This window comes from Xiphias gladius, chromosome 18, assembly GCF_016859285.1.
Source record: "Xiphias gladius isolate SHS-SW01 ecotype Sanya breed wild chromosome 18, ASM1685928v1, whole genome shotgun sequence".
In the NCBI taxonomy this organism is placed as follows: domain Eukaryota; kingdom Metazoa; phylum Chordata; class Actinopteri; order Istiophoriformes; family Xiphiidae; genus Xiphias; species Xiphias gladius.
The window spans coordinates 28,086,604-28,226,880 of NC_053417.1; the positions used below are offsets into that span (position 1 = coordinate 28,086,604).

At 43.2% G+C, this 140,277-nt stretch overlaps 8 protein-coding genes and 1 long non-coding RNA gene across 20 annotated transcripts; 5 read left to right on the forward strand and 4 right to left on the reverse strand.

Moving 5' to 3' along the window:
• Positions 1–1,044: 1,044 nt before the first annotated feature.
• Positions 1,045–15,022, forward strand: mapre1b (microtubule-associated protein, RP/EB family, member 1b). Of its 2 annotated transcripts, none has more exons than XM_040152807.1 (7): positions 1,045–1,248; positions 4,853–4,983; positions 6,621–6,766; positions 10,394–10,595; positions 10,705–10,814; positions 11,019–11,171; positions 12,606–15,022. In XM_040152807.1, the coding sequence occupies exons 2-7, from the start codon at positions 4,863–4,865 to the stop codon at positions 12,648–12,650; spliced, it is 777 nt and encodes a 258-aa protein (XP_040008741.1). In that variant the 5' UTR covers positions 1,045–1,248; positions 4,853–4,862; the 3' UTR covers positions 12,651–15,022. The 2 variants fall into 2 exon arrangements, with proteins under 2 accessions (XP_040008741.1, XP_040008742.1); XM_040152808.1 differs by lacking the exon at positions 1,045–1,248 and adding an exon at positions 1,571–2,097.
• A 2,179-nt stretch (positions 15,023–17,201) lies between these two features.
• LOC120803657 lies at positions 17,202–19,872 on the forward strand. Its single transcript, XR_005709359.1, has 3 exons — positions 17,202–18,107; positions 18,789–19,147; positions 19,183–19,872. It is a non-coding gene; the product is annotated as an uncharacterized LOC120803657 (long non-coding RNA).
• Positions 19,873–21,376: 1,504 nt separating this feature from the next.
• acss2 (acyl-CoA synthetase short chain family member 2) lies at positions 21,377–56,295 on the forward strand. The gene is made up of 19 exons (XM_040151786.1): positions 21,377–22,110; positions 24,156–24,351; positions 35,623–35,714; positions 36,291–36,394; positions 36,495–36,567; positions 39,754–39,829; positions 41,131–41,242; positions 42,259–42,306; positions 45,603–45,740; positions 45,920–46,090; positions 48,478–48,611; positions 50,117–50,153; positions 50,199–50,255; positions 51,215–51,295; positions 51,449–51,557; positions 52,208–52,276; positions 53,155–53,331; positions 53,623–53,697; positions 55,331–56,295. The coding sequence occupies exons 1-19, from the start codon at positions 21,984–21,986 to the stop codon at positions 55,456–55,458; spliced, it is 2,004 nt and encodes a 667-aa protein (XP_040007720.1). The 5' UTR covers positions 21,377–21,983; the 3' UTR covers positions 55,459–56,295.
• A 9,218-nt stretch (positions 56,296–65,513) lies between these two features.
• On the forward strand, positions 65,514–71,019 carry LOC120803282 (galactose-specific lectin nattectin-like). 2 transcript variants are annotated; one of them, XM_040151607.1, is made up of 9 exons: positions 65,517–65,646; positions 65,989–66,031; positions 67,443–67,550; positions 68,248–68,313; positions 68,861–68,882; positions 69,488–69,582; positions 69,920–70,054; positions 70,438–70,546; positions 70,819–71,019. In XM_040151607.1, the coding sequence occupies exons 4-9, from the start codon at positions 68,248–68,250 to the stop codon at positions 70,884–70,886; spliced, it is 495 nt and encodes a 164-aa protein (XP_040007541.1). In that variant the 5' UTR covers positions 65,517–65,646; positions 65,989–66,031; positions 67,443–67,550; the 3' UTR covers positions 70,887–71,019. The 2 variants fall into 2 exon arrangements, with proteins under 2 accessions (XP_040007540.1, XP_040007541.1); XM_040151606.1 differs by lacking the exon at positions 65,989–66,031 and having other exon boundaries at positions 65,514–65,646.
• An 8,645-nt stretch (positions 71,020–79,664) lies between these two features.
• Positions 79,665–91,374, reverse strand: atp6ap1a (ATPase H+ transporting accessory protein 1a). The gene is made up of 11 exons (XM_040153767.1): positions 91,167–91,374; positions 88,230–88,356; positions 87,028–87,102; positions 86,641–86,834; positions 86,081–86,121; positions 85,459–85,544; positions 85,211–85,342; positions 84,379–84,536; positions 83,253–83,303; positions 82,788–83,025; positions 79,665–80,908 (listed from the first exon to the last, which is right to left on the reverse strand). Exons 1-11 carry the CDS (start codon positions 91,295–91,297, stop codon positions 80,699–80,701), a joined length of 1,443 nt encoding a protein of 480 aa, XP_040009701.1. The 5' UTR covers positions 91,298–91,374; the 3' UTR covers positions 79,665–80,698.
• Positions 91,375–92,614: 1,240 nt separating this feature from the next.
• Positions 92,615–100,095, reverse strand: taz (tafazzin). 3 transcript variants are annotated; one of them, XM_040152973.1, is made up of 11 exons: positions 99,838–100,095; positions 98,106–98,252; positions 97,812–97,940; positions 97,686–97,731; positions 97,492–97,577; positions 97,332–97,412; positions 97,154–97,195; positions 96,828–96,890; positions 95,762–95,814; positions 95,579–95,656; positions 92,615–94,832 (listed from the first exon to the last, which is right to left on the reverse strand). In XM_040152973.1, the coding sequence occupies exons 2-11, from the start codon at positions 98,212–98,214 to the stop codon at positions 94,731–94,733; spliced, it is 789 nt and encodes a 262-aa protein (XP_040008907.1). In that variant the 5' UTR covers positions 98,215–98,252; positions 99,838–100,095; the 3' UTR covers positions 92,615–94,730. The 3 variants fall into 3 exon arrangements, with proteins under 3 accessions (XP_040008907.1, XP_040008908.1, XP_040008909.1); XM_040152974.1 differs by lacking the exon at positions 97,154–97,195; XM_040152975.1 differs by lacking the exons at positions 97,154–97,195; positions 97,332–97,412.
• A 2,240-nt stretch (positions 100,096–102,335) lies between these two features.
• si:dkey-150i13.2 (mitochondrial carnitine/acylcarnitine carrier protein) lies at positions 102,336–109,571 on the reverse strand. Its single transcript, XM_040153739.1, has 9 exons — positions 109,337–109,571; positions 107,328–107,420; positions 106,667–106,794; positions 105,176–105,266; positions 104,070–104,187; positions 103,803–103,875; positions 103,585–103,694; positions 103,116–103,237; positions 102,336–102,975 (listed from the first exon to the last, which is right to left on the reverse strand). Exons 1-9 carry the CDS (start codon positions 109,436–109,438, stop codon positions 102,913–102,915), a joined length of 900 nt encoding a protein of 299 aa, XP_040009673.1. The 5' UTR covers positions 109,439–109,571; the 3' UTR covers positions 102,336–102,912.
• Positions 109,572–111,939: 2,368 nt separating this feature from the next.
• ndnl2 (necdin-like 2) lies at positions 111,940–119,707 on the forward strand. 2 transcript variants are annotated; one of them, XM_040153545.1, is made up of 11 exons: positions 111,940–112,069; positions 112,333–112,396; positions 113,839–113,958; positions 114,067–114,130; positions 115,060–115,139; positions 115,264–115,358; positions 115,487–115,563; positions 115,696–115,738; positions 115,892–115,954; positions 119,009–119,123; positions 119,238–119,706. In XM_040153545.1, exons 2-11 carry the CDS (start codon positions 112,346–112,348, stop codon positions 119,331–119,333), a joined length of 804 nt encoding a protein of 267 aa, XP_040009479.1. In that variant the 5' UTR covers positions 111,940–112,069; positions 112,333–112,345; the 3' UTR covers positions 119,334–119,706. The 2 variants fall into 2 exon arrangements, with proteins under 2 accessions (XP_040009479.1, XP_040009480.1); XM_040153546.1 differs by having other exon boundaries at positions 112,053–112,141; positions 119,238–119,707.
• On the reverse strand, positions 119,627–137,901 carry si:dkey-96f10.1 (6-phosphofructo-2-kinase/fructose-2,6-bisphosphatase). Of its 7 annotated transcripts, XM_040153537.1 has the most exons (15): positions 137,090–137,194; positions 132,671–132,836; positions 131,836–131,961; positions 129,598–129,694; positions 129,369–129,435; positions 129,205–129,279; positions 129,051–129,107; positions 127,669–127,790; positions 126,398–126,605; positions 126,149–126,295; positions 125,894–125,998; positions 125,024–125,153; positions 124,570–124,632; positions 124,287–124,351; positions 119,627–123,509 (listed from the first exon to the last, which is right to left on the reverse strand). In XM_040153537.1, the coding sequence occupies exons 2-15, from the start codon at positions 132,783–132,785 to the stop codon at positions 123,450–123,452; spliced, it is 1,437 nt and encodes a 478-aa protein (XP_040009471.1). In that variant the 5' UTR covers positions 132,786–132,836; positions 137,090–137,194; the 3' UTR covers positions 119,627–123,449. The 7 variants fall into 7 exon arrangements, with proteins under 7 accessions (XP_040009471.1, XP_040009474.1, XP_040009475.1 ...); XM_040153540.1 differs by lacking the exons at positions 132,671–132,836; positions 137,090–137,194 and adding an exon at positions 137,677–137,901; XM_040153541.1 differs by lacking the exon at positions 132,671–132,836 and having other exon boundaries at positions 137,090–137,213.
• Positions 137,902–140,277: the final 2,376 nt, after the last annotated feature.

Below are 140,277 nucleotides of genomic sequence, written 5' to 3' on the forward strand. Positions count from 1 at the left end.
ACTTGATTTATTTTCTCTCTGTCCTCGTGTTTTTTATTTTATTTTATTTATTTTCTCCTCACGTTTTTACCTGTATATTATTTTTGTTTTATCTTAAATTAAAATTATTTTTAATTTTGTTTTACTTGATTTATTTTCTCTCTGTCCTCATGTTTTTTATTTTATTTTATTTATTTTCTCCTCACGTTTTTACTTGTATATTATTTTGTTTTATCTTAAGTTAAAATTATTTTTAATTTTGTTTTACTTGATTTATTTTCTCTCTGTCCTCATGTTTTTTATTTTATTTATTTTCTCCTCACGTTTTTACTTGTATATTATTTTGTTTTATCTTAAGTTAAAATTATTTTTAATTTTGTTTTACTTGATTTATTTTCTCTCTGTCCTCGTGTTTTTTATTTTATTTTATTTATTTTCTCCTCACGTTTTTACCTGTATATTATTTTTGTTTTATCTTAAATTAAAATTATTTTTAATTTTGTTTTACTTGATTTATTTTCTCTCTGTCCTCGTTTTTTATTTTATTTTATTTTATTTATTTTCTCCTCACGTTTTTACTTGTATATTATTTTTGTTTTATCTTAAGTTAAAATTATTTTTAATTTTGTTTTACTTGATTTATTTTCTCTCTGTCCTCATGTTTTTTATTTTATTTTATTTATTTTCTCCTCACGTTTTTACTTGTATATTATTTTGTTTTATCTTAAGTTAAAATTATTTTTAATTTTGTTTTACTTGATTTATTTTCTCTCTGTCCTCATGTTTTTTATTTTATTTTATTTATTTTCTCCTCACGTTTTTACTTGTATATTATTTTGTTTTATCTTAAATTAAAATTGTTTTTTAATTTTGTTTTACTTGATTTATTTTCCCTCCGTCCTCATGTTTTTTATTTTATTTTTTTTCTCCTCACGTTTTTACCTGTATATTATTTTGTTTTATCTTAAATTTAAATTATTTTTAATTTTGTTTTACTTGATTTATTTTCTCCGTCCTCACGTTTTATTTCGTTTCCATTTCAAAGTCGTTGTCGCGTTTAGGCGTTACCCGTTTTTTCCTGACGTCATGAAATCGGTCCTTCCGCTGCCGGTAGAGTGAACGTGAACTGCCAAGAAGAACAGAAGAGAAAAAAAAAGCAGAAGTGGCGATAGCGTCGAAACAAGTACAGATTGGCTTTTATGACACAGAGTCGCAGCCGAGAAAAATAAATCATCGTGTCCAAGAGCTGTGAAAGCCGATCGACTCCCGGTAGGTTTAACGGCGTTCTCTCACGGTACCGTGCGTTAGCCGGCATGTGAAGCGGCGGCTAAGCTCTGTTAGCTGCCATGTTAGCTAGCGAGTCGCAGGGGCAGAACCGGGATGCGCCCGTTTGATTCCCAAGTTAACCGACTAACTCGGACGAGGCTTCGAGCACAGTACCCCCCTGTCGGTGCTGGTGAAGATGCGGACAAATGCGGAGCTTCGGGCTCTAAGTGTTTATCGCATTATCAGTCACAAGCTAACTGAGGCTAACGCGGTGCTCGGTGGGTTCAGGGCGGGGAAACGGCGTCATGTCTGTGAGATAAACTGACTCACGTTAGTCTGTGGCAGTGTTTGGCCAAAGACAGTAACGTAGCCAGTCTTAGCTGCATCCTGGTCGCCAATATAAGTAAATAGGCAACTATTTGAATCAGCTGTCAGACGGTAGCTTGCGACTGAACTGCTCGTACGGTCTGATGGGTAGCCGCATGGCTAAGTTAATATTTTAGGAAGCTAAGCTGCTTATGACATGGCTAACTGCGGCTAACGTTAGCTTCCAAGTTTCTGAACGGGCCCTGTTGCATTTAACTGCTCTTACTTTCTATCAACCGGGATTTTAGTCGCTAGAACAAAACCAGCGATTATTTTTCATCGATCGTAATCTGCCGATCGTTTTCTCGAGTCGTCCTGTGGTGCCCTGACTTTCAAGAAACGGGACGAATTCAGTGTTTTTACAAAGCACAGGGGGGCGAGAACCTCTCACTGAATATTAAGCTACCTAGACGGAGTGTTTTACAAGCTTCCCTGGTTTTTTAGAGAACAACGTCGACGGGATCCACCGCTTGCGGTCCGTTTCAGGTACATTTATGGTTGTTGGGGTTTTCTGCAATAAACGAATTGATAGCTTGTCAAAACTTGTGGACGGAGCCACAATTAGTCAAAATCTTGGGGCACAGTTCACAAAAAGAGCAACTAACTTCAGTGTCCTTTTTAGGTTTTTATGAAACTGATGGATGGCCCTAAAAGACACTTCACTAATCTTAATATTAACCGAAAATATAAACGGTAGATTCCAGATTTTATTCCAGTTAAAACCAGATATGAGATTATCCCAACATAATACATATCTCGCCCTTGTTACGTTTTCACAAATCTGAGCAGTGAAATGTTTTTTGGTTTCTGCAAATAGAAGACAGGGTTCACAAATCTGAAACTGTTACTGGAGTCTAATTGTTAATCAAGTCCAGGTTTGACAAGCGTGGAGGTATTTAAACTCGACCAGGTCTGTTGTTGCCTGGATGGAGAAAGCTCAGCACAGTTGCCAGCTTTTTACTTTCATTAATGAAATAAAGGTTTCAGAAATATGAAGCTTTGTTTTAAACCGTCTTGAGCTTCTCTGAGCCATTGTAGTCCAGAATAGACAGGTGTAAATGTAGTGGTTTTCAAATTAGACCTGGTCTGTTTTTGGATGCCGACAATGCAGTAAGACTGCCAGTTTTTTGCTTTCCTAAATAAAGGTTTTATAAGTCTAAAGGTGGGTTTTAGACAGCATTAAGACTTTAACTAGGATTTCTAAAACCCTTTTCACAACAATAAGTGGATCCAAAAAATGGAGAATCGGTCTCTACTGTAGTTTGTTTCCCTTAACTTTCCCCTGAAGTGACAAATCAAAAGATAACTTCAGCATCCTAAACTCTCGTTTTGTCCAACCGACAGCCCGAAACCCAAATCTGTTAAATCTACAGTGATAGGAAACGGAGAAAAGCAGAAAATGATCACATGTGAGAAACTGGAAAACAGAGAATGTTTGTTAATTTAACATGAAAGATTCAGCTCTAGCAAGTTAGTAGCAGTGTTGGTCTACCTGCACTTTATTGTTGAGCTACTATTCTTTGAATCCAGCGCATTTCGAAGGAAAGTGACGGTCTTTTTATTTCTTAACATCTGGCACCTCCGTTAGAGCTGCAGCAATTAATCAATCGAAAGAAAATTAATAAGCTATTTTGAAAATGTATTGTTTAAGTCACTTTGACAACATTTGATGGTTCCGTGTTCGCAGTTGTGAGGATTCACTGCTTTTTTTTTTTTTTTTTTCCTCGTCCATGACAGTAAATTGAATATTGAGAAGTTTTGGACTGTTGTTCAGAAAAAACAAGACATTTAATGACATCGCCTTGTGCTCTAGGATATTGGAATGTGCATTTTTCACTGCTTTTCTGTTTTATTGACTAAAGGATAAGTTGATTAATCGAAAGAATAATCTGCACATTGATCGACAATGAAAATAATCCGTAGTTGAGGCCCTACGCTAATGTAGGAGTCAATTAGAAGCCGTTAGTGTTCAAGCAGTGGTAAAACACAAGTAAAAGTTCAACATTTCGCTTTTAATAATTCGACAACACGGCCTGCGTTAACAATCCGTTGATACGAAGGCTGCTCATGTGATTGAATATTTTCACACACACATGACGGAAGGTTTATCCCTCATTTAGATGTGAAATCATCTATCAGGATCAGATTTTTCGCGCACCCAAATACAAAACTTGACCACATCTGAAGAGGACTCTTATTCCTGTAAAGCCCCTCAGCTATTGCTTTCAGCTGTTGAGGAAATAACTGGCCTGGCCTGACCTGGAGGCCAGCTACAGCAGGGACTGTGGAGGAGGGCCTCTGCTGTAACTAGAGACCTTATGGAGACGGTCGTTATATACAGTATATGTACGTCATGATTGTAGTGCGCACTATAGTCGCTTTTTTGTAGAGTCCGACTTCTCTAACTGACTTTGGATTGGTCAGTTGGTGTGGAGGACAAATGCTTTGTGGTTTTTAAATTGTCCTTATTATAAAGTATTGATTTGGGTGTGTCTACAGTCCTGTTGGAGGGTTCCTACAGGGTAACTACAGGCAAATCTTAAAATGAAATGTCAACCTGGATTCCAAAGTCAGTGGTTCAGACCGTTTTTCTCCTGATTTCACATGACTATTTTACATATTCACGTATATTTAAATATTTTATCATATTCTAAATCGAAATGCCTTATGTTATTGTGTTAGCTATGGCTGGAATGATCAGTCATTTGGCAGAACATTAACTGGCAAGTATTTTTGCCATTTGGAATTTGCAGACGTCAGCTTGGGATTTAGGATACGGTGATGGGCATTTTTTGTACTATTTTCTAATATTTTACAGAAAGAAAAATCAACTGAGAAAATACTCAGGAGATTAATCAATAATGAAAATGGTCATTAGTCGTAGCCCCAGAGTTACCACAAAATAAAGAGTGAATTATTGGAAGGCCTTTGTTTATCTGAGAATTTGCCTCTGCAGAAATGGTTTCTGAAATGATAACCGCAGATGCTTTGCATTTCTCTGTATTAGGAAGGTCTGGGTCATGTTTTTTACAAACCAGTGTAAAGTGAAAAACGCTTCATGATAATGACACGGTGTCGAGGATGCAAATGAACTCTCCGCCACCAGTTATGTGAGGGATACGTTTTGGAAGTGACCAGTTGGTTTATCTGTCGGAATGGCTGACAGATAAACAGCAGACAAACTGTCGTCACGGAAATGTTTCTCCGCGCCTCACACTTGTCTTCTCCTCCGTGGCATCAGGTGACCGACGATGGCTGTGAACGTGTACTCCACCTCAGTGACCAGCGACAACCTAAGTCGTCATGACATGCTGGTCTGGATCAATGAATCTCTACAGATGAACCTCACCAAGATTGAAATGTTGTGTTCAGGTAAGAAATGTGTTTGCGTGAGTTGTTTTGATTTTTGTCTTTAATATTGCTCTTATTGTGTGTGTTTCAATAAGGGACTTCCTGCAACAGTTCCAGGGTGGGGTGTGATTGCTGGAAGAATGGATGGGTGTGAGCATGAGAGAGAGACTTTGCATGATTGTGCGATTTTCATTGTGGTCCTCAGCAGCTCAGCTGCCGCTGATGCTGAATATGTTGACAATGGGAGAGGAGAACACTGAAGCTTCTGTTTTTGTCATATGAGCCAATAAAACACGTTTTTTTATAGGTCGAGGCTTTGTTTCACCAAAGGTACACAAGGAAAACTTGAACTTTAAGCAAAAAGCAGTTCGAAAATTTCACAACGCTGAGTTACCAGTTTTAGGTACACCTAATAAAAATGAATGCAGTCTAACACAACAGTCCTGGAATAAATCTGACCTTCATGGAGGTTATAATGTCAAGTTTTTGTTAAAACCGTTCTCTATCCCCATTTATATCAATGAAGGTAAGTTAAACAACAGAAACAGCTCTCTGTGTAATGCAGTACGGTTCAACAGCACCACTCCACCAGACTGATCCTACAGTTGAGTCAGCAACTCTCTCGAACAATTTCATAATGACCATTGTGGTTAGAAAGGTGTAAGCAGATATAATTGATCGTAACTGGCCGCAAAGACGTCCACCTTCAGCTGCTGCCCCATAAGAAGCGGATTAAACCCCCTGCACAGCCGTTGCTGCCAAAAACATCGGCTGTTGCTGATTCAAAGGGTGTGGGAGGCGCCAGGTGCACCTTAATGCTGTGAACTCTGCCCTAGAACACCAAGAACCTGACGAGACATTGTTTAGGAAGTGGTGCGCGTGGATTAGGGCTGGTGGTGTTTCGAAGCGGTACGTAAATACTAATGCAGATTTAGGAGTTTTAAAAAAAAAGGGTTTTTCTGCACATTATTTTTTTAATTTAACAAATGAAGCCAACCTTCTTAAGTGCATCACTATTTGAGTTAAACTTTATTGATCCACAGCAGGGAGATTGAAGTGTTTAATTATGTGCTATCACAAAGGGCCACATAAGAACCCAATCTAAACGGAAGCAAAGAAGTTACAAGACTGAATAACTTGACCTAGTGTTCATCGTCAACTGCCAATACTTGGCCGTTTGTATTGAGGTTTGATACCCAGCCCTAATCTGCATTTGTGTTTAGTTTAGTTCAGGTCATCAGAGTGGTGAAGGAAGCGACACTCCTGTTTGTAATTACTGCTCATTTACCCTTGAGCCAGGCAGTCAGCTCTCAGCTGCCGTTCACTGGCCAACAGAGCAGAAGGAAGGTGTTTTTAAAAAAAAAGAGCTCATGGGATGGTTTGTGAGTGTGTCATTGATGTTTAATAAAGAAATATCTGTTGGTTTCCTCTATTCTTACATGAAAGGAAGATGGGCTCTATTTTTATCCTTTCCTGTTACTCCCTCACTCTACATTTTGGAGTTTTTCTTCTTTTTTAGGCCTCAACCAATTTTGAACATGCAGCACCCACCAAGTCCCTGTAATGATTTTACTCAATTAAAACCTTGGAGAACTTGCAATGCGATTTTTTTTTATTTTTTATTTTATTTTATTTTTTTGTCTTGTCTTGTCGTCCAGGTGCTGCCTACTGCCAGTTCATGGACATGCTGTTCCCCAACTCTGTGCCTCTGAAGAAAGTCAAATTTGGTGCCAAGCTGGAGCACGAATACATCCACAACTTCAAGCTTCTGCAGGTTTCCTTCAAAAAGATGGGAGTTGACAAAGTAAGTAATCATAGGCACATACTTGGCAGCTTCAAAGTACATGGTGCCCCCTACAAAAGTGGAGAAGGTCTGGAAATATACCAAGGAGTTTCTGATATTAGAGGGCGGCAAAGGAGAACAATTTACGACGCGTTTTCACGTGACACGGTTCTCAGTACAACATTAACAGCTCTGTAAAAGGTGCTGTTTACTTGACAACAGATAAGGTCGATAATCAGTGCGGTTAAAAAAGAAAAATTGCTGATTATTTTCTGGGCTTGCTGATGAAATGATGAAAATATTTGGGATAGAAGTTGATTGATCTTTTGTTACGTTATACTTGAGCAAAATCCCCGATCAACGTATGACACATGATGAAAATCCCTTAATCCTTGTGGGCACCAACAAGAAAGCTGTCACGTGGAAATGAGTGCAGGCAAACCGTCTAACAAAGGACAGCTGGACTGAAATTGTCACTTCAATAAATTCCATGGAGAAACTGACTTTTACTTTAAGACCATGATATGATCATATGAAAAATGCTGGAAAAATGGACCAAGGAAATGTGCCTGTGACATGTAACCCATTACGGAAGTACTTGAAAGACCCAGTTCATTTACGAGTACTTTGTCGCCGATGTCAACCCACTCTTTTTGCCTTAAAAATTAAAAAAAAAGAGAGAGAAATGAATCTGCATACAGAAATGATAGATGATAAGGCCCGCCATCCTGCTAAACTCCTTGACAGAGGCCGCGTTTTCCGGTGCTCCTTCACAATAAAAAACCGTCTAATGATTGGCTGGTGAAAAGCTTTTAATGTGAAGCAGCTGCAGGAAGTGTTCGGATTACGATAATTGTAACCTCAACAGCAGCGGACTTCTTTACAGCTCTCAACAGTGGCACTGAAAATGAGAGAACACGAAACATGTTGCGTGGTTGTTGAGGATTAGTGGGCGCTTGGTCTAGATTACCGGGCAGCCCTCCAACTGTTTCCTGTGGTGGGGCAAACACTACAACTACTGTATACCTGACTTCAACCCTTCTCTTGTCACACACTGTTCTGTCACTGCAAAGACTAATCACCCGGTGTATTTTGTAAGGACTGTGTAAATGCTTGCATAAAGATTGGTGGAAACGCCAAACATCAGCCCGGAGTTGCGAAATTGAAACTGCGTAAGAGCCCTGATACTACAAGAACAGGAAACGAAATGGCTTGACCCTTGATCACTCTGGCTGCTTGTTAGAACTGAGCGTCTTAAAATGCCTTAAGAATAACGTCACCATTGGTTCCTTACTGCTGCTTGATATGCAAACTGAACCTCCTGTCATCCCCTCCCAACCAGCTGAGCTTCCTGTGCTGATCCTCCCATGAGTCATTTTGTTTTTATTAGAACTTTGTTCGCTCATCCCTCACTCGTATTACTACTGTAATTTTTCATTTGTCAGACCGTAATGAGACAGCAGTGCGTATGCACAAATACAGCTGAAATGCCCCACTGTATTTTCTAAGCCCTGCTTTCTTGTGCCACAGAGTGCACTGAAAACAATCGATTCGATCATTAGTTGAGCTCACATGAGCATGTCTTTGTTTTGTTTTGTTTTTTTAAATAAAAAAAAAATATACACACAAACATTGTTCAAGTGCTGCCCTGTGAAAAGAGGCAAGCTGTCAAACTACGCATATCTGCATTAGTTTCAGTCCTTCCTCTTCACGATCAGAGGCGTTTTAATAGAAAGTGAAATGTATTTGTAATAGCTTTAATAACCTCAGATTGTGTTGACATTGTCAAAAGGCCAAGAAAGATTACAAAAGATCCAGTTTACTCATCCTCTGATTTCAGACAGAACAGGCAGCTGCTTGCAGGACCATCAACAAAGCTGCCATAATTTATTCATGGGCCAACTTCCTTCCTGCCGTCCATGTCTTTTAACTCAATGCTCTAGGTCTGAGTGCCGTTTGAAATGCCTGCACAGCGTTCATCCACAGATCCGTGTTTCAGATACTCGAACATGTAGAGCACATCAGTGTATTCATAGCTGTTCAGGGTTATAATCCCGGGCATTGTGTCTGTGTTGTGGACTTTGCCCTCATTCATGCTTTGTGAGTGTGCATTGTCTAATGATGTCAGCTTCCTCCATCGCTGAGTAATTGGGTTTACCGCTGAGCCTTTCACACTGACAACTTCACTTTGGTTTTTTTTTGTTTTTTTTGTCTTACTGCTGCTCTCTTTTTCTCACTGTGGCTTCGATTCTGGCCTGCTTCATGTTTTAAGGTGTGTGCCAGCAGAGAAGACATTTTTTTTTTAAATTTTAACAAACATTTCTTCTTGGCCCAGCCTCCTATACAGGCCATACATTGTTAGTTAGTAATTTTATTCCAACAGGTCAGTTTTTAGTTGTAAATGTTGCTCATCGGCATTTTTAAACACAGTTTTCCTTTACTGACATGACATATATAAGATACTTAGGCATAGAAAACCTGGTAGGTAACGTTACAGCCTTTTTTTATTTTGTAGTATTTCAGTAGGTATCAAAGTACGCTTTTAGTACGTCAGTGTGTGGAACCTTGGGTCTAATGCACCAGATTTCAAAAACTTGGAAGTACTAAACCTTGGCACCAAATGATTGCTGAGTCTTGTTACTGATTCTTTGAATTTAATTGTGATTAGGGCTGCAACTAACTGTTATTTTCATTATCGATCAATCTGCTGATTACCTTTTTTGATTATTCAATTAATCATTTTGTCTATAAAATGTCAGAAAAATAGTGAATATAATTTCCCACCGCCCAAAGCGACATCTTCAAATGTCTTGCTTTGTCCGACCAACAGTCCAGAACCCAAAGCTTTTCAGTTAAGTATGATATATGACTGGAAAAGCCTCAGATCCTCACATTTAATAAGCTGGAACCAGCAAGTGTTTGGGGTTTTTCTGTTTATAAAATAAAAGAAATTATTATTCACTTATCAAAACAATTAATTTGTTTTCTGTCACTTGAATTCTCAATTAATCAACTTATTATTGGAGCTGTAATTTTAATGTTTTTATTTTTTATTTTTGCAGTTTCTAATAAGTAGAGCTGAAATGATTAGTAAATTCATTGATTAGTTGTCAAGAGAAAATTAACTGGTATTTATTTTAATAATCTATACATTTTTCCAGTAATTTTCCAAAATAACCAAACTCAACCTCTCAGATGTGAAGATTTGCTGTTTTTATGCATCATGTTTGATAGCAAATGGAATATTTTTGTGTTTTGGACGGTTGATTGGACAAAAAAAAAAAAGCATTTTCAATATGTCACCTTGGGCTCTGCAAAGATATCACGGGCAAATTTTGCATTTTTCCCTGACATTTTATAGAAAAAAATGAATCACGCATTAGAGAAATAATCATTAGTTGTAGGTATACTGATAAACTCAGCTTACTTTGTTAGATAAAATGTGTTTTGGTAGAAAGTGTGTTTTGTGCAGCAGTGCAAGATATCTAAAAGGTATCATTTTGGTGTCGGTACCAAAGCTCGTGATTTTATTGACAGCAGTATTGAAAATTTTAAAATGATACCAAGCACGCATTTTACGTCAGGTTTTTTTTGTTAAGTGCATTAAGTGAACACACATGTTGATTTTGCTTTTTTTTTTGCTTGCAGATTATTCCAGTGGACAAACTGGTGAAGGGGAAGTTCCAGGACAACTTTGAGTTTGTCCAGTGGTTTAAGAAGTTCTTTGATGCCAACTACGATGGGAAGGAGTATGATCCAGTGGAGGCGAGACAGGGCCAGGATGCCATGCCCACACCCAACCCTGCCACATCAGCTCTCAACAAACCCCCTAAAAAGGCCCTCAGTCAAGGTCAGAGCTCTGGTTGGTCAAACAGTTTGAAACTGATAATGGATTACAGTGGGAAAATGCAAGATAAGTTCCCCTGGTGTGAAAAGATCTTTGTTACATGTCTCTTTAGCTCCTCAGAGGCCACCTGTCGCCAAGGTAGCACCCAAATTGGCTCCCGTCAGCGCAAGGAAGCCGGGGATGGGAGGAGCCGATGAGGAGAGGGCAGAGCTCCTGAATGAGGTCAGCGCATCTTTGAAAAAAAAATCATTTTTGTATGAGCAGTGAAAAAATCCAGCTAAAATCCATAGAATCACTGTGGAAACATGAAGTATCTCAATTAAACTACCTACACATAATATTGAAATGGGCTTGTTTTTGTGTTTTGAAAGAGGACGTGTAAAGCAGAAACATAACTTGATGCTGAAATTGCCCTTTTTTCCACAGCTGGAGATCCTGAAATCTACCATTCAGGACATGGAGAAGGAGAGAGACTTTTATTTTGGTAAGCTGCGGAACATTGAGCTGATTTGCCAGGAGAAGGAAGGAGAAGGCGACCCCACACTGCAGAGGATCATAGACATCCTCTACGCCACAGACGTGAGTTTGGGATCTGTTTGTATGAGAGATTTCCCTTTTTAAATTAAGTTTATTAATGCGGGGATTCATTCTGAAGACCAAACAGTAGATGGTTGATTTTCGGCTGGACCACGCTACATCCCCGGATGTCCGTGAGTGACTGAGCGAGCAACAGAGTTGAATTTATGAAAAAGTTTTGCCATTGGTCAGCCAACTAAGTGTTGGAATTTCCCCATTGGTCGTTTGTCTTTCAGATTAAATTGGTGCAAACAGTTTCTGTTACGTCATCGTGGGGTCGTTTATTCGCAGTGGTGCCAATTTAGCACTTTTGTCGCTAGATTTACCGACTTTTCAGACCCCTTTTAGAGTCTTTCTTCACAAAAGCACCTGGAAGGACAAACCCTAGCTACGAGTAACACGTCGTTGTTTTTGGTCTTTTACTGTGAGTCGCTGACAAGAATGAAAATATAGAATATAACCAGCCTTGTTCTTAAAAATATCCTCTGTAAGCCAATATGCTCTGTAATGTGTTCTTAGTTCAGTAACAGATTAAAGCCCATTTGCTCTGCTGTTAACAACTGCTGATGCCATGGCAAATTCCTGCAGAGGAATGGCATGCAGCTCGCTCACTGAGGCTGACAGTCTTCAGTGCTGCTGGTTGTGCAAACAATATTCAACGTTCCTGTGCACATTAAATATAGATGTTAGGGGTGGCATTTTCCTGATTCTTTCAAATTTGTTTTTTAAGTCTCTAACTGTTGGTATGGTCGCTCATTTTAAAGGTGAATATGGCCGATGTCACAGCACAGCACTGCTTTCATTAACCCGTATTTTTGTTCATATTGTCAGAGTGTAGTGATCATGAAAGGAGCAGCTTGGTAATGACTGCTGCTAAAGGTCAAATTTATGAGCCGTGATCAAATTTCACACGACGTCTGACAACAGAAAAAAATAAAAAACTGAACAGCTACATAGTTTATTCAGCTGCATTAAAACCGAGTATATGTGACGACAGAGTTTGAGGAGCCCCTCCATTACAATCACAAGTGAATTTCATGCTTCAGAGACGCGATCTGGTCCAGCAGAAATAAAGCCAGCGCGTAAAGGTAGTGAGCGTCAAGAGTCGGGGTCACAGTGGGTCACGGACATCGAGAGGGAGAAAAAACAATCGGGGATCCTCTCCTCAGTCGTCGATAACCCATCTGATCGCCAGTTGGCACGAGCCTGCTGGGGATCTCCTGCTTCGTCACTGCTGTAATGTGTGTACGTCGATTAGCAAGGCTTTCAGACTTCCCAACAACTCTCAAACCACATATCTGGTGTTTTCTGGCACCAAAGAGATGACGAGCTTGATGATGGCCAGCAAAGGCCTCAAACTCCAGGTTTTCCTAAATGATCTCTGGTGCTCTTCCTTCATATCTCCTTCCCTCTCTCTCTCTGTCTCCGTCTCTCCAGGAGGGTTTTGTGATACCGGATGCTGAGGAGCAGGAGGAGTTTTAATATTCAAGACTGCAAGCAACTTTTCACTTAGATGCCCTGGTCTACAAACGAGATCCTTCGTCAAGCCAAGACAGCCAGTTTGGTTTTATATCCAGCACCAAACCTGATCACGACTTGTGGCCCCTTCCCCCACCTTTCCTGAACCCGAATCCCAACCCGCCGGACTTCTTCCTCTAGCCTTCAGCTGCCGTACTCCACTTCCTTTTTCCTGAAACATCTTTTACCAATAATCAACGAAGCCTCGGTCACCGCTTCCCCCCTTTTACACACCTGTCAGTCTGCAAGAATCCCAGTCCCCACCCTCACCTGGAATCCCGACCTTCCCAAAACCAGATCGTGCAGTACATATCTGGTTTTTGTAATGGACTTCAGTGTGAAAAACACGGTGATGTTCTCTGTGTGTGTATATGTATGTGTGTGTGGTCGTATGTGTTTAAAAATCAATTTGAAACGAATCAAACGTGAAGAACCTCCTCTGAAGACCCGGCTGTCGGCTCAGCCATGGCTTTGTCCCAAACTAACCGCCATTGTTTGGTTTTTGTTTGATGGCACTGCAGCCGTTTTGTGCCTCTCCCGTTGACACTGAATTTTATTCATTTGGAGGAAGATGCATGCAAGGAAGTGAGAAAAAGCAGGAAGGAAAAAAAAAAAACCACACACATTCCCAACTAGCAGATTTAGTCCTGCATCATTTTGAACCAAATCTGTGGTGTAGTTTGTATTCATGCCAGCTGGTCCCAATTTGAAATGGTAGAAATTGTAATTTCATCCAGGCAGCAGGCTTTCAGAAACACTGTTCGCGTCATTTGCCAGTTAGATGTAGAAGCTAAGTTTGTAAGCAATGTGAAATGAGGGAAAAGCAACTGGTGGACCACACGTGTCGACGCTGAAGGGCTCAAGGGTTTAGTCTGGGATAAGGCACCAGTCGGGTCTTCTCTTGGCCTTTTTTCCACCTGTGACTAATTGTTGCCGCCAAGGACACATCTTGGTTTTCGTCCTGTTCAGCTTCAGAAGAGCTTTTGTAAATTGATGCTACTGTTTTATCACTTTTTTCCTCCCACTCCAGTTTTTTTTCCTTTTTTGTTTGTCTTGTTTTCCCTGTTGTTTGCTCGAAAACCTATTTTTTGGCCCCTCTCGGTCATGCTCTCACCTTTTTTATATATTAGATTTCTATTCAGTTTGAGCTTTTCTCACGCTCGCTAAATGATCACACCGTTGGAAAGATTTTACTCGTGTGCAGAAACTTGTTTCCCCAGCCGCGGCGATAGAGAAAAGGGGTTTCCGATATCAAATAGTGGTCGCTGTTTTCTCGTAGCAGGTCAGCTGTCTCTCTGCCACCCACATGCTCCCACTCAAACCTTGGTTTTCACATTTCAAGCTTCGTCGATGTGCAATTCTTCATACCAGGAAAGTGGCTTACTCTTCCGGTCGATGTGAGATGAAGCGTTTCAACTTTTGCAGACGGCAGCCTTTTGATCAACGCGCCAATGTTTAGTAAAAAGTGCAAAAAACAAATTAGAGACTGCATGATCAACAGTGATTGTTTTCTACGTTTTGTCTTTTGGAAAGTCTGTTTCAAGGCAGATGCACTGTTTTCTACCAGTGGCCTTTAATCAGCCCCTAGCCAATAAAAACCGTTCCTGAAGGGTGTTGGGAAACCCATGCAGCCACGTGACAAGCGCTGAGCTCCGGCTGTGGCCGATCAGTGTGTTGACTACTTGTAGCCGGCCACAGTCAGGATGATCATCTGAAATCCGCGGGGGTGAGCTGTGAAAGAGGCCCGTGTGCTGCTCTCAGCTGTTTCATCAGGTAGATTGATGAAACTTTGTTTTCCCTGCCCTCATTACTAATGTTGGAAGTAGTTTTTCCCCGAGGCTGTTTAAAAAAAGCCAAGAAACCCACAGTGGGATCAATATGAAAGTAAAAAAATCGAACTCGCCACACTGAAGGCGTATTTCTTTCTGGGAATGACAAGTTTGCTTCCCCCTGTTTTTGTACTTCCACACCCCGATTGACCAATTTTAATAGTTATATTGTATATTGTGGATCTAATTTGAGACCAGTTTTTCCACTGTACTATGTAAAAAGTCATTTCGGACATATTTGTACCTAATTTGAAACAACATACCGGTGTTGATTTCACACAAACCTTGTTTTTGTATTTTTTTTAATTATTTTTTGGTTATTTGAATACATGACTTTATCAATGGCCTTATTCATAAAAATCCTTTTTTTTTCCATCTGCAAACGTTTTTCGTATATTTTTTTTTTTAATTTTACTTTAATGTACGTCTCTGCTGTTTTGGGTAAATGTTTGTACTGTTACAGTCATATTTTTTAATGTGTTCTGAAAATAAACAACATTGGAGGTACTTTGGACAGAAGCTCAGATGTGTCGAGGTGCAGCGGAGCACCAGTCTTCCATCAAATGCTCATTAGGCAAACAAAAATATACGTGTGTTCACAGTGATTCATGCTAATTGAGTTTAATTCAAGGTTTTTGGTGATTTTTTTTTTTTTTTTTTTTTGAAAGATGCAAGTTTGTGACAGAAACGTAGACTAGTATCACAGCTGCAGACTTACAAAATGCTGTTCTGTAGAATTAAAGACGCGTTGGCTTCGGGGCGCTGACTTGAGCACCTTGATCTCTGGAGAAACAGATCGGGGATTTAGGTGCTGTAGCTACATGAGGTGATAGTCGACGGAGCTCACGAGCCTTTAACGAACACCGTCTCGAGTACGATTGTTGCACGAAATCAGCGGGTGCCTGGGTCGATTTTTCTTTTTTGTGTGTGTGTATTTTCTGGTAGTTGCCTTCAGTAAGACCTCGTCTGAAATAAAAAAATAAAACTTCTTTAGACCTTTAGAATTAATTTCCACATCAGAACCTCTCAGAATCTATGCCTTTTGGGACTCTCCAAAGAGTGATTTGAAGTAACAGGTTTCTTGCAGTGTGGTGCGAGTGCAGTAACTTCTTTTTTGCTCTTTTATCTGTGTACTCCAGCACACGTGCTTGGACTTCGAGGTTAAAGGTGTTGACTGACTTTCAGCTCTAATGTGATGGTTACCAGGTCTGTCTTTGCTGAACAATGTAGAACTTTGTGGTCCGTTTTTTCCCCCAGTTTTTGGGGGACTGCAGCCAGAAAAGTGATCAAAGAGACAAGTCAACCATCCATTATCAACGTCAGTTGATGTGTGATCATGTGTTGAAGACCAGACTGAAGGCACGAAGCCGGCCGCAGTGCAGTGCGTCCCTGCTGGTTCGGGTAAATGTTTGTACTGTTAAATAAGAAATGTATAGAAAATACCATGATTTTATCTCGATGAATTTTCCCAACACATTCTGGTCCCTTAAAAACCGGGTACTGCTCATAGAAACGGCTCTAGTTCTTCCACTGCTCGGCCCACGCAGATGTAAAACCCGCCTCAAATTAGAGCTGAGAGTCAGAACATCAGAGTGGTTCTTTGGTTTCAAGTCTAATGTGCTGAAGTACAGAGGCAACCCAGCAGCAGAGTGGCTCTGAAGAGGACGTGCAGGGTTTCCCCGAGAAGATCCTCAGTGAAGAGAATTCCCCGTAACCACGACCTGCAAACACCAACACAAGCTACGACTTTGGAATGATCTGGGGATCCCAGTGGGGCTGCAACCAACCCTCGATTGTTCCGTGGAGAAACTGTTAAAAATGCATTTCACAGTTTCCCAGATCCAAAGTTGAGAAACAAAGTTGTTCAGTTTAGAGTCATATAAAACTGAAAAAGAGGGAAAAAAAATCCTCACATTGTAGAAGCTTTTCTTTTCTGCACGTGTTGTGCAACGACTCAATCAATCAATGATCTAAAAAGTTGCCCTTGAATCTTTTTGTCGATCAGTGACTGACTTCACTATTTCAGCTGTACCTGCCGAGTGTGTAGCCGAAACGCAACCGACACGCACTGCGGGACCTCGGGGGCTCTATGCCCCCCCCCCCCCAACGTGAACACTTCAAACTGCAGAACTGAGCAGCGACGTTTGCTGTTTCACTCGGTTCCGACCAGTGCGCGTCGCCGAGCCTTAGAGGAGCAGAGCTTTTTGCTCTGCAGTGCCAGAGGGGACCGGGTGTCCCCCTTTGCATAGCGGCCTCTGCACTGAACCGCCTCCCTCCGCTAACTCCCCAGTGCATCTGCTGAGTCTGTTGACTACCTACTGCAGTCGCTCCAGGTTCTTGTCTCGCACGGAGGTTTTCTTCTCGTCCCTTGAGGCCGGAGAGCCTCGGACCGGTCGCCGGGTTTCCGCAGCTTCTTGCGGTGATTGACGGCATTTTCGCGTGGCGTTGACTCCGAGTCCGGTTCGGCGACAGTGGTAACGTGTGTGTGATGGTAAGCGTCAGCTGAGACGGACCGCATGTGGTGTTTGGCACCAAACCGGTTTTCCTTTGTTCACTCACACGCTCCTGACCGGAGTCCGGGGTCGCTCTGGGGACACGCAGCCGTCATCTGGACGGACTCCGTGATTTAAATCACGATTTAAAGGCAAAAACAACGACACACCTTTCTGTTGACGGCAGCACATCCCCGGTTCGGCCGGAGTCCTGGAACGCCCCGCAGGTGTAGGTGTGTGTGTGTGCGTGTGTGTCTGCTGAAAATGTCTGAGCAAAGTGAGACGGTGGCTCTAAAGGTCACGCCGTGTGACCTTTCCCCCTCTCAAGGATTGGTGCTGACAAGTGCGTGCGCCGTGGGCCGAGGGGGCCACCTGGGTCTCACCTGTCGGTCCGGGCCTCCCCCCTCTCTGGGTCCTGGTTCTGCTGGACTCTGATTTGTGTGTTCTACTCTGCCGAACTCCATTTTTCTTGAATCCCGCTTCGTACAGGACAATAAAAGGGTGTTTCCACGTCAACCAATGCCTCGTTTTTGTTTTTTCTCGTCCATCTCTCTAAGTCCTTGTTCATCTTTGGTGCAGCGACGTGATCGGTGATAAACGTGTCGTCCGTACGAGTCGAAGAGAGTCAAGTCGGGTTTCTTTATCAAATCCAAAAAAACCAATAGCTGATGTGCGGCAGACTGCTCCACACTTGAAGAGGTAGTAGGAGCGTGTACGGCGGCTTACAGGACATTTAGTTGATCACTTGAATAATCCAGCAATAATCTAATAAAGTCGCCGTTTAAGAGTGAAAACATTCTGCGCTGAGTCTGAGCTCCAAGACACGTTTATCAGCGACTCCCTCCTGCCTGAAGCCCAAGTGGAGATGTCACACTGATCACGGGATTGATCACGGGATTGATCACAGGATTGATCACAGGATTGATCAGGTGTATGATCAGGCCGTGAATTTCCAAGTCGGAGAAAACGATGGTAGGATCCCGGTAGTGTAGAAAAATCCACGCTTGTGTTTCGGGACGACGTAAAAACTCCATCATTCTTATTAGGACACGTCGAGGACGCCTGCGCTAAATCCCACCAGAGCTCCAACCAGAGGACGTGTAAGTTGGACAAATGTGGTGAAGCAAAAGGCCCAATATTTGCCTGTAAACTGCGCTAGAGTACAAGTACTCTAGTACAAGTACTCAGAACATTTCCACCGCTGAAAAAAAAGCTGCTGCTACTGACGGATCTGAAGTATTTGTCCGCGAAGAGGACAAAGCGGCCTCGGGCATCACACACGATCCCTCCGTCCGAGCCCGTGTTTGACCTCTGACCCCTCGGCGCTCCGGAGCCCAGAGGTCAGAGAGGGGCCGGGAGGGGGCCTCGGTCCTGCACACAAGCGGACGCGGAGCGTAGTCTCGTATTTCCATTCATTTACTGCATCATAACACTTCTCCTTTCACCGGACTCTTCCGTTTCACGTTACCGTCACCTACGGTACGAGGTACGTTCACTGACCGGGGGTCATCCCGTAAAGTTGAACGCCAGTAGCTGGTGTGTGAACGACGTCGGCTGCCGCATCAAACTCACGTCGTGAAAGTCTGGATGAAAAATAACCAAAAAAAAAAAAAAAACGCCACAGTTTTCGTGTTTTCTGTCGCCTGTGACCTTTGACTGACGGTGACAAAGGGACATTGGCTCCTGTGACCCGGGATTTAATTGTTTGGATGTATTATTATTATTATTATTATTAAGAATTTATTTTATCATGCTGTCCCTCGGTTTCCCTCCCTCTTCAGCAGGTTGCGCCGCCGTTTGAAGTGTTTCCCCCCCAAAGTTGGACGTAACCGCCACCTGCTGTTTGTCAGACCAAACTTCACTGGTCAACACTTGCATCCTACATGACAGACTGATAAAATGACTGACAAATGGACCGTAGACATAAGGAATTTAACCCCGGTGTCACGAATAATTCCGGGCCAGTGGTTCGGAAAGAGCACAAACTTATTTTTTCCGCATTTGTCGGCAGTTTCCAGAGCAGGCTGTAGAGTCTTAGGCCTCCGGATCCGTCTCTGCCTCCCAGGCAGTCAGCGGTTTCTGTTACACCAGGGCCAGTGTCAGGCGTAGGCCCCTAGACGGGCGTCCGGGCGGCACCAGGGTGACCAGTGTGCGTATAAACACACTAATGAACAGATGATGCTGATGGCGTGACACGGAACAGGAGGGGAATAGAGCTACATTTGAAATAATAAAGTAAATTAGTAAATGTGCAAGTTATAGAGAGTCATAATAAAATGATTAGAATTGCCATAAAATATTTAAAAATGGATAAACGTGACCCCGGGGCTCCAAAATGTCCAGAGACGGCCCCGCTTCAAAACCCTCACTCTGCCAGGTGCCACTGCATGTGCTCCGGCCGCCCGCAAGCCTTCGGGCCCGACCTTCATCTGAAACTACTGGTTTTGAAGGCACAGTTCACTGCTGACCTTCTCCCTCCCCGAGCTCCGGCTCGTGGCCTGAGATCTGCTGACCAGTCCCCGGGTTCGGGCCGGAGACAGGGCATCTGAGCCAGACGTCCAAAATCCTCAGTGTCCCCTTTTAAAACTCTACCAAAGACTTTTATTTTTAACACCTACAGATTAGATTCTAATTGGTTTTACGTTGGCTTTTGGTTTTGTTTTTCTGGTTTATTTATTGTTCCTAAATACATATTTTCTCTTCTTGTGTTTTATTTGCTCCTGTAAATGTTCATTTTCTCATTGTTTTTACCTTCTCTCATGTCTGTAAAACACGTTGTGAGCTTGTTTTTGAAACGTGCTGCATGACGACTGGTTCTTCTTCTTATTATTATTATAGGAGTAAAGCACCACACGCTAACAAAAGCTAACAAAGAAAAAGGGAAAAAAAGCTTCAGATTGTTGAATCTTTAAATCTTAGTCACCGGATCTAAACCCTGGAAATGCTGCTTGATTCACACAGACTGTCGTCAACAAGTCTTTACTCGCTGTCATTGTGTCTTATCTTTACAGTCTGCTATCTGTGGGGAGATGGGAGTGTGTTTCTGTGTGTGTGTGTGTGGGGGGGGGTACATACTGACATACTGGGGCCCATTTAGTCTCTGTGCAGACTTGGGGACAAAAAGTGTTAACTTTTTGTTTGCTCGGGCTAAATCGGCCACGTTATTGTAAATGACCTTGATAAGGACTTACAGTGTGATGTGTTTTAATCTGTGTGTGTGTGTGTGTGTGTGGGTTGGGTTTTAGGTGAGGGATGGACCGGTTGTTTGTCTTTTTTTTTTTTTTTGCTGCTGTAACTAGTGGTCTGTAGACATGTTCCAATAAAGGAGGTTAAAAGTCAAAGTTTCTTTTCTTGCCTCGCTCCTGTGTTTTTATGTGTTCGATGGAAGAAATCTGTGCGTTTTAAAAAAAAATGTTTTTTCTCTGTTTGTTTTCTGTTAATAAATGAATAGTTCTCTTCCCTTTTCCAATATAAGTGTAATACACAATCATGTCAGCAGCAGGCAGTGTGTGACAACACTGAAACTGTCAGTTTTCGAAAGATGTCGATGAACTTAACTCACGTTTCTAAAAAATGATTTTTTTGTTAACAGACGACATCACTGAGGTGAAGAAACAATGTAGTTATGAGCCCTTTGTGTTCTTAAAACACCCAACAAATTTGTTAGAACAACATCAATAGAATCATCGTAGGTTATTATTTGTGACATCTTATTAATCGCCTTTTATTTTATTTTACAAAATTCTAATTAAATACTGGTACTTTTGAAAAGAATCATGTAGTTTTAATGAAGCTGTACCAATGAAACACAGACTTATACATTCTAAAATCTATTTTACACAGTTTACTTTTGGCAGTTTTAATCCCTTACTATAATCACTATGACATCACGGCGAGATTTCAATACTTATATCCATGCATCCCCCCACCCTACAACCCCTACCACCCCTCCCCCCCTAAAGTATGTAATAATAATAATTATAATAATGATAATAATAATAACAAGGCTATTGTTCTATATTTTATAAAGTCTACGTTTGTGCAGTTATTCACCAGAATTTTCGAACTTTTTGTCCTGTATGCGGACGCCAGATATTATCTGAAGGGCTGCTGCTGCCTGAAACGTTATAAAAATATATTTTCGTCCTCTTCCTTTATTTCAATTTCAAAACATAACAACGTCCGGAAAAAAACACACTTACGTTGTGGACTCGAACACGTACGACGAGTACTTGAATGCAACAAGGGTTCACGTTTACTGATGTTAGCGCTGTGGATCCTGAGCTTTCGAGCGGCGCCTGAATGCGCCGTGAGCGCTCATTGGCTGCTGGTCAGGACCAACCAGAGTTGAGCTCAGAAAAAGACTGAACAAGAAGAAGAAGAAGAAGCAGCCGCAGCGAAGTATCAGAGTTGGGACAAAAACAGTCCACTTCAAAAACAGTCCACTTCCGTCCTCCCGGACAGCATTTTAATTGGACTATTAAAAAGGCATCAAGTCCATACAGCTAAAACAGCAAGGTCTCGCTTCGGCGCTGAAGTGCATTTCGCTCGTTTTCCTGTTCTTCTAGCTTAGCCTGTTAGCTTAGCAGGACACCCCCTCACCGTTTCCGTGTGTTACCACCAGGAACGAAGAGATTCGCCCGGAGCTGCACGGAAACTGACCTGGGCTTTCCTTAACAAACGCGGCTGCACGTCTCGGATTCAACTGTGGCTTTTGCACGTAAAGTTTTGACTAAAAGAGCAACAAAAATCATTCTGCAAAACAAGGAAGTCTGAATGAACTTTGTTGCTAGCACCCTGCTAGCCCTGTAGCTGCATTGACTAATTGTGCTGCTTCAAGGGGGAGGTGGGGTGTCCGTGCAGCCTCCTCGCCCGTCCTCCGGTGCTGATATTGATTATCTGCGAGAGCTTCTGGCCGTACAATAGATATTTCGATCGCTATCTAACGGAACCGTCCGGGTCGAAACGCTTCAGAGATGATTCCCGACAAAGCCCCGAAGGAAGACGTCTTCCATGGGTCCGAAGACCTGAAGAAGAAGGCTCACGTCCCCAGCTTTGAGAAATATAAAGAGCTTTACACGAAATCTATAGAAAATCCAGACGGTGAGTTACAGTGTACGTGTGTGTCACCACCTGCCCCCAGTGGTGGGAAACCAACTAATGTACATTTCCTCAAGTGCAAACTTGAGCTACTTGTACTTCACTTGAGGATTTTCTTTTCATGCCACTCTATACTTCTACTTCACTTCAATTATCTGACGGCTTTACTTCCTAGTATCTTTACGAATTAAGATTTTTACAAACAAAACAAAAGAGGAACTTATAACCTGACGCTTTGTTCTCTTGAAGTCCAACACCAAACAATACATACAAGCAAAGCTGAAACGATTAGTTGATCGATCAGTTAATTTTTAATGCAAAAATAACAATCTCTGGTCCTCTGCTGTTTTTTCTTGTCTCACATCAGAGCAAACTGAATATCTCTGACAGTTTGACCTACCAGCACGATCTGTCAAAGGTTTATTCATACAGTAATTTGGTTTTATAAATTATGACACTTAACTCCGTGTTACCTGCAGATTCCCTGTACTGAATGAGTTCTGTGGTAGTAAGGGAGCGCCTCTGCTGTGGCCTGGAGGAGGGCAGACTTGCTGCATCTGCGTGGCTACCGTAGTTTAAACAGCCGGCTCGGGCCACGTCCTCGTGAAGCGTGGTGGAAGATGTGTAAAGTCCCTCGGAGCGTAATAAGAGAAGCAAGCAAAAACAAGCTTCCGCTGCAGGTGGAAGCAGGCGTAAGGCTAATAATAACATTTACTCCCAGTAGAGTTATATCATGGGGAAGTAGTGATGTTGGGTTACAAGTGGAAAACCTTGAAGATATTCAATTGATTAAATTGATTGACTCTTGAGTCACTATGTGTCGCCGAATGAGGTAATACAAGGGTGACTGAGCCTATGGCCACTGATCAGAGAATTGCAATATTCATATATTTGCAGTTTTAGGAACTGGGTGTCTGTGGCGACATTCCCGGAAAAAATGCGGCATTAAGCTGCCGCTGATGCAAACCGAACATTTCCTGCTGCTGCAGCTTCACATTAAAAGCCTCTGACTGGCGAAACCAGGTTAACTTTTACTATGAAGCAGTCGCAGGGAATGCAGCGTGTTTGTCAGTGAGCTTAGCGCTTGCCGCCGTCATGCATCAAAAATGCGCCTACAAATCGAGACAACGGTCGTTTGGGGCAGTTTTGGATCAGCAGCCGCAGGGAGCAGCATAAAATCAGATCACCACTGCTCAGAGAATGATGGAAAAGGGCCAATAGTTGCCCGACTTCTTCATTAGAACGACAGTAGTATTAAACCACATTTGCTGTCAGCGCCTGAGAGTGCAAGTGTCGCCGAATCAACCGGGACTGAAATCTTCCAGATCGACACTTAAATGATAAACAACAAACACTGGTCGAAGTCTCACAAAAAAGAAACCAGTGGTTGTAACGGGGGAAGAAAATTTACAGCAAGAAGATAAGATACCGTCCAATCACAGCGTTGGCGGTTAAATCGAGTTTCATTTTAGTTGAACCTTGAAAAAAGGTAGTGAATTATTTACAGCGTCTTTACTAAGTTGCTCCAAGGTTTATGGGCTCTGCTGGGAATTCAGTGCATGATGAAATCTGGACTGGTTGAGAAAGTAAAAGCAATTTGTGTGGGCCACTATTTTGATAATGGATTCATGGCTCAAGTCATTTTGCATGCAAAAAAAAAAAAAGCTGAATTTGCTGCCTTTGTTTTTTAAATAAATATATTTGAGGTTTGTACTTTTTACAGGCCAAAAGTAAAAATTAGAAGACACTGGGAAACTGCAATGAAAATGTTTTACTATTTTCTGGCACGTACAATTTCATTTTGACACATTCCATTCATTAGACCAAACGCCATACTTCTGACTCATGCATGAACAGCCGAGAGGACTCACAAATTTATCTGCAATGTGTGGGTGTCAGTCATTTGTGACACGCAACCATTCGCCATTTATGTGTAAGCAGCATTTGCAGATCGCTTCTGTTGCATCCTCTGAGTGCGATTAATGAACATATTCCTTATTTCACCACAAGATGCGCCCCTCCCCCATCCCTCTCTTTCTGTCCCGCAGAGTTCTGGTTAAACATCGCCAAAGATTTCTTCTGGAAGACCAAACACACCGGTCAGTTCCTCGACTACAACTTCGACGTGACCAAAGGAGAAATCTTTGTCAAGTGTATGGATGGAGCCTCCACCAACATCAGCTACAACCTCCTCGACCGCAATGTCCACGAGAAGAAACTGGGCGATAAAGTGGCCTTCTACTGGTTAGTACGAGGCTTTTTGTGTGTGAGTGTGTGTGTGTGTGTGTGTGTGTGTGGGGGCTTGTGTTGTTGTGTGTGCGGGCGTGGGCGTGTGTCTATTTTTAAACTTTATTCAGAGTCCCACCACAATCATCTCGACTCCTGTGGTTAAACACTGTGGCTATGACAACAAACAGAGTGACCAAATGCCCTTGTAGTGGTATCGCAGTGAGTCTCTGGTTATGAAGTTGTGTGTTTGTGTGGTTTTATGGCTGATTTTGGATGCATCCGGGTGTGGGTCGCTGAGCTCCCACTTTTTTCATTCGGTCGCATATGGCTGCAATTACGATTACGACTCCCACGGTTAATTAAACTGAATGGGATGGAGGGCCGATGTTCTGCCTTCAATGTCCTCTCCTTTAGTTTGTCTGACCATTGCCGGGTTAATTTTCTTCTTTTCCTATTCTGTATTCAACCAGGTAAAATACACAGGGAGATAGAAACAGTTCTAGGGAGACATGGCCAAGAAGGCAGCGCGAAATAAGAGTTGTGACAGTAAAAACAATAAAAACAACAGAAATAGGCCAATGAAATGATCAAACGCTACGAAAAAGAACGCGATGATTATCCACTTAAAGACGCTCAACAACCGATTTCGGTTTACAGCCAGCGTAAGTCCGCATACACACATCGTGAGGTGTAACAAATGTGCTGAATTCATTTCCGTCCTTTTCTTTAAAACGTCTTCAAAGTCAGAACACCCCCGATTACTCTGAGCCCCACTGCTAAGCAAGTGGGCGTTTGCGCTGTGAAATGGTGAAATGACTTTGGCTACATCAGGGTGTGTGTGTGTGTGTGTGTGTGCGCGAGGGCGGCGCTGTCCATAGTACTGAAACGGAGCGGAGAGAATCGGTAGGCAGACAGACAGAAAGCGTCCCGCTATTATCCTGCTGCTCTCCCTGGTTGTAAATGGAACTTTTGGCCCCCGTTCCATTTTCATTTCATCGTATCAAAACCACAGAGAGAAGGGAAACGACAGGGAGGTGAAGGGACAGTCAACGAGAGACAGAGAGAGCGAGAGATGTGCAAGCACTTATGATCAAATAACACACTCTGGATATTCCACGTTTTCTGTGGCTATGCATGTAAATCCCTATTGCAGAAAGTCAGGCTGATTTTTCCGAAGCTTGTTGGGAGCTCGGGGCTCCGTTGGAACTGGTGCCGAGCTCTAAAATGTGTTAAAAAGTTCTGAAATCTGTTATTTAATAATTTTTTCTCCACAAACATCTGGCGAACTCTGGAAATTATCCCGTGACCCCCATGGGGGTCGGGACCCCCAGGAGAACCACTGATCTACAATACAGGTGTAATGGACTCTATATCTAAGAAAGGATGCATCTTTTTTTTTTTTGGCTGTGTTTTGTTAATCATTTAATGATTATTATTAATGAGGCTGTTTTTATATTTGATGTCGAAGGAAAAAGTAGAAAGATTTATGAAAATTCAAAGGCTTTCACATCTCAGATAATATTTATTATTAAGTGAAGAGTGAAAATGTTAATTATGGCTGCAACTGAAAATTATTTAAATTATCGATAAATCTGCCAGTTATTTTCTCGATCAGTCACTTTGTCTATAAAAGGCCAGTGAGAATGCCCATCATACTTACCCACTGCCCGAGGTCAAATGTCTTGTTTTCTCTGACCAAACGTCAGACGTGAGATCAATCGGCACGTTAATTGACACTAAAAGAAAAAGTCACTCGCAGCTCCCAACTGGAAAACTGTTTTGCTCCCAGTAATCGATGAATATCTGGGATAGTCAGGATTTTAATTAGGCCTGCAACTAAGAATAACCTTTTTATGATTTATGAAACATCAGGCAGTGAAAAGCGTCCTTCAGCGTCCTACAGCCCAAGGTGCTGTTGTAGCACATCTACATCCTCCACCCAAAGATGCTGAATTTACTCTATTTTAAGACAAAGAAAAACAGCACGAATCCTTAGACTTGAGAAGCTGGAACCATCAAAAGTTTTGTCATTTTTACTTGAAAAACGATTGAATTGATACGTCGATTATCGAAATGGCTGTGATTGGTTTACAGTTTGATTAATTTGCTAATCGGTGCAGCGCTAATTTTAATATTGTGCGATCATTGTGTGTGAATGAGTGTGTTGGGCTTGTGCCTGCATTTCCTCAGTAAAAGAGAGTGTGTGTATGTGTTTAAAGGATGTATTCAAAGCCTCCCCTCTGTGTGTGTGTGTGTGTGTGTGTGTGTGTGTGTGTGTGTGTGTGTGTGTGTGTGTGGGGCTCTTTGTAAGACGGGGTTGGGAGTCGCCTCTGTGAACACAATAACAGGTTTGAATACGAACAGATTGAATGAATGGAGCTGCGGTCGTCCTCTCTCGTTTGTCTTTCTACTTCCTCCGATTCTTTTCTGTCTTTTCTTTCCTCCAGCTTTGTCTCCATCTCCCACACACTTTCTTGTCTCTTCTTCAATCTCTGCTCATCTCCATTTTCCACATCAATATCAATGGAAAGATGTAGAATTTGTCTTGACCAACACTCTTAAAAACATGGGGAATTGGGCGAGTCGGATGTACACACTTTTCTGTTTGACATATTGAGTCATGGTTTCTTAGACTTTCCTCTTGCTGCATTTCAAAATTTTGCAGAGTTTTTGCAATTTGTACACTGGGAATTGAGGCAACTACGGTTCATCGGGCAGCTAACCAAGCGGGGATGCAAACTTTAAGCATTTTCCATAAGCTTTAGTCGGCCGCCTTAACAATCAATACTCAGTTAAGTGTTAACAGTTCGTAAAAATACAGTGGTCTTTTTCCACAACGAAACCATTTAACCATTAACTACTGACGTGGCCTGTGTTTGCCGCAGAATCAGAGTGAATTGGGAATTTACAGAACAGATTAAGTAAACACCAAGTTACTTGAATTATAAATTAAACAACAAAAAGTAATGACTTCATTTTAAACTGTGGAGCTTCCACTCCCGTCTGTTGCCATTCAACAACTGACCAGACACAAGCCAAAGTATTTAACAGAGCGAACAGTGCCACACAACTTCCAGGCTTCGCCGGAGAACATGCATTGGATCAGACTAAAGCTGTTGGACGTATCTAACAACTGAAACAAAGTCTGACACGATTTTTTTTTGCTGTATCAAAAGGGCTTTGGCCTTAGACGGTAAATATCGAACATGAAACGGGTTACCCCGATCTCCCCACAGCTGACTCTTGTTTTACTGGGGTGCTTTTTTTTAACTAAGATAAGAAGCATACCTCATCTGCATGACGGGAGCGACTTGTTACGCTGTTCACTGTAGCTGACGTTGGTACAGCTGCTGGAAACACCTGCCCGGCTGAGACAGATGCACAAATACTGTGACGCCAACTTCATCAGAAATGCCAAACTGCATCCGGTCCATTTTGCCGTTGGCATGAGCGTAAGATAGTTGGTGGAACGGCACAGGCGCCAGTGTTCATCACCACGACTGCCGCAGTGAGCACAAAAAAAGCCACGCTGACACTTACTTCTTCCTTGGATGTCAAGGAGGTGCGTTCGTTTTTCTAATTTGTGGCGCAACGGGGTACCACAGCAAACCAGAGTACATCTTCTGACAGCTGCATCGCACATCCCGTGCGTTGTCGGTTGATGTGTTTGTAATGGAGTTATTAACGCAGTTAATCGATCAATCATTGACATCCTCATACGCAAGTTAATCGTAGTCATCGGAAACCAATAAGCATTGTGTGTCAGCTTGCAGAGTTATTCAGAGGACGGATAGAGAAAGTTGCTGACTGAATTGCTGTTGCATCAGTGGTCTGCGGGGTAAAGTAATTCATTTAAGGACTTTATTTTGTGCACTGTCCACACATCTGCAGCATCATCTCCTTTCTCTCTCTTTCTTAATGGACACATACCTGCTCAAATGATTTCATTTCCCCTTTTCTTGGCTCGCTTTGAATGAAAACACTGCACTTGTTCCTGCTTGTCCTGAAAGGCTCACTTCTCTTTCTGCAGCATCACTTCTTTTCATCTTCTTCCTTTTTTTCCCTCATTCGCTCCTGAGTTTCCTCTCAAGCCTTTCTGTCTCTTCGTGTCACTTGCCTCTGGTCACTGATGTGTCCTGATGTGAATGGTGAAGCCACAGAGAGAAATGCAGTCAGACCACACAGGGGCTTTTAAACCAGGGATATTCAGGGAGAGGATGGGGAAAGTGGGAACGTCTGATTGAATGTAATAGTGATATCAAGAAGTGGGTCCATCGCCGTGATTATGGATGCAGATGAGATGACTTTTTATCTGCCTGAAAAAACGCCGGAAAGTTTAGTCCAAAGTTAGTGGGGATGCAGCTGACGATTGTTTTCGATTAATTTGCGGATTATTTTCTCTGTTAATTGTTTGTTTAGTCTATAAAATGTCAGAAAGAGTGAAAAATGCCCGTTACAAGTTCCCAGATCCCAAGGCGACGTCTTCACATTTTTTTTCTTTTGTCCAACCAACAGTTTACTATCAAAAACTACGAAGAAAATCAGCAAATATTCACATTTGAGAAATTTGAACCAGTAAATTTTGGGGCATTTTTACTTAAAAATGACTTGAAATATTAATCAACTATGAAAATTGCTGCAGATAAATTCTCTGTTGACCATTTAATCGATTATTGTTTCAGCAAGTGAGGTCTTGAAGAATAAATAGCTCTTGACTATTATAGTAAGAAAGATTTCCGGATCACTTTCGCCCAGTTTACTGAAAGGCCTTGCACAGCAGCCAGCAGATCTTGGCCGGCCTTGTTTTCGGGGAAATCACTGTGCAGATTGGCCTCTTACGGCTTCTTTGACTGATCAGATTGCTCCAGTCAAACTAAATGATAGATTCCTGACTATTTTTTGTACAGGCAGATTATTTACAGGAGGGATATCTTTTATACTCTGCGTAATGATTAGTGAATTTGAATTCAGTAAAATGCTGTCCAACCCTAAATCTCTTTGTGTTAAGTCATTATTTGGAAAGAAAAATATCAACACTTGCATGTTGGTTGCTAATATTAGATTTGTTACATAAGTTTTGCATCAGGGTTATGAAATGAATTGTTTTGTCAGATACTGGATTAGTCATTAGTGACTTATTATTTTATTTCCCATGTTAAAATTAAGTCCTGGTGAACTGTACAGGAGGTGAACAGGGGCAGGTCAGAACGGAGGCGACTCGCCCCTCTTTCTTTATTCAAATGAACGGTGAGTGAAATCCAGTCTAACTGCATTTAACTTAGCATTTGGACGGGTTTACAAATCACATCTAACGGTTCAACTTGCATCGATGAGCTCCAGTATGCAGTCATTCTATCTCAGAGAGGTGAAGATGGAAAAATGCAGAGAAAATTTCATTTTTTTTCTGTTTGTTCATCATTTTAGTCAAAAAAAAAAAAAGAGTCACGTTGACTTCAGCGGACTGAAATGCAGTGACACACGAGACTGTTTGGCTGAAGCACAGAGGATGTTCATCATCAGCTGAAGCCTTTTCAAGTGACACCCACCATCAATAATGTTAGTAGCAGAGTTAGTACTTGTTGCTCTGAGACAAAATGAAAAACTTTCCTGAACCTCCTCTGCTCTTATGTTTTACCCCCCCCTTGTCCCTTTTTCTTGCACTTAAAAGTCCCCTCTTTTAGCCGGAGGGAAAGTGAGAACTCTCTCACAGATGCGTTTTCATTTCCTTCATTCCTTGCAACTTCAAACATTTCTTCATCAAACCTCTTTTTTATTTTCCGTGATGGCCTCATACTCTGTATTGTCTTAAAAGAAAGTGTTTGTCTGACAGGGAAGGTCTTCTCACTGGCATCTGACATTTAAAACCACAGTGTTGTTGTGTATTTATAGGTGTGTGTGTGTGTGTGTGTGTGTGTGCGTGTGCGTGTGCGTGTGTGCGCTCTATTATCGCTCTTAACATTTCCAGATAGACTAGCTGGACAAAGAAACATGCCCGATGACCTTCGTTGAAGTTGCTTGTTTCCAGCATGCGAGCATGTGTAGAAGTCAGCAATAGAACAGTAAATAAAGGATCAATAAAGTCAAATTTATTGATGAAAAGTGCTTTTGAAAAACCAGTTTGTTGCAAAGTGCAGTGCACAGAAGTGGAGCGGCAGCTAACAGTTATTTTCACTGTCAGTTATACCAACAGATTGTTTTTTCGACCAGTCGTTTAGTCAATAAAATTTTAAAAGTGCAGTTTGTACTTTCTCAGAAACCAACAGTGTCGAATTTGTTCATTTTGTCCGGCTAACAGTTTTAATACCCAGAGATATTCAGTTTACTGACGTATACAAAGAAAAGCGGCAAAACCTCGCGCTTCAGAAGCTCAACCCAGAGAATATTTGACCTTTTTTGCTTGAAGAAGAACTGAAACGATTTATCGGTTATCAAAAATACTTGCCATTTATTTTCCTGTCCATTGACTGATCGATTAACCGACTGTAATCGTTTCAGCTCAACACAGGATCGTAAGACAAAGACAAGATTATTGTTACAAGCATTACCACAAAAATCCCAAATAGCCTATGAAATAAGAAACGGTAATCCAACATTATTCATAATGCGTCAACATCTAACGTTACCCGCACTGACATTAGTACAGTGACACGTGACGACGTCACAGGCTTACAAGTTACATCTACGCTAGCAAGATGTCGAAAAAGTCAAAAAGGCTGGAATCATTTCAGAATTTCCGACGGTGACCCCCAAAAAAGTTGCGTTCCAGATGTGCCAGATTAAAGCGACAAATCACCCGAAAACCGTCAGTAACAGCTCAGCCGCCTCGCAACTGCTAGTCTTTTATGGCTGCTGCTAGCGCAGCCCGTACCGACTGACGCCGAATCTGATTTTTGTCCGTGTCTCTCGCCTCAGTCCTAATTTTAAACCATTTGTGTGTAAGTGTTTAGTCTTGAATTACTGTAAGAAGTGAATGTGTGTGTTGTTATCAGAGCTGATTAATTTGCCCACTGTGTGGGTGTGACCTGATAGCGGAGCACAGTAGGTCACTGCGTTCATACAGTTTTTATTTTCAGACGATGTGTTAATATGTCCGGTTACAGTCTGCTGCGTGGACTGAAAGGAGGAGACAGCGATTTGATTATGTGATCGCATCAGGGCACGTCAAGTCGCAGGTCTACATACACACAGATCCATCTTCCTCACTTTGGTTTGGTCTCCTCACAACCAGACATTGAGTTTGTTGAGCTCATTCCAGCAACAGTTGTGAGCTGTGAGATAATATGACATGAAAATACATTCCTGCTCTTACGAGGCCATGTGTGGGCGTACAATGATTAAATTACAAGACTAGAAGATATACTTCATAGCCACACTAGCCGCCACGCGAAGCTGTAATGTTCATTACACACCAATGTAAAAAGTCACTTCTTTTATGGATTAATACCAGACGTACAACTTTGCTATTCTTTGATCTTTACCACTTGTGGGACAAAAGATAAATTTAGCCTGAGGTGGCGCCAGAAGAAAGGTCATTTTGTTAATTAAATCAAAAGGGTTTATCTTCGGTACAGTGTCCGTTTAGGACATGTCAGACATGGTCCAACTTGGGTCCACTTGCATCAGTTCCCAGGCCCAGTATTGGCCCCTTTTAGTTGCACTGTTCTGAACCAAGCTTCAGGTAAACCGTGGTGGGAGATAACTGCGCTTACCTGTGCTACAACCTGGGACAGTGTCCTCCCTCCAACTAAGCCATGTCTCAACACGTTTGGTACGGTGCGGTCACTGGATCAGAATATATATCAGGATATAGCATGGAGGCTGGCGCCCTGGTGGCCTAGCAGCTCAGACGAGAACCCCGGGCCACAGCATCCTCAGTCCGTGTCCGGCCGGGGACCTCCGTTACTTGTCATTCCCTTTCTCTCCACTGTCGTTTGTCTAATAAAGGCATACAACGCTCAGAAAATACCAAAAAGGAATTTATCGCAGGTACCAATACTACGAGAAGAAATGATCACAGTGAGATGTCGGATGAAGAGCTGCAGGTGACAGGTTCCCACTGGTCTTACCTCCAACATGTTAGCAGTAAACAGAGCGTTGCCATGTTGCCTTGCCTTGCTGTCCTATGGAAAAACCATTTCCACCGTGCCAGCAGGGCTTGAATTCGTGGCTTCCCGCAGCTCGATCGCAATGAGGTTATAAGCCGCGCAGCTGTGCTAACGCTCAGCTGTGCCTCTTCGAGCTGTCGTGTGCGCGGCGTTTCGCGTTGAACCTGCTTCCATGTCAATGTGCCTGGAGAAAGTTGAATCAAAATCAGTGGAGAAGAGGTGATTGGAATCGAAGCGCCGTTCCACCTGAATGATTGAGATGTGCTTTCACGCATTGACACATGTACGGCCGGCTTAGTTACATGTAACCTCTCAGCTTTTAACGTGCAAGCATGTCAAGCATGCTAATGTGTAATACGCTAGCACTGCCTGCAGTACTGGTAAGCGTGTGGTGTCAATTGTGGTCGTTGTAAAGATGAGCAAGCTCTCAAATGTATGAATGGAAGTCGTAGAGACAATATCTGATCACAAAGAGATACGAAATGACTTGTGTCTCTTTCAGTATGAGGGTCTTGCTCTTATGTAGGAGGGCTGGCGGGGCCTTTTACATGTCTGTGCCCAGTGGCCCATTGTCTTACAATCCATCCAGGGTTAACCTGCTTTGCCTGCTTTGGCTTCAGACCAGCCTTCATAGCTGAAAAGTCTCAACACTGGCTGCTCATCCGTGGTACCAACATGTTACATGTCATTTTGTCATGTGGGACAGCCAAAATATTTCCACACGGGACTGAAGCCAGACTGGATATGTGTGAGCCTGACTGTGATCACACTGACACGGCGGCTCAGATATCGAGCTGGAAATAATTATGAAGGTCAGAGCTTTATCATAGTGTCAGTTATTCTGTGAATGCAACTCCCATCGGCTGTAGGTGCCAAACGGTTCACAGAGGCCTTTGAGCTGCACAAGCTTCCCTCCCAACGACAACCCTCACACACACACACACACACACACGCACACACACGCACACGCCCTATACTGGAAAACACACACTTAGAGATACAGTATGTGCTATTGAGAAACTCTGGAATCCACACACACACACACACAGAAGCAGTAGTGTTGGCCGGCGTTTCTGGATCATTTAACCGATTCAGCTCAAGTGTGAGCTCAAAGAAATCCCCCCCCCTCACTGTTGCTGAAAGAGAGATATTTTGCAATCTTTATTTCTGTTGAAGAGTTTTTGTTTTGGGCTGTTAGCCAGTGGAAGGCAAGGCTAGTGTGGGTGTGGGTGTTGACGCTTTGGCATTGCAGTGATCAGCTACAGGACCATCAGACTGAGTGATAAAGGAGAAAGAAGGCGCAGAACGAAGGACAACATTATTAGTCTTATTACCTGTTTCACTGATATCATTTTTTTTTTTTTAAACCAAATGACCAGAAAACGGTGTTTCCACTTGTACGATTGAAATTAGAAAGACAGACACTTGGTTGTCTGTCCAAATAGATTAAGTCGCGTCACATCACATTAGCTCAGCCCTGCACTGGCTATCTGTATTTTCTATAACTGATTTTAAAGTCCTATTACTTGTTTATTAGGCCTTATATAACCCAGCACCTTCCAATATTAGCGACTGCCTTTTTTGTGTTTGGCCTAACATCGTTTTTAATCCTGTAAACCTCTTGTATTGCAATAGTTAAGTGCAATAACATTATGGTCCACACGTGTAGAAATGTTTCTTTGGTTTCACTGTTGTGAATCTAAGAACTAACAACATTCAAATGCAACATAATCAAACTCCACAGGACACGTACCAGTTTGTTTTACAGAATGCTGCACATAAACTATGTTGTCACGTTCAACTCTAATGCCTTCAGATGTCATTCTGTTTCTCCGTGTTGAGATCTGGAGGCTGTAAACTGAGTGCAGCTTTTATTCAAGAGGTTTAAAAAAAATATCACGTTAAACCGTTTAGGAATTAAAGCCGTTTTGATACATAGTCTCTCCTTTTCAGCATAATTATGAATATCAGGATTATTATTAATACTTGTATGAAAATCCTTTTACAGTCAATGACTTCCTGAAGTCTGGAACCCATGGACTTCACCAATGCTGAGTTTCCTCCCTTGAGATGCTTTGCCAGGTCTGATTGTTAGTGGGTCTCGCTGCCCTCAGTTTTGTCTTCAGGAAGTGTAAATCGTGCCCAGTTGGGTTGAAGTCAGGTCGACTGACTTGGCCATTGAAGAATACTCCATTTCTTTGCCTTGAGAAGCTCTGGAGTGCAAAGGCAAAATTACAAGAATTGCGTCACTGTCCAAATACTTTTGTCCCTAACTGTATATACTGTTAGATTGTATTGCAGAATGGGGACACAGCTTCATGTCTTCGTTCCTTTTTCAGCCTACCACTGTCCTCCCGTCGCTAATTGTTTTTCAGTTTGTAGACTGTGATGCTGAGAGACAAGCCAGACGACGCTCGCTGGAGAGCACGGCTCTATTTAATAATCTGGAGAGGCAGAGCTGTCACAGCTCGTTCACTTCTCAAGACCTCTTATATTAATCTAAAGGTTTTACTGCTACAGATTGACCACGCGTGCGTGTGTGTGGGGGGGTTACATGACCTTGAATAATGCTTTTGCAAGCGCACAGTTCCTCAAATGCCCTGGATGATAGTCTGTTGTGAAAAGGAAAGTTGGGAAAGAGTTTCTTTTTGAGATGAGTTTCACAACTGGGTTGAAGTTTTACCAATGAAAAGGTGGCTCCAAAAAGAGTGTAGATTTTTCTGGGCTGTTAATCACTGCTTCTTTGTGTTGTGGTTGAAGCCCGCTGTTGAGGTGACACAAGCAACCAAGCCGGATTAACCTGCTTGGTCGCCCCGGGGCCAAGTCGGGCTGCTGGTTCCCTCTTAACCCCTTAATTTTTCCCAGTGGATTTGCAGTGTGTACATTTTGTCCAAGCTGGAATAGTAGTTATTTGATTATACACATAAAATTATGAATATGAATCATGTCAGCACAGAACTAAAGAAATTTTGATCCAGCCTTGAGCCCAGTGTGTGAATGTGTGTTTTAAATTGAGACAAACAAAAAACAAACAAATGGTGGTGTAAAGGGTTACTTGCTGATATTTCTTAATAATCATTTTGTTGCTTATTTCTTTGTTTAACAAATGTTAAGAAACCAGGAGTATTTCTGAAAATATGACGTTTCTTTTTTCCTGCGTTTTTCTGTTTGTTTATTTCAGGGAAGGCAATGAGCCTGGTGATGAGTTGACGGTGACCTACAGAGAGCTGCTGCAGAGGGTCTGTCAGTTTGCCAACGTCCTGAAGTCTCAGGGTAGGTTAAAACTACCTAAGTCACACCTGAACCTGTGGACAGCCCCGACCTGATCCGCCGAATCAGGTCTGACGCAGATACCGATCTGATTAAATGGAAGTGCCATGATGTGACTGATCCGCATTCAGTTTTAAGTTTCTTTGTTGGCGTCATTATTCAGTGTTGATGCCATGAGTCAACACTGAATTCGGTGACGACAGGGTGCCAACTCAGTTTTTAAAAACTCAGTTTGAAAATGGCCCGAGAGTGAAATGTAGATTTTACATATGGGAAAAAGAGAGCACTGGTATCGGACCACTACTCTGTACTGGCAGATACTCTGAGTTAAACTGGTGTTTCCCTAACTCACGCTGTGTTCTTAAATACTGTTAAGAGCCTTCAGTTTTACCGGAATAACATGAGGAACAGTGACTCTCGTGTATTTAACAGATCCTGACACTTTCTAGTGCAAATACCGGGATCTTGTCCAGGCGCACTGGTTTCTAATTTCTTGTGTGACAGAGTAAAGTCAGATGAAGTCTGTCTGTCCACCAGTGTTTTTGGCTCTGTCCCTCACCTGTCTGACCTTGTCTGTAGGAGTGAAGAAGGGCGACCGTGTGTCCATTTACATGCCCATGGTGGTTGAACTGGTGGTAGCCATGTTGGCCTGCGTCCGCATCGGAGCTGTTCACTCCATAGTGGTGAGTAAGAAATGTGAGTCATATAAAAGAGTGCGTAGGGGGCATCGCCACGCTCAAGATTAAAGACAGATGTTAATGCTGTATGTACTGCTGTTCCCAGTTTGCAGGTTTCTCTGCTGAGTCTCTGTGTGAGAGGATCCTGGACTCCCAGTGCTCGCTGCTCATCACAGCAGGTCAGTTTCAGATTGAGAAAATAAATCTACGTTACGGGTTTCCGCGAGACTAGTTTGAAGGCATTGTGGGGCCCAGTAAACGATTTTTTTATCATGAATCTGCGCATAAATGCAGGGCTAAATACAGGACGGTGGTTGTCTGAGTGGAAAGATTGGTCTTGGACTGCACCTTGAAGCAATGCTAGCTCCAGATTTGCTGTTCCGTGTCTGAACTTGACCTCTGACCTCTCTGTGTATTAGAGGCAAGACAAAAAACCAACTGCATGTCTGAGTTACCTGAAGGTGTGTTCACACAAAAACGAAGCACATTTTCACCTCGCATAATTTGCAGGAATTATCCCAAAATCCAGTACAGCTCCAGCAACATCTCGTAAAACAAGACATAAGCTAATGAGAAAAAAAAAAACGGTATTTACATGTTGTGTAAGTTTTAAAAGTTCTGCGTTCAGTGATTAGTGCAAAGGTGTAATATCCACTGTGGATTGTGAGGCAGGCATGCCCCCCCCCCAATTCTCTGACTGTTTGGGCTCCACAGAATAGATGAGAGAAGATCTAAGCTGATTTATTTAAAAAAAAAACAAGAAACCTTTTGGTTTGGCCCTTTTAGCTTAACAAACAGCAGCCAGTGTTGCTTTGCAGACTTTTTTGTGCCCTGGGTTTTGTCTCTGTTGGGTTTGTAACCTCTGTATTTTGTTTATTTTATTTGCTTGACTTCATTTTGCCACCCATTGCCTTAAATTGTACAGATTATAAAGCAATTAGAGACAAATTTGTAGAAACTGATTCACAAATGTTTTAATAGAAAAGTTATTGGTCAGGTCTGTAGCTGATTAGTCACTACACCTTTTTTTTTTTTTTTTTTTTGGGCACATTTGTATTATACAGTTTAAATTTTAAAGATAAGCATGTGTTGTTCTATATTCTTAAATCGACAAGACACGTGAAAAGACCAAAACAATGGGAAGAGTCACGCTGTCACACCCAGTGACGCATTCATTCATTGTGATCAACACAGCAAGTTAAAATAACACAAGCGTCGTCATTTAAATAACTCATAGTACTGTACTCATGGACATTTGAGACACGAATGACCGCGGAGGAAGAGGGTCAGTGTCTTGCTCAAAGACACCTCAGCAGAACTAGGGGCTGTCAGTAGACACAGCTGAGCCGGTGCGGGGCGCTGACGTCTTACTCCGGCTTCTCAGTGAGTTGAGCCAAATGGTTGAGACAGGTAACTGAAGGAGATGCAGGCTGAGAGGCTGAGAGCTGTGACCAGTAATCAAAGTATTATCTGGATTAGAATCCGGGGATATGAACCTATTAATCCACCGGGTTAATGGCCTGTGGTTGGAGCGCACACACTCTCATACGAGTCCTGTAAGCGGATCGTAGAGTCTTAAACTTGGGGTCTTGTTATCCTGACTGGTTGTGTACTTGTAGAGTTTTATTACCTTGTAAAGAAAGTAATTAGAGCATGAATGATGAAACAAAGCTAAAATATCTGCTGAATCTCATTCGGTTTTTCAAACCGTAGATGAAGTTTTGTAAACTATCTAAACTATTCATGATGCTGCAGGAGTTGATGTCCTGCTGTAAACTGTGGAGCTTCGGATCCGAGGACTTGTTATCAATGAATAATACCTGTATTTTGTAGAAATTGAATTGACGCTCTTACCCAGGATGACTTACATCGAGCTGAAGAGCTAAATAGCGTAAGCCTCTTTCATCACCCTTTCTCTAAAGCGGCTACTTAACACCTTCATCATGGATGCCAACCAAACATATCTGATGTCAGAACGCCTTGAACGGGAGGAGAGGAATCAGACCCAAGTGCTAAGGCAGCAGCAGGACGAGGCCTATCTGGCCTCCCTCCCTGCAGACCAGGAGAAGGACCGAAAGAAAAGGGTGCATCAAATGACAATGTGAAAACGGCGTGACAAAGTGAAAGGAGTCGCTCCTAGTGATGAAGCTACAGAGAATTGTCCCCTGAATCTGCAGCTCTGCTCGGCCTGCTCAGCTTTATGGCCAGAGTCAGCTCATTGTTTACCTGCCCGGACCACAGCTGCGCTGGTTCGCTCTCACCACGATTTCAGCCGCAGCAGGCGGCAACTGTTTTCTAACAAGTTCACCATATTAACTAGAAAGGTGCTGATATGTCAGTGCTGCTCGTACGTAAACGCCTCAAACTCAGATAGAAGGTGAGCAGGGGGGAACTTGCTCCCTTCAACAAACGAATGTGAAAAAAGAGCCTTCAAGGGCCATACATCATCCTGCACAGCGAATGTCAAACATCCGAGTTAAGGGGCCATAGGAAAAAACACATTTTTGAGTGGAATGGGACTTTAAAATGTGAGTTAAAGTATACTAAGGTCTGTCTTACGCCTTGGATGGACCAAAACTTACCTCTTGCTCATTTCAGCAAAGGGGCGGAAATACTTTTGCCTCCTGTCGCAAACTAATCCCAACGCTGTGTGTGGCTGAGGAGTTGGCTGAACTTTGAGCTGTGAAAATGCTGAGACTCATGGATGTCCACCCAATTTGTGACAGGAGATGGGATTGACCTCTCCTTTTGGAGAGTGGTGATTACGCAACATGGCTGGAAGTGACTGCGAGGACAGAAATCGAGGCTTAAAGAACAGGCCCGTTGTAACACAGTGATCATATACCAGATGGGCGTGAAGCGATATCTTTACACCACAACTGTACTGTATAAGATGGGGGACAAAATCCTATGGCTGATCTGAATGCCTCGAAGTTTCAAAGCTACCTGCTTTCTTCTCCTTCTCCTCCGCCTCCTGAGCGTTATTATTATTCTTATTACATAATAACCAAAAGATCCCAAAAAGCCCATGAAATAAGAAATGGTAACCAACATTATTGCTTATGTATCAACATTAATTATTAAGAGTCATTATATCCATTTGTGTCTCACACTCTCACACTATCGATCTTGATACTTAATTAGATCCTGAAATGAGTCGTGACATGGAGCGTCGTCTTTTAATTGCTTTTATTGTCCCGTCAGCGGGTACCCCAGCGACACGCCTCCCGGCTGTCTCTGTCCGTTCCGCTCCACTACTTCCTGTTTACTAGACACATGACCCGTCTAACCCAATACATGACAACTCCCTCTTTATCTGTGTCAGTCTCTTTGTTCACCTCTGTTTTAATCTCTCATTCGTTCAGATGGTTTCTATCGAGGAGATAAGCTGATCAACCTGAAGCTCTTGGCTGACGAGGCGCTGCAGAAATGTAGAGACAAGTAAGCTGTCCAGGCACACGCACACCAGCAGATAAAACTTTGTACGTACGGCTTCTGGTTCACAAGCAAGTGAGGCAGAAGTGCAGGGTCAAACAAGTCGTACTGCGCACACAGACACTGGTTCTTCTGCGTTAATGAGGACCCATGAATCTCAGTACGAGACACACAAGACGAACAAAACACAGCGGAATTACAGAAATACTAATTCTTTTTTTTTTTAAATTGTCATTTGTTATCGTTTATTCAGAATTGGTCTTCAAATTCTACTTCAGTAGCAATTCATCTTTACAGGGTCCATCTCAAAACGTACATAGAGCTGAATCTAAAAATAGGATTACAGTAAGAATACACCAAACATATGTTTAACAAAATATTAAATATGATATTAATCAGTAGGAAACAAGTCGGGTTGAGATCAGATAATAGAATTAAAACAGATGTGACATGAGGTCAGGAAAACCACAGGCTTCTGAAAGTTTAAAGAAAGAGCAAAGGGCGAAGAATAACAGATTCATAAATACAACATGATTTAGTGAAATAAAAAGAAACACACAACATGAACAGAAGAGTACACTGTTATACCTGAGATACTTAAAGAGCAAGGGGAATGTACTGTATCAGCCCAAACAATACGACTGTAAATCAAATAGGGATAAATAATGGAATAATGTAGAGTTACTGAACAAGACCCACTGATTAAACTTTGTAGTTTGCTGATGATCCACCAGTGACTTCACAGTTTTATTACAAACAAAATCAATTTGGTTTTATTCTTCCAAATTCTTTTCTCATCAACGAGAATGCCTTAAAGTGTGGGCCCTGTCTAATCCATGAATATACAGCTTTTCATTTCACTAGTGAAACGTTGGGTTCATTACAGTTTCATTCCCACACACACACAACCATGTTTTCCTTGATGTTGAGGAGAAATGAACAATGCAGCCACTCATTGGAACAGAGCTGGAGTTGGATCAGTTCTCCACACATGCATCTGTACATGACAGACCTCTTTGGTGTCGCCCCCCCCCCCCCCGCAAACCTGAACAGGTGACCCCTGTTTGGATCAGGACAGATGGGCTGGTCCAGTAGCAATGTGTGAGCCAGATCGGTTGGCTTGTATAGATTATCCCTCAAGCATGCCAGTATTCCAGGGCATTACCACACCTCTGTAATGACTTTTTTGAAACAACATAGGTGACTACGTAAGAAGTACACACTGAACGTTACGAAAAACTTGCTGGTACTGTAATACTCACCGAGTATGAGACTGTGACCGCTGCCATGTCTTTGTCTCTGCACAGGGGTTTCCCAGTGGAGAAGTGTATAATGCTGAAGCACTTGTCCAAGGAAGCAGACGAGACTTCCCTGGGCTCTCAGTCTCCTCCGGCCAAACGATCCTGTCCCGACCTGCAGGTGAACGACAAACTGCAAACCCAAACTGGGCCCTTTTACGACACCCAAGGGTCACTGCCACCTGTGGTTAAAACTTTAGTTTAATCTGTCATGGTTACATCATCCCATCACAGTCCCATCATAGTGTATCCTTTATATGTTAGCTTGATTTAAGTTCACATTCTCCCCAAGAAAACATCATTGCTTTGCTGCTTGCGTCTTCGTCAGGTAAAACACAGAGGGTTCAGTTTTACCAACATGTACCGATTCCAGACTCATTATATCAGTATTTTTCTTGTGTTAACGAATCCCATTAAAAGACCAGAACCGACAATGAAAATGTCTCCTACCGGCAAGTAATGTGTGTGTATCCAAAGCCTGATGTACATTATCTTATTCCTCTGTGCCAGAGAGCTCCATTGTTTTGTTTTGTTTTTTTAAATAAAACTACATATTTGTGAGGTGTGTTTAAAGATTTAAATCTTCAGTAGGAACCAATGGGCTCGGAGCTGAGAGCCACAGACAGAGGAGGGACGTCAGAAAGTGCTGAGAGACGGGCTAACACACTGTTGGTTCGGGTCTATTGGTGTGATTTATTGACAATAAGACTCAATTATAATTCTCATTTAAAAACAATGTACGCCTTAGTGTAGAAGTAAACGCCTCTGATTTATGGCCGATCATTTTATGAAGCGGTTTCATCACCCAGCAAGGTCACCTTCCTGACTTTTCCTCAAATGTTTGTAGGTTTCGTTTGAAAAATTCAGAAGCACTGTGGATGATCTTCTGTGAAACTGGCCCCGTAGAATCTACATTTTTTTACGTAATCATTCCTGAAAAGCTCCTCAAAAAATTCTTTCTCAGCTTGATTTGGCATTTTGGACCCTGTTGTTTTGGGGGTTTTTTTTGTTTGTTTGTTTTGTTTGGGAACTTTGCCTTCTTTAGTTTGTGTTTTTAAAATAACCACTCTCCCTCCTTAACCTCTCCCTCCTCCTCCTCCTCCTCCTCCTCCTCTTCCTCTCGCCCCTCCTGTCCAGCAGGAGAATCAGACAGGGAGAGTAAAGAAAACGCGTCCTGTTCCGCAGGTATTTTCATAACCTCCGCCCTCCACTAAATCTCCCATAACATCTTTGGTTTTGATCTTTTAAAGGGAAATTTCACCCACAAGCAGAAATTACATATTACTGCTGTTAAAGGGGTAAAAAGAAAGAAAAGTTTCATCCTAACGCGGGTTAATTTAGTTAGAGGAATTCATTATGCTTTGTTTAATGCCTGTTTGGCACTTGAAAGCTATTACAACTCAAAAATTACTATTTAAGAAGCTGTTATTGCTGATTTATTGTTTTTGCAGAGCAACAGCAGTTTGTTATTCCGGTGATTATTGACGGTTCAAACTACATTTGTGAACATGAAAAACGATTTTCCCTAATTTAGAAACAAATAAACTTGAGTTTTGTGACGATGACATTGTCTCTATCTGCTGACAATAAAATTGGCCGTTGCAGTATGAGACAGACACAGCAGAATCAAAATTAAGACCTGCATTTAAAAAAGAACTGCACCAAAATATCATTGGAAAAGGGAAAGTGTTACTCGTGTTCTCAAAGGTTTGCTGGAGCATCTACATTCATTGGAATAAAGTGTAAAATTTCTGTAGGCGTGGAATTGGATTAACAGAGGTTTCTCTCTTGCTGTCTGTTGTGAACACACTCTCTCTGTTGTGGTTGTACACGTTTACCTTTGACTGCACATTCTCGGCAGAGTTGAGCATCTTTTATATTTTGTACACAGCCCAAAACCGCCTACTGCCTCCGAAGAGTGTTGTGCTGTTCTCACTGATGTAACTGCTGTAACGCTTCTCTCTTTTACTTACACACCACAAGTCAGAAAGAATCCGGGGTCTGTCGGCTGTGGCTCACCAGGATTTGATCTTTGGTTTAAATAAAAACAACTTGGCCTCTGCAGTTTTAAACCCTTTCTGAAGACCCCATTTCTCCCCGCAGGCAGGACTTGAGTTGGAATTTTTTGATGTCAATTTAACGTTGCGGCCGATCGGTGTATATATGCACCAGACCTGTTGGTGGATTCAGTTTGTGGTAAAAGAAACAAATATTTCATTTAAAACTGCTTTTGTCCCCCTAATTGCATATTTTGCCCAGATGCAGATACAAAGAGACCCCTGATTCTTTCTCAGTAACCTGGTTGTATTTAAGCGAAGACTTTGTCTCGGGGACCAGAGGTAGAGCCCTGTGTTTCCTCTTTTCAGTGGCCACATTACCTCAGCCTGTACTGCGAATCTCGCCAGCGTTGCTTCATGTCTGGTCAAATCTTACCCGGCTGAAGCTACATCTCGGTGTTGGTGTGATACACGTAGTAATCAGGCCTCTTTTTCGCCCCTAACTGTGCTGCGTAGTTTCTCTCCTTGTGCACATATGCTTCAGCTCGTAAAAGATCTAAATCAAGTGAAACTGAAAACAAATCACAGTAGATTATAAACTGTTTACTTTGCTGGATGGTCAGTTATTTAGAAGAGTCTGAACATGCAGGAAGCGTTTTGGTCGTAACAGAAAACACAAGGACCTATCAACATGACACCGTCTTTAACATGACGCCCGCTGGTCAGATCTGTGGTGTATCTGTGTGTAAAAGATGCTGAGTCGACATCAGACCTGGGTCTACTTACTGTTGAAAAGGAACTCACTTGCTCTTCTGAGACTGGTTGATTGTTTTTTTTTTTTGTTTTTTTTTTTGGCACATGCAGGCAAATTAAATTGATCCGACAAAACCACCAAATCATCGCTCGTAGGCAAACTGGACCACTCTAAGTAATTGGAACGATTTTGTGGACTCATGATTTATTTTTGGACTAAATTTTATGTCTCTGTCATTCCCTGCTTGTCTGTCTTTCTCTCTGTGAGCCAACATCTGTCCATATATAGTAGCTTTAGAAAGTATTCAGACCCCTTCGCTTTTTGCTCTTAATTGTGTTGTAGGTTTAATTTTAAATGGATAAAATGACATTTTTACTCTCAATAACCCCTAATGACAAAGTGAAAACATGTTTTTAGAAATTTTTGCAAATTTATTATACATCAAAAACCGAAATCTCTCATTTACAAAAGTATTCAGACCCTTAATTAAGTACTTGGTACAAAACCATTTGGCAGCAGTTGGAGCTTCGAGTCTTCTCGGGTAAGACTCTACAGGCTTGGCAATATTTTTCCTCGTGCTCTGAGTCCATTAAATGCTGTTTGACAGAACTCCGAGCAGGCTGTCACAAGTCTTTTACTCAAAGTGGCTTCCATCTAGCCACTCCACCATGAAGAACTGATCCACGGAGAGCTGCTGAGATGGTCGTGATTTCCGGCAGGTTCGCCCATCTCTGTAGAGGATTTCTGAAGCTCTGTTTGAGGGACCGTTGGGTTCTCGGTCAACTCCCCGACCAAGGCCCTTCCTGCCCAGATACTCAGTTTGGCTGCACGGCCAGTTCTAGGAAGAGGCTTGGTTTTTGCCCCGACACGCAGTGCGAATTGTGGGACCATATCTATACACGGGTGTGTGCCTTTCTGAACTATGTCCGGTCAATTCAGTTTGCCACAGGTGGACTCCGGTCAGGTTCTAGACTCATCTCAAGGATATATAAGCAAACGGGATCCACCTGACCACAGTTTGGGGCCACAGCAAAGAGCCTGAATACTGTTGTAAATGAGAGATTTCAGTTTTTGGGTTTTAATAAATTTGCAAGGATGTATTTTTACTTTGTCGTCATGGGTTACTGGGCGCAGACTGATGTCCAAAAATGTCAGTTTTATCCCTTTAGAATTAAATCTACAACACAATAAAGTAAAAGGGTCTGAATACTTCATATACTTTCTAAAGCCACTTTATCTATAAACCTCACTTTATATCTCTCAGTTTCTTTCCCTTTCTGTTATGTTTCTAACCAGTTTTATTTTATGGATCTCAAAGAGTAAGTGACCCAGCTCCGATTGCTCTGATTGACACGCAGGGAATAAGTTAAAACAAAACTCACATTTGTAACTTTTCTCCCAACTCTTTATTGCTTTATTCATCGTAACACAGATCAGCAGTGTTCACTTGTTGTTCTCTGCTTGCACTCTCTCCTAGCTAGTTTGCAGGGCATGTACTTTAAACTAACTTTCTTTCACTTGTGTTTTGTGTTTTAGATTGTAGAGAGTTTGTTATGAATGTTGAGTGACTGATTGATGGGGATTTTTTCACTAACTTGGGAAATTATCATGTTCGCCTGTCCTGTCTGTCTGTGCCTATGTACGTCTGCGTGTTTGTTGATGTCCATGTTTGCGTCACCTTTGTGCGTGCGTGCGTGTGTGCTTGCTTGTGTGTTGTTATGTCACACCAGGTCCCGTGGAACCCGGAGGTGGACCTGTGCTGGCACGCTCTGATACGAGGAGCTTCGGACGAGTGTGAACCAGAGTGGTGCGAGTCTGAAGATCCTCTCTTCATCCTCTACACCAGCGGCTCAACCGGCAAACCAAAGGTAGAGTAAAAACACACACACACACACACACACGTACAGAAATGATACTCCTCATCAGGATTATTTTTACCTCTAGTCTTGTTGCTAATAACTCCAGTTTGAAAAGATCCTTGTTTTCACACATCACACTTGCCCGTATTTCTCGGTCTTCGCCAACCTTCCTCTCGTCTCGTCTGCAGGGAGTTCTTCACACAGTCAGCGGCTACATGCTCTACACCGCCACCACCTTCAAACTGGTGTTTGACAGCCAGCCTGATGACATTTACTGGTGCACGGCAGACATCGGTTGGATCACCGGACACTCCTACATCACTTACGGCCCTCTGGCTAACGGGGCCACCAGCGTCCTGGTGGGTGCAGGCTGAGGGACTGTGGCATCACTCAACTTCCTGTTTTTACACGCTTCACCCAAACCTGGCTGATGGTCACTCGATTGTGACCGTGGCTGATTTTATCCATAATGGTCAACAGCTAAAACTCCTAATTAGCATAGCCAGCTGTCAAACGCTATGTTAGTGTTCTTTTCCTTTTTTTTTGGAACATTACTTTTCCTATTTTATCAGTGTGCAACATTTAAAGAAAACCATCTCGTTGGGATTGGACATACTCCATCAACACCACAAGAATTTACGAATATTCAGGAATATTTGTAGAAAGCAAACAAACAAAAAGACTCATCCTAGCACAAATTCTCAAATTCCCCCGATGTTTTTCAAATTGTAGTGTTCCCTATCTAACTATAAGGTGGTGTGGCCTTAAATAATACTGTTAACTTGAGAAATAGTACTTCAGAGCTAAACTGTCCCTCACCAAACTTGATTTAAAAGATGACGGGAGTCTGGTGAACGGCTGATGATCTTTAAATTTACCAGCTTGTCGTCGGACTGTCAGTTTCCCTGGCTGCTCAGAGCTGCAGGAAAAGGGTTTCACAGGTGTAGCATTGCAACCACGAAACATTATCAGACTCATTATTCCATGCATTATTCTTCTCGTCAAAATCTGGCACCTACATTACCCACAATGCTACTCAACTGCGAACAGATCAGCCAGAGTCCACCAAGTCAAGACAGGCCAAGGCAAGTCCACCAGCCCGGGCTATAATCACAGAGGGAACACTAGATACTAGACGAGAATACAAGTCCTGTGGATCAGATGGTATCATCCAGGTTAAAGTATCCAGATACAGATCAGATGTCGGCACCAGGTGGAGACGGGGCCTGAAACTCCACTGACGTGTTGTACCTCTGCTTTGACTGGATAAACCTGCTCAGTGGAATCTGAAACTCTGGACTGCTTCATTGCTGGGCTGCTAACATGAAAACTAACACTAAAGCAAAGGGACTCATTCATTTCAAATATTCGACTTACTTTTTATTTGCTTTTTTTACTTGGGGAATGAGGCCTGTTGTTTGTTCTAGATGGTGAATTTAGATGGTGAGGATGAGCTAACGTGTTCTGACTTCGCTTGTAAACATTGTTGAAGCAGGAGATCAGTGCTGCCCTGCGAGCTGTCCTCAGCTCATGAACTGTCTCGCCTCCGCGGCTTCAGCAGACCTGCAGTCAGTGCGACGAGTCGGGATCACGGAGCTTTACCTAAACATGAGCTAAGGCCGTGGGCTCTTGATAGAGACTTGGTTGCGTCATTTTTAGGTGAAGTCCGTAATGATGAACTTCCCCGGTCAAGGAAACAGCAGTGAGACAAACCCAGAGATCTAATTTAACTATGGCCACACCTAAGTGTTAAAGAAGAATAAAAAAAAAAAAAAAAGATTTTACGTGACAGAAGACACGACATGTAGTAATCGTTAGACAGCAGAAGCATCAATATACAAGTCAAATATTTAAACTATTTTCCGGTTATTTTTTTTATATGAGCTCTTCTTTGTTGGAAGAGTTTTAATTTGCATGAATAACACAGGAAATTCGACGTAAGACATGATGGTATGTTTAATCATAGGAATAACACATGGGTATGGATCTCTACCACTAAGCTGTGTATTCTGACCAACCTCAAAATAATTATACAATAAGAGTTCAATAATACAAAAATCACCCTAAAGTATATGCTGTCATGAAAGCTTTTCAGCTGGACAACCTGCCGTCTCCCCAGCTCATACAGTTTCAGTTGGGTTTTTTTGTCGTTTATTTGTTTTAAGTCAGAGCTGAAACAAGTCAGCTGACAGACAATTAACTGATCGATTAATATATCTTAAAATGCCAAACCTGCGCTGGGTTTAGCTTCTCTCAAAGTGCGTAGTTGCTGTTTTAGGCTTTTTTACGGATCTGTTTTACGTTTTATGTCATTTGTAAATTGAAAATCTTTAGTTTTTGGATGCTCTGTGGAACTCCACATCACGTTTGCAGACCTCAGCGACCTCCGCCCTTTACCAAGCCTCAGGGGGAAGGCAGAGGAAAACTCAACACTATACATGAAAAAATGGAACCCAGAGCAAAATATCAAAGAACTAGATGAAGAATGGTACAGAAGGTGTAGAGCTGGAAGAATCTAACGATTTGAGATTGTTTAGGAAATTCAGTCAACCAAACTGATGAGAGTTAAAGGTAAAGTTTTTGACGGGAAAAATGGATCATTGACGTGGAACATGACGTGTGTTAGATGACACGATCCCAGTTCCCCAAACCAGGACGGAGCCTGAAATGTGACCTTAGAATCTCTCCGGGTTGCTGCGTCTGATGATTGGGTTTTGTATTTACTCTTCGCGTGCGTGTGTTTCAGTTCGAGGGGCTGCCTACCTACCCAGACGTCGGCCGTATGTGGGAGATCGTGGACAAATATCACGTGACCAAGTTCTACACGGCTCCAACCGCCATCAGACTGCTGATGAAGTATGGCAGCGAGCCGGTGCAGAAGTGAGTTGTCGATCCTGTGCAGTATGTGGCCTCCTGGCTTTATGTTTCCACCTAAACAAACGCACTACTTGCATTTCCATTAGTGTGATGCAGTGTGAGAGTATAAAAACACATTCATTCACAAGAAAAAGAAAAAGTGTGTTTTGCAGAGAATATTATTGTTTGTAATAAGTTGTTTTTTTTGTTTTGTTTTGTTTTTGGTGTCAGCTGATATTTGTTGTAATTCATCTTTCCTGAAGATAAGAAAAGATATTTAACCACAGCAGAGATTTTGACATTGATTTAATCAGCAGTGTTGGAAATGCTTTTGACTTATAATTAAAAAAAAACTTTTTTTTCCAGTGCAAGAAAATATAAAAACATTGTTGTAATATTTAGAAATAATAAACACTTTTCTCCCTTTGCCTTTTAGCCTTTCTCTCTCTCTCTCTCTCTCTCTCTCTCTCTCTCTCTCTCTCTCTCTCTCTCTCTCTCTCTCTCTCTCTCTCTCCCTCTCTCTCTCCCTCTCCCCCCCCTCTCTCTCTCTCCCCCTCTCTCTACCTCTCTCTCTCTCTCTCTCTCTCTCTCTCTCTCTCTCTCTCTCTCTCTCTCTCTCTCTCTCTCTCTCTCTCTCTCTCTCTCTCTCTCTCTCTCTCTCTCTCTCTCTCTCTCTCTCTCTCTCTCTCTCTCTCTCTCTCTCTCTCTCTCTCTCTCTCTCTCTCTCTCTCTCTCTCTCTCTCTCTCTCTCTCTCTCTCTCTCTCTCTCTCTCTCTCTCTCTCTCTCTCTCTCTCTCTCTCTCTCTCTCTCTCTCTCTCTCTCTCTCTCTCTCTCTCTCTCTCTCTCTCTCTCTCTCTCTCTCTCTCTCTCTCTCTCTCTCTCTCTCTCTCTCTCTCTCTCTCTCTCTCTCTCTCTCTCTCTCTCTCTCTCTCTATCTCTCTCTCTCTCTCTCTCTCTCTCTCTCTCTCTCTCTCTCTCTCTCTCTCTCTCTCTCTCTCTCTCTCTCTCTCTCTCTCTCTCTCTCTCTCTCTCTCTCTCTCTCTCTCTCTCTCTCTCTCTCTCTCTCTCTCTCTCTCTCTCTCTCTCTCTCTCTCTCTCTCTCTCTCTCTCTCTCTCTCTCTCTCTCTCTCTCTCTCTCTCTCTCTCTCTCTCTCTCTCTCTCTCTCTCTCTCTCTCTCTCTCTCTCTCTCTCTCTCTCTCTCTCTCTCTCTCTCTCTCTCTCTCTCTCTCTCTCTCTCTCTCTCTCTCTCTCTCTCTCTCTCTCTCTCTCTCTCTCTCTCTCTCTCTCTCTCTCTCTCTCTCTCTCTCTCTCTCTCTCTCTCTCTCTCTCTTTCTCTCATTGTGTCCGATATCCACTGAGAAGCTTCCAGTGGTCTTAGCACTGATATCTGTAAAAGGAGGGAAAAACCTCCCCTACAATCTGGACTTTTTAAACTAAAACATGTACCTTAATCTTTTCAACTTGTTTTGGCAAATGAAAATGAATAACATTTATCCTCCATTAGCTATTTCTAACTACCTCCCTCAGAGCCGGGGATTCAAACTGTGAGCTGTGCTTCCCCCTGGTGGAGAGAGAGTTTACTCAAAAATAAAACCGTTCTGTCTTTCAGGGTGGACACGTGTTAACTCCTCTACCTGCAGCCACACCCACGAAACCTGGATCTGCTGTGAGTAAATGACGAAGAAATAAAACGCACAAAATATATTTTTTCTTTTTCTTTTACCTGTAGAAATCTGAGGCAGGTTTCAAAGGGCTCGACAGACATTTAAACTCGAAAAGGGATTGGGACAAAGTTAAAAAGATTGAATAAAAGAAACGTGTGAACATGTATACAGATTTGGAGCTAAAATAAAAAATGAAGGAAATGAGAAAGAGAGACATAAAATGCACAACATTGAAAAAGCAGCAGGAAAGAAGAGGCTTTTAAGATGCTTGTATTGTCATTTTAACACTGCTTGAAAACAGATAAGAGATGTGACAGGAGAAGCCAAGAGGCCACAGGCGTCTACTTTTTATTGTTCCCACTCTTTTTCTCTATAAGATATAATTTAAGGTTGACATGAAGTAATGAGGTTTACAAGGCAGTTACTAAATGAAGTGTAGCTAGGCAACCTATTTAAAATGGCTTTCAATATTCATTTGATTTTTGATTTGACTTTCTTTTGAAATATAGAAAGGGAGTTGGAAGACACTTTTCTTAATGACACAACAACAGGAGCATGTTGAATTGAGTCAACTTTATCGCCATTACAGCAGACTCATTAGCTCATGCTGCAACGGGACAGACACGAAAACATTCAACATAACATGCGAAAATAAAAGCCACAAATACACAAAGTGCCATAGAAGTAAATGATGAGCTAAAAAAAAAAAGAGCTTTGCAATTCAGAGGTTAAATGACCTAAACATATAAAAGAAACACACAAACCATAATAAATATTTAGAAAGACAACCAACTTAAACCAAAATGTGCCTTGAAGTGCCAGAGGTTTAGGATTCAAGAGCCGAACAGCCTGAGGGAATGTACTTCCATGAGCTAGTCCTCGGTTGAAAATCTGACTTCATTGTCTTAGTAAACAAAGAACCGTAGTTCAGCATCGGTCATCTGTTCTTTCCGTCCTCCAGACGTTCCCGTTCTTTGGAGTGGTGCCGGCCATCTTGAATGAGTCAGGAGAGGAGCTGGAGGGGCCAAGTGAAGGATACCTGGTCAGGATAAGCACTATCATGCCTTGAAATGATCTGGACCGTTATTAGTGCTTTAACTCAAACGCATCGGCGTTGACCCTTCGCAGAATCGTGTTTCGGCCTTTGAGCCCGTGGCGCGTGCTGATCGCTCTCTTCCCCTCCGCCTTCAAACAGGTTTTCAAACAGCCGTGGCCCGGCCTGATGAGAACGGTGTACGGAAACCATCAGAGGTTTGAGACCGTCTACTTCAAGAAGTTCCCGGGATACTACGTCACGGGAGACGGTGAGAGAGGAGGAGAACGTTTCAGAATTAAACGACACAAACATACTGCACATTGTTGGCCTTGATGAACAAAGATGTTTATTCATGGCCTTTTTTAAAAATTCTGTCAGTTAATATTTATTAGTCTTTTTTAATCATCTCACCTCCCAGTACAACCAATGCTCTTACCACTAAGCAAGTCTGCTGGAGCCGTTGGGGGTCTGAGTTTTTCAGGGTAGTTAAAATGTTTTTGCCCCTTTTTATGTCTTGTGTTTCCCTTAATCAGAGAGTGTTGCGACCTGGTTTAGGTGGCCACGGCAAAAGGGAGACACGCCACGAGTAACAAATAACATACGAGTATTTTATTAAACCAAACCAAATGAAATCAATAAGGTCAGAGGTGTGTTGTGTGCGTGAGTAAAGGGTGTGGGTACGTGTGTTGTAAGGTAAAACTTAAAGAGAAATACCGACATAACCAAACCTTGTATCCATATCTTATAAGGAAAATATTATTGTCTACTTTTGTTCACTTCACACGTCTAAAAAACGACTCACTGTTCCTTCCTTTCACTCGCTCAGCCTCTCTGCACCCTAGCGACCGTGATGGAGACACGGCGGTGTGTTCTTGTCGAATATACGCTTTAATCTTGGCGACATTTTCAACCTTACAGGTTGCCGCAGAGACAAGGACGGCTACTATTGGATAACGGGGAGGATAGACGACATGCTGAACGTCTCAGGTAAGACGCCTGCCCGGTCAGCTGTCCTCCGCGAGCCTAACGCGACCAAGAGTTTTTGAATTCAGGAGAAAACTCAGGAAGCTGAAAATACTTCAGTTTTGCAAAATAGCAAAAATGCTTCAAGCCGGTTTTCACTTGTTGTTCAGCAGCAGGAAGAGACAAGTGTTCCAGCTAGAGTTGCAACAGTTAGTCAATCATTCGATTAGTCGATCAAAAGAAAAGTAATCTGTTATCATTTTTGATGTGTTTATCATTTAACTCCTTAAGTCAACAAATAGAGGGCGGGTTAACAAGGAGAAACAATAACTGAATCCCTCCGGTTTCCTGAACTGTCTCTCATTAAATCTGCAGCTAAAGCTGGGGATGTGTAAAAATGATTGTGAAGGGAAATTTGATTCAACGATACAGATTCACAGCTAATCCAAGTGGAATCGGGGTCACTAATAAACCCTGCTAAGGCGCATTTTAATCGGGCTGCAGCGCTCCGGCGATGGTGCAGCTGAACCTCTCCCTGTTTCACTCTGATGATTCAGACCAAACAGTTGATCAAGGGGAACCAGGCATGAAGAGAGTTTACTCATCATTTACTATAATATCTGATACTCGTGTACTGTGTGTGTGTGGGTGTACGTGAGAAGAGACAAGCATGTTCTTGCGGGCAAGAATTGTGTGTAACGTGACACACATGCATAACTCTTGTCCAGAGTAACAGTATAAGGCCGTTCAATCAGCTGGGGAATGACCGACTGTGGTTTCAGTGGCTCAGTGTCAAAGCTCACCCTCCGTCGTCCAAATGTGGGGAGGCGTTCTCCACCAGGACTTTGGCCTGTAGGACCTGTTGAACGCCTCTCTTCCCTCTCTCCCTCTCTCCCCTCCAGGTCACTTGTTGAGCACAGCGGAGGTGGAGTCGGCGCTGGTGGAGCACGAGGCCGTCGCCGAGGCTGCTGTGGTGGGCAAACCGCATCCCGTCAAAGGGGAAAGCCTCTACTGCTTCGTAACCCTCAATGACGGAGTGACGTACAGCCGCACGCTGGAGGCAGAGCTCAGAAAACAAGGTGGGTAGAGGAGGAGGAGGAGCTTCGGAAGCAGCTTTTAGATCGTCGTGGGAGACTACAAGTCTCCACTGAAACCTCCGGTGTCAAGAAAACGCAGGAGATTTGAAGAAACCAAATCTAAATCTGAAAAAACAAATGTAAAAATTGTTAAAAAAATATGCAAAGAAAAGATCGTCATTGACATGTAAATAGTAGTTTTTGTAGTTGTGTCTGCGATTCATAATGTTTGTAATGAAACCTGGTTTTTGGTGGAAGTCAGAGTCTGACGTGGTTTATGTTTGATGCTAACAGTAAGGGAGAAGATCGGGGCCATCGCTACGCCGGACTACATCCAGAACGCCCCAGGACTCCCCAAGACCCGATCTGGTAAATTTACAGACAATTGAAACGATTAATGGATGAGGCAGAATAATGCCGGTGTTGGTTTGAGTTGTGTTTGTGGAGGCAGAGTGTTGGATATTCAGTTCAGTTCGTTTTGTTAGGGCAGTTGTATGCAGCAACTCGTCACCCAGATCAACAGCTGAAAACAGCAGGCGGGAAAAGACAGGAAAACGCAGTTAATCACAGAACAAAGAGCAGTCGTTTCAAAGACCTGCCTGACACGCAGCACTGACATGCAGTATTTAAAGTTGCAATCAATCCTAGATTCGTTTTTCTTTAAAGGGTCAGTTCACCGAAATTAAAAAACACTAACCCCTTAGTGGTATTGTGCTGAGGGGGTAGTTCTGCTTTTGAAGTGCAGAGGTTTTAAGGTGTTTAACGGCGATTAACGCGTTCTTGTTCGATAAGTTGATGATCTGTCTCCGAGATTTCTGCCTCTGCCCCAGTTGAATTCAACTCCTCAATATCCTGTGGTTACAAAGCCGTCAGCTTTACAGTGAGTCTCAGCTCCTTGCTTGTCTGTCCAGACCAAAAACTTCACTGCTCTGGTTGGTAGCGTCGCTTTCGGCCTCAGAGGGCAGATGTTTTCAGAGAAACGGCTGGGAAAAAAAACAAAAAAGCCACTGTCCTCTACCTGACACAGCCAGAGACCAGCTGGTGAACACAGCAGAGCGTTTAGCAGCTGAAGAGCCAGATCCGTCCGATCCATCCTTTTCCATTCTCGTGGACGCGATATCTCAAACGCCTTGAGGGAATTTCTTCAAATTTGGCACAAACGTTCAGTCTGGCTCAAGGATGAACTGATTAGGTGTTGTAGGTCAAAGGTCACTGTGACCTCAAAACACGCCTTTGGCCATAACTCAAGAATTCATACGCTAGTTATGACAAAATGGACTTAATACCTTCACTACATTTATAATATGAGTCTGGACAGACATGGGTGTAAACTGCAACCTGACTGGTTGGTGGAAGTGTACAAACGCAAGGCGGTGATTCTGGTGGAGACCAAAAACAGAGCCAAAAGAGAGGAATACTGGACCTAGATTCGTCAGGTTACAAGAAAAACGTTCCCCGTGAATGATCATGATGCTCTGTAACTGCTGGATGTGTGAATAAGCAATTGATGAGTTCAAAATATCAACTTAAACGATGGTGATATTTTAAAGTTGTGTCAAGAACTTCTTTCCACTGCCCCCCGGTGGCCAAAACCAGTAATTCCAAGTTTAAGTTAGTAAATTATTTGAACAGTTACTTTTTATGCTATTTATTGATCCTGGTCCTAGTCTGTAGTGCTCATTCCAACATTAGTTTGCCAGTGAAAATAAAGAATTGCTTCCCTCTAGATCTAAAGAAATCTGAGGAAACACTGTGAGGTTGCCTGATACTCCCACCTGCAAACAGCCTCTAGGTTTTAATGCATTATGTTAATTTTTGGGGGATGCATGTCCAAGATAAAACAGGGTGTTAAGTGGCTCATTAAAAGCGTATAATCCTTTACCTACTCTTAAAATTTGCTTTCATTCTCTTCCTCACTTGATTTTTTTCTTTTTTTTTTTTTTTATTGTCACTTTTTATCGTTTCCTCATCTCCTCTCCTTCTCCACACTCTCTTCCTGCAGGTAAGATTATGCGAAGGGTGCTCCGCAAAATCGCCAACGACGAACGGGACCTGGGCGACATCTCCACGCTGGCCGACGACTCTGTCGTCGAGCAGCTCTTCCAGAACAGATGCTGCAGCGCCGTGTGACGGCCTCCAGGATCCTCGAGGGGGGGGGGGTTCCCGACTGCAGCCGCACGCCAGCGGCCACAAACTCAACCAGAGAAGAAGAAGAAGAAGAGGAGGATGAGGAGGAAGAGGAGAAGGGGGAGGAGTAGGAGGAGGAAAATTTCCACGAACTTGGTCTTGTCCAGCAAACATACTCTAAGTCCTGATGAGGATGAGCTCTGTTCAGCTCAGCCCGTATTTAAAGCGACGCCACTATTTTATATGTAAGAAAAATCTGCAGCAGGTAGCGACACAACATCTGCCTGGTTAGTAGTAGATATTTCCCACTTCTGTTGCAGTAAAAACAAATGAATTGAACGACCACAAACAACATCCAGGAGTTGATAAGCGCATCAGTCTGTGGGCTTCAATGTTTCCCAGAAGTTGACAGAGTTGCGGCCCTTAAAAGACACACGGCAGGGGAGCAGGCAGCCAGAGGTTGTTTTTTGGGTAAGACCGTCCTGCGGTGGAGGTAGAGAGGTGGAGCTGGGTAACATTTCATCTGGTTTCATCCTGGTGTTTTAGCCTATAATACACAGCAATATCTTATATATAACTGCTCAGTAAAAGTATACAATACAGTAGTGTTCCTGTGGTTAAAGGACGACTTTCTACACTGGAATAAGGCTCATGTGAAGTGCTACCTGTAGTCAATATAACAAGTCGTCTCCTCCCCTCACTCGATGCCATAGTACTGTTATGTACACTGATGATTAGCTCAGTTTGAGAACGCTCAACATTTCTACTAGTTTTAATTTCTGTTGTAATTTTCTAAAAGGTATGTAGATCTGAGTCTTTTTTTTTTTTTTTTTTTAATCTGGCTTAATTTTTGAATTTGTTGGATGTTTCAGTTTGTGTGTGTGTGTGTGTGTGTGTGTGTGTGTGTGTGTGTGTGTGTGTGTGTGTGTGTGTGTGTGTGTGTGTGTGTGTACACACGTATGTTGTTTTTTTTTTTTTTTTTTCGTTTTTTTTTCCTTTAGTCGCAGGCTCTCCCTGTCAGTCTGGTGAAACCAGGGAAGGCGTGTTCAGCCTCATGTAGCTCGGACACCCGACGCTCTGCTCCAGTCACAAAAGCTCCAAACCAGCTGCAGGTCTGATGTTGAAAACAGGAAGGAAAAAAAAAATGTGATGTGCTTCTTCCAATAACTCCCAAAGAAAAACAAAAAAACTGTTCCTTATCAGAAATGAACACTGAAATTAGGTCTTTTCAACCTTGTAAGTAGTGTAACGTGCCTAGACTCCCCAGGCTTCACCCCCGCCTCCTTCCTTTGCACATGCAGGAACACTCCACAACACCTACATAACTACACCTACACCCACCTACACCTTCATAACTACTTGATACCCGGAGGGCTACATTTTCCTGCACTTAAAAGAAGAAGCTACATTGCTCAGCGCTATCCTCTTTGGCTGCTTTGTCATAGTCCTTTATGCAATATTTCCTCAAATTATTCATAATGTGTTACTCAGTAAGTTGATAATAAAAAACAGGAAACAAATATACTCGACAGACTGTGTTGCTCGAGCTGTCCATGCATTTTTAAAAACACGCGTAAGCTAATATAGAATACACAATATGCACGGCAGTGAGTTCAACTACTTAAACAGCTATTTTACACTCACTCATTTCACAGACGCTCTTATCCGAAGCGACTTACAAGTGAGTGAGGGACGACTGTAAAGCTTCGGTGCAGTAGGAGACCTTGAGGCCAGTTCTAAGAACTAACAATGTGCGACAGTTACAACCTCTTCATTGCATAATACCCAGGGAAGTGCGGATCAGGTCCAGGGCATTGAGGCTCAGTTAAGAATAAGACCTCATTGGCATAGAAACATCTGAGCATTTAAGTTTTTCTTCAGCACTTTCTGACTGCCCTCCTCTGTCTGTGGCTCTCAGCTCTGAGCACATTGGCTCCTGCTGAAGACGTACATTTTTTTTTTTAAAAAACACCTCACCAATATGTAGTTTTGTTTTTCCAAAACAGCCGCTCACTGTTATCAAACCACCAGGAGGAAATACTGTATTTGTTGGGGACTATTTTCATAGATTTTACACGATGAAGTCGGTTTGCTAGACACAGTCGTATAATGTGTAGAGCTGTGACCATTATTGTGAAACAATCGGCGACCATTTTGATAACCGATGAATTGATTCGGTCATTTTTCAAGCAAAAACGAGAAGTTTTGCTGCGGAATATTTGGGGTTTCTGGACTTTTGGTCAAACAAAACAACAAAATTTGAAGATGTCACCTTCTGCTCCGTGAAATGTTTCATTGACCAAACGATTAATGAATCCAAAATCATCCGTAGATTAATGATATTGAAAATAATAATTAGTTGCAGCCCTAATAATGTCTTCTGTGGTTCTGGTGGAACTTCTGTCTTGTCTTTGTTTGGACTTGGTGTCAACAGATGTATAACAAAGCCTGCTTTGGAAGTGGTGGAAAGTAACTAAGTATATATTCTCAAGCACTGTAAATGATTTAAATACATCTTCCACCACTGCAAACTGGGGACGTGGAGCTTGGAAGACATGGGCGTTTACCAGGCAGGCAGTGTCTAATGAAAGACTCTCGGTTGCATCGTGGGAATTGTAGGACCCGGTATATTTAGCGCATTTTAAAAACGTACTCTCCGGTTTTCTTTGCCTCTGCTACATCGATTTTGACCTTTGATCATTCTGCCATTCGCAAGTGCCACAACTTTACAGCATAATGCTAAATCGTTGGACTAACCCTTTAATCCACATTTGATATTGTAGACTGTCACCAGACTTATCCTTAAATGGTGGGTTTTTCGTTTGTTTTTTTTAAGGAGAAAATGCCTTGTCATGCTCTTATATTCCGAGTCTCCGGATAAAAAAAAAGAAAAGTCTCTCTCTGACTTCGAGACTCTGCCTTTGCCGAGAGACTGAAGTCGAGGCTGAAGCGACGCACCATTCACAACATGAAAATTCAAGTCGGCTAAACATCTGAACTAGGAGCTGATTTGGGGCTTGAAAGGTTTCTACTCTTAGTTTCCTTTGCAGACATCTTGGATTGTGATTTGAGCCAAGCAGGACTTTTAAAAAAAATTATTTTTTTTTCTTTAATATTTGATCTTTATTTGATCTTTTTTAATTTCTTGCTGTTTGTATCTAAATGTGCCAACCTTAAGCAGCAGTGGAGCTGGATGTATAAAGCTAATAATTGTATCTAATGTTAAAAAACAAACAAAGAAAAAAAAAATTGCAGCTGCTTATTTGATTCAAAAGCGTTTTGTCTGTATAATAACTCCTGTGAAGGAAAGAGATTTTTATTGGTTTTTTTTTTTTCCATTTTCCTCCTAGTTTTGTGTTGTTTTCATTTCACTGTTTGTATCAAAGTGTACACAATGACAGTAAATGGAAATGACTACTGCCTCTCTGCCTCCGTCACTGGCTGTTCCTTCACAAACTGTTGGATTCCAGAGCATTCAAAGTATTTTTTGCAGAAATGTCGCCAATCTCCAAACTTCGTGTGTGTTGTTGACAACAGATGCGTCGACGTTTCTACTGTTAGTATTTTGTAATTTAAAGATTTTTATCCCTGTATGATTGGGTTTGATGGGAAACATGATCACCTTTATTTATGCACAGTTTTGTGCTGTTTAGTAAAGTATAATGCCTTGGAAAGAGAGATGACATTCACTATTCGACACCAGCACGTCGGGGTTGTGGCGACACCACCGTATTGTGAAAGTTTGACGTTACGTTACATTTTATCTGAGAAATGTATTAACGCAACAGGCATTTCATGGCTCTTTAGCTACGGGACGTTCCTGTTTATTCACAGGCTAGTCGTTAACTTGTGTCTGCAGTTAGGTGCTGGGCAGGTATCGGACGGTGGATGTGGCGCCCACATTACGCATATTGCAGCTCAAGCTTTTGTTGGCAGCTGTAATGTCGTCTGTAGCCTGCGGCGGAGACTATTTGATACACGGAGGGTTAAATTTTCCTGCACTTAAAAAGAAGAAGCCACATTGCTCAGCATTATCCTGTATGACTGCCTCGTCATGTACGAGTGGGACTTTAATTTGGGTAAATAATCACCACTGTTTTTTTGGAGCCCCCCCCCCCTTCATTTGCACATGCAGGATTACTCCACAGCACCTAGATATTCTTTAAAAGAAGAAGCTACATTGCTCAGCGCTATCTTCTTTGGCTGCTTTGTCATAGTCCTTTATGCAATATTTCCTCAAATTATTCATAATGTGTTACTCAGTAAGTTGATAATAAAAAACAGGAAACAAATATACTCGACAGACTGTGTTGCTCGAGCTGTCCATGCATTTTTAATAAAACGCGTAAGCTAATATAGAATACACAATATGCACGGCAGTGAGTTCAACTACTTAAACAGCTATTTTACACTCACTCATTTCACAGACGCTCTTATCCGAAGCGACTTACAAGTGAGTGAGGGACGACTGTAAAGCTTCGGTGCAGTAGGAGACCTTGAGGCCAGTTCTAAGAACTAGATCTGTTCAATAGGACACAGCGCAAGGAGATCAGGTAAAGACGTTCACCGAAAGTTTGCAGTAAGTGCTAGTTAGGCATGTCGGGGAGTTAGAGTTGTTAGGAGAGGAGGCGCTCACGGAAGAGATGAGTGTTCAAGGGTTTCTTGAAAATGGAGAGCGACGCCCCTGCTCTGATAACATTTGGTAGGAGCTTCCACCATCGAGGAACCACGAACGGAAACAGTCTGGACTGTAATTGCCTTGTGCACAGGGATGGCAATGCCAGACGACCTTCCGTGGAGGAACGCACTGACTGAGAAGGAGCAGAAGCCTGTATGATTAAGGTCAAGTAGATTGATGCAGACCCAGAAGCCACTCTGTCGACTGGATTTTGATTTGGGTGGCCATGGGTGATCGGTGAAGGTCAGTGAACAGCAGATTGACGTGTGCCCTTCTTGGCTGATCAAAAAAGCACACGTGCCGCCGCATTCTGGACCATCTGTCAGGGTTAGACTGTGCGTGAAGGGAGGCCCGCTAGAGGAGCATTGCAGTAAGCGAGGTTGGAGATAAGGTTGGAGATGCAAATAAAGGTTTATTACAAAGAAGAACAGGACACATCTTATCTGGTGACTTTCCCCTTCTTGGGCGTAATGAGTATTTCATAGTGTCTGACTTTTCAGAGTCTTTCTTCCGTAATTCTTTCTTAGCTATCTGCAATTCCTGTAATTGATTCTCCAGTGCTTCCCGACTTTCTAGACTGGGAGAATTATTAATGTCAATAAGACATTGATCAATACATTCCTCCACCTCTCTTAAAGTCTGCCATCTGTCTTCTCCATATCTGGTACTGGATGCCCTTGGGAGACACCCTCTTAAAAACGATGAACCCTTGCCCTCCGAGTCTCCATCGCTGTTTCCATTCTCACTTTCATTGGAGCTGTTATCTCCTCGATCCTTTTTCCTCCACGTTCTGACTCCTTTTCTCTCCGCTTTAGCCAACATCCTTCTGACTGCTGGGTCATATCCACCCATATTTTCATCCGAATCACTCTGATCATCCTCTCCACTTTCCATCTTCTTGATCCTTAGTCCCCCCTTAGTTTCTAAACGTGCCGTTTTCTTTTTACTTTTGGTGTTTGGATACATCTTTATGGTTGTTTCCGCTCTTCCTGTTTCTATTATTCGCTCATTGTCATCTGTAATGTGATAGTTACCCTCCTGACTAATCACTGGAAGTTGGGGATAAATCTCCTCAAACTTCACCTCCTTCTCATAAGGAGGGGGTTTCTTTATTGGGGCCGTATGTGAGAATGGTGTATTAGTGTCTGCCACTAATTTTTCTATTTCTTTTGCATTCTTCTCTATTTCTTCTGCGCCTTTCTCCCTCTTATCTTTTGCAGCTTCCAATCATTTCTGTCCCTCATTTTCAAACAACTGGAGAATGCCAAGCTCCTTTTTGTCTTTTTTCTTTGCGATTCTGTCCCTTTTTACCTTTCTTCTGATCCACCTTATATGTAGATATAAGCACCTGCATTGTTTTAATTACATCTGGGTTGAGTGTCCCTTCCACTGGCCAAGGTTGGTCAATTTCAGGCCAACGCTTATGCCACTTTTCCAACATTTTTTATACACCTTTAATTAGGGGATTACTCTTCTGCACAACATCAACCGGAGTGATTGATGTCAAAGTATTAGCGTCCTTCTTCGGCATTGTAATAATTACCTTATACTCCCTTATTATAAATCAAATCAACTTTTTTTTTTCTTTTTTTTTCTAAAGTTTATTTAGGTTATTCCTCTCTTCAATTTCCTATTTAAAGTAATTACAAACCACTGTATTGCCACAATCAGTAACGAAAAGTGAAATAAATTTACCAACTTCAGAGCATCAAAAGTCTTATTTTAATTTATTTGATTCTAATAATATCTTAAATCTCCAAGTTATTTTACCTTAAATAGGCTCACATGTCCTTAAAGACTGTCCATTTACTCCAAGCCCCGGTTCGTCAGTTTTTCTTTTTTTCAGTCTCTAACCGAGAGGGAAGGGAGGTGGTAGCGCTCTCTCCCGCCCTCACTCTCTCTCTCTCACACACAGAGAGAGAGGCATAGAGTAAAAACAGTGGAAAAACTACACGCTCATCAATCACTCATATTGGTCCCTCATCAAAACCAAGGGCGTGTTTTAATATTGGTAATTTTTCCCTACCTGTCTTGTTTCTTGCTCATTCCTGTGTACCCAAAACATCCTCGCTGTTCTCCCTACTTTTTTCTACAATAAAAATGTTCTTCTCGGGGCTCATATTTTAGCAGATTCAATACGTCTTCTCAATGGAAGCTCATAGACATTATCAAATGTCCCTCGAGGGCTCATATATGTATTTTAACAATTTTAGTCCCCTTAAAGACTCATAGATCATTACTTTCAAACGTCCTTTCAAAAAGGCTCATGATTTTTATCAAAACATCCCGCTGAAAGAGGCTCATATATATTTAACATTAAAAGCAAGCATATCTGTCCTTATGAATCGAGAGACCACTTATTTTCAACCACACCCTATGTGTGGCTGTCACACATGCACCTTCCACATCCAGTCACACCCAGCTGAAGCACCGCTGACACACCACGGAGCAGACACACACACAGACAGACCAACCGTCGAACAAACAAAGACACAGAGCAGAATGCACCAAACAGAAGCTCACAACAAACTCAATCATCTTCCCAAATTTCTCAACGTTAACTCATTCATACTTTTCCCTACTAAATGCGCATTTTTGCCGCTCACTTTTCTCTTTTTTCCTAAATTTATGCTACTTTAATGAGATGCAGACATTTCAATGAGAGGCTGCTTCAGACATCGTTCGTCAACGAATGTTTGAGTGGGAGCTTACAACTGAATTTTCTCCATCTGCACCTCCAGTTCTTAGAACTGACCTGAAGCATCTCCTAGTAACATCCCAGGTTTTATGGCCCGTCTAACACCGCCTTCCTAAGGGCTTCATCCGAATCTGCGGCTTAACCTCTTTATTCCTCTTTTTTCCTTTACATTTCCTTTTTTCCCATGTTTCTTTTACTTTATTTAATTTCCCCCTATTCCTCCAGGCCAGGAGTTACGATTCTAATTTCCAGTCAAATTCCACTATTCTTTAAAAGCCAACTTTCACGCAGCGGCTAAGACGCATGTTCATCAAGTAGGAAGATAAGGGCCCCGTCTTCATTAATCTCGCATGGCGTTTATTTAGCACACTTTACCGCTACTAATTAGGCTATTCTTCCGTTTCCTACTTGAACTTCTTATTTTCTTTACATCTTTCCTACTTGAACTTCTTATTTTCTTTACATCATTCCTACTTTAACTTCTTATTTTCTTTACATCTTTCCTACTTTAACTTCTTATTTTCTTTACATCTTTCCTTCTTTAACTTCTTATTTTCTTTACATCTTTCCTACTTTAACTTCTTATTTTCTTTACATCTTTCCTTCTTTAACTTCTTATTTTCTTTACATCTTTCCTACTTGAACTTATTTTCTTTACATCATTCCTTCTTTAACTTATTATTTTCTTTACATCTTTCCTTCTTTAACTTCTTATTTTCTTTACGTCTTTCCTTCTTTAACTTCTTATTTTCTTTACGTCTTTCCTTTATTTTCACATCTTTCCTACTTTAACTTCTTATTTTTATTTTCTTTTACATCTTTCCTACTTGAACTTCTTATTTTCTTTTACATCTAACTTCTTATTTTCTTTTACTTTCCTTCTTTAACTTCTTATTTTCTTTTACATCTTTCCTTCTTAACTTCTTATTTTCTTTTACTTGAACAAACCAGCAAACACATCAGCCTAACGCACAAACCCAGCGCCCCAAAATGTGTGGAATGCTCACCTGAACTGGCGGCGTAGGCGGAGTCGGCGCTGATTGATGTGAAAGAGATGAGAGGGCACAACACTACCAAGTTTGTGACGCCAAAATTCTTGTAGTTTATTTGATGGTGTTGATGATGTGAAGAGGATGAAGGAGACTCCGCTGACACTGTCTTGATTGCATATTGAGGTTTATTACAAAGAAGAACAGCGTCAAGTCGAGCATCTGCAGATCTGCTTGTGAGAGGGTGTGAAGCCGATGAGCCACTCTGAAAATCAGTCTTGACCACCGACTCTTAAATAAGGCAGTTGTTTTCCTAAAAACTGTCACTAACGTATGGTTCGATCACAAAGCATAAACTTCCTTTCCCAAACTGTGAGGCACCCTCTGAGGACCTTTGACCTAGGGCCTCTATATAAACACAGCTCTACATATATAAACATACACCTCAAGTGCAAAGCAGAACAATCGGGAGACGGATGCAACACGGTCAAAGAAGGATAGTAGGTCATCAGTCATACCACCCAGGGTTCTCACAGCCTCGGCTGGGTTGAGAGATGAAGACATGTTTTGGTGTTGATATTGCGATGGAGAAATCGATCGGCCAGGATGAGCAAAAGTTCCATCTAAGAGAGGTGTAGTTGGAGGTGGCGTTCCCTCATCCATGTGGACATGTCTGACAGACGAGGCGAGATCCGCACCGTGACCGTGGGGTCATCTGGCGGGAATGATCGGTATGGTTGGGTGTCGTCTGTGTAGCAGTGATATGAGAAGCCATGTGAGCGGACAATCGGACCCAAGGAGGGGGTGTATATTAGAAAGAGAAGGGGCCCCGGCACCGAGCCCTGGGGCACCCCTGTTGGCATGTAGTCACCACCACAGAGGCAAACAGAAGTAAACTTTATAGGAATGTTTTTCTGTATCATTGATCATATTGTCTTATATTTCAAAGGAGTACTCCAACAATTTTAATACTGCACCTCTATAAAGTTAAATGGCATGTGAGAGAAACATTAAATAAAATAATAGTCATAATAGAGGAAGCAGCATAGGGGGTCCGGGTTTTTAGCCCCTAGTGGGAGTTGCGCCCTAAATCCCTGGATCCTACATAATACAACTGGATGGTTTCTCTCATATCCCATCTCTCATCTGGTCCATTTTAAATCCTTCACCAGCAGGATATCGCTCTGGTTTTGTACATCTTAAGAAAACTGACAGATACACAGAGGATGTGCTTGGCCTTGACAAATTCAGGTCACACAAACCGCTAGTTATCGTAAACCAGTCAGTTGAAGCAACTTCAGGACCAGCGTTTGACTGGAAAAATATTTCGGGCTAGGAATCCCACCCAGGCCTCTTCGCACTTTCTGGCCAGTAGTCACAGCTCTACAAGAAAACAAACCCACTCTTTGTTATTCGCTTACTTATCTAGCAACTTAAAAGATAGACAAGTTGCACAGAACAAGCAAAAACATGTTAAGTTGTTCTAAAGAATCTAAATCACAGGTTTCGCAACCAGTATACATCAGGTCAAGGCATTTTTGTCTTTGTCATTTTGTCATTTTTGTCAAAAGTGTCTGTTTTGCAGGAAATTTGATATTTATCTTCATATCTTCACACAAATCAAGGAAATGCTTTTCAGAGTATATAATTTCACATTTGTTTGCCTGTAAAATTTCCACATGTTCTAGCAGTTGTGCAAGTTACCAGATAGACCGGATAAGCCCCCACCCCTGTTTCGTAGCAGTCGTATAAACCAGACTCGCTTCGGTCCAGAACAACTGCAGCCTGTTCATCTGCTTCTCGGACAGACGGACCTGCTACAACTGGTGATTTGCATCCCTGCTGTCTTGTATTGATTGGAATGCGTGAATGACTTAATTAAATTATAGAGAGATGTGCTGTCCGAGAGAACATTTTTAACTCCTGGCTTAACTTTTTGTCAGTTTTAGGAGATTTGGAGATCCGAATCTTAGTTCTGCCCGGAGCAGTCTCAGTAGTCCTTAGTGGACAACTTTGTTGTTCAAAATGCTAAATTGCAAACAAATTGCAAAATTTACTCCTTCGGGCACTGCGCTCTGTTTGTTAAGACAGGGATGTGATGTGATGTGATGTGATGTGATGATTTCTGTAGCTGTTTTAGATTAGATTGATAACTTGTGCACACTCAGGTTGGTGTGAGGAGTCAAGCCATCAGTGGGAATCTCCGCCTGCGTGAGTCTCAAATATTATTACAGTATATTTGTACAGAGTTCCTTCCTGGTGATACATGGTGAACCTTTCTTCCTGACATTACAACGTGCTTTTCTGGTTAATTGCCCTAAAGTCAACAAATGCAATCCTCCCTTCGTGAAGGTTACAGTCTTCGCTTTTTGTTGAAACTGTTTTGGGGGGGTTTGATTCAACCATAAGATCCTTCTGGAGGCTGTAGCTTGTGCTGCTATCAAACTGCAGAGAGCTGAAGATCCATTGATATCCGCCTGCATGATTCTCAAATATTATTACAGTATATTTGTACAGAGTTCCTTCCTTGTGATACATGGTGAACCTTACTTCCTGACATTACAACGTGCTTTTCTGGTTAATTGCCATAAAGTCAACAAATGCACTCACCGAGCAGTTTATTCAGAACACCAGATTAATCCTGGGTAGTTCCTCCCCCTGCTCTCAGAACAGCTTCACGTCTTTCCTCGGAGATTCTGGTCCATGTTGACCTGATTGCATCACATCATTTCTGCAGATTTATCAGCTGCACATTCAAGTTGCCAGTCTCCTGATCCACCACATCCCAGAGGTGTTGTACTGGATCCAGATCTGGTGACTTGGGAGGCCACTGAAGTTCACTGAACTCATTGTCATGTTTATGAAACCAGTTTGAAACGACTTCTGCTTTGTGACACATTGCATTATCCTGCTGAAAGTGGCCATTAGAAGATGCTAAACTGTGGCCATAAAGGGAAGCACATAGTCAGCAACAATACTCAGACCGGCTGTGGCGTTCAAACCATGATTGGTTGGTGTTAAGGGGCCCAGAGTGGAGCCAAGAAAACCTTCTCCCCACCATTACACCACCACCAGCCTGGACTGTTGATTCAAGACAGGTTGGGTCCATGGATTCAAATTCTGACCCTACCATCTGCTGCCTCAGCAGAAATCCAGATCCATCAGACCAGGCTCCGTTTTTCCAGTCTTCAGCTGTCCAGGTCTGGTGCAGCCTGTGTCCACTGCAGCGTCAGGTTTCTGTTCTTGGCTGACAGGACAGGAACCTGATGGGGTCTTCTGCTGTTGTAGCTCATCCACCTCAAGGTTGGACGTGTTGCTGTAGATCTAATAGTTGTTGTAACTTTCTGAAACCAATGATCCAACATTCACAGCTTCTTCATGCAGCAGTAAGCAGAGTTTGAACTTCTCTCTCTCTCTCTGGCTTTTTCATCCTTGACATTTTTGACTTGAGATTATTTTGGCTAATGCACACAACAGGTATATACATTTATGCACGTATGCAATTTGAACTTGATAAGTTTGAATCCCAAGGACTCAGTATTGAAGGGAGGAATGGCGTGCATGTCAATTCTGTTAACTACATCCACGTTTTCCTCACTTGCGTCTTTTCCTCCCGTCTTAGTCCCTGCCATTTACGACACGAGGAAGAATCTTAAGGAAAGAGGACTCAAGGAAACACCTTGTAAGAGAAACGAGACGCCCTTTCCTCACAGACATCATCTGACGCAAGGTCAGTTTCTGACAGTCTGTCAGTGTTAACAGCTCAGTTGCCTCTATTGATGGTGAGGAGTTTGCATTTTTGCAGATAATGCGATATTCTATCCACATAATATAGGGTTGTACGATCACTGTCGATATTCTTCACTGCATAGACACCGAATGCACATCAGTAATACATTTTATTTATGGAGTGCTCAGACATTGACAGAAATTCTAAAAAGAGATTTGAGTCGTTTTTGAATGCCGACAGGTGGGTTCGGTCATGAACGTGTTGCGGGAGCCAAAATGACCCACAGGTCTTTTTTTTTTTTAAGCGGTCGTCAATAAATGCAGGAGCGAATAATTATTTTGTTTGTAAATTAATTATTCAATAATCCAGGTTATCATTCGAATGCGTCATAATTTACCCTTCATCATAGCAGCAGCTTTTCAGAGGAGGTTCTTCATCCACGCTTGATTATATCTTGATTATATTTGACCAAAATCCCCCAGTGCTGAGTCACAGTTAATATAAAATGGAAAAATACTCAGTCTATTATGTCAGCTTAACGGAGAAATGTCCTCCCAGGGCGTAGTTCTTCTTTACACTTCTTTAACCACGTATTTGTTGTCATTGCAGCGATTTTAAAATTCTCAGCTCGTTGCTCAGATAAGACAGCTGTGTGCATCCAAACCCAGAATCAACCTTCTAATTTATCTTTACACAGATGGCAGCAGGTCTTCATTTCATTGTGGTCCTCTGTCTGACCAGTGGACTCTGGATTGGAGAAAATGTGAGAGTGGTAAACATTTTTTTTTTTACTTTTTTATTTTAAAATATATATTTTTCTTTCAATTGCAGCAACTAAATAAAAGCCTGAGGGTTCTGTGAAAGGTAGAGAACAATACAGATTGGGAGGTTATTGATAAGTGATTTTGAAGCATAAAGATGATACTTCCCACTGCTTCACCAAGTTTGCATGTAACCAAACAAGCAAGTCTGGTAGAAAGAAAAAAAACACACAGTATTTACCATCCAACATTTCTTATCGAGGACTACAATCAGGCGTTCACGGTGCTAAGTGTTTTTCGGATTTGATAAGTGAAGGGTAACGTCACTGTTACTGAAACAGACCATTTCAGTCATTCTCCCTTTAGTGGGCTTCGTAGACTCGCAGTACGAAAACCAGGTTGCTACAAAAAAAAAAGCCCTTTCACTAAAATGCTATCCTTCAAAATTCTGCCATTGTGGTGTCACTTAACTAATCTCTACGCAGATCAACCAGGAAAACTCTGCCTTTACAGGATTCAGGTCTAATACCGTGTCCTCTGCATCCACAGGTGAATGGTGCAGAAAAAGGAGGTTGGTGCTTCTTACGTTTATGGAGGTGAACGCTCAACATTCAGTAGCCGGCACCGTGTGACCACAGTCAATGTTACTGATGAGTTTTTAACAAACAACATTTGAAGAGAACTTCTCACTGGACGGCTTCTCTCTGTTGGGCTGTCCGTACAAACTGGGTTGCGTGCGTTTGTGAACAATACTCACAGACCTCCGCTCACTTTGCAACGGCCCTGCGGTAAATCCTCCCTTCGTGAAGGTTACAGGCTTCGCTTTTTGTTGAAACTGTTTTGGGGGGGGGGGTGTTGATTCAACCATAAGATCCTTCGGGAGGCTGTAGCTTGTGCTGATGTCAAACTGCAGAGAGGTGAAGCTCCATTGATATAAATGGGGTGGATAAAAGAATAGAAACACATTTTCAGTATAAAGCAATACAGTTTAAAAAAAAACAAAAACTTGAACATCGTAACATTCATGAAGGTGAGATTTGCTTGGGGGCCCAATAAATGCTGTGTAGTGTATTGAGCACTTTTCAGGATTTTCTGTTATTGTATAGCCAAAGAGATTCGATCATTTGTAGCCTTATCGAAATATTTTCCTTTTTTAAGTTGACAATTGTCCCGTAGGTAGAGACTGTGTGACCTGCCCTTCGGGTTGGACTATGTTCAGAGATCGCTGTTACCTGTTCCAGGACGCTGAGAAGGACTGGGTTGAAGCAGAGGTACTTCATGGAACAGCACCAGCTAAAACTCTCACCCTGTCTTTATGGCATTCAGTCGAAGAATTGGCTGACAGTCTCGAGTGCATCCTTACTATTCACACACAGTTTGGACTGCACGTTGTTTTTTTTCTTTTCCCAAGACATTTCAAACACACAGGAATCCTTCAATGTGGGCTCCTATTGTCAGTTAAATGTTACAGTGTTAATCCCTAATTGCAGACCAAAGCCTGGCCTACTGGCGTTTCTGTCTGATTCAACTCATTCCATCTCTGTGTTCTTTTTCACGGTGTTGTCACTCATTTCGTCTTTTCGGTTTGCCCCTTGTCTTCCTCATCAGAGGTACTGTACCTCTCGGGATGGAAATCTGGCCTCGCTCCCAAATGGAGCGGTGTACGACTTCATCAGAAAGATGATTTACAGAGCGACAAACTCACATAAGACAACTTGGGTTGGAGGCTATGATGCAGTAAAGGTGGGTGTTTTTTTTATCTTTTATCTTTTCTCGTTTTTTTGTGTTCCTGCTATTGAATATGTTTTTTTATTCATGTCTGGTAGTTGCATCACTTGGTAGTTGATTGTCTAGATAAGTCCGCTTATTCAGAAGCTTCATTTTTTAACGTGAGAGGCCTGACGGCAGAAGAAATAAAAAGAACATGGCGTGTTTTCCCACGTTCAGCAGACCAGGTCCCGGGGCTGGGACTGCTGAACAGAAGCTTCTAGACCAAGAAGAGCTGTGATATACTGAGGTAGCTTTAGTAGGATGCTGTTTTTTTTTTTGGCTAGAGAGGACCAGTGAGTGGGTCTGCACTAACCGAATGTCTGGAGCATTTGACCCTTTAAGACTTCTTCTTTCAGGAGGGTGTGTGGCTGTGGAGTGATGGCTCCAAGTTTGACTTCAAAGGCTGGGCCAAGGGGGAGCCTAACAACAGTGGAGAAGAACACTGCATGGAGATTAACAGCGACGGTACGTACTTACTACCTGCTGTCGCTTTGATTGCCACATTTATTGAGAAGCAGCTTGGAAATATACGTAGGGTGGCGGGTTTTCACAGTAAAAACAAATCATTCACGCTCTCAAATGAGGGATCGCCACTTTGACACGGCGTCATACAGCCGTATGTGCATGCTCCACCGTATACGGCTTGCAGAACCTATCAGTGTTGTGTTGCTGTTACTCGACGTTGGATTAATCAGGCCTCTGAAGTGTCTTTGCTTATCTCTAACGTCTGTCTACAGGAAAAGATTATGTCAACGACTTCAAGTGTGCAGCGCAGAGATCTTTCGTTTGTGCCAGAAACCCTTAACAATCCCGAAACGTCTGACATGAGGACGAGTCACTTCTGCCAGGATGTCAGGCCTCGATGACATCACTGCTGGAAGATCTATTGACGACTCTGATGTAATTTCAAATTAATCAATAAATATATGTGGTCCCTCCTTTTCGTCTGTCTGACTTCCTTTTTATTAGCATCTCACGCCAAAGCTCCACATTTTCTCTAAAATCAGTTTTGAAACATTTTCAATTTATCAACCGGTCAATTGATTTTACTTCAGATTGTGGGTCACAAAAGGCAGCATGGGGGAGAAAAATGAGTTATTATTACTTATCTGCTAATGGTCAAACCCCAGAAAACGTGGAATAAATAACAAACTAATAAAACAGCAAAGCGACTTTCAGCCATTAAACACCCAGCGACCAAAATCAACGCAGCAAAAAGCAAACAGACAAAAAAAACTCAGGCCAGCGTTTAGTGGTTGTCCCCGGTACAACTACAAGCAAGCAAAGCAGTAACGAAGCGTGTCGGGGATGTGACTGTGAATGAGTCAGCTCAACAGTTCAGGTCAGTCCTGTTGTGTAGAAAGATCCACACACACAGTGAAACGTTCAGGAACTATTGGGCAGATAAAACTTTATCTTCAGCTTTAACATCAGCTTTTCAATTTGCGAAACATTTCTCTTTTTCAAACCAGTTGGCTTCCTTCTTCTTGGGCTTTGGCAAGAACAAATAAAAGTTGCATTAAACGGACAGGATTCCTAATTACTATCGCATTTTATGGTATGAGATCTTGACCAGGGCCGTACTGTACCACTGTAGATCACTGAAAACTTTCAGAGTTTTAAAGCTGGCTTTCAGAAGACGTTTTGTGGTCCGCAGACATAAATGAGATACTGTGTGAAAGCTCCCCATCAGCACTTTCAACTGGCTCTCCGAGCTTGTCTCTGCATGATACACAGATGATGTTATGTTAGCATAAAGAAATCATCCTCAGTGTATTTACCGATGTCTGGACGGGCTCCCGAGGATGAAAAGCAAATATGGCACAGATGTTCATGCATCTGTTCTAGAGAACAACAAATCTAGAATCATCGCCAGTCGTCGTAGTTGTGATTCCACCGCGTCCCGTGTGCTTTTGTTGAGGTCTACCGGACTTTCGATGCTCTCTAGTGTACCGGTACACCAATTACAGCGTGGAGGTCAGATGAGCCAGAATTGATCTGCCTCTTCACATCAGCAGAGGCAGGCATGGCGCGGTATCTTCATTCTTGTTTAACTTGTCTGGGCAGTTCAATGGTTGTAGAAGAGCTTACGTCCAGGGTGATCTAGAATTTCATAATTCCAGACCACGTATGCAGAGATAAAGTAAAATGATTTTTGAATTGATCGGTGGATCAATTAATTTTTCAGATTTTACATGTATAAATATTGAGATGGTAGTATAAAGAAGTGAGGCAGCTTGATGAGCAGGACGTATCTTTTTATTCATCCGTTTGAAATTAAATCAAATCAAAATTCAACACTGCAAGGTCAGATAGCAAATCCGTTGCCTGTGAACGTTTTACTGACACGTTCAGCGCTAACGTCTCGGCAACCACGTAACAATAACAACACATCCTCGGCGCAAAGCGTAGTCCGCTTACAATTCTGTTTCCTTTGTGCCAGAATCAGCACAAAGGCAAGAGGACAGGCTGCTCCCAGTGACTCGGGGTCGGGACTGAATTCACTACTAACCTTTATGGTGGTTAGTGTTGTTTTCATCATTATGAAAAGAAGCAACCAGGACTTAATTTAACATGTATTAAAGACACACAGCGAGTTTTCATCGTGTCTGTTTTCTTGAAACTACAAGAAATAAGAGTCTCTGGAGGGTTTTAAGTCTCAAACAATGCATGCTGGGAAGCCGTCTGTTAATATGCTAGTTTTGTTTCTTTAAAAACTTCACTCGATGGGTTGAGTGACCTCTCGGCAGCTCACGCATTCAACACATCGATTCAAGTCAGAACAGCTGATGTTTATAAGTCCTAAAGTCTGAAAATTAAAACTCGACATTCTACGTTGAATTTACCTGAAATTTACACATTTTACGTCTTTACGTTAAATTAATGAGAAAGGTTGATTCCATTAAATTCCTGTGTGAAGTTCTGCAGTGTAGAGCCTTAATCAAATACTTATGAAACTGACCTGGGGGGGGGCGGTTCTGTGATTACAGCTGGGAAAATTGCAGACACCTCCCTCGAACAGGCCCCTGCTCAGCGTTTAATTACGATGATTCTGTTTAACTGTGAACATCCTGTCTGTAATTCAGGTGAAGAGAATCATGAGTAAATAACGGCGGAGGCAAACCCACAGGCCAGCAGCAGATGCGTTTGTGTTTGGCCCTTTCCTGTTACATCATGACAACGCCCCCCCTGCACAAAGCCGGGTCCATTGAGAAATGGTTTTCTCCAGTCTGGTGTCGAAGAACTTGACTGGCCTGCACAGAGCCCTGTTCAAGAGTAGCGTCAAAGAGGTGGTCAACTCCGTATTAAAGACCCTATGAATGCCTTACCAAATGCCGCGCAGGCCGTCCATCACATTATCTTTCAACGTGTCGCACTTGCACTCGGTTTAGCTTCCTCGATGGATGTTCCGGATCAGTGGATCCCCAACTTTTAGCTTATGCCCCCTTTAAAAAAAGAAGCAAGATCAAAATGATCTTCGATCAAACTAACGGTCAGACTTCAAATAGACGTCTAAATTCCTCTTTTGCCCAACGCCGATTAGTTCTTGATTTTCTTAATTAGGACTAATTTGCGGTGAATTCCGTGTAAGTGAAGACTTTGTCCAAACTAAACAAACGTGTCTGACCGAGCCGCTGGGCAAACTGCTGAGCTCTGGTCCCTCGGGCAGAAAATGTTTGCCTTCTGAAAGAATTCAGCAGTTCCAAGGACGTTTTACCGGGAAACAATGGAGCAGCAGTTTAATGGGGCGGGTGTCCGTACTTCTGCCAACCCGTCGGTCGGTTTCTTTGGGCGATCAAAAAAACCCCCGACGGTGTCGCCAGTGCTGTATATTTCCAACAGGTTGCTGCGCTCTCTAAAAACTCTTTGCCTTCTCATTACTGCACAACGCTGTTAGAAAACCATCAATTATGAGCCATGTTTTCCCTTTTTTTATTTTTTGCCACTGAGCGTTACCATGGCAACATGGCCCTTGGTTCAAAGTTAGCCCGGGCGAGTGCCTTAGTCTTTATTTTGGTGAAACTGTCACCACACCCCCGTCTAAGGCGTCCGTGTGAATCCAGCCCCAGGTGTGCACGTACTCTCTGGCCATGTAGTGTTTGTACTGTAACTGGTAGCTTTTCATAAATGTTTCGTAAATAACTCACAAAAACTCTCTCTTTTCAACCGCTACAGGTTTGTCTCAGCTTTTCTTATTCACGCGCTTAAAGTGCACATTGAAACACGCGGACGGAATCGCACTCATCGCCTTCCGCAACGACCCATGTGAGCGTTTTCTAATCTTACTCCACTTGTAGTGTTGCTTAAAGGAGAACTACGCTGATTTTACACTTCTTGACTGTCTTGAGGAGTACTACTGCACATTTAAGGCCCTAAGTACCTCCAGAGCCTAAAATATCCCAGGTGTGCACGTACCTTTGCCCATGTAGTGTATGTGCTTTAGCTGATGCCTGTTCATGATGGATTAGGGATGATTAGCTTTGACTCAAGGCTGACCTTACAAGTGCCGGAGTCTAAAATGGAGTCGACGTGAACAAAGTACTTGACCTCTGTAGATAACGATTGCCTGTTTGATCAGTGCGGCGTTGAAACTGAAGCAGGAGGGAGTCGACCAAAATGTGGACGCGACAGACTGAACTCCATTCTGTCCTCTCTCCAGCACTGATGCCACAGAGACGCAGCCTGCTTTTGACTCTTTTTTCCACTGCAGCGCCCGAACTTCCTCTCTTTGCTACTGAGGTAGAAAGAAAAGTCGAGGATCTGTGCGACCCAGTGTCTGGGTTAGTAGAGTGGAAAAAAGGGAGATCTGCACAATAATGTGTGGAAATAAATACACAACCAAGAGGCCGGTGCTGCATTCAAATTCTGGGAGAATGATTTGTTTCTCGCAGAAACCAGTCTGAGAGTGACATGAAGTTGATTTTGACTTTGTCACAGCAACTGAAACATTGACGCAAACTTCACTTGTGCTCCTTTACAATGATATTGTTTGTCTTGGAACATCCTGGCTGCACAATCGCTGCTGCATTGACGTAAATATTGCCAGAGAAGCCGATCTGCAGATTGTAGTCTGCTCACAGGTGTTGGGGAGCACTACTGCGTATGTAAAAAAGGTTGTATAAGGCTCCAGAGGGAGCTGTGCGACGTCTGATAACTTGCCTCAATGATGTGAAAGTGACGAAAAAGCATCTGTGGCTCAACATTGTGATGTGATTTTTATACTTCTCTAAAGAAGTACCCCTTTAAACGGACCCGCTGATCTAGATCGACTCATTATTCTGTCATGAGGGGGAGACGTGCAGAGAAAGAAAAAGTGAAGATTATGCTCCCTCTCCCCAGACAACCTGCCGACTCCTGATCATCAGACCAAGGGACGCGTCCTCCGTCCCGTCACGGCATCAGATGTTTTTATTCAGCTCTATGGAAGAACTGTTGATCTTTTCACGATTAGTAGAAACTATATCATGTTCACATCACACTTGCCATATCTCTCTGCTGCGTACACACTCGGCACATTCTCCGTCTTTTCTTCGTTTTCTTACACAAATGTTGATGTTCCCCGCCTCACATTTGTTCCATCATTACTACATCGTCAGAGCCTGAACACCGGTATCTCAGAGAGTACAAAGAAACGCACACGCACTTCACAGCTGCGTGCCTAACACCAACCGTTGTCCTAACCGAGCCTTCAATCAGGACCAGACGAAATGTCCTCACTTTCTAGGTCTAAAACTAAAGCAGGGATTGGAATCAAAACAGTGGCAGATTTATTCTTGTTGTGTGTTTGCAGCCTGATAAATATAAGTAACATCCTATCAAATGGCCAGACACAAATAATAGGCTAAAACTTCTCTGTTCTTAATTCTACAGCTTCAGCTAATGTATCATTATTATCAGACAGGAAACCTGGGCCTGCTCAGATCTGTTTCTCTGCTGCGCTCATCGCGGATTAACAGACCTCTGCCGCTCTCGAAGAAGTTTAATGAATCCTTTTTATTCTACCAGTCTGTGCGTAAAAATAAAAGTCCAAAACTTTACTTTTAGCAGTTTGTGGTCACATTTATGCAGACAAATACATGATGGGCACTATGAAACCCGGCCACATAAAACAGCGTCCTCGTGGCATCGGTGTCGGCGACTCTTCGCCGCTGACTCCGTACCTACAGCACAGGTGAGCAGTGTGCAGGAGCCGACTCTGACCCCTGAGCTAAGAGAGGCGGACGTCAGCTGAGAACTTGTCAAATGTAGGTGGGACTTCACGTTTGAGTTTGAGCTGTATTCAGACAAGTTAGAATCAAACACAGGACAAAAAAAAGGTAACGTGGAGAGAGGAGAACCCCCCTGAAAAGGCTAGTGTTAACTAAAGGAGGAAAAGAGGTCCGTAAGTGAAATCTCATGCTGACCTCTGCTTTGAAGATGTTTGGGAAAATGATGATTGGACTAAATAACCGTAAGAGCAGCACCACCTCCTCCGTCAGTAAAGCTGAAAATGTAAAACTCGCTGCCTCTGACGCCTTAATTATGATAACACTGTTTAACCTGGAACCTCCCGGGCCTCATTAAAATCATGTGTAAGTCTTCCGACAGAAGAAACCAGGTTTGTCATTTGTTGCAGTTGCTATTCTCTAACTCATTTCGACTCGATCTCAGAAGGTTTGTTGGGCGAACGTGTGAGAAACGTGTCGCTAGTCATACGTCTGTGTGCGCTCGTGCTTGTGAGCGCATTGAGACGGAACGCAGTCCGCGCACTTTTCTAGACCTTGGCTAGCGCAACAAAGGCAGATAATCATCATCATCATCATCATCGCTGTCTTTATTCGTGTGGCGTTTCCCATAGAGCGCTTTACCGGGGCGGGAGCAAAGTAAAACCAGTAACACTGCAACGTGCAACGAGGTCAGGAAGGACATTAAGGATTTAAATCCATGTGATCAACGAGGCAGGCGTTAGACTGGTGCAGAAAACTGATTTTGTGAGTGGAAGAGTGTTAAATGAGTGAGTCAAGTTTACAGTCAGCGAAGGCAAATCTGAGAAAATGAGATTTCGAAGCTCTTTGTCACCTGGTCTCTCAGGGAGGTCTTTCCAAAGCCTTGGGGCCTCAATTGCGAAGCCACGTTCACCTGGAGTTTTTAGTCATAGTTTAGCTACAGACAAGGTAAGTGTCCTTCCGGACGCTCTCAGGCAACGACTGACAGGTCAGTCATGTAGCCGAGGGCCAAACGAGCCAGGGCCCTGATTTTAATGAAAGGTTCGCTTCAACAAATTAGCCCTGTGCTTCTACGGCATTGCCGGACTCAGACTGGATAGATCGACATCGATCCTGCACAACTGGAGACTATTTATTTATTTATTTATTTTCCTTCCGCATATTCTTATCCCTTTTCAAATCCTGGCGCCTACATTACCCCCAGTAAATCTTTCTAAGCCTATGCAGTAGTACTCTCGAAACACCTGGAAACGCACTCTGACGATCTGACCATCAGAATCAGGGAAGTTCCCTTTTAAACAACATTACAAAATGGAGTCAGATATGAAAACACTCATATGGGCCATTTTGGACGGCAGTAAGTGTTGTAACGTGAATTTTAATTTGTGCATTAAAAAAAAAACCTGAGTGGAAATGCCGAAACTTGGAAGAGACGAAAAGCATCAGATCTGTGTGGAGCGATGAGGAGACCGGAGCCTTCCTCACATGAAACACACAGAAATGGCAGAGTTCCATCATGTTCTCCATTTCCCACCGTTTGAAGTTTGACTGGCCCTGACTGGAACGTTAGCGCCACCCACTGTTTATCTTGCTGCATCCAACTCCTAATATTCAGAAAACAGTAGCGGATGGAAACACCTTTTAATTTGCATTTTCTTTTGTTGATTTTCTGGAAATGTGGTTCAAATTTGTGCTACTCACAGAGCACACTGTTAAAGGGGCTCGACACAGAGGCAACGAGATAAATAAATGTGATTTTAACGTGTATTTTTCTTTCTCAGTGCTGGTGGCAAAGTGTTTACTCATGGGTTCAGGTAAATGGTTGTTTTTCCGTAATGTGCCTTTGTTTTGAGCTTATATTTCCTTCTTGATCCATGGTTCTCACACATCATTTGGACATTTTTACAAGTCATTAAGTCAGCAACTGTACAGGTTGCTCTATGATTATTACTTTAAATGCAAATTAACTGTTTACTGGTTTCTATGGTCAATTCCTTGACCATAGAAACCTTCACTTTGTGCCGGAAACATACAGAGCAGGTGAAGAACCTGGTGCTGCTCCAATTTTAACATAACAATACCAAAGGAACCGATTTCAAATGTCTCCTTTTTTTTGGTTTGTAGTTATTCATCATCATCATCATCACCATCTAATAAACTACAGAGGAGGGAAGACCCAGGACCAAAGCAACAAATTAAAAGCAAGCAGATGAAAATAGATGTAGTAGAATAGTAGTAGAATCTAGTTTCTATTTTTGTTTGAACTTTGTTTTGCTCATCAAAATCAGCTACTAAGATCAATAGGTAAGTTTTGACAAATACAGATTACAGATGGCTATTAATGGCTCTTAGGGATTAAATACTTCCTCTACCAATGGTCATCTTCTTTCTTGCATCATAACACACACAGAAACACACACACACACACACACACACAGACTCACAGGGTGAAAACAAAACCATCCATGCTGTCGCTGCTGTGAAATGTAACACAGAAAAACTGTGGGACATTCATAACAATATTTCAGGGAAGTACCTCTAATATGTGCCAGTGCATGAGGATTTGTATAAAGTAAGCATTGTGAATGGAAGTGGAATGAAGTATGTAAAAACAGAGGCCAAAGTCAAGCAAGATTCAAATTAAACATGAATTGGTTGGTATTGATTTCACCTTGTGAGTCTCTGTGTGTGTGTGTGTGTGTGTGTGTGTGATCATAAAAAAGGGGGTCCTGGAGACACATACTGTAGCAGGAACCACCGCAGAGGTGGTTTGAGGACTGTTTATATGTCTATCGATCTGTCTGTCTGTCTGTCTGTGGACAGATAGCGTCACAACTGCGCAACATACACTCATGAAACTCTGTATTACTACATTACTCGTGTAATAATCTAGTAATGACTTCTGAGTGGCAATGTGTTTACTCATGGGTTCAGGTAAATGGATGTTTTTTCGTAATGTGCCTTTGTTTTAAGCTTATATTTCCTTCTTGATCATGTAATGTAGTAATGACTATTTACTGCTCATTTAATAATGCGGTAGTGACTACTGAGTACTCAGGTAATAATGATGGTAATAATGCTTTTTTTTTTTTTTTATAAAAGGTGGTGAGGTTCTGCTGGGGAATTTGGACCCAATGGCCACTGCATTTCTGAAATCCTGGCTATGGCCCTGGTATAGTTACAGGTATTTACATGAAGCATTTAACAACATAGGAAAGCCTCAAAAATACCTTTGCCTGAGGCAACGTTGGATGCACATTCCAAGCTCAGGTTGACTTCTACATAGTTTGTCTAAATAGATTCTGGAGCTGAAGCTGTAATTAATTACTGTATTAAAGGAACATATAACAACAGAACAAAGAAAATAAAACCCCAGTTTTCACAGATGTTTTATTGGGGTCACAGCAGCACCACGACACAGGACCATACTCAGGACTTTACATCAATGATGTTCACTACAAATCCTCAAAACATAATAAATTATCAAAACAGAAAAATAACAATTTCACATTAAGCATACTTCAGTGCACATCAGTTGGGAGAGCTTGACTTGAGAAATACAATATTCATGTTAATTATGACAGACACAAAAATAAAAAGTTACTTGAAACAACCATGAGGATAATTCAGAAACAACTGGAAATGTCTTACTTTTCTTTCATGTTATACCAAATAAAAACCATAGAAATAAAAAATCTGCATTGTCAGCGTGTTCATCAGAATGTCCCTTTGACCTAAAGTTAACGGAAAGCAACGGATATGACCTATCTATCATCCATACGCAAAAAATTAATTCCCTTCATTCAGCGACAGCTTTTCACTTGTCCACTAACAGACACAATTGTAAACACAAACCTACACAAATGACAGTAGTTTCACCAATAAATAGCATTTCATAATTCATTTTTCATAAGTTATCTTTGTCCCCATATGTACAGTTGTATCCCTTTCCGGTGGGACACAGTGATCCGTGGCAGCCTGAAAACCAGCCCCAGCTTGTGCCTCAGGGGGAACGATAGAGGACGCGTTGCAGTGGGAAGGATCGGTTTCTCTCAAAGATCGTTGACTGACCTTCAGAGGCTTTCAAACATCTCCAGGTAGTTCTCTTTCAGAGAAATAGTAACTGTGACGTGAATGTAACACTGAACCGTGAGAGGCACAAACTGGGGCTACCTGAAAATGACATTCTTCAGTCTCAGGATGCCCATTTTAAAAAGGTATAAACTGACATGTTATACGATGAATAAGCTCTTATTCTAACAACATCACCGATCATTCTGCATAATGCCCAACGACAGATGAACGGGAGAGGAATGTAAAGGGTGGGAGTGGAAGCATTGTAGCAGGAGGAGCATTTGAGGGACAGAATGAAGGAAAATCGGAGCGTGAAGTCAGACAGACTGCAGGTGTGTTACTCTGTCTGGGGCACAGAGATGGCCGGGCCCTTGGGGTCATCAAAGCGGTCCATGGTGCGGAGCTGCATGATCATGTGCAGGCCGTAGGTGAGCACCAGGACCATGAGAAGACTGGTCATCAGACCCATCCAGATACCAGGAGAGAAGAAGCCAGCACAGTCACTGGCGTATGAGAATTCACTGTCGGTCACGTTAAAACCCTGGATCTGTGGAGGGAAATTTAGAAGGGGGGGGGGTGATACTGTTAATCACTGTAAAGGCTTAAGCCACAGTGATGGTTCTGGAAGATTCTCCCATCTGTACACAGCTCTAGGAAGAGTCCTGCTTGTTCGACACTGCTTCCAATGAAGAATTACGGAGGCCACTGTGCTCTTGGGAACCTTCAATGCAGCAGAAGTTTTCGTAGCCTTCCCCAGATCTGTGCCTCGCCACAAGCCTGCCTCTGAGCTCTGCAGGCAGCTCCTTGGACCTCTGGGCCTGGTTTTTGCTCTGATATGCGTTGTCAGCTGTGAGACCTTATACCGACAGATGTGTGCCTTTCCAAATCATGTTCGATCAATTGAATTTACCACCGGTGGACTCCAGTCAAGGTTTAGAAAGAAATCTCAAAGATGATCGAGAGAAATGGGAGAAACCTGAGCTAAATTTCAAGTGTTATACCAAACGGTCCAAATACTTATGTCAATGTTTGTTTTTCTGTTTTAATAAATTAGCAAAACTTTCTAAAATTCTGTTTTTGCTTTGTCATTATGGGGAATTGATTTTAGATTGATAATTAGTATTTTTGATTTTATCATAAGGCTGCAACATTAAAAAATGTGGAAAAAGTGAAGGCGTCTTCATACTTTCTGAATGCCATGTAAATAATAACAGCCCTCATAGAAGTTATAATTGTTGACCAATACTGTAGATTAATAACACTAACAAATGTTAGAGTGTGTTATATGCGGCTAGTAAATGCTAAATAGGGGGACTTACAGTAAAGTGTTTGTTCATTGTTTGCAGGACCGTGTCTGTGTGCAGCTACAGTTACTTCTACATTTAAGAGCATCATTATTCCACTGATCTACCGGTGGCAGTAATGCACCAGCAAAGGCAGGGACAAAGGAGACTGCTAGCAGGCCAAAACTGATGTTAACAATACGGTTTCAAAATGTAAAAATCACATTTGTTAATGTCTTTTAAGGAGGGAATGCATTCAAACCCAGAAACCCAGTAGCTCCCGAGGTTCATCTGTTTTCATTCATAGATATTACATCTGGTGGTCGCTCAGAATTCATACAAGTTCTCACATTCATACACATTCTCACTTTCCTTTTACATCTATGCCAGCGAATAACATCTCATGTTTCCCTCTCATGACCCAAACTGTCTTATTTCTCTTCAGCAGGCCGACACTGAAAGCACTGACTTCAGACCGTCCCTTCTCAGAGACGCAACAGTTAAATTCAATACAAGATAAGAGCCAGTTAGCTCCCTGCAAAAACTACAGTCCCACAACTGGGGCAGGTGTGCTCGTAGTTTAGCTAATCACGCCACCATTTATGGGACCGTCATGACTAAAGGCAGCTAATGCAGCAACTATCTTCTACGTTACGTTTTGACCCAAAATACACTTTGTGCATATTTATGTGCAAAAACAAAAATTCCTCACCCAGCCATTAACTGATACTGTTAAAGTAACTGTAATTTAATACGCTAACTCAAAAGGCAGAATTTCGGACTTAGTGTACTCAAATATGGAGCTAGAGCAAAGAGTGAATTGACTTAGTTTAGCATAAATACTGGAAGCCAAGGGAAACAGCTCAAACCTTCTACTACCTACCGTTTCCACTCTTTATGCTAAGCTCAGCTAATTGATTCCTAGATCCAGGTCCGCACTTCACACACAGAAATGAGAGTGGCACTGATTTTCTCCTCCACCTTTCAGCAAGAACACAAATGAGCAAACCTCCGAAAATGTCGAACATTTTCAAAGAGGAAACTATGCGGAGAGAAATGTTTAGAGACACTTGGACAAATTGTGATTTTGTCCAAGTGTGAGGAGAAAAGAGAAGGAAAAAAAAAAAAAAATCACCATCTTACCTGGAAGTCTTCAAAAGAGACCCTCCACTGATTGGCTGGATCTTTGGATGAGCGTGGGATGAGCAGCGGCCAACGGAAGCTGGTGACGGACTCACAGCGGTACGAGTACTCAGCGGGGGCATAAATGTTTCTGCTACCGTTGAATGTGGCTTTGGTCCCGTCGTACTCCAGCTCCACAGCATCAAGCGTGAACCAGCGGCGTGCAGACACCTTGTAGTGACGCTGGCTCATAGCAAAGCTGGACACATGGACACACACACACACACACACACACACACACACACACACACACAAACACACGCGCACACATAAATATACTGATTCTTGAAGGGTTCAGGAGAAGATGGTGGTATTTTTCTGCCATGGAATGATCCATGTCCACTAAAATGATTTCTATTTCTCAATTCAAAGAGAAGATAAGATGTAGTAATATATACTGTGGGGATGTATGTTGTGCAGACTTACATCAGTTTGAAGCTGCGGTGGCCAAGGACATTCTCATAATTAAGAACCAACCTGCAAAAAACCCGACATGAAATGTGAGAAAGAGGGAAAAGAGAAAAGTACTCACGATACAATTTTGAGGTTTAATTTAAAAACATTTCACATGAAGAGAAATGTCTACATATATACTTTCATGACTATCTAGAGCTGCAACTAATGATCATTTTCATTACTGATCAATCTGCCAGTTATATCTCAAATAATTGATTAAGTGTTTGGTCTTTTTTTTCTTTTTTTCTTTTTTAAATGTCCATCACAATTTCCAAGAGCCCAAGATGATGTCATCAAATCTTTTGTTTTGTTTATATTCAGTTTACTGCAATAAAAAACCGGCAGAAGCAGCAAATTCACACATTTGAGAAGCTGGAGGCATCAGGTGAAGTTAGTTAACTGAATTGAGCAATTAATCAATTATAAATTAACCATCGACTAATTGTTGCAGCTTTAATCCTACTATGTTATTTGTTTGCCTTTGCTGTGTGATGATAATCTTACAAGTTCATTGCATGTGACACTGTGGTCTTATAATGTCTTGGTTGCAATCTTTGTCAAACAGTGATATCAGATTTGAGGCATGTGACGTAATCTGCACTGACTATGTTAGTAAAATGTGGAATACAAAACAATGATAAACTTGCGCTGGCACTTTTATAGATCCACAAATCTCAAAAGAGGAGAAAGAAGGAAACAAGGAAAGAAGGAAAAGAAGGAAACATGGAATGTAGAGCTGAAACGATTAGTCGATTACTCAACCAGTCGATCGACAGAAAGTTAATCTGCAACTATTCTGATAATCACGAAATCAAGTCATTTTATTAAGCAAAAAAATCCAAAAATTGACTGGCTACAGTTTCTGTTCTGGTTCCACGTCTAAATATTTGCTGGTTTTCTTTGTCTTCTATAATTATAAACTGAGCATCTTTGGGATTTGGCAAAATGAACAAATCTACTCAAGTCACTGTTGAGACATCACAGGGGACATAGTGTTAAATCCGACTTTGAAAAAAAGCTTCAGCCTAATAATCACTGCTAATGACTTCTTAAGAAGCGCCTTCACTTTCTGAGTAAATTACAGCCGTGATCTTACTTTGCTCTGGTTTTGTCGCAGCTGGAGCCGTGGAGTTTTGGGCTTGCACCCTCCCCAAAGGTAGCTGGGGTCAGGTCATGGTCTTCCCAGCGACCGCTCCGAAGGATGCTCACTGACAGGCCTTTTGCCCACAGGAGGATACAGGTGTCCTCCCCCTCCTGTAGAAAGAGAAAAAGAAGCCGAGGGAGATGAGAATTAAGATTTAAAAAGGATAGGGCTGGTGATTTTCTGTTTTTTTCTTATTGTCAACAAATCCTATAAAGAGACCAAAGCCAACAACGTGTTAGTCCGTCTCTCAGCACTGTCTGACTTCCCTACTCTGTCTGGGGCTCCCAGCTCCAAGACCTTTGGTTCCCACTGAAGAAGTACATCTTTAAAAACAGCTCCCAAATATATAGTTTCATTTTTAAACATCTGCTCGCTGTAGTTTTTAAATCAAAAAACAGGAGGAAACGGTGCATTTGTTGGGGACTATTTTCAGCGGCGGATTAATCCACATTTGGTGCTGTAGTGAGTATCTGTGGCAGCAGGACGGTGTGTGTGTGTGGGACTGAGTCTAACTAAAGTATAGTGTGTGTGTTCATGGTGGACCATGTCACCCAGTGCAGAAGTGCGGCTGAATGATGTGTTTTTAACAGGCAACAAGGTGGAAAGAGGAATAGCTCACGCTTTGGATACATACACTATACTTGTTAATAGATCAATTCATCGTTGGTTTTAGCTTTTTCATGTGATTTGTTGACAAATATAAAATAAAATAGAATATCTCCAAGATTACTGGAGGACACCCAAGTAGCAATCAAATGCCATAAAATTATGCAACTGAGTCCACCTTAAACTCCACTGGAGGGTAGGTCCCGGCCTTCTCTTTAATCCTCCGCTCCCTCTCCCTGTATCCACCTCTGGCCTGCAGCAGAGAGCGTCCTCCACCCAGACCTGAGTCCATAGAAAGAGACGCTGCCTCCTGTGCAGAGACAGAAAGGCGGGGACAGACAATTAAATGTGGAAGCGTGAATGAAACATCTTGTCAGTAAGCACTCAATAAAATACACACATTATCAGAGTAGACACTTGACTCACCCTTGAGGGCCGCAGGGCTGTGTAAATGGCTGTGTATGGAACAGATTGGGTCTTCATGATGCTCAACACCTGACCAATCACCTCATCTGGAAAACAACATGTTCATCTATTGGCATGGCGTCGTCAAGCAAATTATCAAAAGCAAAAAAGAAAAAACCAAACAAACGAAAACAAAAAACTGAAGGATTTTCATGGTCAATATAAAGGTGGGTGACACGTGTCAAAGTATACGGCTGTTTTCATTCAGGGCACAAGGATTCATTGAAAGGTTTTATGAGTATGAAGATGGTGCTGCGGCAACCACCAGATCTCAACCGAGCTGGACACCTATGTTAGACAAAACCCTCCACCATCCAAACACCAGATGAGGGAATATGTTGAGTTCAGAGATTCTGAGAATCTATGCACAGAATCCCTGAAGCTTTACTCGTGTCTTGTGGTGTCCCACTTAATGAGACCCGTTATGTTGGGTTTTCCTCTGTCACCCATTTCTTCCTGTACAACATGCTGTGCGTCTGAGCCAAGAATGAGTCCAAAAACATTACAGCAGTTCGTATGAAAAGCATACTGCTGATTCAAAGCATTTATTTGATGGGTTGGGCAGGCTATATGGTAGACTCACCGTTTCCACTGAGGATTTCTTTGGGAGACATCAGATCAGCCCTGCAATGAAATCAGACGTGACAAAAATGAGATCGACAAAAAGAGAAGGGAGGCTGAAGAACCAGCATTGTTGGGTCCAAGGAAAGTATTCATCCAAATTAAAATCAAAATTACACGTCAGTCATAAAGGTGAAGAACCCTATCATATCCAGGAAAACCACCTACACTACCGGTCAAACGTTTTAGAACACCTCCATTTTTGCAGCCGTTATTTAAATTGACATAATACAATGTCTCAGTGTTTCTGGAATTAAAGCATAGAAACAAATAAACAATCAGAGATTTTATAAACAAAGGGTCATGTAATCTTCTCGTTGAACTAAATTTAATCTAAATTTGTGACTCATCCAGCAGCCGAACACAACGGTGACGTTCTTCCTACAATGGAAATCAAACATTGTTCGTCCCAACACTGTTGCAGAAGCTCCCAGAATGTGTTGCACTTGTCTGGTCTGGAGACGGTGCTGGTTTCCCATCACGTGAAGCCACAGTCTAGTTCTTTTCTTCTAATGTACGTACCCAATGCCGTAGGGCAGCCTGAACACCAGCAGGGCGGGTGAAGAGGCATTGAGTCTCAGCTGGCTCAGTGTTTCTGGGTCCATGTACAGAGGGGAGGTTTCTAATTGGTCCTGGAGCTGGCCAATCACTGCATTGGAGGCCGGCCAGGACACAGCAGGTAACACCAGAGGGGAGGACGAGGACATCAGGGCCCCCTGTGACACAAGAAAGACAAAACAAAACAGTGACAATAACCTACAACATGGTAAGCAACTGTCTCTGTGATTGCTTTCTTCCTGTGATGTTTACTTGGGGGAGAAACGTATAGCATCAACAGTAAAAACAGATAATGAGAGGTTACAGGACTCGAAACATTACACTGGTCTACGCGGTCAATTATTATCTTACCTCAACGTTGGGAAAAACACTGTCCTGCTTGTTTCCAAAAGCCCCACCGTACATGGTGAAGTCCTCTATGCTCATCTGGAGAAGAGACGTGGAGAGGAAGATTACTTAAATAAGCCAAACGATTCTACCCAAAACATAGACAAGGAATCTGGAAAACTCAGGCTTACAATGAGCAGCTGGAGAGAGATATAATTCTTCAGAGGCTGGTCATAATTTTGTGTTAATATTAAGGTCAAACAAAACTGTGAGTTTTGAATAATTATGAGGTGAATTTGTAGTGTTTTGTTCTGGTCTCTGACAGAAATCTGATCAACATTTAGAGCATTTGGCTGCACATATTGTGAATGTGCTGCAATGCTCATAAAGGGCTCTTACTGCACGACATGACTACATAGTAAACTGCATTGCTGCTGCTGACAGCCACGTGTTACCAAGAGGTGTAATTATCTACAAACATTCCCATGTGATGCCAGGATGGTTTAATATCTTTCACGACCTGATCTGTAACATCGCTTGAAATCCTGACGTTGTTTTCATCTGAGAGATGGTCTGTGTTTTTGACCTGTACATAATGATGCTTTTTTCTGATAAACTGATCAAGCACAGGCCCATGATTGCAAACATGAGTGACCACAGAGACAATTAATGGATTAGTCAATAGACAGAAAACGAATCAGCAACTCTTTTAATAATATATTATTTCATTTATAATATATTCTATTCATTTTACTAACGAAAATGTCACATATTCTCTGGTTCCAGCTTCTCAAATGTGAGATTTCTTTTTTTGTCTTCTGTGAACTGTTGAACTGTTCGTCAGACAAAGGAAGCAACTTGATGTTAGGACCGTGGGCTTTAGGAAACTGTCATGGGCGTATTTCACTTTTTTGACATTATACTTCAAATGACTGATCGAGAGATCGAGAAAATAATCAACAGATTCATTATTAATGAATATAACTGTTAGTTGCATCCCTAATAGTGACATTTGGCAGCCTTGGGCATTTTACAAAGTAAATGTTAGTGTTAGTCATTTAAAAACAAAGAGCCTGACAGCTGGCAACATTTGGTCCATCTTAACTGTAACAGGCAGCCTGGCCGTGTGGCTTTGATCATGCATAACCTACCTGGCAGATTCAAAGAAAGCATTAAAAGCGTGTTTATGTCTCCCTGTCTGTGTCTGAGTGTGTGTGTGTCTGTACCTTGTCCTGAAGGAACAGCACTACATTTCGTGGGCCCACGTTCAGAGCTTTCTCCAGGTAAGAGGCGAGCTGCTGCTGCCCAACAATCTGACCCGCGGTGGGAGGGGACTGACTTGGTAGAGAGATCCTGGTGGAGATTCAAAGCAGGTGTGGAGAAAGTATCCAGATCACATACTGAAGTACAAGTACCCAGACAACAACGTAAAACATTGTTAACTCGCAGCACATGGACAGGACAGGAGGATGCCTTCAATATCTTACTCAGGTAAGAGTACAAAAGTGTTAACAGCAAAATGTACTTAAAAGTATCCAGAGTAAAAGTACTCATTATGCAGCAAGTGTATTATTATTGGAGTATTATTCCTAATGTGGAAACATAAGAAGCATTGTGCATAATGTTGTAGCTGGCTGAGGTAGAGTGAATTTGAACAATTTTATTAACGTTGGGCATTTTAATCTCTACCAATGCATCATATTCTACAACGTCATCATGTGTTGTGTTAGCCCCAGGTTGTGATACCATTATAGTCAAGTCACAGGGCTAAGGCATCTGATTTTCTGAAAGATAAATACTCGTTGTTTAAACCACACTTACAGCTGTTTTTAAGGTATTTGTAGAAACCTCAAAGACTTTTCTAACCATCTGGATGGAAAAATATCCAGTTTGCTTCCAGAAATGACAAAAGTTCTTGCTCCATTTCTACAATGTGAACCAGTATTTTGGTATAGAGTGATATTTCTTAGCAATATTTTAGATTTTCATACAAAATAATTTTCTTGGGTTTTACAAAAACAGCAATGACATACAGTATATCATTACTGGCTATCTGGATAGGAAGTACAGTCACAATTTTAGAAACTGGCATAATACTGTATTTAATGTGCAGCATATTTTTTCCTTCTGATGGTTAGAAGTGTCTTTAGGGATTCTGGAAATACCTTCAGACCACCACCTTCAAGGTTTGTCGCTGGGTATTTATCTTATGGAAAATGGGATTCTTAGCCTCGTGATCTGACTATGAATGGCAGAGATGAGAGACACATTTTGGGGCTATTGTTTTGTATTTAAAATCTTATTCTGCGAAGTAACTATAGCTCTCAAATAAATGTAATGGAAATCCCTCTGAGATGTAGTGTGGTAGAAGTATAAAGCAGCAGATAATGGAAATACGCAAGTGGAAACACTTTACTCCTATTTAGCATTCATTAGCTGTACAGCAACATTTTAAAAAATGGTTTGTATCACACTATAATGTAGTTGTATGCACCTGTGAGGACATTTTAAGTGTTTATTAATGTATAGTATTTGTCGGCGACTATAAATACTCCCATTAAGAGATATTTTACATTATTACAACAGTGTTTATCTGTAATGTCATTCATTCCCTCCGCGTATGGGTGTCGACAGGAGGAGCTATAGTTGTTGACAAATATATCAATAACACTTATATCTGCTGACAATATCAACGACATTATTAGCCAATTATCAGGCCTTGTCTTGTGGAGTGTCCCTGCGTCAAACTCTAGTTTTAAGACCTTTATTATTTTAGTACACATCGTCCTCGTGCGGAGTACATTCCTAAATAAAGCTGAGCTTAAACAAATTGCCACAATCTGAGACATACTAAGTATTGTTTCAGTGCAGCAGGTCTGTTTGCACAGGACTTAATGGGAACTTGGAGGCGGCAGGGTGCTCAGGGTCTTCAGAGGGCAGTGGGTGGGGGTTCAGTGGGGGCACACAGCAAATTTTTGGCCCCCTTGATGGTTCAATCCACCCATGCTAACGTACAATATCAACTACATTGGGTTCCCCATCCTCCATCTTGGGGCCCCAAGTCTTGAAATAGGAACCCTTGTGTGAAATTAGAGTTTTACGACCTAAATTGTTTTAGTTTGTAATGTGCTGCTGTGTTTTAAAGATGCTGCGTAAGCAGGTTTCCGCAGTGCCCACCACAGTATATTTAAGACTTTTAAAGGCCTTTTTAAACCACGCAGAACGCAAGTCACCGGTTTCACTGTGATACGGGTCAAAGAATGACTCTCTCGTCAGCCCGCAAACACATCCAAATAGAAACTCTTATAACCAACGTGACTGTCTATGGCAGGTAAGAAGAAACATTCCAGGCCTGTGTGTTATAGTTTCAATTATTTTCATGATCAACATGCCGGACAATCGTTTTTTTAAATAATTGGTTGATTGCTCAGTGTGTAGAAGGTCATTATTCCCTGAAACCCAACGTAACGTCATTTCTAACTAATTGTATTGTTTTGTCTGACTCACAAACACAAAGACGTTACGTGTAGTATCATATAAACTGGGAAAAACAGCAAACTTTTAGAGGCTGGAATGCGTGAATTTCAGAAAGGATTCAGTGGTTAATCAATTCCCGTGTCGATCAGCCAACTGATTCATCAACTACCTATTTCAGCTGTAGAGCGGCGGCTGGTTTCTGGAAGCCTGAGGATCAAGGGTCCCCCCGGGGCCCCGACGACGACAACACCACCACCACCACCACCACCACCACCTCTTGGCCCCAGGGCCCCTGGGCGGTTAATCTGACAGGTGCAGCGCGGATGAATTCGGCCTTTAAATGAACCCCGGGTCATAAAAATGAACGTGCCATTCACACAGCGTAGGCGAACAACTTGCTAACGTTAGATCACAGGTGATACGGCACCTGTTCGTCAGGGTCGCGTGGCGAGACGTTGCCCCCGCTCCGTTATCAGAGCACCCAAATGAACCGCGGCCTGCGTTTCGCTTCCGAGCCTCCCAGTTGACGACTGAGGCCCGGTCACATCCCGGCGACGTCGACCGACAGCGCTAACCGTTAGCCGAGCGGGAGCCAGAACGTCCGGCCCCGGTAACCCCGCGGAAACGCCTCGGTGAGAAGATAGAGACAGAAAGATGAAAGAAGCACAGGCATGGACGCCGCTCACCCTTCGCTTGACCACAGGACCAGCGGCACCTGCTCATCGCAGGTTCCCGGGCTTAATGCGCTTAGTAAACGGAGAAAAACGGCCAAAGCTGCGGGGATGCGGCCGAGCTGCGGTGTCCCTACCGACGCCATCTTTAGTCTCTGACGGCAGGTGACGCGAGGTCCAGTCCGGCGGGGTCACGTGACGGCGCACGAAGACGATGCCGCTCTGCCTCCTCTTCCTCTGCAGCATGGACGTCGGGCGCCGAGACTCGCAGGGGCGCAACTTACACTGGGGGGGTCCCAGGCGCGTAAAAGGCCCCCCAGCCCTCCTTCACAAGAGCAAGAGCCCCAGACTGGAAGAGTCCTTTTCTGTCTTCGTAGTCGTTGTGCGTCTATTTTTACTCGGTTGGTCTGGTTGTTTTGCATCTCTGTAGTCAGTTTGCGTCGTGTCATGCTTATTTTGCGTCTCTTTGTGGTTGTTTGCATTCATTATTACTCATTTTGTGTCTATTTTTGCTCATTTTGCATCTACTTCTACTTGTTTTATGGCTTTTTACTCGCTTTGAGTCTGGTCATTTTGCATCTCTTTGTAGTCTATTTGTGTCAAGTCATGTTTGTTTTGTGTCTTTTTAGACATTTGCATCTATTTTAAATTATTTTGTGTCTTTTTAGTTGTTTTGTGTCTATGTCTACTTTTGGGGTCACTCGTAATGATGAACCTAGTGGTAATTATCAGCTGAACCTGCAGCTCCACCTCGGCTTCACTGAGCTTCACAGTGGGTCTCGGCTCATTGTTTGTCTGCGCTGGTTCACTCTCAAAGCGCCGGCGGGCAGATGTTTTCAGAGAAACAGCTGTTTAAAAAAAAAAAAAAGCCACTGTCCACTACCTGCTCAGCAGCAAAAAGCAGACAGACTCAGTCAGGGACCAGCTGGTGAACATAGAGGAGCATTTAGCAGCTAAATAGCCTCAGGAGCTGGTGGAGACCAAAACCAGAGCTAAAAAAAAAGACAGAATAGTGGACTTAGATTCATCAGGCGACACAAACACCGGGTCCAGATGAATGATCATGTTGCTCCGTAGCTGCTTGATGTGGAACGAAAACTTTAATCTGTTTGCCGACAAGTTCACAATATCAATTTAAAAGGTCATGATATGTGAAAGTCGTGTTCACAGCTTGTTTCCACAGCCCCCTTGCTGTTTTTAAATCATAATTTATATCATTTATATATTTTTTTATATAAATGAAGAAAACCATCTAGATTTCTTATATAAATGTACTTTTTTGTTTTGTTGAAGAACCTCTGACTGAACACACTTTAATATCAACGACATGTTTGCATCATTTGCTGCTCGGTCATATTTTGATCAGTTGAGGAGGGGTTGGGAGGTGAAGGTTCAGTCTCAATAGATCCAGTAAACATGGGCCGACAGGATAGCAACACTTTCACCAGGTAAATGGTAATCTATTGAAATTTAGAAAAGTCAAATACTTTATTGGCATTCACATACAGTAGGAAAGAATGGCAATCATAGTAAGGCAATACATTTGTTTAAAAAAAAAAACAGATCACTTAGCCCTGGTCTTTCCTTCCTCATAAAAGCCATTTATCTCTGTGATAAAATAAGTTATGTACATCTGTGATAGCATTCAGAGGTTGAAAGGATCAACAGAAAATCTTGCATTTTAATAGTTCTGAAAAAAGATAAAACAATGTAACGTACTAATAAATGATTTGCAAACTTGATTTGAACGTACAATGGAGATGAACTAGAGCGATTTACAGAGAGCAGGGCTCACGGTGGTGTTAGGGACAGTACGAGTGAGCAGGCGACTGATTTAAAGCTACACGGACATAATAAAAGCAAAACATAAAGTGGTACAAATTACCATTGTCATATCCTAACAATCAATCACTGCATGCCTCCTTCTGGTGACAGCTGTAAAAGTTAACTGTGCAGTATTGTGCTGACTTCCTGATTAATTTCTTGAGTAGAATATAAATTATAAATCTATATCACTCCCTGTGTCTGTGCACAGAGGAGCACACTGCATACTAACATTTAGTATTTAAACAAACAGCAGCGTTGTAAAATGGGGTAACAGGTTAATTTAACCATAACACCAGACAGCGAAACATCGATTCTATAAAGCCCTGAAATACGTCCAATAACCTATTTATTTATTCATTTATTTATTTTTCGGCATTTCATCCAATGCCAACGTTTTCAAAACTCTTGCTTTGTAAATTAACTGCGTATGGCAACTACTACTAATACAATGTAGATGCCATTTCTGAGCTGGATTAAGTAACGGCTAATGCTAACCTGCTCCTGCTTCACATTAAAAGCATTAAACTAGCAAAACACACAGTGGCTTTTACTGTGAAGCAGCCACAGGAAACGCAATATATTTGTCACTTAGGTTAGCCCTGACTGAGATTGTTCATCAAAAATTCCTCTGGAAAAAAACAAAACAAGATAACAGTCATTTCGAAATAGTTTTAAATATCCCAGGGAGTACTGGAACCGGATGGAGCAGCCACAATGACGAAGAGCTGCACGCCTCTAACTCCACAGCAAGCTAACCAACTCCTTTTAATGTCCCCTGATGTCTGGAGCCGTGTGCAGCATGAAATCAGATCGCGGCTGCTCATGGCATAATGCAAAGAGACAGACTATTGGTTTCTTCTTCTTCAATAAAACACTGAGTTTGTTTGACTATTATGTAAACTGATACAACAGTTGATCTTCTGTTGTATTTTTGACAAAGCAGCTGCTCAATGACTGTTCTTGGAACGCTAGTTTAGTAAAGCACACATGCTTTCATCACCAGTAACCCTGGGTGTTGCACTGCTTCATGCCTTGGCACTGAACGTTGGCATTGGGCGTAAATCGTGAGGCGCGGAATCGTCCAAAATTGATGTAATTTCCTCAGACAGTGGGCTGGGTTGATGTTACCAGTAAGATAACAGCTGAAAACACAGCTGAGCAGCTCAAATGACGAGTTAAACTAGTTACACTAATGACGCTCAATGCCCAATCTACGGTAGAAATTCAGTCTAGAAGCTACAAAAATTCAAGATCTTTCACTCTTCAGGACCAATTCAGTGACTGGCTGCATATAAATAGGTCGCATAGCACTGATAGGTATGAAATCAAGTAACTCAATCATCCATCTATCTACTTTCTAAACTGTTTATCCTGCTTTGAGTGGCAGTGGACTGGAGCCTATCCTTGCCACGTATTTTGCGAAATTGTATAAAAACACGATGCCTGCTTTTAAACGATGGCTGACGTACAAAGGAGCTGCTGTTGCACCAAAATTTACAAAAACACCCGTTTTTCGCCGATCGTGATCACAACACAGCTTAAGAAGCAAAACGTTCTTTACTTCGTCATGACTCGGTGGATTCAGAGTGTGGAGGTGTGGGTGCTCCAGCAGTGGGAAGGGGGGGAGTGGGTTCCAAAAAACCAAGTAAAAACAGTCCCGTATTTAAGGTATTACCCTCAGTTTCAGGGTAAAGGATCGTCAGTCTGGTTGGCTGTGAGGAGCGCAGCCGACGAAAGCAGGACGGTTGGGACTCAGGATTTGGTGTGGATCTGCCCATGGAGGGCCTCAGCCTGGGCTTTCAGGCTCCGAAACTCCCCCTGGATGAAATCAGTCAAGGTCTTCCTCATTTCCAACTGAAAGGAAAATTTTGAGAAAGAATGTGTTGCAAAAATACATTAACACTCTGCTCATGTGGCATTTCATCCTATGACAAACCAGTTATGGCAACTGCAGATCTAACCATTAGTCAATTAGTGGATCGGCCGATCAACGGAAAATTCATTGGAAAACTCTTTTGAAAGCTGATTAATCATTTTTGTAATTGCTAAGCAAAGACGCCAACCATTTGGAGACATCACCTTGGGCCCTGAACACTGCAGTTTTTCCTGTTTTTGACATTTCCAGAATAATCATTAATGAAAATAATAGTTAGTTACGGGCCTAATGTCAACAACAGCAATATTCAAACTAATGGATTTAACCTACTTTCAGTTCATTTGTGTTTTATCACATTAGAGAAAATGTGGATCCATGGGGAATCATACGAGTAGCGTTGCAGCTAAAAATAATTTTCATTATCAGTTAATCTACCAGTTATTTCCTTGATCAATTGACTCGTCCACAGAATGTCAGCAAATAGCAAAAAGTGAGAATCACAAATTCCCAGAGCTCACTGTTAAGTGTCAAATGTATTGTTTTGTCCGACAGACAGTTTAAAACAGATGAGAATGATGTACTGCCAGAAATCTGTTCTCCAGAAATCATGTTACCAAAACATCTTAAATTCTAAAAGGTAACATGAAATATAGTTACGCTTTCATTATATTTAAAATAAACAAAATGTGCATTGTGTAGATGTGAAAATCAATTCTGTCCTCACTTGGCTCTTGTTTTCGGCTCGAAGGGATTCAACGAGGTCTTTCACACTGAACGGTTTCCCCACCAGGACAGTGATTTTCTGAAAGTAAACCACCAGTTACGACTGGAGTCACTGACAGGTAACGAAAAGCCACGAGACATGAGACGTTAAAACATGGCTAGAGATAGATGTAAGTGCTCCAACCTTGCCAGTCCGAGGAATGTAAGGCGTCACATTCGGCAGAACATCACTCAAACCTGAGACACAAGTATAACACATAGAAGGAGAGTTATTGGGTTTTCGTATGAAGCAATCAATGTTCCCGCAGCACCTACACCCCCCCGGATGGACTACTCACTCTACTCATTTTCCATTTGGCCTTGGTTTGTATGCTTCCATGTTTTCAAAGGATGAGGCTGGGAATAATCTGCTTTTTTCTTACTGTCAACAAATCCCACGAAAAGACCAAAACCAACAATGTGTTAGTCCATCAGCACTTTCTGACTTCTCTACTCCGTCTGTGCTCCAAACACAATGGTTCCTACTGAAGACTTGAATCTTTAACAACAGCTCACAAATATGTAGTTTCATTAAAAAAAAAAAACAGATGGTCACTGTCGTTTTACCAAATAAACAGGTAGAAACAGTGCATTTGTTGGGGACTATTTTCTGCGGCGGATTAATTCACATTTGGTGCTCCAGTGAGTATCTGTGGCAGCAGGACGGTGTGTGTGTGGGGCTGAGTCAAAATAAACTGCAGTCTGTGTGTTCATAGTAATGAAGGAACATGTCACCCAGTGACTATAATGTGAAAATTTGCTTAAACAATGCTAAAAAATGTATTTATCTTTTATTTAAATTCCAGGGTGACCTGCTGGCCTAGGACTTTGACCATAAACTGCTGTGTCTCCGTCTCAAATTTGGCCAAAGCCTTTGCTGCATGTCAATCCCCACCTATCTCTCCTCTTCATTTGCTGTCATCTCCCTACTGTGATCTCTCATATACAGGCAGAACAATGCCCCACAGGCACTGCCTGAAGCAATGAAAATAAACCACAAGCAGTTACCTAAAACAATCCCACTCAATCTACAAATACTGACATACGTGGTATGTCAATTTTCTATACGTTTTATTACTGCAACTTTTCTCATCTTTCCTGGAGGTTCCACCATCTACGAAGTCTTTAAAAACAAACTATTGACGCAGCAGAACGCGTGTGGGATAATGTGCTGGCATGTGTGGCGTGTACTCTGGCGGGGGGTTACTCACCCACGTGCCAGAGCGGCACGATGATGGGATTAAGGGAGCACTCTGCTATCAGCCGACCCACACCTAAAACACAAACCAAAAAAACTTTTCCCGCACTGAGCATCTGACACAGAATCACTTCAACACCGACAACTGACACGCAGGCAGACACCAGTCAGCACAGCCTTAAAGTCAATATGCAGGGTCATATGGGCAAGACTTCCTCTACCTTCATCTTTCACACGCGACCTACTGCATTCATATTGTACGTGCTGAACTTGTGCAGAATTATACTGAACGCTGTCATTACAGAGGCGCAAACATTCTTAGAGATGCACTGTGCTCACCCCATTTTAATCGTATGAATTCTTCAGTCATGTTGACTTTGCCTGTTAAAAGGAGGAACCAAACAGAAAGTGCTTATTTCCACTATAGTAAAAACTAAATCAAAAAGCAACGCAGGCCACAGAAAAAGAGGACGAGATGATAAACAGAGTGACGCTGCGAGCAGGAAGGCGAACATACCCTCCGGAAAAATGTGCACCCATTCTCCTCTGTTCAGTTTCTCCAGAATAAAATCCATACCCTTCTGGTAAACACCATCGCCTACAGAAGACACACAGCGTAAATGGTTCATTCAACCGACAGTGCGGGGGGGTAACGTGAACAGCTGTGCGACACTCACCTCTGCAGACGGGGACACACTTTCCACGGCTGAAGAATCTGGAGTGCATCTCTCTTGTGAAGCAGATGTCAGATGCCGTTGGGGTCCTGTCCGGTCACAGGTAGGTAATCATTCATTAACCAAAAATATCAAACCAAAAATCAAACCGTTTTTTAACAAATGAGTGAATTCAGTGTGGAGATGATAAATCTCACCACCGCATCTTGTTGAACTTCCACAGCTGTCTGAGCCTGAGCACACCTGTCGCAAACAGACGTGATTATTTCCGATGTTTCCATCTGAAAGGATTGTGTGTCGTCAGATTGTGCGTCTGTCCTTACCCCAGATGTGTGGGTCATCCATACAGGACTGGTGATTGCACAGAGTGATGAGGGGTGTGTCAGAGGGTCTCTGGTCAATCAGGTTCAACAACACCTCGTGGTTGTGGACCGTCAAACAGTTCATGTACTCTGTAGATGGAGAGTGGGGAGGGAGAATGGGAAAAAAAAAAGGAAGCAGTGAGCTGAGAAAAAGGCTGGAAACCTGTCTCAGATAGTAAGAATATTCTTGTAGATACGTGGTGTATTGGTAACGTGTTGCTATATGTGTGCAGGTACAAATATATTCCAACTTACTGGTCCAGAAGTAGGAATAGGAGCCCACCATGCCCATGATCAGTGAGCTGGAGATCCTCCATGCCAAAGCAGGGCACTGTGGGAACGGCCATCTGACCTCCAGGGGCATCACAGCTCTCCACAGACACTACATCCACACACATTAACCTGACACAACCCGGACAGAACGACACACAGCCAGGAGACAACTTAACACAGGCTGGAAGGTTTTGGGCTTTTTTGTTTACTCGTCATCGGGAGAATTATAAGCAGGCTCATCCCTTATGCGGCTCTGGGCAGAGCTTTCTAGAGGATATCATAATGACCCCGATGATGTCTGCAGGGTTATCTTGACCAACAGAGAGCCTGGGTTACAAACTGGGGCTGTTGCGCTGTCACTTAGTATCTGTCTGGCTTAGCTAAAGCAGAACTTTTTAGTGGTTTAAAGCGCAGCTCTGTGCTAAACTGGACCTCACTGCCCTGCGAGGTTTGCTACGCACTCTACGCAAGTGAATGGCAGGTCGTCAACCTAGGTACCCAACAGGGCTGCAACCGTGGACGTTGCATATGTCTGTGCCCAGACATGTAAAAGGCCCCGCCACCCCTGCTACACGAGCAAGACCCTCAGACTGAAAGAGACACAAGTCATTTTGTATCTGTGTTCGTTTTGCATTTACTTTTACTCATTTTGTGGCTTTTTTTTTTTTTTACTTATTTTGTGTCTCAGTGGTCATTTGCAGCAGGTGCTGTTTGTCTAGAGTTTCTTTACCTTCTCTGTAGATGTTTTGCTTTTTACTCGTAGTGACTCTTTTTATTCGATTTTTTGTGCCTATTTTTAGTAATTTTTCATCAAGACACACTCATTTAATGTCACTTTACATCTTTTTGTGATTGTTTTAGTTGTTCGCTTGTTTTGGGCCTTTTTCTTGTTGGAAAGTTCCAATGGACTTTCCAACAAGAAATATTATCAGTCACGTTATCAGGAGGACCCGGTTCAAGGGCCCCCTGGCTCCTCGGGCCCCTGGACCTGTGTCCGGCATCAAATGCAACTAAGAGTTTGTTTTTTTTAATCAGTTAATCTGCAGATTGTTTTCTTGAGTTATAATCTGGTCTGTAAAATGAAGGAAAATAGTTAAAAAAAAACGTCCACTGCAAATTCCTGCATCGCAAAATGACCTATTCAAATGTCTTGTTTTGTCCGGTCCAAAACCCCAAAGACAATCTGTTTTTCATCATAGAAAACCAGCAAACGTTCACATCTGACAGGCTGGAGCAAGTAAATATTAGCATTTTTTTGCTTAAAATAAAACAGAAATAGCTTTGACCGGGTTTGCGAAGCTCAGATTAGACACGACACAGCAAGCGCCAGTCCAGCTGTCACACGGCGCCTCGGTAAACCTGAACACCGAACGAGTCTCGGGTCCAAATGCCCAGGGTCGTGTACGGCAGCTAGCTGCCGTTAGCCTGCGTATACAATGGAGCTGTCAAGGAAAAAAAGAAATCAAGTCGTAAACCGGCGTATCAAAGGCTGAGCAGGCGTTTTTAGCTTCAACGATGCACAGCGACACAATCATTCAACACTTTTTCCTTCTACTCTCTGCAGTCGCGTCAGATTAGCGAAAACAAAACGGCCTGTCGCATCCTGTAGCGTCCACGTAAGGTGGCGCGGGGTCCCAGGAGGCCTTGCGCCTTATATTCACACAGCTCAGTAACTCGGGGAACCGAAGAAAACATCGCACCCTCAAACATTTACCTCAACTTTCACCTTTCTCCTGCTGACAGTCTGACGGTCACCGACACCGGAAACCTCGAGGCCTCGCGCTGAATTGTGGGTACTGCAGTCTTCGGGTAACGTGTCCCCTAACGTCACACTTTTCCCGACATTTTGTGTGCGGCGACCGACCTTTGGCTTTTCGTTTGATTCTCCCGCGTCAAGTTCTCACAAACGACGACAACAGACTCCATGTTTTGTCCACAAACCAGCTCCGTGTCGGCCAATGTGGAATTATGGGTAATGGAGGCTGTGAAGTAGGCCAAAGGTGAGGCGCCTCTGAGAGGTCATGCTTTGACCTCCTGCTCCTGTGCATGAGTTTCCCTTTGTGGAGAATTCGCCTGGAATAAATTGTGGTCAACAAGCGATGAACGCCGTATCAATAATAAAGAAAACAAGTGCACAGGATATATTCAGTAAAAAAACTGATTTACCGCCAGGATTTCATTTTATTTGGGAAACTGAGAAAACTTGACAGACATGAAAAGAAACGGACCTTCTCCAAAACAAACCTTTTTCGCACCTTTGTCGAAAACTCTCTGAAAACGGCACCAGCATGACATATAGGCCTATGTTAAAAACAGGAAGGCATTTAAAACGTGTCATATTTTTGCTAAACAGGGCGGTGCATTGCTTTTTTGTCAACCTAGGCTGACTACATCAATGAGAGGAACAGCCCCCTGTACTTTCTGGGCACCGATGGTTAGTCTTTCCTCTTTCGAGTCAGCCTGTCCTGCTTCCTCACTACTGCAAATACCTTCTTAGACTACTAGAGAAGGGAAATCCGTGTCTTAGCATCCGCCTGTGCGCTGACTGCCGTCCGTGTGCACAAACAGAGGCTTAGTCTGGCCACGAGTAGACTGCTTGTCCTCCCTTTTATGAATGAAAGCCTAATGCAGCGATTCCCAGCCGGGAGCATATGCACCCCAGGGGGGGCACCTTTGCAGTAGGATATATTGAGGAGTTGCTTAGATAATCAGAAATTATGATTCGACAAAAACAACACAGTCACATTTTTGAGTTTAAGAGGAAAACAAAAACATAAACAGGGTAAGAAATCATTAAACGACTGCACAGGACACATCTCTCACCAGCTGGAGTCGGTCGTGACTAGAGCCGAAACAATTCGTTTTTAATTAACTGATGAATTGATGGACAAAAACTGAATCTGCAACCAGCAATTTGAAGACGTCACGTTGGGCTCATTTCACTTGACGCTAAACACTAACCCGTTAATTGTTTGATCGAGAGAATAATTTGCAGGAGTAACCGCTAGTAGACAAAACTAATGGTTGAAGGCCTAAAAAGTACGGTCTAACCCGCCCGCTTAGTTTTACTGCAATTGAGAGGGTAGGAACTAGTTAGCCAGAAGGCAGAAAGGAAATAGTTAAAATAGATCAAAGTGATGGATAAATGGTTGAAACGTGCATCTGCTGCCATCCTGTGTGGTAGTAGTGTGAATGGAAAGTTGATCACATCAACTAAAAAGAAGAGGAGGCCACACAAACATGTCACCAGTTCCAGGGTCGCCAAAGTGGATTCATGAGTGGTGTTGACCATCCCCCAGGTTAAAATCTCTTTAAAAGCACATGTGACAGGCGGCAGCGATAAAGGGCTACTTGAGCTTGTGTGGCGGGGCTGTGGAGGTACAGCAGGCACTGGAACGCTGGGAACCACTGGACCGGAGGACATGTTTAACTGCTTCCGGTTTTCCAAATGCTCCACTGATTATGGGCCTGATGTCGGCTATGTGCACAAACAAGGATCGTTGTGATCATGATTAGGCTGCTTTTCCTTCCTTTCATTGACAATGGCCTGGTATCCGGTATATAGAAACCCTGCCGCTTCCTTTTTCGTTTTCTGCACGACTGTAGATTTGCACTCAGCAATCTCAACCTAAATGTTGAGACCAGTGAAGATCTCTCTCTCTGCTCCCGTTGCCTCCGCATCTGCTGCCTGGATTTATGGTTAGTGTTGAAGTAGGACAGTATTGCACGGGTACTTCACGGCCGGTTTGGCCCACCAGGGGGCAAAAATGAGCTGTGATGCCCTATCAAGTCCTCAAAAGCCCCGGCATAACAGTTTGGTCCCGAATCCCAGAAACCAACCAGTATTCCTAGACTGAATTACCCATCGCTAGGTTTGCTGTAAGTTTCTGATTATTAGATTAAACACAAATTAGTTTAAGAACATGCAGCATATAATAGTAATAATATATCATAATAATAATTCTAATAATAATAATAAAATACTAATAATAAAATACCTCTGCTAGACAGGGCCTCAAGATTTGATGCAATGCAGGAGCTGTCTCAAGATCCTGAACATTTATTTTTATTGTGCTTTAGTGGTGCGTGTTATTAAAAATCACCACACAGTAACTGCAACACAGACAACCTGGGGCTCCAAGGGCAGTTGCCCACTTTGCCTGGGTGGTAATCCAGCCACGGGGTAAAAAGCGGACACACATGCTATTTATTTGGTAAATTTAAAACTCTTTATTAAAACGCTTTATTCACAAAGCTTACAGAACTCCCCCGCGCCTTGACACAGGCCAAACCAACCCATTCAGCCCTGGATCGATTCATACTGACTTTTGGCAGAGTTTGTAGTTTAAAAAAATACTGAAATCCATATTAAACTAAATGGGACTAAATTTATTATCTGACATTTTACAAACATCATAATTTGTACATTTAAAAAGTCAGAAAAGGCTGAGAACCCTCCCAACAATATTAACAAGAACACTATATCTCAAAATCATACATTCATAAATGTGTGTATACATTATACTATCGCCCACAAAAAGTGAGTATAAAATCACGGTTGAAAAGGATGACAATCAAAAATAATTAATTTGTAAAATTAAATGCAAAAATACATTTAAGAATACAAAAATTCCTTACATTTCACCGTCCTGAAATGTGACTCCAGAGACAGGAAACACAGTTTGAGGTACAAAGAAATAGCTGTAATTCAGGCGAGAGCTTCGTCTCAGGGAGAGGCTGGTCCGGACTGGCGGCCAGTCGCGGACTCCTCCTAACCAACTGGCTTGTTTCACCAACCGGGTGCGAGCATGTTTAATCCCTTTAGTGCCACCTCAAAACCCAAAAAACAGGCCTGAGAGAGAGAGAGAGAGAGAGAGGAATGAGGTATTTCAGGGACTAAATAATAGGCAGGTGATGGCGTAGGCCTGTAGTCATCAGTGCAGGAGTAGAGTTAGAGTATAATGTGAGAGGAATGTAAGAGGTCTGTATTACCGCGTTGGCGGGGAAGGCTCGCAAAAAGACAGCGTTAAATCCTTTATAGAGGGCTTTAGGTCCTTCTTCTCGAAGCAGCGTTCTCAGGACGTCCACCAGGCCTCTGTATTTCCCATCCGCAGCTACACACACACACACGCACACACACACACATATATTATATTATATTATACTGGTCTCACACTGGTGGGAGCGAGGAAGTGCATCGACATCCATTGGAGATCCACCGTTCTGCCAACTCCTTCACAGGGGTGGATTAAGCTTTCAAATGATTTTACACTTGAATATTGTATATTATGATATGATATTATATTATTGAACTGTTCTTTAGAGTAATGAATGCTGTACATGGTGTGGTTGATGTCATATACCATAATAATCAACAAACCTCCAACATAATACATGAACTAAGGCAGTGGCTCTACATGCAGAGCACAGCATGCAGCTTTACTTCGACTCCGGCTCTAACCTGTCTGGAAGTTGGATTTGAGGACATCTGGAGGAAGAGCGATCATCCAGTTCAATATCCCTGCTACACCACCGGCCAGGAGGATGTTGGGAGTGCTGAGCTGAGAAACACTGAACACATAAAGACCCACAGACGCACATAAAATCGAGGTGAGGTTTACGGGATCTAAAAGCTCTTCCCACTTTATAAACATCTTCACTGTAACCATGGTTACTCACCTTTGACCCTCAGGTGTCAGGAAGTTTTTGAGATATTCATATGTTAGGAAGTACAGACCATTAGAAGGCACATCTAAGAGACAGAAGGAGGAAGGGAAGAGCAAACATGCGAGGCTGTAAATCCACGCTGCCCTTTGGATTCAAAAATCACACCTATGAACAAAGTTTTCTGCTTACCTCCTCTGTTGGAGGTTACACAATGCTTTCAGATATCGTGGCTTTTATACACACTCATGCACACACACACCAAGCCACAGTTTAGTGTACCTCTGATGAGAGTAAGCACAGTCCCTTTGTAGACACTGCGTATCCCCTGCTCCTTATAGAGCCTGACCGCACAGTCAAGTGGACCTGCATACTTCGACTTGCCGCTGCTAGCCTGCACCTGGAAAAACACACATTTCAGTCCTTTTACTTAACATTAAATCTGCAGTAACGGAGTTTTGGTCACTTGTGGGGCAACAGAAACAAGAAACATTAGCTTGTCATTATCTTTTAAGTTGATATGATGAGCCAACTGAGGAATCTAAGTCTAGTACTTCCTCTCTCTTAGCTCTGATTTTGGTCTCCACCAGCGCCTGAGGGAAACATCTTGCTCTTCAGCTGCTAAACGCTCTACTATGTTCACCAGCTGGTCCCTGACTGAGTCCGTCTGCTGTTTGCTGCTGAGCAGGTAGTGGACAGTGGCTTTTTACAGCTGTTTCCCTGTAAACAGATGCTGTTGTAGGCGAAAACGACGCTAAGAGAGCGCTGAGAGTGACCCAGAGCAGTAAATTTACAGAGCGGATCTTCTCTGTAGGTTCATCGTTACCAGAGACTCCTTTCACATTGTCAAATTGTTTTCACATCGTCACTTGATGAACTCTTAGCGTAAATTACGTAGCTGCAGCGGCTTTAAGTCTCACTGAAATCAAAATCTTGTTAACAAGAGAGAAATGAGAGCAAATTCAGTCACACAAAGATGTCATCACACGCTCAGACACGCTAACAGTCACAAGTACGATTAAATTTGTGTTGCAGTTCATTCCAGTTGTGAGGTGCATGGTACTGGAAACCAGTCTTTCCCAGTTCAGAGTTTGTATGAGGAAGTTTTAACGCCAGTCTATTCTGTGAGCTGGTGTCATGGTTGTTCACGCTGAACTACTGATGTTAAACGTTTCCACAACTGACATAGCGAGGCCTTACAATACCATTTGTGACAAAGATCTAAGTTGGAATCAACCAGTTTTTTTAACTAAATGAATAAACAACCACTCTGTGCGGAAAAAAAAACAACCCATTGACCTCCTAACCTGAAATAATCAGTCGCACATGCACGCGTACACGCCTGATCCCCCCAGACCCTAATCCACACGCCCACACAAACATCTTACCTGCAGTAAGCATTTGATCCTCTCTCCTGGAGCCACAATCACTGTAGTGAAGACTCCTGCCAGACAGCCAGACAAGAATATCTGAGTGTGTCTGAGGAGAAGAGAATAAAATAGAATCACTTTCAGAGATCTGAGGGGAAATACAGAGTCTGGTGATAAATCCGTGCGGGTTCATCACTAAGTGAGCCGTTTTACATTGTACAATCATCTGATCCACTTTCCAGATAAAAATATTGATTAGAGCAGCTTTAAAGGTGCTATGTGCACGTTTTTGGTATCGGTACATAGCCGAAGTTAGCATTAACAGCCGTTAGCTCACCAGTCTAGAAGAAATGCTGCGAGTTCAGCATCAATAGCTAACTCCACAGGTGGAACGCAAACGCCAATATTAACTCTTGTTTCGCTTCTATTTCTGTCTCTTCTTTTCTTCTACTGAGGTTAGCATGCTAACCTGCTAGCCCCGGCCCGACCGGCCCTTCTCGTCACTTTCCGACAATGAGTAACTGCAGCGTTCAGTCTGTCCTCAGTCCAACACGAGAGGATAACGAAGTAGCGCTGCCCAGAGGACGTATTCTAACCTCTTGTCTTCTAAACTCAACGATGGCTGAAGCTCTTGGCAGGCGACCATCCCCACCACCAGCTACCGGCATGAAACCACATTCGGCGGCAGAGAAAACTTACACGCAGCCCCTTTAAAAGATGCCTTATTGAACGTACCGTTTTACATTCGATAAAATCATTCCGATATCCTACAACACGCTTATGTTTCTTCTTTCTTTACTAACGCAGGACATCACATGGTATGGAGTACAAACAAAACATATGCAGTACAGTTATAACAGAGCAATGGCACCTTGCAGGGATAAAGCACAATACGAATGACTTAAACAGCGGTATTCTTCAGAGAGGCAGCTGACCTACCGATGACTTCCGGCCAATTTAACCACAGCACAAACTTTAGGTCTTGCTCAAAAGCAGGGGGTGGAAGGAGTGAACAGCTGATGTAAGAACGACTTTCAACATGCCTACTCTCTCCAGTAAAACATAACAGAAAACAAATGTACATGGAGCGTCGCCAGGGAGTGGGGGTGGGGGGTGGGGGGCAAGTACCAGGGAGTTCACAGGGAATGGGGTTTTGAGAAACACCAGGACTAAAGCTAGAGAGAGAAGCGACCAGTGGTCTCCAGCACGTGTGACCTTGCTACATACTGTACATATATAGATAGAGAGGTGACAACGGGGCTGGCGGGAGGGGGCAGGGTAACACGAGGAAGGGGGTGTAGAGGGGGTGTGTTGCCTCACATGAGCGAATGATAGCAGAGGGGAGAGAAAGAGAGAAATGGATATATATAGAGCTCATATTCCAGGTATACCATACACACTGCAGAGAAACTCTCAGACAGACAACTCTTTGTGTGTGTGTGTGTGTGTGTGTGTGTGTGTGTGTGTGTGTGTGTGTGTGTGTGTGTGTGTGTGCGTGGTTTTACTAACGTTAGGGGTTTGCCAGGATCTGTCTGCTGGAGCTGTTTCCCCAGACCGAAGCCAAAGAAACTGATGGCCATCATGGGAGCCACGCCCGCCAGGGGAGCCCCCATTCCTTTATAGAGGCCAAGGATGCCCTGGACACACACACACACACACACACACACACACACACACACACACACACACACAGATAGAATTTATTTTAATGAGTAAAAGTAAAACATACGGCAGGACAATCTTTACCAGTTTTCTTCATGAGTTACAGTTATTTTTATTCTATGTGAGTGTGTTTCCGTCCAACATTTTTTATGCACTTTTTCAATTCGCGCATAAAAAACCCCACCTGAGTGGAAATGTCAGAATTTTGGAGTAACAGTCGAAATATCATGTTTCCATCATTTTCCCACGTGGCTCTCCATCGTTTGAGCTTTGACTGTCTCTCCATTAATGACTCCATCTCTTTGTGTCTTTTCGTTTCTGCAGTGGTGTAACGCCAGCGAGCGGAGAATCGGCTCCCTCAACTGTTTATCTTGATGAGCCAACTCTTAGCATTAACATAACAATAGTGGATTGAAATGCACATTAATTTGCAATTTCTTTTGCAGATTTCCTGGAAAAACTTGTTTAAAATTCTTGCTAAGTGTGATCGGAAATTGTGTGTGTTCACCTCTTTGGATACGGTCTTGCGAAAGCAGTCATACGTTCCCGTGTAGAGGACGTACTGAGTGCAGGAGGCTTTGGGCTGCGTCTGTAGCCTCACCTGTCGGACAGAGTTTAATCAGAAGGCTGAGTCACACAGACACACACACACACACACACACACACACACACACACACACACCCCTGACCATGCATTTTGGAAGGGAGGATTGTTGAGAAAGTGCTAGGAGATAAGGGAAACACCCATCAATGTCTGCTGCTTGGGATCACTGATAAACAAACAGGGTGGTTGCGGACATGTGCGTCTCTGACAGTTACTGTGAGAATCAGATACAACCCGCTCACATTTTGGCATTCAGTTGGATTATTCAGACATTAAATGCACAATCGGTAGCTTGGCAGAGGGTCGTTGTGTAGCGTGTAAGCTGAAACACTGATGTATTGACATATGAAGCAGGGTCAGACTAAGGCAGGTTACACACGGTGGAGGAACTACTTTCTAAGTGAATGCAGTTAAAATTAAATGGTCAAAAATGATTTATTTTACGGTTATATATCTTTTTTCCCCCCAAAAAAAGGCTAAAGAAAAGATCCTAATTATTGTGTCCAAGTTAAAAATGTTTTCATTAGGCTTCATCCTCTGGGGACCATGGATGTCACCAGATGGAACCGACAGTGCCCAGAGCCGCTCTGCTGGCAGGGCGAGTAGAAGCGCCGATGGAGGGCGGAGGCCCGTGAGGAAGGAACGCTCACTCTCCCCTGCCAGTCCGGACCACGGCCAGTCTACGAGGATGATGTGGAAAGTTCAGCTATGAATAGAAAGCTGTCTCGATAAGACCCCCCCAACTCTAAACCTTGTCAAAAAAAAAAAAAAGCACAAGCACCAGACTTAATAAAACACAAATGTCAAACGTTCTCTGGCTCCAGCATTTATTTCAAATGTGAGGATTCAATGCTTTTCTCAGGAGATGAATCTGATGTGATAATTAGTCATTTCAATCATTTTTCTAGCAGAAACCCTCTAGATTTACCGGTTCCGTCTTGACAGTTTGCAGCTTTTCTCCGTTTTACACGGCTGCATACTGAACATCTTCGGGGTGTGAGCAGCTACTTGAGGACCTCATTCCGGGGACAGGTATTAATCGCAATTTCGTGACATTCTGTGGCCGAAACAACGCGTCGATTAATCGAGAAAAAAAAAATAACCGGCGGGGGTCACTGGCACATTTGACACAAGTCAAAACCCGTGGACATGGCTCGGAGGCCTCCTCCTGATCCAGTTGGGCACTTGATGACTTGAGGTTTCCCGCATCTATCGGCAGATTTGGCCCGTCCTGTCCACCGTTTTGTTGAATCTCCGTTTGCGCCCGTAAAGTCCTGATGGTTTGGACTCGTGAGGAGGGAAGTGACACTGGCTGCTCTTACGTCTGTCAGTCAACTAACGGGCCTTCCGCCAACAGCTATGCATTTTTGCCGGTTACGGCTTCTCAGACGTGAAGACTCGATGCTTCTCTTCGCCATTTGTGACATTAAAACTGGGCATTTTTCAGGCTTTTGGACCGGACGAGACGCCTGAACGCGTCACCTTGGCCCCTGGGAAATGACAACAGGCACCTGTTCATTGTTCCCCGACAATGTCTCCACGAAACGTGATGGAAAAAAAAAAAAGATTGGATACCGCCCTGGTGTGCATTTCTCCCTCGCAAATAACCGAGTCTCGTCCCACTGTGCCCCACACAGACCCCGAAGCCTCGCTCCGTCTCCGTCTTTCTCCTGCCACACGGCCTCGGTGACAGGTTAAGCTGATTTATCAATAATCCCCACAGCACCTACATCTGATCACTGACTTTTCCCCCCTGGGAACCGGAGAAAATCCACAATAAAATCTACAGAACTGCCACACACACACACACACAGATGTATTTAGTGATACCCTCCAAGGTATAATCGAACTTCTTTCAAAGAGCGGGTCGCTTGCAGCCCATGTAAACCGCACTTTGACCCGCAGTCAGTCACCTTGATGGTGTCCAGCGGGTGTCCGGCCAGCAGCAGGCAGGCTCCGCCGACTCCCCCAGCCACGAAGTTCTTGAGCGGAGAAACTCTTGGCGCTTCCCCCATCCTCTCCCCGCATGGCCAGCGCAGACTGCCCGGGCCGCAGACCGCTTCGCACCGCCCCGACAGGCGGCACACGACGGCCGCTGTCTCACCGCGTGCGCGCGTGTGCGTGTGGGTGTGTGTGTGTGGGTGTGGGGGGCATTATCTGTCTGTCTGTCTGTCTGCCACGTACAGGGACGGATCTGGACTTTGCCTTCAGAGGGGGGGGGCTGAGAGCCGCTGTCCAGCCAGACAGTTACTACTAAGACTCTCACTCCCAATTACACTGTAAAACTCCCGTCGTACGCTGGGCCTCAGTATGTGGTCCCACACTGTCTCTATACGGGACAGTGTGGAGTGCGCTACATCTACCGTCCCGTAGCATGGAAACAGCGACCTCTGGCGGTGATACAGACTTACCCCCCCCCCATCAAACAAACAAACAAACAAAAAACCAAACGACTCACCAAAGATAAAGGAGTATTCCTGCATGTTCATTTTTTAAAGATACTGTCTTGTGCCATGGGAAACAACGCTGAGGCACACGGGAGACACACGGGACAACCACAGCTGCCTTTAAATGCTGGGGACAAGACCTGAGGGCTCCCTGTGTCCAAAGTGGAAGCTTATTGGACAAGTCCAAAATATCCCTGAATCCATCGATAAATAACGCTGCTGCAGCAGAGAGAGTGCCCTTAGCTAGAGCAGGTAGAGGAGGTGCATTAAATGCCTTTATCTAGTCGGGCCGACCGGCTCCGGCCTCGTGGAATCTTCGGTAAAACCAGATTGTTGACATCCCGGTGCTCTTTATAGACAATATACCGGAAACAGCAAATATTGCTAAACGTAATGAAATAACTGTCAGTGACATCCCAACATTAACATCGTAAAAGTAAAACGTGAGAAATGAACGCTGTTTATAGGAAAGGCTTAAAATCTATTTATATTTAGGGCATCAAAATTAAAAACACAACAGGTTTCCCTCTAATGGATTTTTCAATAACTTCTATTGCTTCTACTCTCAACTGTATAAAACGGATTACATACACATTATCTGTCCATGTTCGGGTCTATAACTTTACTCCACTACATCTATCTGAACGCTGGAGTTACAAGTTACTCTACAGATTGAGGGTTTACATTTAAAAAAAACACACACGATGAGCTTATAAAATACAATTCATTGTCAAAGATTAAAGTGGTCTCTGATCCTTTTGACCTCTCACCCCTTAGAAAAAAAGCAGCATCTTTCCATGTTTCACATGTCTATGAGTTGTTATGAGTTTAACCAAAGAGACATTTCCCCTTTACCCTTCTCCCTTGGTTTCACTGAAATGCTGTTCGAAGCAGACAAACAAACAAACAAACAGACTACACACACACACACACACACACACACACACAAAGCGGCCTGCATTCCACCAGATGTTGGAAACTTTCCTCTGATATTCTGGTCCATGTTGACCTGATTGCGTCACATCATTTCTGCAGATTTAACAGCTGCACATTCAGGCTGCCAGTCTCCTGATCCACCACATCCCAGAGGAGTTCTACTGGATCCAGATCTGGTGACTGGGGAGGCCACTGAAGTTCACTGAACTCATGGTCATGTTTATGAAACCAGTTTGCTTCCTGCTGGAAGTATCCATTAGAAGATGCTAAACTGTGGCCATAAAGGGAAGCACATGGTCAGCAACAATACTCAGACCGGCTGTGGCGTTCAACCCATGATTGGTTGGTATTAATGGGCCCAGAGTGGAGCCAAGAAAACCTTCCCCCCACCATTACACAACCACCAGCCTGGACTGTTGACTCAAGGCAGGTTGGTTGCATGGATTCAAATTCTGACCCTACCCTCTGCTGCCTCAGCAGAAATCCAGATCCATCAGACCAGGCTCCATCTTTCCAGTCTTCAGCTGTCCAGGTCTGGTGCAGCCTGTGTCCACTGCAGCGTCAGGATTCTGTTCTTGTCTGACAGGACTGGAACCTGACCTGGTCTTCTGCTGTTGTAGCTCATCCACCTCCAGGTTGGACGTGTCGTTCGTCCTGAGAAGCTTCTCTGCTCACCACAGTTGTAGAGAGTGGTTACCTGAGTTACCGTAGCCGTTCTGTCAGCTCCAACCGGTCTGGACGTTCACCTCTGACCCTCATCAACAAGGCGTTTCCGTCCACTGAACCGCTGCTCGCTGGATGTTTTCGTTTTGCGGCACCGTTGTGTGAGACTGCAGAGACTGTTGTGTGTGACAATCCCATCATTCTGACGTTTGATGTGAACATTAACTGAAGCTCCTGACCTGTATCTGCAGGGTTTTATGCACCTCAACGTTGCCACATTACTGGCTGATGAAAAAACAGGTGTATAGGTGTCCCTAATAAAGTGCTCTGAATGTATTTTAACCCCTGGTTTTCATTGGTTTGTTTAACTTTTTATCTCTGGCCGTCGAGTTACATGTGATGTGTACTGGTTTATTTTACATCCCTCCTTTGTTAGTGCAGTCGGAGACTATTTATACGATTAAAAAGGGTTTCAACAAAACAAAACAAAACAAAACAGTCCGGCGCGTGAATCCACGTCATCATCAGGCGACTTAAACTGCAGTAGCGGGAATTTGGCGGTGCAGAAACGAGCGACGGAGGAGTTTCTGGTCAGTCAAAGTGAGTGAACGTTTTCTACTGATCCGGTTGTGTTACCGCAGTCTGCTGACACGGAGAAGAAACGGTCAAACGGTATCAGAGTTAAGGGTTTTGCCCGCTAACGCTGTCTGGTTCCTCAGCTAACGCTACTTTAGCTTCGACGTTCGCCGTGCCACTTCCGTGTCCCGCGCTTCCGTTCAGTCCCGTCATAGTCTCGTTTTTGAAGCCGTGTGAAGCACACAGACCTGACTCTTGTTGTCTGTTTGTTTGGTTTTTTTCCCCAGGTAGCTTGTCGCCATGACGCAGAGAAAGAAGCTGCCCACCACGCAAAGCTCCTCTCAGACCAGAGTAAGATGGGCTTCTTTTTCAAGAGGAAAAAAGAAGTGTGTTGCGTCTGTTTTTAGCCCCGCTCTCCTTCAGGATACAACATGTGTAGCACAGACGTGGAAACAATCTCACAAACAGAAAAAACACCTTCTATACGTTTACAGACTAGTTCTTCATTATTTATTTCTTTGTTATAGTTCCACGTAATTACATCTGCTTGTATCCCGCCACTCCGCCGTCACAGTCAAACTTCCTCCGTCTCAAGTTCTTGTCTTGAACATGTGGACTTGTGAAAAGCCGACGAAGAACCTGGTCACCCGTAAACAGGGCCAAAAAACCCGGCTACCTCCGGGACAGATCTATCTGGGGGGAACAAAAATCAGGTTTCTCTAATCCCCCCCCCCCCTCAATTATGGGAATTCGGGTTTCTTATTTACACAATGCTCATGAAACCAGATTACTGGAGAGCCTGTTGGAGCATGTAAACGCACTGACTGTGCATCCGTGCCCATGTTACCGTATCATATTTTCTGTCTTTCTTTCCCCCTTGCCTGATTATTTCTAACAGCCAACTGTAACGCGCTTATACTCAATTGCAAAATGACCAATATAGCCTTTAAGTCAGAGCAGAACAGGTCAGCCGAACGTGCAGAAATGTGAGATTTTCCACAGGAATCATACTCACAGAGAATAATAAATTAATGATGAATTCATATTTATTTAAACTTCTTTCAAGGAAATTCCTATTTTTCCTGTCATCAGTATCATTGTACACACTGTAGTTCTTTCTGGGACACTTCTTAGGACATTATTGGGAAATGACTGGGGAAATTCTGAACAATAAAAGAAAGCAAACATTTCTTAATGGAAATTAGGATTTTTTTTGGGTCATTTTTAACAAATTGAAAAGACTAATTGATTATCAACACAGATGCCTGTTAAATGTCTGTTGATTGACTAATCAACCACTCGTGTCAGCCTTAAGTAACATTTTTACTGTGACTGAGCTGAGGTTGTAGATTAAATATGTATTCAATAGCACCTCTGAATCCTGTAGTTTTCTCTCTCTGACAGAATCTTAAATTTGCGAGGTTTCTTGGCTCATGTTGCTTTGCTGGAGCTTCGTTAAACCGACGCTTATCAGACATCAGCTAATACTCTTAAAATTAATTTCTCATCCTGCTGTGTGCCAGCGCTTCTTATCAAACATATTTCAACTTTCCCTGAAGGGAATTTCTCCATGGCTGCTGTATATGTGGCTTGCATGGTGTTAAACTTAGAAGTATGCGGGTCCAGTCCTGCCTTACTACAAACACATTATATTTCCAGGCCAGTTGAAGTAGAAAGTTGGTGGTCTGTCTGGACCAAAGCTTGCTGAGGGTCATACTCTCTGTTAATTGTTCTGATAGTGGGGCTGTATCAGACAATATGACAATGGTCTCAGCCTACGTTTCCTCATCTAGAGACAACCTGGCGCCTTAGTGGCTCAGGAAGAGGATGATGACCTAACCCTCACTCAGCCAAGTACGTCACAGGTCCAGAGAGGGCTGGAGAAGCTCACACCTGCACAGGTCGACCGAAAGGTAAGAGAGACACAGGGATCCACTAAGTGTGTTACTTTAAATAATGAAAAAACAGAATTTTCTTTTTTTAAACGATTTATTCTTACATCTTGTGTACCTGTCCCGCAGACAGCTGAGGTGGTGCAGTACTTCTTGGTGAAGGACCAAAAGAAGATTCCCATACGCCGAGCAGGTGAAGCTGCATTGTAGCAAGCAGACAAGTTCATAGAAGCATTCATACAGTCACAAGAGTACACACAAATGATTCTCAACTCAAAATCCAATCTGCATTCAGTAAATGGAAAAGAGGGCACTAATTTCAGGCCTACTCCAGTGCACTGTGTACCAAAGCATTTACTCATGTTTTCAGTCCGCTGAAATGAATTATGAAACATAAGTTGAAGTTAAGCTAACCATTTTGATGAGTTCACTCTCTGACCGAACAGAAAAAAAGCAGAGGAAAGTGCGAGAGGACGCAGCTTTTTATTATTTTAAGAAGTTAACGGCATTTATTTGGAAGCATGCTGAGGTCCTCTGCCTGTCTGAACAGTTCAAGTGTAATGTCCTGATTTTTGGGGCTAATACTGATACCAACATTTGAGAGTTTAAAAAAAATCGGATAATGATTCATTGGCCCATATTAATATTCTTTACACCAACCAGAACAGAAGTAGAAATAGTTTATTAATTTGAAAAATAAACTTGTCATTACTATCTGTTGGACAAAGTGTAGAATAGTGACAGTGTTTCGACGCACGTCTTTTACATTTCTGTCGTTCAGTTTCTTGTCCTTTATCGGCCGACACATATGCATGAGCTAATATCTACAGCTACTGCAAATGGAAAGGATTATATTTGTAAGTGTGAGTCCTTCTAACAGTTACAATGTTGGATTTTTGTCCTAAATTTCTGATATAGTCAGATGCACACGGTACAATTTAAAGACCACAGTTTTTGGTCGATGACCGAAGATTCCACCACGTCATGACTGTTAACTTGCGCCTGGGAAAGCCCGAAATTGCACTGTGTAAAAAGCCATTAACACACGCACAAATGTACAATAAATAGTTCTATATGTATGTTTTTTTATACTCTGATAATTTCTCCTGTTTTTCTTTTCAGACCTTGTGAGAAACGTGGTAAAAGAGTACAGGAACATCTACCCTGAAATCATGAAGAGGGCAGTGCGTACTTTTGACCAGGTTTGTTCAGTCTGAGAGGATCAGTGGCAACACTGCAATCAGGTAAACATTGTCATATTAGAGAAATATCATATTAAGACTAAAAAACTGTCACAATGTTGCTCTTTTCCACTCTTTCAACCAGGTATTTGGCCTTAAACTGGTTGAAATTGACACCAAAAATCACATGTACATACTTGTCAATAAGTTGGAGACAGTTGATGGAGCCTCACAGATCATGTGAGTATCCTTATCCCTAACAGTAGTACATAAATTCATGTCAGTATATATATAAACTGTATTTATTTTAAACTTCAGTACATATTTGTTGAGAAAATCTTAGTTTTCTCTGTGTGTGTGTGTGTTAGCCCTCCCAATCCAAAGATGGGTCTGCTGTTTGTCATCCTGAGTGTTATTTTCATGAAGGGAGGTGTTGTCAGAGAAAGTGAGTGACAGAGCTTTCAACTATCCTAACTATGCTCTTTCCAAGTACGAATCAGTCACATACTCTTATTAGTCCATGCACCATTTTTTCATCTCGTCCCAAATATACCTGGTTGTGTTCTGTTTTTTCTAGACCTCATCTGGAACACTCTCAAGAAACTCCGTGTTGACCCCAGGTAAGGCGAGATTTTTATGTATTACTTTTTACGTGCGTAGTTTGCACCCGATTATTGATGACTTGACATATTCACAACTTTGAAGACCTCGAATGTTTGTTTTGTTTTGTTTCTATTCATTCTCTTCTATGATGACGAAAAAAATCTCTCCAGAGAAAAACATGACGAGTTTGGCGACGTGAAGAGGGTGGTCACAGACGAGTTTGTGCGTCAAAGGTAAGAAGTAACAGTTGTCCTTCACTTGCATTAACTTCTACAGTCAAGTCTTCTCTTGAATTCAGTTCTGTATTGCTACATTCTGACATTTCCTTTAATCCTGCTGCTCTGCTGTTACAGCTGTTACTTTCCCCATCTGAGATCTTTGTCATGCAAATGCTTACATGTAAAAAGTCGATTTTAAAAACCGCGTTCCACATATTAGGGCTGCACCTTATGATTACTTTGATCATTGAGTAATTATTTTCCTGCTTAATTATTATATTCCTGCTTAAAGTGTGTTAAAGTGCGTCTTGAGCGCTGTTTTTTTCTGACCAATAGTTGAAAAGATATTGATAAAGATTTTAACTTTAATATCACATAAGACGAGGAAAAGCAACAAAGCCTCACAACTGAGAAGCTGGAGCCAGAGATTGTTTGACACTTCCTGGACCCCAACATGGCTGCGAATTTAATATTCTGTTGTTTCAGCTCTAGTACGTATACCCGGCCATAAAATTGTCTTTCTTCAGCAGAATTCCTGCTTGAGACATCAGGTTTCTCAAACTAAATAGGAGGGCCGACGTAAGATGTGGGAAATAAAAATAGAAAATATAATATTCTGAATATGTGCACAAATTAGGCACGGAAATATTATTACATATTCTCACTCTTCTGCATCAAATTCTCCCCTGCCTCTTTCTTTGTTACTCATCGCGTCAACATGCCCTTAAGTTACCAGGGTACGGTCCTCTTCTTACATTCAGACAATTTAGCACTGTGAGAAAAAGGTGTGTACATCTTTCTGCCTGTCCCCACACTGCACTGTCAGTCCGCTTAGACACAGAACAACACACACGCCACATGCATGGATTCACGGGAACCAGGTTATCACACTGCATATTAACATGTTATTTAATTGCCCGAGTAACTGGTTTGACTGTACATCAGCACATGACTGATGTAACTGAGTGGATTCCTGAAATCAGGTTTCTTTAGTCCCCTACCCTGATCACAGAAACCGGTTTTCTTATTTACACGACATTTGAGGAATGAGGTTATTACAAAACGTTGACTCTAATCCAGCTATCTGATTGTACGCCCCTCCCTCGCAGCTAAAAGTGTGAATACCCAGGCTGTGCAGGTCTGGGTGTGAAGTTTCCAGCCATTGACATGATAGCTCAGTCCACTAATCCAGCAGATCTGTGACCAGAAGGTCCCAGGTTCAAGCCTTGCTGGGATCACTGTATTTCACTGGTGTGCTCAGAGCCAGTGTCTTTCAAACCATAGACTCTGGTTTATACCACACCACAGAGCAGCAGGAGGGGTGGGGAAGAAGCCAGACCACCACAGCAGAGTGGCTGGACCACTCACTCACTCCAAACACTATCAGCCATTATGTTCTTCAGCTCATCTTCCTTTTAAATCTCAGCAATTTATTGTTGTGTGTTCAGATTTCCTCATTCAACCCTGGCTAATACTTGGGTGGAGACCAGACAGTTGTTATTGTAAATGTTCCCACTGGTTCCTGTTCAGGCCTTTATATTTTCAGTGACTTTGGAGATCCTGGTGTTACAGGACTTTGAAATTACAAATAGCCTGTCTGTAATTTCTGTTTTTCTATGATAAGCGCTTTCCGATGTAAAATTCTGTTGAAATTCTAAACAAAGATCTCATGCTGACATACTAAGAAACTCAATATGCCATGTTTGTTTAAAGCGGCCTTTCAACCTCTGCTCAGCCATTAGTTTCAACCAGCCAATGTCACATTTTTGTGTGAGCTAAAGATTATACACTCATCTAGTGTCTAGCTCCTTCTCCTCCTCGTTGTGTCCGGATATCCACAAGACAGGATTCCAAGCAGAGTGACTGTGAGCTGAAGAATGTCTCTTATCACAAGAAGCAAACCTCCCTGTTGGCTCATCAGTCCAAATTGGCCATTAACCTCTAGGGATCTGGTCAGGGCCCTGGATTTTATATGGTGCGAAGTACTGGATATTGGAAGGTGGCGGATAGAGTTCTGTGCCTTGAACCTTTTCTGCTGGTTGATGTTTTGGGACATTCACAGTTCATTTCTCGCTACCTGCAGACCTAGCTTTGTGTATAGTCTCAGTCAGCCTTGTCAACCGCTGCTCGCTGCCGTTTCACACCGGGACTCCTTGTGTCATGTTAGTTAGTCAGAGCTGACAGGATGAGACGGACGCGGTTAAAAAGTTTTGTAAACGCAAGGACAAGGATCACAGGCAAATTTACACTTAAACAGTGTTTTGACCAGTTTGTTAATTTCTGAATATTGAGAATGTTCATAAATACTCTATCGTGACACTTTTGTAATGTGTTTTTCTAATACCATGCTTGGACTATTTGTGAACCAGTCTGACTTGGGAAACCGGTCAATAAACCTACACATTGCTTATTAGTATTAGTTCAGCGTGACAGCCCTGTGTGAAAAAACACAGATGAACTGATTTGACACTGGATTTGCTTCCCACTGAGCAAGAACCTCTCCCTTACTTTAATGAGGCAAGTCCATCAATGCAGTGACGGTGTCAAAGGGGGAGGGGGCGGCAAAAGAAGCTGAACATGCCTCAACTTTGGCCGCAATGCAACGTGACTAGGGCTGCAACTAACGATTATTTTCATAATAGAGATGTTAAATCCTGTCTCTGAGTATTACAGGCAGAAAGGCAGCTTTGTCTAATAACCGATGTGCGGTGTCTTAGCGTCTGATCAGCCCTTCAAATTCCTGGATCTGTTACTCACACTGGACTTTCTGGATTGTATTTCATGTCTCAGCGGTAACTGAATCAGCACAGCCCCAAGGCTGCTATGGGTCTGAATGCTCTCTTGGACCAGGCTTTGTCTCAGGTTTAGCTTGCGGAAACGATGGAGAGTCTTGTCTGTTCTGCACCAGCTTGCATTTGAAATTGTCTGTGACACATTAAACTGGCACTGGTGTTTCTTTTAGAGGCTTTATTTAGCTGTTAACTTGTTCATGAATGTGCAGAAGCATGATTCACATCGGGCTACAAATTATAAGTGTGTGTGTGTGTGTGTGTGTGTGTGTGTGTGTAGGTACCTGGAGTATGTGCGAATCCCTCACACAGAGCCAGCTGAGCATGAATTTCGCTGGGGCCAACGTGCTGACGTGGAAGTGTCAAAAGCCAAAATCCTCGAGTTCATGGGTCAAGTAAGTATCTGGTTTACTCGTGGATGAACAGAGTGCATCTGCCTGCAATTATATTTACCTTTAGTCAATAAACTGAACATTTGTGACTAATTAAGACTTGGCGTTTGATCTCAGCTTCATGAACAGGACCCTCAGGGCTGGAGTCAGCAGTACAGAGAAGCCCACTCCGTCCCCAGCTCAACCCAGGCCAGCACCAGCAGCCAGAGATGACTGTCCTAGTATTACAGATTCTTCTGCCTTTATTTATTCTGGCTGGTGATGAAGGAAAGGAGCCGCTGACAGATGCTGTATCAGTGCTGCGTTTACTTTCGACTTTGTGTCACTAACAGTATATCTGTCTACACAGTACGAAACCTTATAAAACTAATTCTGGTTCTGTTAGACATTATACATATTTGTATGTTCATACTTTGTACAGACGTCAGTATTTGGTCTTTGAGCCATAAATTCTTAATGTGTCTTTTAAGGAAGTTGATAACATTTAATATCACACAGACAATGCATCAGGTATCCATTTTCATTTTATTGCCAGGACTTTAAGGTAACAGCTACTTGTTCAAATTCAGAAAATAAAATCTTTTTTATAACAGATTCCACATCAATGATTTGCACTGATTGACACTTTTTTTTTTGTCGATTTCTCTCACACAATGGTACGTTTACATAGACAAGGGAACAGCAGCGCGCCGAAGCTGTGACTTTAGATACGGTTTGATGTGACCAAACAAAAAGCACAAAATTTACAGTTTTGACACTGTGGACTTGCTACCACTGACAGTAAGAACTGAATATGCATTTTCAAAAGGGATGACTCCATGTGTTTTGACCGAGAAATGTGTCACACCGTGTGGAAAGAAGTGCATTCAGTCATTTACACTATCGTGTGCTGGCATCCTGCCTCTGAAAAATAAGGATCCCTGAGGAAATTGTGTTTTCTATTGCTCCCCCCGGGTGACACAAAAAACAGGCTGTAAAATCTAATACTAATGCTTTTGAGAAGCACACACCAGGGGTCTGTATCACAGAGTGAGATTAGTGGGTTATCCACTTATCTTAGGCTCAACTCAGCTTGTCTAGTATCAGGAAGCGGACTCACTTTAAGCGGGGTAGACCGCCATGTTAACCCATGCCGCACCGCTAAACCGACTCCTGATCACTGAGTCATCATTCCTGCAGGATCCTCAAATGGACAAAAGGACTGAATTTAGAATCATTTTGTCCTGTGTCAGCCATGTGTCCACTCTGGGTTTGAGACGGGACTTCTACAAAAACAAATAATTTACCAGACTAACTCTTATGCCGTAGATACATATTAATTACTCTCACTGTTTTAGATCAGGTCAGGTCATTATTATGACCTCTGCCATGGAGGTTGTGTGATCACTCGTGTCTGTCGGCTGGTTGGTTTGTCAGCAGGATTACGCAAAAACCACTGAACCCAATAGCACCGAACTTCATGAAGGGATGGAGCATGGGTCACGGAAGAACCCGTTAAATGTTTGGGCAGATTCGGATCATTTAATGGGAATTTGGCTGAGGTCTTATTCAAGTTAGTGTTATTTTCTACTATCGGTATTCTCCTTCTCTGCTTTGGCAGCAGGGAGAGCCTTACTTTAGTTATTTCTCGTTTTCAGTAAATAAAAAAACAATTAGCTAATTTAACAGCACTAAATAATCATTAATAAATTATGTAAAATATATAAACCAGCGAATTGTGAAATATCTGAAGAAATTATTGGGGTGTGAGATAAAATTGAGAAAAATGCCATTATGAAATAAAGACAAAAACATTTTCTAATAAAAAATGTCTTACATGAGGTATAAAAGTAAGTAGGTTATGGAATAACATTTTAATATTTTAAAAATTATTTAAAAATTTCAGTTTAAAGTGCACAAAACCCAGAGTCACACTTTACGAGTTAAGAAACATGACATTAGGCAGGAGCCCTCACATGTAAACATCTTACTTTTTCTGTTAAAATGTGTCACTACATACTATTTCACAAATTGTTTAATTTCTATACTGTATTTTGCTGTATTTAATCCATATGACTAATGATTCATTTATGTAATATTGAACACTTTGGGACTCCATACCATTGTAGAGAAGTGAACATGTTGAAAATTCCAACCATATTTAAATAGGTCGCTTATTATTGAGATATTATTCCTCCTGTTTTTACAACTTCTTATTCTAGTTGTATGATTTTAATTTATATATTTTAACTTGCTGAATATCATTTTTTTGATACCGTAATAACCAGATTTCTCCACAGGTATCACTGGTTCATCTCATGCGAGTTTAAATAGTGCACCCATGGTCCTGTTGATTTTTAAATGCAACGGTGCGTCTTTCAGAGCGGGACCGGCAGACCCCAAGTTAACAGAGCCAGTTTATGCCCAGCTTCATGATACCAGTTATCCAGGATCGCCGACGTTAGGCGCAGCGAAGCCGGGTAAGTCGAAGAGAGCCAGACTAAGTCAAACTTGCTTTGTGGCACAGACCCCACACCATAAACACGGTCAGTGTAATCCTTCAGGGTTTCACCATCAGCCAGTCCCCTTTTAAATACTTTCATATTTAAAAAACACAGACACACTGCACCACCATTATAAGTATTGCACCACATCCCCTCATGTTTCTTAGTAAAATGACAAATATCCGTTAAAAACATACAGCATTACACACACTGCACCTCGAGTGTGTGTGTGTGTGTGTGTATGTAGGGTGCATAGAGTAATTGTATATTTGAGTTGTGTGAGGCACATCATGGTATCGGGCAGTCAAAGTGCCAAACTAGTCCCCTCTAGTTTTTACTCCCCAAGTACTGTGGGTGTCGTGGTTTGTCACAGCCCCCTTTGCCCTCAAGTCCCGAATCTCTCTCATTCGAGTCCCGTTCAGCTTTTGGGCCAAAGTCAGCGCTGTGACACCTACCAAAACCACATCCGCCCAAAAACCAATCACCACTGTCATCTGGACACTCAAATGCTTTAGCTCTGTGAATGCAAAGAAAACATGATACAGAAGAGACTCAAAGCTGCAGGTCAGTTCAAGTTTAAGGAATAGTTTGATATTTTGGGAAATTGGCTTATTTTTTTTCGCTTGCGCGCCAAGAGTCAGATGAGAAGAGCGATGCCACTCTCGCGTCTGTGCGTTAAACACGAAGCTACGGACAGCAGAGGCTTAGCTTAGCATAAGGAGTGGAAACCGGGAAACCGCTAGCCAGGCTCCGTCTGAAAGGTAACAAAATCCAGGGGCGGACTATTTCTTGGCGAAAGTCTCTTCATAGTGTCACTTGATCGAGGAAGACAACCGAAGGCTTCGCTGGACTACTTTTCGGTGTCTAACTTGTAGCAGAGTTAACCAGTGAACGAGCCACTGCAGGTCGTAGTGGTCTGTCGTGAGATCTGGAGACATTGGACAATGCTGGGCAACTAGTGTCAAATTTTAAAAAAAAAACCCTGTAAAACCAAAAAAAGTCAGTTTTACCCCATTTTTTTGGACGGGTTATAGAAACGAGACATAGCGTGTTAATTGCTGAGCTTTAAAAGGTGCTGGCAGGCAACTTTTGTTACCTTCGAAATGAGCCAGGCTAGCCTTTTCTCCGCTACAAAGCTTTATGCCAAGCTAAGCTAAGCTAACTGGCTGCTAGCCGTATCGTACAGGTGTGAAAGTGGCATCCGTCCTGGACATCTAACTCCCGGCGAGTTAACGATAGGGCATATTCCCCAAAATGTCGAGCTATTCCTTAAAGTCTCATTTCGGCCGCACAACGTTAACAATCAACCAAGGCCCAGCCGCTCAAAAACCAAACCTGCTTGCCAGTGTAATGAATGACGTGCCTCTGTGAAAGTAGAGACACGATAACACACAAAAGAAAAAGAAAGAAGAGGCTCAAACGACATGCCAGTCCATGTTACCCCTATGACTTTACAGTGGTTTATGCACTATCGCGGGTATGGGGGAGGACACGTAACAGCGGGACGAGGGGAAGAGGACAAAAGAAAGACAGGAACATGGGACAAACGCGTGACTATGTTCAAGAATGTCCAAACAGTGATACTGGTCCTCTGGCTCGTGTTCAGCAGCACTAAAATCATTTTCACAGTAAAAGAAACCTCTTCATGTCACTGACATTTGGCCTGAGCCCTGCATTATAAAGTGCATTTACAATGGCAATAGGCTGCCATGGGAGAAAAGTCTCACTCTCATCGCTGAGGAGTTTTCCACTTAACAACGATCACTATGATTACTTCAATTAAGAAAAGGCCACTTTCCATCAGGGTGGATGGAAATGAAACCAGCTCCCTGTTTTGTCTCCTCCTCTAGATGTGGTCTGGGACCGTCTCTAGAGCCTCCGCTGGGTCTCTGTCCACGTCCACGTTCTGAGAAAGAGACAAACTCATACTGTCTATCTGATGCCAGTGTGTATTTATGAATGTGTCTGGAAAACCATTATAGATTTATAGATTTTTTTTTCAAGGGACTTCAATACGAATTGTACTGTGTGTTCGTCCTCTCACTTTCCAAAAGCATATTATTGCCTCCCCCGCAGCCACTTTGTATGGTTTCAGCTTGATTTACTGACTAATCTCTCCATGAACTGCACCCGACTGTCACGCTGTCATCATCTAGATCAGAGAATAGTTCATTTTGTTTTGTACCAGAGAGTGATCCTGGAATTTCTTTAAGTTAGGACTGGTTCAGGTTTGCATTTGTACCATTAACGCTTTGAGTGGCTGCATGTTTCAAACATTTATCCTTTACTTTTATCTGTTTCTAGTTCTCTGCTCGGTTACTAACTGGTTTTCACAAACTCTCAATCTACAGCCCATAGTGTAGTGTTCAGGTTGAAGGAGGTGTGTCCTGTGCATTCAGCCAATCCTACCTGCTAGTTTATTAGTGACTGTGACGATATAATAATAGAAAAAAAGACCTGTGTCACACTCATTGATGATGATAAAGATGTGGGGTGGGAGTTAATTTAGCTGAGCTACTTGTCGAACTTTCCATGTTTGCCCCGGGTTTGGTTTCCAGGCCACGTGGAGCTTGGGACTAACCCTGTGATTTGTGGAGCTTGTTGGGGCTGAACGCAGCCTGACGGGAAGCTCTGCGGATGCTACTCAAATCTCAGGAAACACTCAGGAAAAAAAATTATTTACCACCGGCTTGTCTCTGTGTGTGTTGACAGCTTCAATGTTGAGGAAGACAGACTCCACTTTGCAACCTGAGAGAAAAAGACAAACGGCAACGAAGATGAGTCGGTAGCCTCGCTGGCTGCTGCTCTGTCATTAGTTTCGCAGGTATTCAATTAAGACTTCGACCTCCTGACGGCAAAGTACCAAAAATTAAGGGATGGCTATATATATATAAAACATCATTTAATAAATATATAACAACACGAGTTTCTGAATAAAATTTTCAATTTTAAACAGAGAGACTGACCGTAGGCGACTGGGGTGAGTTTCAGGACTGTGTGGAGAGGACACTTCAGGTAGGGAAGCTCATCTGACACAAACGGGGAGAAGAGGTCACAGTGTGACATAGGTCAGACTCTTGACTTAATCCTTGATGATTATTTATCACAAGTCTCGCTGTTAGAGAAATTATTTGTAGAGAAGCAAAACTGTGGGAGATATGGAGATTTTGGGGCCAATTTTTCTCTCGTACTTGAAAAAATGTAGGCAGGTAAGAATCTGGACATTTTGATTTAACTTGTGTACAGGAGCTACAGTTTGTTTGGCTAGAACATGATCCATCCTTAAATAAACAAGTGAAAATTTAAGGAAAAAAACCTACCTGTTTTGTAGGTAAGCATTAAAAAAGGTGGGACCCCGCCGCATGTGTAAAACATGGAGACTTGGGCGGTGCTATTGTAGAGAATTGTATTTTTTCTCACCAGCACTCTTGTCCAGGAAGTAGGCCAGCAGGCATCTCATCACGGCCTGGTGACAGATGACTAGAACGTTCTCCTGCCTCTCCAGCTCCATGATGACCGGCTCCAGGCGCTGGACGAGGTCCTCGTACGACTGGTGCACACACATGGGATCGCCACAGAGGTACAGTCTGTTAAAGGCTCTGGTTCTCAGATGTGACGATTTGCTGATTTTCTCCGTTTTAGTTCATGTCCAACGGAATATTTTGGGATTTCAGACGGTTGGTTGATTTTTTTTTTTTTTTTTAAACCCTTTTTCACTTAAAAGACTGAATGATTGTTTGATTAATTAAAAAAAAAAAAAAAAATAAGATAATGAAAATAATTGTTAGTTGAAACAACAAGTGCTCAACAAGACTAAGACACAACAGCCAGGTTAGCAGCTCTGTGAGGCTCAGCAGTGCTTTGAGTCAAACGGGTGTAACAACTACTGTGGTCACCCTCCTAATTTACTGTTTTTACTTTTCACCGGTGGAAATATCTGCTAAATCAGAGAAAACCTCTTTCTAGTGTTTATCACAAACTACAGGCGTCAGTGTAATGTGGCTCAGTTAAATGGAAAAACTAAATTAGCTTTCGGTTGTTTTTAGGTCTGGTATGCGGGTGCTGATTTTCTTGTTGATATTTTTGTGCATAAAATTAAGGTTTTACTATTCACATATCCGTTGCACAGCCTCCAAGCTTTGAACCCTGTTTCTCTCAACTACACCGTAGCCTTTTAGCGACGTTGCCTGCGCGTAACCATCACCGTGCATTAGCAGCCCAGTCGTATGTAAACAGACCCTGGTGGCAAGACGACCGTCAGCACAGTTTCTGCTCGTAGCCAATACTCACCTCTCCTTTGGGGTACCGGTAGCGATACTTGTCTTGGTCCCTCAGTGCAAACTCCTCTGGGTAATTCTCCTGAATCTCCTCATACGTCATCTCCTCGCAAACCCCCTGACGCAGCAAACGCAGAAGCACAGGATATAAACACACACAACGACTGTAAGAAAACATGTAAATATCTATAAAATTACGGCAGATCACATGCTGTGGACACAGAAAGATTATGAATGCACACACACGCACATATTCGCACACACTCACAGCATCTATCTCATTGAGGGCCTTCCACTGTTCATACTGGACTCCCAGAGCCTCTGCAGTCTGGATGGTCCTCTTCATGTGGCTCGTCCAGACCTTCAGGTCACTGATAGCCTGCCCATGCATATAGGTACCCAGAGCACTGGCAAACTGACAGACAAACAGAGAGGACATAAGTATGGGGACAGGATCTATGCTAAATGCAGTCCACACACTATAAACACACACACACACACACCACAGTCTCCTAACCTTTGCCCCGCGAGATGACAGCCCAGAGTCTCCCCCGATACGACCCACGAGGTTGAGCTCGCTCTCTCCGTGGCGACACAGGAAGATGGATCTCGGGGTGACGTGGATGTTCATGAGGTAGTAGACTATCCTGCTCTGAATGTGGTCCTGGACCCGGTTCACCAGGTATCTGCTGCCCACGTTGAAGATCTTAATGTAAGACAGGTTCCTACATAAAGACAAGGAGGGAACAGAAAATCCTCATTTTATTCAGACAGAGCAGCGGTACGTGGTAGGAACAGTACAGCCGTCTTCATTCAATATCTCTGAGATCCGGAGGAGTTCTGTCCAAGGATACGGCTGGTGATAGGTTTTCCTTATTGTCAACAAATCCCATGAAAAGACCAAAACCCATGTGTCAGTTCGTCTTTCAATACTTGACTGCCCTCCTCTGTCTGTGGCTCTCAGCTCTGAGTCCATTGGTTCCTGCTGAAGACCAGAATCTTTAAAAACACCTCACAGATCTATAGTTTTTTTTTTTTTTTTTTTTTAAAAGGTCTCAGCAATCTCTTAAAACAGCTGCTCACTGTAGTTTTTAATCCAAAAAAAGGAGGAAATGGTGCATTTGTTGGGGACTAGTTTCAGCGGCGGATTAATCCACATTTGGTGTAGTAGTGAGTATTTGTGGCAGCAGGACGGTGTGTGTGTGTGTGTGTGGGACTGAGTCTAAATAAACTACAGTGGAGTGGCTCCCTGATGTGTTTTAATAGTTTTTGGAAAACATGGAGGTCTGTGGCTCAGAGCTATAAGATATATCAGACTTCCACACACACACACACACACACACACACACACACACACACACACACACACACACACACACACACACACACTCTTGTTAATTCTGATCCACTTTGCTTTGTCTTCCTTTTCATCTCTCCGGGCTGTTCTTGCATATGGCCCGCCTGCAAATGTTCCACAATAAAAGCCCTGTTAAGAAATGAAGGGTTTCTCTCAACCAAAACACCAGAGGGCTTTTAAAACGCTGACAGGGAGCGTGGAGAGTTTGAATTAACAGCGTAATGCAGTAATTTCAACGGGGCAAACGGTAGCGGATCAAGACGAGGCTTTCAACTTAAATATGCCCATTCTTACTTATCAAACGGAGAGAATTAGAAATAAAGGCCTGCTCCTAACACAAGTCTGCTTCACATAAAGGTAGATAAAGGCCCCGCTCGCTATTTGAGGACATACGGTAAACAGGGAAACTGGGCTGGGTTTGATGCCGTCACCTGTCCATGCTGTCATCCAGTGGGACGTAGGTCAACTTGTAACATTCGATCCTCTTGAGGAAGTCCTCCACAGCCTCCTCTTTGTCGCAGTCTGTGTAGTCCGGACTGCTCAGCTTCACTTGCTATTTTAACAAAGAGAGCGTGTGAGAGTGAGACATAAGGCTACAGTGTGTGTCCTCATCTGGTGTCCAACATCACGTGCTTCTGGGGGACACAATGGGCCTCGTGCAACATTTTCATCTTCATGTTCTAAACATTTCCCCTCGTTTGGCCGTCAGGTTTACATTTACTGACTACAGCATCCCACTCAAAAATATCTAAAAATGATCGCAATTAATCTGCAAACTAACCCAGAGACTAAAGAGTTCATGTAGAGGAACTCTTGAAATATGAACTTATTAAGTCACAACTAAAAGTACGTTCACGCTTATCTGTCTAGTTTGGTAAACATATCCTTTTCTGTCTCTTTGAGCCGGCCTCACAGACCAAAGCCTAATTTTCTCTCCCAAAAAAGGAGCTTTTTCCAAAACAACTTACAAAAGCTGCCCAGTGAGGGTCAGAGAGTGTGTGGCAGGAGAGTTTAAGAAGGACTTCAATGCCTCTAAGTTTCTCTGAGATCTCTCATTTTAAATGTCGAATCCCCCGCTTGCTGTCATAACCTGTAAACCACAGCAGCCACATAATAATGATTCGGTCAGCTGGCTTTGCCCCAGTATAAACCAGATGTTGGCTGTGATGCAGTTTTGTTGATTGCCAGCTGAAAAGGGGACGGAAAGGAAAACAACCTAGAAAACCACAGTGTGGCCTCAAGTCGATCTCACGTGAAAATGGTAAGACGGCTCAGTGTGGATGTGGTGGACGGGGCGCTGTTGAGTGGAGGAAAACGAGGGAGGCTGGAGACTTGTTTTGTTTTGGAGGAACTCTTATTTTCAAAAAGGTATTAAATGAGTTATGGGCACTACAAACACAGCAGTCCATGTTTTCACACACACAATTTAGAATTAAGTGATCTAAACGGCACTCTGCTGAACTGAGGTGAACTAAAATGAATTGAAAATAGGAAAAAGGGGAAGAGAAAGTAAAAGATTGCACATACGGAGAACGATTCTCCTGCTGGGTTCAAAGTATCTTGCACATATGGAGAAGCACATCTTGCCAGGACCCACGTGACCTGGCAGTATGTGACTGGGGCTCCAACCAGGGCCTGCTTAGTTCAGTCTGTTTCACCAATAACAAGGGGGAAACACACTGGGTCTTGGCTCAAAATGGCTCTTGGCGCGAAGCACAGTTCTCACAGTGATCTTGGAACCACAACTTCCTGCACAAGTCAGCGCACACACACACACACACACAAACAAACGCAAACACGCACACACACTTACTTTAATATTCTCAGCGATAATCTCTGGATCGTCACATATTGACTCCACAAAGAAAACCTGAACAGGTGGGAAAGGAGAGAGACAAATTCTAGCACAATTTGGATGCATTTCAATCGAAGGTTTCCTCTTGCAATGGAGCAGAGAAAGAACCAACCTTGTAACCGTTTTCTTTGGCAAAGCCGAGGATGACCTCTCTCCGGTCTTGGGTGGTGTTGGTGGCGTCGAAGACCTGACGGAGATAACGGAGATGAGTGGCCGATTCTCTTTGGATTCAATTATAAAAGTACTAGCGATTTTTGGACGTTGGCGTTCACTCACCACGACCTGACCCAGTTCTCTGGTGAAGTAATCACACACATCTTTCAGGGCAGCGATGGCACAGGCCCTGTTCACGGAAATTTTAAAAAAATGAATAATGCAATATTTCAAAAACAGTCTGACATGTTCGTAGATAGATATATATGTATGGCTTAATATTCCATGGAGATGAGACATGTAAAGTCACACGCTGTTTGCAGTGAGACCGTGTGAGGCTGAGGGTCCATACTTGCGTATCTTCATGGCCTCTTCGTTGTCGGGCCTGAAGAACTCGTAGCTGTTGTAGGAACGTGTGGCGTCTCTCCTGTACTGCCCGACGTTGAACACTGTTAAAGGGAGAGAAATTATGTTTTTCCACGTCCAGTCGCGGCTCACGTGCAAAGCTTTTGAATCAAAAAACAAACAAACATCAAGTGACAGGTAACGAGGCTAAGAATCTACAGCCATGCTAGCAGTTCCGTGGGGATGTATATACAGCTAAATGCTAACAATGACGATGCTAACATGCTGATTAGCATCGTAGTTTAGCTGGTTAGAATGCTAACATTCCCTAACTGGCACTAAACACAGGGCACAGCGGAGGCTGATGGGAATCTCATTAGTTTTGCTCACAAACCGAAGTGCTGGACATATTTAAATTTTGAGTTGAGGGATCTCGTAAGTTGTTGCAGTTCATCCTGAGGGGAACAGGAATGTCTGAACCAAATTTCACGGCCTGGCACTTTCACTGAAGTTGTTGGGATATTCCAGTCCGGACCACAGCGGTGAAACCACCACCCAGTATCGCTGGCCCTGCTAAAACTCACTACAGTTTATTCTCCTGGAGCTCCAGGCGCCAGGACGCACTGGGTCCTGCACTGAACTGTTGACCGGCAGCTGGTTTTTCACACAAATCTCCTTTTTCTTTGTCACTAGGCACGTGGACGCTTGATGCTGAAAATGTTTCTCCAGTAAAGGCTCTGTACACGTTGGGACCTGCCTTCTGTCATCAGCAATCAGACCCATAACTGTCAGACAGGAAATAAAGGTTACGCCCAAGCGGAGCAGCGCTCCCGCTCCAAAACCGGTTTGGCACATGCCGGTTTTACGCCAGCTGGGCACGGTTTCCACGCCGTTCCAAACGCTCACGTAAAGCAACGTGCGCCACTTGCGCTGAGAAACAACACATGTACCACAGCAACAGCACTGAAAACAGTAGATACAAATGAGCACATTTCCCACGGTTGAAAAAGGTTCTGCAGTGTCTCTGCTGACGCTTAAAAAGCTGTGAAGAGATGAAATTAGAGTTTATCACAGCGTCTCTCCACCTCCTGCTGCTGATTAATTATCAGCTGACAGAGATTCCGCTTCGCAGCGTGCGTGCTGCCTCATGCGCTGCCCGTGGCTCGCAGGCACGGCTAAATGAAGCGCAGACATGGTTTCCTCTTTGGACATGTTTATCCCTGATGAAACGCTGCCAAGCTGCTTTGAAAAAAACCCAGCGTCCAGACCGGGAACTAAAGATAACAGAATTTAAGTTTAAAAATAACAAGAGCCATTAACAGCTGTTGGTAGCGTTTCTTATATAACCCAACCGATGCTGGATTCTGGATTCTGGAGGCCGATACTGATATTAATATTCAAAAGTTTTTAATATATCCAATAATGATATATTGGCTGATTCTAACTGAAACATAAACAGATATATAAACAAACAATCTTGATGTGTATTCCTTATTTTTGTTTCTTTTAAAAGTTGTGATAAAGACACATACACCTACATTTTTACCATGTTTAAAAAAAAAAAAAAGTCACACTCGCTAGTGGACAAACTATGTCATGGTGACACTGTTTCTAAATGATCTCAGACCTCGTCTGGCATTTGTGTCCCGCAGTTTCTGGTTAAAAACCAGCGAGTACATATAAACCAATACTGTAGCTCTGCACTAAGCTAATATCAGCCGATAGCTCGCCCCGGCCCACTTATGGGTCTGGCTCTTATTTCTTAGAGCTGATGGCAAAACCAGCAACATCATTTACACCAATCAAGCTTCACATTAGCACTTTCATTTTTAGCTTGTTAGGGAGAGAACACACTTGAGGTCACGTGTTAAGTTATGAAGCCAGTATCTGGAACACTTTCTTGGCTTGATCTCAACATCTGTAGTTCTATTTATATGCTACTGATACCATTTAACAAATAATGCTTCACACAAACAGGGTGGGCAAAGTAAGAGGAACATCTTAAAGTTTGATGCAAAGCAACACCCAGGCTCCTCTGCTATTGTTTACACTCACTGTAGGTTTAGTGTGGAATAAAAACATCTGAATTCTCCTCTGCTGTCCTGAATTTCCACAACCTGAACCTGTTTTAAATACTAAATATGACGGCACAGCAAAACATTTTTCCAGCTGAATGAGTCCAAGCACTGAGACCAAAAGTTAAGAATGATCACAGGGTTTGGAGGCAGCGAGCCCGAGACGGTACCTCTGGTTGTAACCCCGATCCAGTTCAGGTATCTGGTGAGCTTTTTAGAGATGTAGGTTTTCCCTCGAGCCGGGAGTCCCACCATCACTATCATGGTCGGGGAGTTGGTGAACTGGGGCACCGACGCTGAAACACACAGAAACACAGGGTGTTAAATTTCCTGCGCCGGACTCGCAGAAGGATGCGTGAAAACTGTTGGGCGTCTGCTGGAAAACCACCTCCTGCACACAAGGTCAATCAGAAGTCTCAGAAGTTGTGTTGTTCACCAATCAGACTGAGTCAGACCGCTGGCAGTCGGTTAGCTTAGCTTAGCATAAAGACTAGGGGGGAATCTGCCTACCGGCACCCGTGAAGGAGGATGGTACAGGGGGTTATGTGCTGAACTGTCTGTCGACTGGGACGAGTGTCTCGCTGAAGTCTCCACTGGTTTCACTGGAAACAGCTGAGGGGCGAGAAATAGCCCACATAGCCCCCCTGTAACATCCACAAATTGTCATGTTTACACGTTGGGTTTTTGTACAGATCAAAACGTACGAGATACAACACGATGAACAGAGGGAGCTTTGGAGGGGCTGGTAGGCAGATCTAGTCCAGTGCGAGTAGAAAAGTACCAATAAACGTACTTCCCCATATGTCAACTGTTCCTTTGACCGTTGTCCACGCATGTAAAAGCAGCCAAAATTAACTTTAAGTGACAGAAAAAAGTAAAAATATGCAACAGCCTTCTACAGCTGCATCCTCTTAACTGTACTGCCTGTCACTAACCATTGCACATGCATATTCTGATAATGAATCAACAATTTCAGTCATTTTTCGAGCTAAAATGCCAACCAACCGTTCTCTAGCTCCAGCCTCTCCAATGTGCAATTCTGGATTGTTGACAGAACATCTGTGGGTTTCGGACTGTTGGTCAGACAAAACGAGACGGCGGCGACGGCGACAATAACCATTAGTTGCAGCTGCAGGCTTAAGATAAAGTCGATCTGATTCTCATGTCGGGCCTGAAGATGAAACCACAGTGAAGCGAGTGACACAGTCTGCACATTGGACAGTAACTCGTACGATCAAACGGTGTCAACAGCAGCACTGAGAGATTTTTTTGTCTGGACTTCTTGTTCATTACACTTCTCATTAAACCTGCAAAAGTTTAAGATTTCAGAAATATAAGTTGAATCTAGAGCTGAAACTTTGAACCAGTTTACCAAGCCACTAATGGTTTGAAGCCCCATTTGGGGTGGATTTGTGTCTCTGGGGGAGGCGGGGGGGGGTTTCAACATGACCAGTGCTGATCAGTGACTTTAATCCTGCCTTGAGAGCATGTGAGGTAACTTTTTCAACCCCAACTCCTGCAATAATTAACTACTGTTTACCTCTGGTTTTCCCTGTGACCTGGCTGCTCCTGCTGTAATTTAAATCCCTGCAGGTTGGACATCCCTGTATTTTAAAGTGGATCTCTGAGGTTTTTTTTCCCCAGCGGGGGGAAGAGCTGCTTGTGCTCCTACCCTATTTTTGCCTTTTTTGACTTTTGTGTGATTATGGAGCGAGTCAAAACTGTTTCTGTTTTCGGTGAAAACGTGTCTCTAATCTGATGGAAACACGTTGACACCAACATGCAGGCATATTTGGGAACCGAAGCGAGGACAGACAAAACTAAGACCACCAGGAGCGAGAGAGCCTGTTAGAGGTCGTCCAATGTGCCGTTGTAAAGTCAGCTTCCGTTATTCTCTTTTAAACCTGGTGTTTTTAGCCTATGTTTGTTTACATTTTGGCAAATTGGCTGAGTTATGTAAAAGCCGTTCCTGTTCTCCGTGCACCCACGGACGTACAGGCGACTATCACCGGCCCACTGTGATACTGAAGAAAAACTCGCAAATGTGATCCGTCTCGTACAAGTTGCGACGCGTCTTTGCCCTGAGATTTCTGAGTGGCTCTCTGCAGGCTCGCTCCGGAGGGACACCAGAGATAATGATATCCTCCGGAAGTGTGAGTCACATTAAGTCATGCGGACACGTGTTCAGGTCTGACTGAGTTAATTTCCTGAGAAGAACAATTTACGGCTCCTCGCCGAGTGTCTACCAACGATTAATTTAAAAAAAATAATCGACAGTGGACTCAAGTGCAAGTTTGAAGCAGGTCTGCTTTACTTGGGTACTACATTTATCTCACTGCTATAGTTCTTTTTCAGATTAGGATTTTGCATTAAAACCTGTTTTATGAAAGATAACAGAAATGACAAAACATTGTCAAAGATTAAACCAGCGGTTCCCAACCTTTTCGGATTGTGACCCCTCACCAAAAAAAAAAAAATCAGTATCTAGTTGGGGCCCCAGCATCTCAGCCACAGAGACCTTTCCCCCCTCTAAACCCCTCACATGGTTTCAATTGTTCATTAAAACTAAAAGATGAGAGAAAATAAAAAGTGTTTACAGTGATACAGTTGAAATATTAATCATCTCAGGACCCCACGGATTTAAAGTGCTGGGGATCATCAGATCAGGTTCAGGAGCAGAGTGATGAACCTTCGGGGTGAGTGGCCCTCCGGTCTCCCGCAGACTGGGACGCTGTGCTCTAATCCCCTGAACGCAAACACACAAACCGGCGGTTTAACAGGGCAACGTCGATCCCCGCACTGAGACTGCCCCACACCTGGCCCAAGCTTTCGCACCGCAGTGAAAGGAAAGGAGCTAGTATCCGCGCGTGTGTGTGTGTGTGTGTGTGTGTGTGTGTGTGTGTGTGTGTGCGTGTGTGTGCGAGTACTCACAGCCCCTGCGCTGGCTCAGCCTGCTTTTCATCCATGGCACCCAGGTTTTCTCCAGAGGATTTTGAGTGAGTGTTCTCTGCGTTTCTGACATGGCTCAAACAGCCATGTGTGTATAGACCTGTGTACCGTGTGTGTGCGCGCATGTGTGTGTGTGTGTGTGTGTGTGTGTCAAAGAGCACGAAATAAGGAGAACCGAACAGATTTCGAACTTGATCACACCATGTCAGAGTGGGAGGAGACTCAGTGCTCTGTCAGTCAGCACACCTGTTTGGCTTGTCGCAGGGGATGGAGTGCCTCTGATTGGTCAGGTGACCTGTCAGTCACGTTCACCGCCCCGGTGAAGCCCGGAAACATCCACCAATCAGCGCGCGCAGCTCTAAACTTTACACCATCATATAGAATGTGGTTTAGCGTGACGAGTAACAGGCACGCTGAGCAGCTGTATTGTGATTTTTGTCAGATGACGTCTTACATAAGCCAAGCCCCGCCCGCACGTGTGTGTGTGTGTGTGTGTGTGTGGGAGAGACAGAAAAGGCAGTAAGAATGTGAGGGGGGGGGGGGATTTCTAGCTGTTTGGGTGTGTGTTCCGGGCAGTGGTTGTTGTTTGACAGCGATATGTGAGGACGCACATCTGGCAAAATGATCGGCCTGTCACGCAGCAGCGCCAGTTAAGCACGTTTCCCCCCCGCGCTGCACCGTTACAGTTAGAGGTCCTGCCTGCGGAGCGAGTTGGGCAGAAGTGCGGGACACGAGTACAAACCCCAGCCGTTTGCACTTGAAGTGCTTCATCACTCCCGTTCCGGAGGGACACGTTGCACCGTTTACCCCCCTACATTTATCTGACCGATACTAGTTACTAGTTACTTCACTACTGGGCCACAGCAACTCCTCCTCCAGCACAAGTTTGCCATGTTTACATGCTACACGCTTGACTCTCTCGCGGCGCTTTGTGTTTCCCGTCCTCTGCGTTATCTTGGCGTTTCCTCGCTGCTTAAAATGTCAGCTTTGGCACCGCCGGGCCCCGGAGGAACGAGACCTCACCCCCGGCTCTGTACCTGTACACGGACCGGTTGACAATAAATCTGATGCATTTCCGTACTTTTACTTTTGATGCACTGAGGACTCGACGGTTGTGCCGCTGTCATTTTTACTTGAATGCAGGACCTTTACCTGTAACAGAGGATTTTTTTTTTTTCAGTGGCAGGAGGAAGCATCCAGATTCATTACACGAGTAGAAGTAGCATTATCACGCTGCAAAAATACTCCATTACAAATAAAAGCCCTGCACCGAAATGTTACTTCGGTGACTAATTCAGGTATTAAACGATAAATGGGCCCGAAACATCGGAAGTAAAAGTCCTCAGTGCAGAAACATGACCCCGGTGGGAGAGGTACCCTCCTCGCTCGACGTGAGAAGATCATCCCACGGTGGGAGCTGGCCGAGCCAGGAGAAGGGCGAGGTTGAGATATTCACCTCTTCGACGCGCCGGTCGGTAGTTTAACCTCCACCATCTCATCAGCTCCTCGAATGTTCCCCGTTATTTGTGACGTAACCGACCAACCGAAGCCCCCGGACACACACGGCTGAGTAAAAATGCGTGAAATGTATCAAGTGACACGGAAATGCTCGAGTAAGGCGGTACCTCAAATTTGTACTCGATTACTTTCCACCACGGGTATTTTCTATTCCTACTTTAACTCATCGTATGCTACGACCTTCGTGACAGTGGAACTTTCTGCGGGACTGTTGTATTCTACTATTCGCCAGGTGTCCCTAGTAAACTGGAGATATATGCATGTACAGTCTCAAGCCAAGTAACGATACCACGACGTTCACCAGAGGTGTAATGTAACGAACGAGAGAAATGATCCCTAAAGGACAGGCACTGAAACCTGCTCGGGCTTGGGCTCCCTTCCCAATGCGCCTCCAGGGGGAGGGATGGGGGCCCACGGTGGCCCCGCCGTAGCTAGTGCGTCAGGTCGGCATCTTCCGACCGTCCCGGTCTTGTTGGCTTGAGCGACTCTGGACTCTGGAAGACACCGGCTCGGTTTTTGTTTTTTTTGGACGTGGACCAATCAGGTCTCAGATTAGTTTCAGGTGAACCTTTGAATCCTGCTCCTCATCACTTACGTCGGACATGGACATAAACGGGGGTCACATGACAAGTCGCGATCCCGTGCTTTAGGTGCGGTACTTGCGTAAATGTACTCAGTTACTTCCCGGCGCTGACAGTAGCTTCACACTGTTCTACCGGTACTTTGACTATTTCTTCCACCGCTGTTGTCAACGAGTATTCGAGAAGCGGATTTCACGATTTTCCCGGAAAAAAAGAAAAGAAAGAACATGTTCTGCTGCATGACTGAGTCACGCAGCAGCTGTGTGTGTGTGTGTTTGTTTGTTTGCGTGTGTGCGCGTGCGTGCCTGTGCCTGTGTGTGTGTGTGAGGGATCGAGTGCAGGTTACCAGTCTGTCTGCTCTTGAATCAAACCTCACCTGTGCTCTCGCACCGCACGCGCCGCGGCCGCCGCACCGGATCCGCGTTCTGCCTGGACTCCATTTGTTTCTTCAGGCCGAGACCCTGAAGCCACGTGGGTCGCTCCTCGTCAGAAGACTACCCCAAAATAAATGCGTGACCCCCCCGTCCCCCCGCCCCGCCCCCGCCCCACCCATACCCCCAGGCCCAGCCACGCGTCCTCCGCCGTGCAGCTGCAACCTCTGGTTCCTTCCCCCCGACCGTGTCCGCTGCGTCGCTGCGGGCGGACACACACCAGCGGCACATGCGGAACCTCCGCGAAAGCACCGCGGTGCTTACGTAATGGTGCAGAAGTGTGTGTGAGCGCACATGTGGCCGAATCACTCCGAGCTCCGCTCAGTGATCAATGAGACTGATCGACAGTTCGCGTCACGGGGTCGCGCACGCGCGCGCCGTCCGTCTCTCCCTCACTTCCCCGACTGAGGTAAACAAGAGGACGGGTGCGTGTGCGCGCGCATGGTTGCGTAACTAAATTGCTGGGGTCGAAAACCTGGACATAGCGTGAGCTGTGCGCGCTTGCGTGCGCGCGTGTGTCTCTGTCACTCACCGTGCGGCCGCTGGAACCGGAGCTTCCTCCCCGCGCCCCCCGGCGCCTCGGCTCCGTCTTGCGTAACCGCCGCGCTGTTCATCCTCCAAATCTATTCCTGGCGGACTGTGTGTGTGTGTGTACAGAGTGTGTGTCCCTGGCCCTGCTCCGCGCGGTGATGGTCGGTCGATACAGGCCAGTTGCAGCTCGTCAAATACTCTTAAAACGTTGGTCCTCCTCCTCAGTCTTGCTCCCTCCGGTTTAGTATTCCGTAAGCTGGCTGCTCTCTCTCTCTCTCTCGCTCTCTCTCTCTCTCACGCACACACACACACACACACACTCACACACACACAGACGCACACCTCGTGCGTCAGATAAACTAGTCCACCAGGTTTAACCCCTCGTGACCGCCTCTTCCCGGTCTGACACCAAGCAGCACCTTCCAGCCTCCGCAAGTAATCGTTCCCGGCAACCGCCACGTCTCTCGTCCGTCCTCTGGGGAGCCGAGGGACCATCCCCGGTGCTGCGCGCACCCGGGTCGGCCCCTCAGCCCAAATGCTGTCATTGAGGCGCCTGTAACGGGCAGGGGTGGGTGTTTTATGAGACCCGTACGTGGTCTGACACTGTGGGAAACACTGTGGCAGTGAAGAGCCCGCAGCTCCACCTCGGCCCCTCTGAGCCTCACGGTGGGTTCACTCTCAACGCTCTCACGGCGCCGCTCTCGGCCTCGGCGGGCAGATGTGTCAGAGGAGATCCGCTGCATCAGTCAGCGTCTTATCCAGCTGTTAGCGAGAAAAGAGAAGGAAAAAAAAAAAAAAACACCCCAATTTCCCATAATGCAGAAGTAACACATGAGCACTGCAGGAAGTTCAACTGCTGGAGGTCAGCGAAGACAAGAATTTCAGGGGGGGTGTTTTACTCCTTAAACAGTTGCGTAATGTCTCCTGTTGCGTGGCCTCTGTGAAAGCTGTGGCGAAACCGACGGCGACTCTGGGCCTTTAAATGGCCTGGAGAAAAACAGGTAGGTACAGGAAGAGGTCTCAGCCGAATCCAACCGTCCCATGGAGCCTTCTGAGGCCAAGAGCTGACATCTGGAATGTCCCTCAGAAAGTTTGGTTGAACGTCAGAACCCGCAATAACACAGGCGAGTATTGGGTGACCTTTTTTTTTTTAACATTTTCCCAGTGAGGTGAACGGGCCATGGCTCCGAACCAGCAGGTCTTAAAACCAACTGCGAAGTCTCATTTTGCTCGTAAGGGACCGACGACAAAAATGAAGCCGAAATAACCCGGACACGGGCGCCGCCATCTTGAGCGTAAGGCCAGAGCCCGCGCAGCGGTGATCGCGGCGGGTTCGAGCCACGGTGTCGAGGTCCCGCCCGTACGCCCCCGCCTGACGGAAGCGCGAGCACGCGCTGCCCAGCCGTCAATCGTGACGGCAAACCCCCTTTTTATAGCGTCAAATAACTCATTAAAACCAAAGCTACCAGAAAAATAAAGATGCGAACGTGCTCCAGCGCGATGAGAGCTATTTGAAATGACCGCTAAAATGGAGGGGGCGGGGGTTTCGGGGTTTTTGACCGACACTGCAGCCAGCCACCAGGGGGCGATCGCGGTGTCTGGGCCGGCATGTTGATTGACAGCGAGACAGGTTGACAGTGAGGCAGACAGACCGGTGGGACCAGTCGGTTTGCATGCAGACTCAACCGCCGGCATTCCACTGGGACTGCCAGCGTTCTGTCCCAGAATCTGTTTTTAAAGCCCTTAACCCTACGCGTGAGGACCCCCTGCTGACGGGACGCATCCCCTGAACCCTTAACCATAACCTGGCCCATCACAAACAAAATGCCTGACCCCAAACTGGACCTAAGCACAATTCCATCCTCAACCCTAAGACCAGGTCTTAATCCTCACACTGCCCGTGAACCTCCTCGCTCCCAAGGTCTAAAGCGCAAGTCGGGCCTCACAAAGATAGACGCGCAGGAGAACACACACACACACACACACACACGCACATGCAAACACACACACTGAGGAAATGAACCACCCACTCAGGTCTGTTCAGGATATGCGTAGTCCATGTTTATTATTGTATTAGTTGACAGTCTGGGGTTAGTTTGTCAGATACAGAACAGCGCACAATGCAACAAGCAGGTACAACATCAGCACACCTCAATATTGAAGCACACTCCCACCCCCCCACCCCCGGCTGAACGTGTATGTGTGTGTTGAACCGCACTTCTCCCCATTCCCCCTCCCCTCCCCCTACACACACACACACACACACACACACACACACACACACACACACACACACACACACACATCCCAGCCGCCCTCCCACCACCACCGTAATCTCCCTGCTAAATCCTGTGATACTGATTCATTTCATCGGTTACTTCCTCACCATATCATCGCTACTGATGACAATACTGACCGCGTCATCGTAGCTGATAATAGCATTGTTGTTATCATTAGCAGTATTGTTATTATTTATATCTAAATTTTTTTGTCTTTTTTTTTTTTATTTTTTTTTTTTACAAGTTTTTTAATCTTGTGTTTTTTCCCCAATGTGTTTATACGTATAAAAGAAGGCTGCGACAGAGACAGGCAGACAGACAGG

Bases quoted from the DNA above. Each gene is read 5' to 3' on its own strand.
- mapre1b (XM_040152807.1), top strand. From the start codon at position 4,863: ATGGCTGTGAACGTGTACTCCACCTCAGTGACCAGCGACAACCTAAGT. The intron at 10,596-10,704 runs GTCAGAGCTCTG...ATGTCTCTTTAG, and splicing joins TAAAAAGGCCCTCAGTCAAG to CTCCTCAGAGGCCACCTGTC. The intron at 10,815-11,018 runs GTCAGCGCATCT...TTTTTTCCACAG, and splicing joins GGGCAGAGCTCCTGAATGAG to CTGGAGATCCTGAAATCTAC.
- acss2 (XM_040151786.1), top strand. From the start codon at position 21,984: ATGATTCCCGACAAAGCCCCGAAGGAAGACGTCTTCCATGGGTCCGAA. The intron at 24,352-35,622 runs GTTAGTACGAGG...TGTTTATTTCAG, and splicing joins GATAAAGTGGCCTTCTACTG to GGAAGGCAATGAGCCTGGTG. The intron at 36,568-39,753 runs GTCAGTTTCAGA...TCATTCGTTCAG, and splicing joins CTCGCTGCTCATCACAGCAG to ATGGTTTCTATCGAGGAGAT.
- LOC120803282 (XM_040151606.1), top strand. From the start codon at position 68,248: ATGGCAGCAGGTCTTCATTTCATTGTGGTCCTCTGTCTGACCAGTGGA. The intron at 69,583-69,919 runs GTACTTCATGGA...CTTCCTCATCAG, and splicing joins AGGACTGGGTTGAAGCAGAG to AGGTACTGTACCTCTCGGGA. The intron at 70,055-70,437 runs GTGGGTGTTTTT...TTCTTCTTTCAG, and splicing joins GAGGCTATGATGCAGTAAAG to GAGGGTGTGTGGCTGTGGAG.
- atp6ap1a (XM_040153767.1), bottom strand. From the start codon at position 91,297: ATGGCGTCGGTAGGGACACCGCAGCTCGGCCGCATCCCCGCAGCTTTG. The intron at 87,103-88,229 runs GTACAGACACAC...TCTCTTCTCCAG, and splicing joins TGCTGTTCCTTCAGGACAAG to ATGAGCATAGAGGACTTCAC. The intron at 83,304-84,378 runs GTAAGATCACGG...GGTTTTTTGCAG, and splicing joins TGCGACAAAACCAGAGCAAA to GTTGGTTCTTAATTATGAGA.
- taz (XM_040152973.1), bottom strand. From the start codon at position 98,214: ATGCCCCTGGAGGTCAGATGGCCGTTCCCACAGTGCCCTGCTTTGGCA. The intron at 97,732-97,811 runs GTAAGGACAGAC...TGTTTGCGACAG, and splicing joins GGATGACCCACACATCTGGG to GTGTGCTCAGGCTCAGACAG. The intron at 97,413-97,491 runs GTGAGTGTCGCA...TGTCTTCTGTAG, and splicing joins GTGTGTCCCCGTCTGCAGAG to GCGATGGTGTTTACCAGAAG.
- si:dkey-150i13.2 (XM_040153739.1), bottom strand. From the start codon at position 109,438: ATGGGGGAAGCGCCAAGAGTTTCTCCGCTCAAGAACTTCGTGGCTGGG. The intron at 103,695-103,802 runs GTGAGTAACCAT...TTATGTGTTCAG, and splicing joins CTGACACCTGAGGGTCAAAG to TGTTTCTCAGCTCAGCACTC. The intron at 102,976-103,115 runs GTAATACAGACC...TCTCTCTCTCAG, and splicing joins GAGCCTTCCCCGCCAACGCG to GCCTGTTTTTTGGGTTTTGA.
- ndnl2 (XM_040153545.1), top strand. From the start codon at position 112,346: ATGACGCAGAGAAAGAAGCTGCCCACCACGCAAAGCTCCTCTCAGACC. The intron at 115,359-115,486 runs GTGAGTATCCTT...TGTGTGTGTTAG, and splicing joins GATGGAGCCTCACAGATCAT to CCCTCCCAATCCAAAGATGG. The intron at 115,564-115,695 runs GTGAGTGACAGA...TGTTTTTTCTAG, and splicing joins GGGAGGTGTTGTCAGAGAAA to ACCTCATCTGGAACACTCTC.
- si:dkey-96f10.1 (XM_040153537.1), bottom strand. From the start codon at position 132,785: ATGGTTATTGTCGCCGTCGCCGCCGTCTCGTTTTGTCTGACCAACAGT. The intron at 129,695-131,835 runs GTACCGTCTCGG...TCCCTTTAACAG, and splicing joins GATCGGGGTTACAACCAGAG to TGTTCAACGTCGGGCAGTAC. The intron at 126,296-126,397 runs GTTAGGAGACTG...TTTGTCTGTCAG, and splicing joins TGTCATCTCGCGGGGCAAAG to TTTGCCAGTGCTCTGGGTAC.